At 39.9% G+C, this 144,179-nt stretch overlaps 6 protein-coding genes and 1 non-coding gene across 11 annotated transcripts; 2 read left to right on the top strand and 5 right to left on the bottom strand.

Annotated features, from left to right (window-relative positions):
• Positions 1-50,904: 50,904 nt before the first annotated feature.
• LOC124073686 (ADP-ribosylation factor-like protein 4D) lies at positions 50,905-54,510 on the bottom strand. Its single transcript, XM_046416093.1, has 3 exons — positions 54,339-54,510; positions 52,891-53,639; positions 50,905-51,908 (listed from the first exon to the last, which is right to left on the bottom strand). Exons 2-3 carry the CDS (start codon positions 53,332-53,334, stop codon positions 51,744-51,746), a joined length of 609 nt encoding a protein of 202 aa, XP_046272049.1. The 5' UTR covers positions 53,335-53,639; positions 54,339-54,510; the 3' UTR covers positions 50,905-51,743.
• A 1,150-nt stretch (positions 54,511-55,660) lies between these two features.
• On the top strand, positions 55,661-66,573 carry LOC124073932 (coiled-coil domain-containing protein 200-like). The gene is made up of 6 exons (XM_046416505.1): positions 55,661-55,924; positions 57,041-57,758; positions 59,609-59,684; positions 63,336-63,402; positions 65,508-65,587; positions 65,683-66,573. The coding sequence occupies exons 3-6, from the start codon at positions 59,610-59,612 to the stop codon at positions 65,707-65,709; spliced, it is 249 nt and encodes an 82-aa protein (XP_046272461.1). The 5' UTR covers positions 55,661-55,924; positions 57,041-57,758; position 59,609; the 3' UTR covers positions 65,710-66,573.
• On the top strand, positions 64,741-64,812 carry trnae-uuc. Its single transcript has one exon. It is a non-coding gene; the product is annotated as a tRNA-Glu (tRNA).
• A 1,066-nt stretch (positions 66,574-67,639) lies between the features above and the next one.
• On the bottom strand, positions 67,640-74,855 carry LOC124073804 (transmembrane protein 106B-like). Of its 3 annotated transcripts, none has more exons than XM_046416316.1 (8): positions 74,718-74,855; positions 72,245-72,422; positions 70,935-70,998; positions 70,308-70,461; positions 69,973-70,113; positions 69,387-69,430; positions 68,703-68,756; positions 67,640-68,443 (listed from the first exon to the last, which is right to left on the bottom strand). In XM_046416316.1, exons 2-8 carry the CDS (start codon positions 72,321-72,323, stop codon positions 68,323-68,325), a joined length of 657 nt encoding a protein of 218 aa, XP_046272272.1. In that variant the 5' UTR covers positions 72,324-72,422; positions 74,718-74,855; the 3' UTR covers positions 67,640-68,322. The 3 variants fall into 3 exon arrangements, with proteins under 3 accessions (XP_046272272.1, XP_046272273.1, XP_046272271.1); XM_046416317.1 differs by lacking the exon at positions 74,718-74,855 and adding an exon at positions 71,889-71,964 and having other exon boundaries at positions 72,245-72,386; XM_046416315.1 differs by lacking the exons at positions 72,245-72,422; positions 74,718-74,855 and adding an exon at positions 71,523-71,804.
• A 982-nt stretch (positions 74,856-75,837) lies between these two features.
• Positions 75,838-101,952, bottom strand: nbr1b (NBR1 autophagy cargo receptor b). Of its 2 annotated transcripts, none has more exons than XM_046415015.1 (23): positions 101,669-101,952; positions 98,714-98,776; positions 97,802-97,820; positions 97,660-97,682; positions 96,701-96,889; positions 94,283-94,360; positions 93,865-94,145; positions 93,017-93,142; positions 91,867-92,073; positions 90,666-90,825; positions 89,805-89,888; positions 89,445-89,630; positions 89,131-89,247; positions 88,106-88,181; positions 87,821-87,931; positions 86,555-86,731; positions 85,369-85,641; positions 83,514-83,694; positions 83,101-83,352; positions 82,324-82,406; positions 82,068-82,146; positions 81,061-81,154; positions 75,838-80,431 (listed from the first exon to the last, which is right to left on the bottom strand). In XM_046415015.1, the coding sequence occupies exons 1-23, from the start codon at positions 101,768-101,770 to the stop codon at positions 80,258-80,260; spliced, it is 3,135 nt and encodes a 1,044-aa protein (XP_046270971.1). In that variant the 5' UTR covers positions 101,771-101,952; the 3' UTR covers positions 75,838-80,257. The 2 variants fall into 2 exon arrangements, with proteins under 2 accessions (XP_046270971.1, XP_046270973.1); XM_046415017.1 differs by having other exon boundaries at positions 86,561-86,731.
• A 1,222-nt stretch (positions 101,953-103,174) lies between these two features.
• On the bottom strand, positions 103,175-111,153 carry LOC124073580 (glucose-6-phosphatase catalytic subunit 1-like). Its single transcript, XM_046415886.1, has 6 exons — positions 110,811-111,153; positions 110,479-110,701; positions 110,268-110,377; positions 105,526-105,631; positions 105,334-105,449; positions 103,175-104,456 (listed from the first exon to the last, which is right to left on the bottom strand). Exons 2-6 carry the CDS (start codon positions 110,694-110,696, stop codon positions 103,933-103,935), a joined length of 1,074 nt encoding a protein of 357 aa, XP_046271842.1. The 5' UTR covers positions 110,697-110,701; positions 110,811-111,153; the 3' UTR covers positions 103,175-103,932.
• A 4,013-nt stretch (positions 111,154-115,166) lies between these two features.
• LOC124073579 (sodium- and chloride-dependent GABA transporter 2-like) lies at positions 115,167-129,659 on the bottom strand. Of its 2 annotated transcripts, XM_046415885.1 has the most exons (15): positions 129,469-129,603; positions 127,616-127,949; positions 127,174-127,308; positions 126,366-126,503; positions 125,416-125,527; positions 125,187-125,319; positions 124,144-124,278; positions 123,816-123,919; positions 122,931-123,055; positions 122,679-122,791; positions 120,252-120,389; positions 120,051-120,153; positions 118,733-118,833; positions 116,193-116,363; positions 115,167-116,068 (listed from the first exon to the last, which is right to left on the bottom strand). In XM_046415885.1, the coding sequence occupies exons 2-15, from the start codon at positions 127,713-127,715 to the stop codon at positions 115,958-115,960; spliced, it is 1,719 nt and encodes a 572-aa protein (XP_046271841.1). In that variant the 5' UTR covers positions 127,716-127,949; positions 129,469-129,603; the 3' UTR covers positions 115,167-115,957. The 2 variants fall into 2 exon arrangements, with proteins under 2 accessions (XP_046271841.1, XP_046271840.1); XM_046415884.1 differs by lacking the exon at positions 127,616-127,949 and having other exon boundaries at positions 115,168-116,068; positions 129,469-129,659.
• Positions 129,660-144,179: the final 14,520 nt, after the last annotated feature.

The raw sequence follows: 144,179 nt of genomic DNA, 5'->3' as shown, positions 1-144,179 counted from the left end.
GGTTGCTGGACTACAAGGCCACCACTAAACCTCAAGGCAGCAGTCCAGTACCAAATGGCACGTAGGCCTCTGAAAATGATGAGTTGAGCGGGGATGAGCTTAAAGCTGCATAGGTTCTTCTTCTTCTTTTTCTTTACGTGTGAGTGCATTCTGTTGTTGTGTAAAAGTGTTTAGGCCTCTGGCATGGACAGTGTGTGTGTATGGGTCAGACGGTGTCCGTTCAGACTGCGAGCACAAATCCAATTTTAGTATATCCAGATCATAGATATTGATATTAGAAAGTCTACAGTGAAAAACAAAACAAAAACAAAAAAGAGAAATGCAAATTTTGCAATATGCAATTTCCCAAACCCCAAAAAGATGTGTTCAAGTGGCTTCTTTTGTCCAACCACCAGTCCAAAAGTCAAAAACTCCTGATTTAATAACATAAATGCAACAGAAAAGCAGCAAATCCTTACATTTAATTTAATTTCTTTAAGATGGAACCTGCAAATGTTTGACAAATTTCGCTTGATAATTAACAATTACAAGATTATCAAATTAGTTGGCATCTAATTTTCCTTTCTATTAATTAATTTTATCCAGCCGCAGGCACGTTCATGTGAAGGGGTTGGAGATGTTGATAGCAAATAGTAACATCACGCATACATGACCATGAAATTAACATTCTCCAGGGAACAACAAGCCAGGGACACCAGCCTTGCTCAGTCCCCTTCCCTGATTACAAAAACCAGGTTTCTGGTTTACATGACAGCATCCAATTGTAACTAGATTAAAGGGCTGATATGAGGTGTTCAGTTGTCATATCTTGCAACCCATGTTCTAGCTATGCTAAGCTAGGCAAGCCACATCCTGAGTCCAGCCCTGTACTTAATGCATGCACATAAAACCGCTGTTAGTGCTCTCATCTCACTCTTGGAAAAATGGCAAATTATATTTCAAAATATTTTGAAGTACTCAATAACTCTGCCAAAGCATGAAAAATATTTCATCCCCAAATGTTCACCCTGACACCCAGGTCCATGCAAACATGCTTGATGGACATTACATTTAAGGGTCATCACTCCAGGCTTTTCTCATTCCAACTCACCGTACTTCATTTTTCACCCATTTTAGAGGTGACTGAGTGTAGTTATTTCTATATGAAGTACTCATACCAACACGTACCAACACGCACAGAGCTGTGACACACTGTGAATCATACAGACTGTATCATGATGCTGAACTTCAGTTTTGTCCTCTGACCCTCCACAGGCTGACTCAATCAATACACCATCACGCTCACCATCTCAGTCTCACTTTTTCTCTTTATCACTATGTCAGGTTCCTTCCAAGTGATTTGTTCAAGGCAAAATGAAATGAAATACAACAGAAATAGCTTTGTGTTTCATAAAATCCTATCTAATATTTTTAACCCAGACAGTAACACAACTCTGTGAGTTGGTCAGTTCATTTTGGTCCATAAAAGAGTTTTTCTGGTTGTGAGGCATATCCCCTGCATGGACGAAGATGTGACAAATACTGTGTGAAGGAAAGGGACAGGACAGGGGCATGCAAATGTATTGAAAATAGGAATTGTTGTTACTGACAGCCACAGTGGAAACAGGAACTGCTAATGGCTAAATCATCAATTTGCAAAAATGTAAACAAATACAGACTGAAAAAAATACATACTTCAGAATGTCCTTCAGATATAAAGACATTAAATCAGTGACTGGCAGTAGGCCCATAAGTGAGAGACATCTGAAGAGAATACTTTTTGCAAAATTGCAAGGCTGAATTAATTAGCAACTGGGCGCAGTACTACTGTATCCTCTTCTGGCAGGTGTCTCGGAGGATCTCCCAAACAAGCCCCAAGTCTCTTTGTAGACTTTGTATTTCTGTCCAGCTTGACGTGGCATTTGTTAAAAAAAAAAAAAAGGAGTGTATTTTAAGAGGACCAGAGCTCCCAAAGCTCCTCTGGGACACTTCTGACTGTGATGCAGCTCTGGGGCTCTGTTTTGAAACCAGTGGACATAGAGACAAAAATCAATTATTTGCAAATGTTAGCAAGCTAACATGCTAACCTGAGATAGATAGATAGATAGATAGATAGATAGATAGATAAAAGGCTAAACATTGTACCTGCTAAACATCAGCATGTTAGCATTGTCATTAAAAAAATAAATGATTGACTGTTTTTTTCACATATAAATTAAAATTCTCACATATAAAAAAATATATATATTCACATTTGAATTACATATGTGAAATTAATTATTTTTCTAAAAATATTTGAAAAATATTTTTCCTAACAGTGGCATTTTAAATAAGCATCGTCGTTGCGTTTATCTCTGAGCAGTTACTTCTAAATTTCTGCCTCTCTTTGTTCACACACACACACACACACACACATGCAGCGGGACACGCTTGTATTTGCAGCCATCCCAGAGGATATCAGTTCATCTCACAGCCCATAAACCAAAGCTCATTAAAAATTCTTTGGAAAAAAGCATAATCCTTTTAGCTTCTTGTGCAGAAAGGCCATATGGATGAGGACACTGATGAACTTGATGTATATTTAATCCTGTTTTCCAGAGGCAGGTTTTTTGTTCCATTGGATCAAAGCTAATAATCTGCTTTAATGTCCAGAGAGAAGGAAAAGCGCAGAACTACAACTGCCACAAAATTCACCAGCACAAAAAACGGATTGAACATTTGGATTTTATTTTATTTTTATTGCCCTATTTTCCTCATAGAGTTTGCATCTCGTGTTATGTCATATTTCATAAGATGTTTTAGTGTTTTTGTGCAGACAGTGGATTTAAGATAAAAAATAAAATTGTACATATATGAACATTTTTATATTACACAACTGTGTTGTGCTGATGGAATGAATGCAGTGGAAATCATTAGGCTGAAATTACCATGTGATCTAATAGAAGTCAGGTCATAGAAGAAGTCATCAGCATTTAGTCATTTGAGATTCTGTCATAATGTAAGTACATAAATACAGGCTTTTAATTGAGAATATATGCCAATCATTAACTATAAATGATTAACTAATATTTATGCAAATATCACTAAATTCTGCTGCGTGCATGGAGAAATGTCATTCCCATGTTGAGTATTTGTTGAGCAGACAATCTGTGATCCTTTTGTAACAACCATGTTTCCCTGAAATTATGTTTATGCAGCAAGTTAGCCAGTTATAATATATATTGGAGGGGACACATTGCCCACAATATTTGCATATGACCTTGACCAAATGCCAGTTCACAGCATTTTAGTTTTACTGATTCAGTCAAAGTAGGTGAGAGTTTTGAGCCAGTGGGCTGTACAAGCATGTGAATGGCATAACAGGAATGGACAGTCAGATGTCAGCTATCTAAGTGTCTCTCTCTCTCATTTTTCCCTCCTGTCTTTCTCGTGCTCTCTGATGTCATCACTGTGTAAGGCAGATGAATGAATGGATGGATGGATGGACAGATGAGTTCCTGATCCAGTAAAGTGGGTCAGTGTCCCATGAGAGAAGCTCACTTTCTGATCTCATCGCTTTCCCTTAACACTCTGCCATTCTCTTCTCTTCTCTTCTCTCTCTCTCTCCCTCTCTCTTCCACAATGTGACCGTGACCTCAGCTTGCTCTTGCTCTAACATCACTCTCTACAATTACACATGCAAGCAGCAGAATCTTCTGAGAAAATATGCAAGTGCCAACGTGAGCTGAAAGAAGGAAAAAAAGAATACAATTGTCCAGCTTCAAATTTAAAGTTATGTTACTGGTAAATTGGTGGGAGTATCTTCACGTAGGGTGGACTGATATGTGAACCACTAGACCTTTTGGTTGTTCTAACCACTGAAGCACAGACTGAGCCAGAGAAACTGCTTTTCACAAGGCAACAATTAGCCAAATGCTAGGCCCTGGCGAACTGGAAAGCCTATAAAAGCAGAGAGCCCAGACAAATTTTGCTCATAAAGTATAACTTGCAGGGGGATTTTTAGTTGCGTTTGAGTTGCTGGAGGAGTACAGTACATGAATATGCAACACAATTGAAAGTTACAAAGGTGTAGAGAGGTTCAGACTCACAGATTCCCTGTAATACTCTCCATTGCAAGTCAGATTTTTATATTTTGATAAAAATGGCTTCCCATAAGAGTGTATAAATTTAATATGTGTATATGGAGTGAAAATGTGGTGCAGAGAGAACTTTCAGTGCAGCTTTTATTGTCGGAAAAAGCACTACAGTTTGTCAGCAATGCCTTCCACAGATTAAATAAAGTTAAATATATCCAATTATAAAACCATGTGTGTGTGTGTGTGTCTGTGTGTGTTCTAACTAAATTTAATTAGGCTTCAAATTTCATTGTATCATATGCATCTAATTCTAACAACACAAAGAGTAAAGCTGATCCTGTCGTGGGTATTAATGAAAACACTGCTTTGTAAAATTAAAAAAACAAAAAACTCAGAGAAGGATATCCCAAAACTGACCACAGAAACTGAATACATAGCTTCAGACCAGCAGAGGTAGACCTCAAACGGTCTATATAAGCTTTTGCATAACACATTTGTGAATGAGTGCATGCATAAAAATATAAGAGGTGAAGAGGGATGAGATTTGAGTGTCTGATGGAATTGAGTATGACAGCCTCTCTCCCATGAGAGACTGAACCCAACCAGATCATCCATTAATCCATCCTTCTGTGTAATAACAGTGACTTCAGAGGGAGAGAGAATGAGAACAGAGATGGAAACAGATACAGACGGAAATTTGGAAGAGAGCAACTAAATGAGTGTGTGAGTGACTGAATAGGATGGTGAGTGATATCACTGATTGTCAAAGTGAATGACAAAACAGAACACAAAGAAGACAGAAATAAACGAACCAATATCTTTAATGTCGTTAATTTATATAAATCTAGTTGTTGTTGTGATACACTGACAAAGAAATATTTGATCCAACACAATTTGTTTGTAATTGTAGAATGGAAACTCGTCCTCAAGTCACAGAATTCTGGGGAATCTCAGAATTTCCAGAATCAACACGGGTTAGGACGTCTGCATCAGTGTTACAAAACAAACATCCACTGAAACAATTCATAATGTTTCGAATCCAAAGAACAGTTGAGCTCCATGAGATGCAACTGCATGCAAGGTATGCCAGAAGGTGGCCCACTAGTTTCCTATTGCAGAGCAATGGCATACTAGCATCTCTGATTCAGCTGATTTGCCATTTTGGTTCATGTTTAAATATATAAACAACCATTTGGGGGTGGCACAGTGGTTAGCACTGTCATCTCATAGCATGAGGGTTCCAGGTTCGAATCCCGGTCTGGGCCCTTCTATGTGGAGTTTGCATGTTCTCCCTGTTCTCCCCTGGCTTCCTCCCACAATACCAAAAACATGCACATTAGGTTAATTGGCTACTCTGCATTGCCCCTAAGTGTGAGTGTGAGAGTGTGTGGTTGTTTGTCTTTGTGTGTTGGCCCTGTGATTGACTGGCGATCAGTCCAGGGTGAACCCCGCCTCTCACCTGTAGTCAGCTGGGATAGGCTCCAGCTCCCCCGTGACCCTGACGGATAAGCGGTATAGAAAATGGATGGATGAACAACCATTGGATGGATTTCCATGAACTTTTGACCAGACATTCATGAGGGGATAAATCTTACTCACTTTAGTGATTCCCTGCCTTTTCCTGTAACACTATTTTGAGGATGACATTTGTACCTCATTGTGTCCTCACCAACGGGTGATTCAGCTTCAGCAACTGTTTATCTCCATGAAACAGTTACTAATATTTACATAAAAAAGTGTCTGGTGTAAATATGGCCACAGGCCATATCAAGTGACAGGCCTGCAACGGTGTATTCTTTCTTATTCTTATTGCTTGCATGCATCTGTTAGAGAGTGAGACCTCTTTTCTCTGTGAGGATCTGTGTTAATTGCAAGGTACTGGCAGTGAGGATTGGCTGTGGTCCAGTGAGAGCACAGAGATCTAGAGATCTCTCACACAATTCTAAACTGGGACGTTGCAGATGGAAACACATTAATATGGATTCTTCAAACATGGACTGTTGCCATTTGTTCCCTTTGAATGTTCCAAGATATTATGTCTGAAAATGTGGACTGTTATACTCACATTTAAATGAAATTGTGTCCTCTTGCTAGGTTTGAGTTGGTGGGTTTGGCCACTTGGTAACAACTCCCCCAAAAAATATAGGACATGCAAGAGAGGTTTTCTAAACTCTTTTAAATTTTCTCTGTTGTATTATGTTCATCTTATTGTCGTTTGATTGTATTTCATCTTTTTTTTTTTAGCATTTTCCTTGTTCAATCAAAGATGGGATAAATGCAGAGGAAAATATCCAGTGTTTGTAGAAAAAAAAAAGCTGCTGATATGCAAGTAGTGGACAAAAATACTGAGATAATGAGAATAAAGAGGGTGAATTCTTCAGGGCTTGGTTTTATTAAACTGTGGTTTGGGGGTCATTACGGGGTTGTTGATCTTATATAGGGTTGTCCCCATGTGACTTAGTCTGGGCTTCTGTTTTTGTAAGGGGCTTCTGTTTGTAGGCCATACACTACAGATTCAGGACCAGCCTGTAAGCTGTAAAACTGTAACTGCACCAATTTAATGAGTTCTGTGGAGTTCTGTGGCCTGAAGATGCAGAAATTAAGTCTGGCTTTGGGATTTACAGAGTATGAGGCCTCTACCATAACTATAAAATGTATGTACGTTTAAACCATATCATTTAGACCGTAGGATGATCAGGCCATGACCACATGTTGTTCAAACAGGAGAGACTTCATTCCAGCTCATTGCTAACTTGTTTTCCAAGTACAACATGCTTCTAAATGAAAAAATAGCAGTCAGCTGATTAAGAAGAAGCAGGAAGACAAAGAGATATTGCCCTCGGATGTTAAATTGCTATCACACAGTAGCCAGTGGGTTCCACGATAGCTTTACCATGGGTGCAGATCCAGCGTTCCCTGAACCCAACCTCTTCCCACTTCTCCCCTCTGGTACATACAGAGCATTGCACACTCCAAACCCCAAACTTCCCAGTTGTTAATCCGATCAAGCATCTGCAAAATGTGCTGTGCAAGTCCAATTCATGGAGCCTTCCCACCTTCCCAAAATTGTTGTGACTGATCAGTGCAAGTGTTTATTTGTTTGTTTGTTTTTTTTACTGTCCCAGATTTTGAAGATGTCTGTCTCATCCCTTATAGTCTTAATACCACATTAAGAAAACATCAGAATCGACCTTTGCCTTCCATTATGCACCTTTTCTTCCTTACAGCAGGATGCAAAAGCAGGCAAAAAACCATCATACAGAAAACAGAATTAAAGTGAACAGGGATGCCTTTTGGCCATTTCATTTATTGCAGTAATCTCATCGTTATATAGAGTACATCTCAGTGATGTTATGTAATATCATACTCAGAACAGCTTTGTCTGACCTCACTTGTGCCCAGCTGAAACTCCAGGGATGGATGGACTTCACTGTTAACCTAAATTGCATTTGAATTAATCATGAACTTCCTGTGACAGAGCAGCTGGCTGAGTTAACTGGTCGACCTTGGTAGTAAGATGTGTGTGTCGTACACACACACACTCACATATGCAGGAAACAAAAAATAAGAGTAGACAGCAGGGAGCTAGAGGAGGTCAGTACCCACTGTGTACTTGACTTTTCATTTTTTCTGTGTGTGTGTGTGTGTGCGCGCCCTGAATTGATGAGACTCCTGGCCCCATTATACTATAACGAGCAGAAACACAACTCTGTCTAAAACCTCAACAATACAATACACTTCTAATCCACATCTAATGTTACATTACCTGCTCGTGTGAATGCAGCAGTTTTGTTAAGGCTAAACGCTGGTTAAGTGCACCATCTGACAACACAGTCTGTCTCTGATTCAGGTTGAGTCAGCTTCTATTTCACCCCTCTGAATCTCTCCCCCAGAGTGCCACGTATTAGGGTAAGTTTTTCCCCTGCATTTATTACAGTACATTTTCAATTTTACTTTGTGGAGAAAATTCTAAATATCTTTCTCTCTTTTTTTTTAAATTGGGACTTCCTACCCAAGCTATTGTACTCTTGAGTGAATATGTTTAAACGTTTGTCTGTTACTTCCGCTGCTGCCTGTGCGTTGCTGTAAAGCTGAGCGGACAATAATCCTACTGCTTACATCACTCAGGTTCAGTTCAGTTCAATTCATTTATATGACACCAAATCACAACAAAACGCTGAGATTAAAGTGATTTCATGGAACAGGGTTTATATATTCCCTCCCCATTTTAGATGTGTTTTAGATGTGCAGTAAAGGACAAAAGCAGGTGACTTTAGTCATGTGACCTAAGGTGACAGTTTGGTGAGGTTTAAGCAACAAAGTTTGGGTTCACTTTTGGTTTGGGTTAAAATTAGCCACTTAAGTATGTATGGAACGTAAGCATAAGTTAAAATAGTTCAGTGTTTACTTTGGTTTCACACAGGACACAAACACTGGTCTCAAATTCTGTGTAAATATTTGCGCCTGTATGCAGCATAAAACTCTAGGCACCACTTTCTCTGCTTTATTTCAGTTTTATTTACAGTTAACATTCTAATAAAAAAAATGTAGCATTCAAACATAAACATGTCTTTATCAAGGAAACTAAACATTTAGATGCTTTAGATAGAATAAGTGGACTGGGACATAAATCCTCTTGGAGAAGAAAAAGATAAGCATCCACATCCAAATCTACACATCCACTGTGCTATTCAGGTCTGTTCCATGAGCTCACTTCCTGGAAGGAAAATGTAGTTCTCTCACTTGTCATACACAGGCTATTTGCATTTGTGAAATAATACTGACTTTAGGAAAGTGTGAAATGCAAACTAGTCGCTAAGGGTTGCATAGACCAGTTTGCATATCTTTACACTCTGTTTAGCTGTATTGATCTGCTTGGCTTTTGTGTTCAGTAGTAAACACCAGTTATACCATGTTCTGAGGGAATACTCAAGTCTCATTCTGCTATAGGGTGTCACTCAGTTCTACTAAGTAGGGGTCCATTATCAGGAATAATCAACAGACTCCTTGACATTAAACATAGAACGACATAAAAAAAATCTGAATATCAATGCTGAGTGTAGTCCTGCAGTGTCTCATCCTCACCACAGGATGGCGAGCGTAACACAAAACACACTGCCTCTCTGCACTTAGTCTGTAAACTAGAACATAAACAATCACCTCACATCTCATTCGCTACTCAAACTTGCTATTTCAGACTGTGACAAAAAGTTGACAAGAATTATCATTTGTTCATAAAAGTCTCGAGGCTGACTGGGGCACAGTAAGTCTTGTTAAACTAGAATTATATTTACTTTTTGTGAACGACACACAACGTCACTGGATTTGACTCTTGTTGGCATAACGTTAGCTTTCTGGCTCATAGCTGAGCCACAGCTGAGAAAACTAGAAACACCTCCTGTTGCCAAGTCATACCTAAGGTTTGTTCCATTTGCCTGAGCAGTGAACGTTTACATTTCACTGGAACACTATGGGATTAGAATGACTGTTCTGGGTATTAGTCAGATCCTCAGGCGTGCCGTGGGAAACAGATTCACAGCTTTTGAAAAACGTTAAAGTTTTACAGCAAAAAAGAAACGCATTCAAATGTAAATTGACAGTCTCAGTTTTTTTTTCTTTGGTAAGCGACCATGGTATAAGCGAGTTACCTTTGAGGTGTCCATAGCAGGGAATGAATAGATGAAATGGAGGCCAAAAGTGTCAGATGCACAGCTTCCAATTGCTTCCACCTCAGGTGTACCTGCACATGTTGCACTGCTATTTAAGCAACCATTAAGGGCAAATCTAAATGACTTTAGCTTGGACAAGGATCTGTCTTTCCTCTTTCTTCTGGATCCAACCTGTTCTAAACAGTGGAAAGGTGACTAAATTCTGTTGTAAAGAATTATTATGTCCCACAGGCAGTGTTTTTACTAACAAGTATTATATCAGTCATGTGTATCAAAGTGTGATATCTTGTGTCTCCTTTGTGACACAGAGCCCCACTGTGGTACAGGCCACAATGCCCTTGCTGGAGCGGTTTGCTGCATTAGATCAGAACTTGCCCAGGCCCATCTGTGTTGTGCAGAAGACCAAAACTCTTCTTACACAGATATCATGCAGTACCATCGCAATGAAAACCCTTTGTTATTCTTTTCTTTTCTTTACTGAACAAACCTACACCGCCTCAGTGTGTGATTTTAGATAGCAAGGCGATATCCCACAAGCAAAAGACGAGTGAAATGTAACACAACAGCATCAGTGTCTAGTGTGAGATATAACATGCCAAGCACTTTCTAAACCATGGGATAGCATGGCAGTATGAATCATTTACCACCCCTGTTATGTGCTGGTTAATCTCATCCTGAGTTCCCAGACCTCACACTGTTTCCCCCATTTAAGAGACATTTTCAGTTGCTGTTCTTCTTCTTGAGTTTGCTGATAAAACAAACTACAGTGTGGAGCCATGGGACGATGTGAAGAGACACAATGCGCTTTGGCAGACAATCATGAGATGTTCTTGATTCTGCATCCCTGTCTCTCTCACATGGCAAAAGGTGTTGGTAAAGGTCAGCATGGCATGACAGTGCAAAGGATGTATGACTTGAATGGGAATTTATACACTAGTTTATAGCAATGGTATGTTATTTTAGGTATTGAACATAAATGGATTTTGAAAAATGAATGTTTTGACACTTTTTATGTCAAAGCAATAAAAAGTGATCCACAGTTTAGTTCTCATTGACTTTTGTGTGCTGGCTGTGTGAAGAACTGATACTATCTTGTGTACACTTAACGTGTTGTGCACAGCTGTTGCTCTCATGCTCTCAGAGAAGCACTGTTCTTCTCTTTATACCAGACTATGGTGGTTCACACACACAGCCTCCATGTCCCCACCATGCAGTTACACAACGCACTGACGTTCTCTAGTAAATTCAGCTGTCATTTTCAAACTATGTTGAAGTGTTTGAACCGAGCATCTCTCTCTGTCTGGCCGTCATTACAGCTACAACTCTCCACAAATCATTCAGAGGCTCATTCACTTGCTTGTTCAGTAAAATATAAGATAAACCAAAACTGCTCCTTTAGTGAACATCTGAAAGATGTGCATGGTTTGCAACATCCTTTAATCATACACTCATTCATACAAATATAAATCACAACAGAGAGAAAATAACAACTGAGCCCAGCTGTGCTCCAGCTGTTTTGTTGCTTCTTCTTCTTCTTCACTGCAAATTTTGTTATTTTCTTTTTCTGTCCAAATGCTGTTGACATTGAGTAACATTACTTGCAGATACACGACATTACTCAGTTCTTTTATTTAGAGCTAAATCACATCAAAAAAATGTCATGACACTGTCCAAATAGAGCAGGTCTAGACTGAAAACATCTTAATCTGTGCAATCAACCACAGAAACCCACACCAACTTGCTATCATGTGTTTTCCTTTCCTTTTTTTGTACCTTCAATACAATCTGTCCAGCAATCGTTACTGTGAAGTCTATGTATAGCCACCGTGCTCTAAGGACAGGACAGAACCTGCTGTTATGCTTGCTGTTGAAGACGATCAAGATTAAGCGTAAATGTGATGCGTGACATGTGTGTGTGTGTGTGTGTGTGTGTGTGCATAAGTGGGATGCTATACACGTAAACATGTGACTAAACAAAACAAGACAGGACAGGACAGGGCAGGATGAGAGGCTGTGGGTGGTGATGTTTGCATGGGTGTAGTAGTTGTTTTAGATTTAGATTATTTGCAATTATGTTTATATGTACAAACATGAATACTGTGAGACAAGCCACCCCAAAGCTCTTGCACCACAGTAAACTAGTTAGCAGACACGTGATGAGGACGGAACATAAATCTGTGCCATGCAGTCAGCACTGCAGCTTGTTTGTTCAGTTTTCTGTTCAAAAGTTTCCCACGGACAACCAGGTCACCGGTGTGCCTTTGACGTGATAGCCTGCCATATCTTCCCGCTCCCGTGTCACAGAGCTCCATTGTTGTTTCAAAACTGTTGAAATGCATCAGTGAGCCACACTGTTGCACACCACATACCCTGCTGTCACAAATGCCCACTATAGGACCAAGTGTGGATTAAAGGAGCTATCTGTGAATTTAAAGGTATTTCCATAAATAAAGAGGGCAGGATTTTAACAGAATAACTGCTGACAATCTACAGCAGCACCTATGCTTCTTGCTGTAGTTCTGTCTGGCTGTTGCTATAGCTGTGGAGCTAGTGGTTATATCTGACTGGATTATAGGCCTACCAGCACTGCATCCAGTCAGGCGCATCACAACATCCCAGCACATACCAAAGTAACGACAGGTTTAGAATTTATTTGTTTTATGTTTCACTGTCCTGTTAAAGATCTGTGTCATCGCATCTGTAAACCTAATCAAGAAAATGACCGCAAGCTACCGTCTTCACTAATTTGCAATATTTTTCTTTTCATGATCTGTTAGTTTCCCTCTTAACTTTTATTTTATGCATGTGAAAATAGTCTGAGAGAGTAGGAGAGTCTGTCAGCAAGAAATCTTTTAAATAATTTATTGTCATTTCCATTTAGTCGCATGTGAGGCTGAAAATTCCTGAGCATCAGGTATATTAAGTTTCATAATTCAATTTTTCCCTGAAACATTGAGTCTAATAAATTATTTCCAGTATTTGAAAGACGTGTAGTTAAATAATGAATTGACATTAACAAATTATTTATTTCATTTATTTATTAACAAATAAATAATTCTAAAAGCATTCTGCCCGTAGAGATGATTCCTGTTGCAGCTTGTTGTGCATGTATGTATGTTTGTTAAACAGGCAACAGTTCACAGACAGATAGTGGCACTCTGTGCCTTTGTTAGTGTCAGCATAGCACACATGTACAGACACACACTATGGCAGGGATTCAAAGGTGCCTCCTAAAGGTAGCTCCAGTGTTTCATAACCTTCCACAGCCATGTGACACAGACCAACTAAGTACCTCAGCCAAAGAAACATTTTGGCATTAATGCACTGATAACATTTGGAAGTGATACAACCATCCATGTTTTGTATATGATTTTATTATGTTTTTAAAGGAATCAATACCAAGTAAATAACTTGTGAGAATCAATGTGTCAAGTCATTAGCTGACCCATCCCTACAGCTTAATCCAGCACTGTGACATTGACTTGTCGGTTTGAACTGCTCGTTTGGACATGTTTTCTTTTTCTCGTGTAAGACTTTCTCTCGGCTGGATTTTCCTTGGTGTTAGTGCCTCTTAACCTTTGTACCAGAGCTCTTATGGGACCACAGTTAACACTCAAAAGTGTGGCTTCACTTGATAAAATAAAACAGCGAGGCAAAGTACAATGCGTTTGGGAAGCGAATTAGCTATAAGTCAGGTTGCACAAAAAATTCAGCCAAACATTCAAGGCCATACTGCATCGACCGTCAGCATCTGATAGCCCAAGTGTGTTGTTCAGTATGTCAGTCAAGGAGGAAAGAAAGCATAATGGGACCATGTCGTCACCAGTGTATCTCAAGTCTGTGCACTTAAGTCCAAAGACTAAGTTTGTGCAACTTCAAATTCTGAAAGATGTTAGAAACTGCTTGATCTGTCTGTAATTTTTGACATGCAACATTTTGCATACTTCGATATGATCATTGTTAAGGTAGTTTGTTTACGAGGTGCACTTGAATGTAGCTGTTGGCACCCATGCGTCTTGCCATACAAAGCGATGCAGATTTCAATTAACAAGGTGTACCTGAATGCCCCATGAGTTCCCTGTGTTTGTATCAAAGTCTGATGCAATCAGACAGCAGAAGACAGGAGCAACATGCCCATAAATGACACCAAAGCACAAAGATAGTCTCAGCAAAGTTATTTTGTACGTGACTATTTTGTTTTTTGTCTTTCTTTAATGTTTGTTTCTTATTCGCCTGTGTGGCCAATGGCCTTCTCACTCATTAAACAGAAAATTTAACTCCATTTGGCACTTGGCAGATGTTAATTTAAGATTTAAGTAATACACTTTTTGATCTTTGGTCTTACAGGAAAGTATCAATTGTCAAAAGGTTAAAGTCCAAGTGAAGTCACAAGTCATTGATGTCAAGGCTCAAGTTGATTTTCAAATCTTATTTTAATTCATCAAGTCGAGTTGAAAGTGATCACATTTGTGAGATGAATCTGACTTGGACTCGAATGACGTTTGGTGTTACAGGATTGGAAAATGAAGTGATAACTGCCTGATGAACAGAGTCTACCTGTATCTTCATCTGCATCTGAGGAGCAGCGAGAAAACTCTTTCACTGCACGTCACTGAAGGCACCATCAGTGTGAGCTGTGTTACTGTCAGCTAAAGGAATGTGACTGTGTCTCCACCACAACTTAAATGTACACTACTTACACTGTGGCAAATGCTAGTTATTACTGCTGTTGTTGCAGACAACACAGAGAGGAGTTGTGGTCAGGAGGTGGATGATAGGAAGTCGAAAGCACAAAAACAGGCAAACACACACATGAATTTAGTCACACACACACACACACACACACATATACAAACAGGAAATAACACACTGAATCATAAAGAATTCATTTTCAACCTGTCTCCAGAAGACAACAACAAAAAACAAACAAACAAACAAACAATGCAACACACAAAGCAAGGATCCAAACAATGATGGACATGTTAGAGGAAGTGTGTGCATTCAGGGTACTCTTATTGTTTAGGGTTTGTGGTGTGCTTCTGCCTTCATCTGAATATGTGTATATTTTGCGTGCTTAATGTATTCCTATTGTTTTGAGGGTTGTTATTTATAGCCATGATGACCCAGTGACAGTGTTTGTGTGGTTTGGAAGGACAAACACAGCAAACACTGACCATCTGAGCTAAACTTAGGAGCTCAATGTTTATCACTGCTATGCGTTGTCTAATAGTTTGGTTTGTCCTTCCTCAGTTCATGAAGACATGTCGCAGCTGAGTCTAAGTTTGCAATTGTTGGCTGTTGATTTCAGTTTCCTGTTTTTTCCTTCCTCTACTCTGTGAACATATTCTTTTGTAAAATAATATTTTTACATTTGAGCCAAAGTATAGTCTCCTGAGATCTTGAAGTTCATGAGGGAGTGTGTAATCATCAGTGTGAGAAAGCTGAGCCTGAAGACGAAGCTGTCACCTTCCCACCTCTCTGGGTGGTGTACTACCCTTTCTTTCTGTTTTGCCTACACATGCAGTAGTACTCCAAACACCTGGAAACATACACTGATTTGCTCCACTTTATTGCATTGATCTGCTCCATCTTTTAGTCTGATGGTTGCATGGGGGTCCAGTATGATTGGCAGCTGAGCTTATTCAGCATAACTCAAACTTATTGAAAGAGCGATGACCAGGCAGTGATTATGAAGATTCATAAAATCAACTGACCCTCAATAATGCTTTAAACACCTGTATCCTGAATATTACTGTATTTAAATGGAGGAAGGAATGTATGCCTGCTATTTTCAGATATAATATTTCCAAGTTTCTGTGAGGCAGCAGACATGAACCGACTGAGTGTGGCCTGCTGGATCACTTTAAGATGAAAATGAGACATTTTCTCCTCATTTGGACTGGGATTCAGTCACAGTATGGCCACCAAAATTTTGATCTGCTAAATCATTTGGCCTCATTCAGCACATGAGTTGAGGGAGGTCACAGTATATTTTCCTTTGGAATTTCAACTTGAATATTTATTTTTTGAATGTCTGGCCATAAATTCCATCAGTCATGATACCATTGCACTAGACTGGGTATTCAGACAATATCCAAATTAAAACTAACTTCATTGTGGGGCTCGAACTATCCTGAGCAGAAGAACAATCTGCTGCAGCAGTGACAGCAAAGACAAACCTGGTCAGTGGCTTTATTCTGTCCAGAGCCCATGTTTCATTCCCACCCCACTAATAATTACAACCACTATTATCTATCTTATCAGCTATTACCTTCCTGTGAACTGTGGCTGGTCTTCCTGTAATTATAACCCACTTGCCAGTTGCAACTGCAGAAGAACCCAGATGTAGAAATACGACTGACTGTAAATTACTGATGTACAGCTGATATTTGTAAGTAAAACTGAAAGTTCAAATACCTGCTGTAATTCCTCATAACACAATTACTGTCAATGAGGTGTGTGAGTGCGTGTTGGCGGGGGATGGGGAGCTTATTGTAATTTTCTGGAAATGTTCTGTTTTGTACTTGGGAACGTGTACACTTGGCCGTCAGTAGAGGTGTTGTGGCGAATGTTTGTGTGTTCAGTAAGAAAGAAACCTGCAGTGTAACATCAAGCAGATCAACGGCAGACTTGACTGTATTTAAAGGGACTTCCTCTTCCTGTCCGCTGGCTTCAAACGGCATAATCACACAAAGGCAGGTTTTTGATAGAGAACTTAATTAAGGCTTAGGGTATCCACCACACTGGGAGAGAGGACAGGACAGGAAGTGGATGGGAATGGAAATCCAAGGGGACTTCTGAGAGGAAAGGGCAGAGCGATGGGGGGGGGGGGGCTCAGACACTGTGTATGTCTGTGTGTGTGTGTGTCTGTGTGTGTGTGTGTGTGTGTGTGTGTGGTAGAGGTCAGAGGCCGCACCATCAGTGCATAACAGAGAGGATGAACAGAAGGTTTGAGAGTAAGGGTGGTACTGCAAGGGTGAGGGGAGGTACAGAGTAGAATGTGTGTGTGTGTGTGTGTGTGTGTGTGTGTGTCGAACGGCATCATGCATTAATGAACCACCTAAAAACAACAAAGGGTAAACTGTGACCTTGAGCCTGTGAATGGTTCATCCTTGTGTGTGTGTGTGTGTGTGTGTGTGTGTGTGTGTGTGTGTGTGTGTGTGTGTGTGTGTGTGTGCACAGGAAGAAAGGTGTCATATTTTTTCATAGCCTTTAACCCCTGCGTCTTTGTCTGTCACTCATAATGAGCCCAGCACTGCTTAGCATTTAGGCTCAGCTGGGTTCACTCAACACATTTACGACCTAATCTGTCTGTCTGTCTATCTGTCTGTCACAGTAACAGACATGGCTGCATGCATGTTTCAGGTCTATTCATCTGTTCTATTCTCAGTATATTACATATACATATACATACATATATTACATATACATCACATATACAACACATTGAGTACAAGTGAAAAGGTTTATTAAGTGATTACATTACATTTTATTTGTGTTTTACACAGCACTCCAAATTCAGTGAATCGATAATCAGTAGTTTTCCATTTCATCATTTTACATCATGGTGAAATATTGTGTTGATGGAGGTTGTCCACAACAATAGGCACAATGATTAATGTTAGCTAGCATTAGCATCCTGTTTTGTAAAAAATACCATATGAGAATGCATAACCAATATCCTCAGTTTGTTAACATTAGAACTCTGAAGTTACCACTGGGTGAATCCATACGCACAGAAAATACATCCCTGATTGTACCAAATGGAACATTACATAAAACATAAATAATAACAGAATGTAATCATTTGCTAATCCTTCTCAGCTGAGATTCAAAGATTCATATATGTCATGAGTGTTTGGGAACTGAAACTGCTGAAGTTCTGAGTGTGAAATCCTTACCAATTAGTAATTTGGAGACAGGCCTGGACTGTAGGCAGGTGAGTATTGTATCTGTTCTCTTTCACTATAAAGACACAGAACAAAACTAGGCAGAAGAAAACAGAGCACCACAGTTGTCCTTTTTCACTCGAATGTGTCATCCTTCATGAAGAGGACGACGGACTGGAGAGAAAAACCAAATGACGTATAGACATTACTGATATCTGTGACCACATGAACTAGTCAGAAGACAGCTAATTTGTGTGTTTCCCGTGGGACTCTCTGAGAGTCCTCTTCCTGTGCCTGCCTCAACTAACTACAGTTCAGGGATTTACAGTGGAGACCGCACAAAATGATGCTCTGTGACTGTGGGAAATGTGCATCTGTTTTCTTGAGGCCCCTTTCTGCTCAAGTTGATTTAGACAGCCTCAATCGGACGAGAAAAGCGAAGCAAATGGCTGAAATAACAGTCACGCTAAGAGTGTGTGTTTAAACAAAACGAAAATCCTGATGGGATTTTGGAAGGTTTAATTGTTCCACTGAGAGCATATGTCATTTGCCCAGGTGCTTGGAGAACTGTGATTATTGACAATTTCAACTTATGTAACGTACAGAATGGGGCACATTTTGAACATTTATTGCATATACTCAAGAAACCAAGCAAGAGTAAGAACCGGGAAAATGAAGGATGACAAGGGACTGGTTGATTCAGCAGAACAAAACAGGCAGAGTATCATTCCTCATATTTCATCATCCTTTCCTGTAAAGTGATACACACACAACAAGTATGTCAGTAAGTTCAATAAAAGACAGCATGTAATCATTAGATTAAAGTAAGGATTCAGGCATTTTGATGAATGTAGCTGGAAATTGAACCTTTTTGCACCTGGAATGAGAAAAAAAAAATAACCGTGCTCTCTTAAAACTGAATGAATGACCACTGGGGAACAAAATATATGAAAATAGTGATCAGTTTCAGATAAATATTTGAGAGTTACAATTCTGAACTAGCAGCTGTGTTGTGATGTTTATATTCAAGTCCAGACATTATCACAAGCAAGTTTCCAAGAAGTCACAAAGCCAGTTCAGTACAGTACAGAGTCAACATCATGACACAACATCAAGACAAAATGATCAGTGCATGAGTCATGCTTCTCGCAAATTTCTGTAAATGTGATTCTGGTGTGTTTATCTTACAATGTCTCACTGTCCTGGAGACTGTCTCTGTACCTTTTCCTATCCTGCATTCTGCTGCTGCTGCAGATCCTGGGAGGCCGTGTGTATCTGAACACCTTGGTTTGTCTTTCCCTCTGGCTAGCACTGATGTCATATACTCTGCCACACGGTCTGACAGCAGGGGACTGAAATATGCAGCGAAGCTCACACACTCACACTCTAAACTAAACAGTACGATTACACCCAGCTATTATCTTACTGCAGTGGAGCCTCGGTGGGGTCTAATCACAGGGAGACAAGGGTGGCTTCTCCGCCCCAGTCTAAACACTGCAAGGAAATAACTGATATTTTTGGCAACTGTGTCAGGGTGGAAGGCAAGGACAGTCTATTAGTATGGCCACACACACATACACAACACAGTTATTTTTGCTCACTGAGCAAAGGTTGGTGTAAGGATGGTACTTTCAGAAGGTGCTAGTGATTTAATGGAGTCCACGAAAGCTTAAGGTGCAGTCTGGTCTGACCAAATGTGGTATAAATGACACGTAAATGTCTTAAGTTATTTTGCATGTTACTACAACTCATTTCTTGTTTTTCAAATGTCATGTCAATGCCATCAGAATTACACCATTTTAGGTGCGAATGTTATTGATAAAAATGTAAGGTGACATAGCATAATGAGTGAGGAACTCTGCACATGCAGGACATTTAGGCGGCGGCGGGTGAGTCAAACACAGGACTTTCACCCAGGAGACCAGACTTCAGTCCTAACCAAATAGCAGGTCACATGACCAAAACAGCAAAGGTCAGATGACAAAGGTTACCTGACTTCAACCTAGACTCCATGTCTGAAACACATAAAATGTGGAGTGTGTTTAATTACACGCAAAAAGCTTAAAATGTTTGAAAGGACACTCAAAATGTTCTTAAAAGTGGTGTTCTTTTAATTTAACCAATTCGTGAGATCACATTGTAAGGTGAGGTTTATTTTTTTTCTGAACCAGGTTAAAGTTCCCTCATAAGGAGCTTAGTATTCCCTCACATCAGTGTACATCTGTCATATTTGATAGAAGCAGCAGGTTCAAATCCATCTTGGCCAAAGTCACTATCATAGGTGCTAAGGCTAGCTAAGTTAACCAGAGCCATAGCTATGACAAATTGAGTTTGCAGGTGAAAATAAACAAGCTGCAATCACCACATTTAACACTTTGATATGTATATAAAGCCTGTCACCTCTTGGAGGTAGGTTATTTTTGTTGGATTTGATGAACATCTCTTAACATTTGAGCTGCTCGGATCATCAGGTCATTTCATTCATGTTCCCTGGCCAGCTTTACATTTCACGTTCACATTCATTTCTCTCTTTCTCTGGTTTTCTCTCTTTCTTTCTGTACTCTAAGTTGCTCTCTCAGAACTTTGTACAGAAACTGGGCATGAAATGTGTTATGACATCATTTGATTGGTATATTTAAAAGCATCAGTTGCTGTACCCAACCCTGCTCGACACAAAGACATTTTTACTCAAACTTCTTCTGTGATACTGTGAAAACAGAACATAGTTTTACAACCATCAGAGATGCTTGTCCCATAAGAGCCATCTCCTTGTCTATCTCTCACAGGTCATATCGGTGAAATCTCCCCCCTCCCTGTCTTCCCTGCGTACTTTTATCACCTCCAAAAATAGTCTTACTCTTGGTTCCCCCGTATCTGTCTCTTTCCATCTCTCGTTTCTCTTTCAGTGCTTCTCACTCTCCTTTATCTCATCACATCTGTCTCCTTCCCTCCCCTGTGCCTTCTCTCCTTCCCTGCTTTTCCTTCCCTCACTAACTCCCCCCCCGCATCCTGTTGTATATTTCACTCTCCTCCTCCATATTTCCCTCCCTTTCCTACCTCACTCTCCCTGCTTCACCCTCTCCTCCTCCCTTTCTTGTTGTTTTCCTCTTCCTAATTGCTGTATTAGCTATTCTTGGCATCTTGTTCTCCTCCTAATTACAACTCCCCTTTCCTTCTCTCTCATTTTCCTGCACAGAAAAAAAAAGAACTTGCTGTGAAAATATGAGCTTGCATTAAATCTTCACCATCTGAGTGCCACTGCCTGGAGCAAAACAACCTAAGCTCTTCCTATTGCACATTTATCAGTGTATAGTCTTATGATTTACATCGTCTACACGTCTTTTCCTTTCTGTGGAGCTGCCGTAACTCAGTATAATGAGGATGTGTATAAGCTATATCAGTGTTTTCTTTACAGGTTAAAAATCACAGAAGGAAGCAGACAGTGAATGTAACAGCTATATTTATTTTGTTATTTTTAATTACATGTAGCTTGTTAAATGTGACTGTAGTTACTGCCCAGCACTGGACCATGACTGTTTAACTATGACACTACCTTTAATTGGCTAATACAGTTGACTTTATTTTCTTTCTGAAGTGCTCAACATAAATAAATAAATATGACTCTGTCCAATAAATTAGAATTATATGAATAAATTCTAGAAATAATGAAATTGTTCATTACTATTTTTAAACAGTTTTTATTTCCAAAGTCTGTCTTGGCAGTCCTTGCAGCACTTTTCCCGGTGATGCTTTAGTTCACAATGCACATTTTCATCACAAAGTCTGTCTGTCATCCGGTCCAAAAACACAACCAGCCACATAACTGTCTCTGTCCTGTTTATCATTGAAATTGCTGGACTTGATTAGAACTGCCTGGAGAAAGTCTGCAGTACTCCCTTGCTACAATGACAGCCACATGTATATGTGTGTCCGTGTGCCAACTTCCTTGCAAAATTGATAAGCTGCAGGCCACTACATTTAAGGAGGACCTTATGTGAATTTCTGTTGAACTCTTACCTTGTGTGTCAGTGTGTCTGCACAGTGATTACAGATCAGATTCCAGGATTATTGAGTTCCTAGGGCCAAGAGGATCAGGAAAAGCCACTGCAGATCACCATGACATTGGACTTTCTCGATGTGGGTTTTAAAGTAAAAGCAATACCTTTAAACTGCAACAATGGAGTAGGCCCAGCTTTATTTCTATGTGTTTCAAATCACAGTGGATCTCTTGCTTTTTAATTGCTAATTGAAAGTGTTTTCAATGAAGGGGACACATTTCCAGGGTGATGGTGATATTTAAAAACATAAATATTAAAAAAGAAAAAAGACTGTTGTTCACTTAAGCTGCCCACACTGAAGGCAGGGGATGGCCTCGCTAACGTTGCTCCACTGTGGCCTTGAGCCACTGCCTCGTCAGGATGCACTGGTGGCTTAATACCTTGCATGGTCTTCTAATTGGCCCTGATCTAATAAACCACTGATGTCACTGCTCGCCAGCCAAGTTTCCGGGATTAAAGTGACACAGCACTCGCTCTTTGATTTACTCAAAGGTTATTGGCTGAGCTTGTGTGGAGAGGTTGGAATGAGTCAGCACTTCCAACTCTGAGGTTATGATGAAGAGCTGGAAAACACCGCATTGTAGTATCCACAGTATCCTGAGGTCTGGTTCACACGTGAGACTAAGATGGAGATTTATCTCAGACTGGTTCAGTGTCAGCAGTAATGCAGGGGTTGCATTTGACCGTTGTGGTGAAGAGCGAGCTGAGCCTGAGTGTACACTCAGTTTTACACTGACCTTACCTTTACCTTAATGACTGGAAGTACGAGATTGCAGCATGTCAGCGTGGCTGGGTTGGATTAGTGCATGTCGATGTCGATCTGGGAGGAAGCACATTACCAGGTTTAGTGCCAGAGCACATCAGCGCAGCAGTAAAGTGATTTAGCTGCTGACATTAGTGGCAGCTTTGCTTTTGCATTTTTTGGTGAATTGTTGAAGGAAGATTGCTAAAGGAGTAATTTTTTTTGGTCAGTTGGTCAGCTGGTACAGAAATATCTCGACGTTAGCATTGCCATTGGTCTTATACACAACACTGTCAACACAAAGGCCTATTAGTAGCACATTATGTCACTTTTTTATTGTTAAAAATAATATAGTTCTTTAACCCTTTACTTGTAATCTGTTAACCCATCAGCTCATTAATTGATTGAGCGATTGATTTTTGGGGGGACTGTTAAGGTAGTTCATTATTAACAATTGTGAACAATGAATGTGGAGTTGTTCATTTTTATCTGTGTGAACTAAACACACAAATGCACACACACACACACACACGTACACAAAGGCCATCATTCACCTTTCATCGATCTAAACCATCTCTTAAAATACTGAAGCTATTCATGTTAAAAATGCAGGTGTGTGACTGCCAGACTCTACACAGCCTTCTTTCCTTATCACACTGAGGTTGCAAAATGTGTAAAATCATGACAAAACAGTAGAAGCACCAAGATACCTCACACACTAATCGCATGATTACAGGGAAGGTAATTTTGGAACATAATTGGTCCTGAAACCAGGCTACACTGGAGGACAATGGAGCTTATGTGTACAAGATTGTATGTGTGTGTGTGTGTGCGTCGACTTGTGGCTTCTCCTGTTCTTTCGCTCCTCTTCCAGGTGTGTCAAACAAAGAGGGTTCTGTTCAGAAATTCACATCTGAGCAGCAAATCACAAAAAATCGTAAGTAACGGAGATTAGAGAGGGAGAGCAAGAAGAGCAGTCTCTGTTGGATGCCAGTGACGACAAGCTGTATCTCACAAGTCATTCTGAGCAGCTGACAACTTCAAGTCCAGATGACATTTGAATTTCGCTTGCTTTTTTGCATTGCGCAGAATTTGTGGAAATGGCATCAGTGGTCCAGGCCTTTGAGTGGTTATATCTCATGCCAGTGGCTGACTTATATCAAATATCTGAGGTCAGGAGATGTGTTTTAAGGCATTAAAAGACACACATCATTCACTTGCTGTCAACAAGCACACATGGCAATGTTTATGTATGGTTAGTGAGTCAACTGTCCATTTACAGAATTCAACATTTCAGAGGGCCTATTGTTGTGGAAGCTAGCCAGGTAGGTTATCTAGCTTCAGTTCTCATCAGAAAAAACAATAACATTTGTTATTTAGAAATGCTAACATGACGAACTTGTTTATCTTTTTCTGACAAGCGACTGGCTGTTGTCTCTGAGAAACAAAGGCTGGCTACCCCAACCTTTGACACTGTATCATTTAGTCAAACCACATGAGGAAGAGGTCATGGAGGATGGTGAGTTCGCTGTCTGGCTTCGACACTGAAGACTGCAGTTTGTATTCTGACTCCTACCAACACTAAATGTTGCTGCATATATATATTACACAAGGGGGTACCAATAGTCCTATCCCAGGCAATCTTGTTTCCAGAATAAATGTTGTCAATGTACATTTTGGCAAATTAGTAATAATTAATAGTAAACAGTAAACTGATGTTTGATATGGTGAAACTTTCACTGTCCTGAAGGCCTGGTTAGTTTCAGGCACCAAAAACATGTGGTAAGAGTGAGGAAAAAAATCAGCTTTTGCTTTAAAATACCTGCATGTGCCACCATGTTTTTGGTGCCACAGAAACAACTCTAAAAGGCTCAAATGGTGAATAGATGAAAGTCACGTCTGTGACCCTTAGTCACTCTGTATACTACGCTGGGTTGAGCAGTTGCTCTGATCACCTCATATAAACAGAGCTAATTTAAAGCCCAGTGTGTTTCATCCAGAATTTAAAGGGTACCTTCTCATCTATCTAATACAATTGCAAGGGGACGGGACAAAATGGCAGTAGCTGGTGCTCTGGGAATGAAACTGAACTAATAGTGGAGATGGCAGTGGGCAGGGTCTCAAACTCAAACTTAATCACAATCTACATTGGCATCATAAACTTAAAACACATGCTGCCAGTCACAGGCCTTTTTGCCACATGGACCCATTGTATGGTCACATGGCTGCTGTCAGCTACATACAACAGCTTTATAAATCAAGCTTTAGTTTCTTGTAACAAGGACCACCATCTTTCCCTTGTCCTAACCAAGTCAACCTATATATACTATATCAGATGAATTATTTCTCCAATGATCATTTGAATTATGAAGGCCCTGACAAACAACACAGATATTCACTTGTCTCTTTCCATGTCAACATCTTGCTCAGATACTCAAAGGAAAAGGGATTCTTTTAATATCAGTGATTGCACTACAAAGCTAATTATAACATGTTTTTTTTTTGGGATCTGTGAATTTGTTGAAGGATTTTGGCTGCTCTGCCAGAGGTTAAATTAATTTTGGGGTTTTTTTTGTCAAGCAGATTTTCAGTTTCAAAGCTGTTTTCATGTGCAAAGATCTGAGGTTAAAGAAACACCAAGAGAAACATGGCCAGAGGCAACACACACAAGCTTATCCAATGAAAAATGACTGTAACCAACTCGGCAGTACATCATTTACATCCTCTGCTGCTAAGCCTTTGGGCTATAAACAGAGAGCTCGGCATTCAGACATGAAAATTACACTGAACCCAGAACACTTCACGCTATTATAAGGTAATAAAGTGATATTAGAGTAGAATCTTTAGATTACATTAGTTTATGTTTCTGATAACTTTATTGTCACTTGTACAGAGAATACACACTGAGACACTGAAATGTTGTTTAGCATCTTAAGAAACGTGCAGTGGTAATACATAGAACAAACAGTGAGGGGTAGATATGAATACACAAAGTATGAACATGAGCAGTAGTTACAGTGGGTAATTCTCTGTGCAGCACTGAGCTTAGCACACACTAATTTCTCCAGTAACGTATTGTAAACTGTCATTGATTTGATGTCAGGGAAGAATTACTCATAAATCATTTTTACGAGCGTAAAACAAACAGACCTACAATTTTACGCAGTCACATAACAATCTCATCTGAATCAGAGGATATTTTGTGCACCCAAAGTACACTCATTAGACCATGATGCACTGTAAGACATGTGCATTGGTTCAAAACTCTTACTGGTTACACTGTGTAACACGTGGCGATGCGACAGTTTCCAATGTGTTCTCTGAAATGAAGTGAAATGAACTATGGGTAATGTAGGAAATTCAAAACAAACATAGAGCAAATCAGGGAAGTTGAGCGATTTCATTTTGTTGAATTCACCCTCAGTAGATATTTGCTTTGAGAGTTTGTTGCAGTTGCAGTAACAATAAGTGATCCTCTTTAGTGCAGGTGTTCTGAATCTTATTGCAGATTTGATATGACAGTTTCAATACAGCAAATTAGTTTTGGAGGAGGAAATATTCTGCTGCAGTTGGCTGAAATTTTTATTATTTTATTTTTATTAACTTTTGTTGTCATTTGGCGCTATATAAATAAATTGGTGTAAATTGAATTGAATGTCTACTGCTTGGTTCGCCAAAGTTATAACAAATATTGCAATAACTAGACTTGAGTTTTTATCTAATACAATTATAATACAATACAATTATAATAATCACATTTTTATTTTGCCAGTATGTTGGTTTAAGGCCAAATATCCACATTTATGAACCATCTGTAACTTTGTGTTTTATCAACAGTTCTAAATTACATACCGCAATTTCACATCATGCTAAATTATTGTGTGTGAGCACACTGCAGAAACTTAGTCAGACCAAAAAAAATCAGATCAGTCCCACAATTCTTATTATCCTTATTTATATTATATATATATTATATTATACTATATTATTTATAAGCCAAAAACATATATACTGCCTTTACGCTCAACATGGGATGTATTGACTTTTTTACCATTTCCTCTCAAATACATCTGTGAAAGCAAATATAGCAGTATATAAACATAAGGTATATCTATCACCAAGCTGTTTGTATGTGTGCCTGTGTTTTTATGACTGTGTTCCGTATTCCTGTGTGTTTTTTAAATAAATGTGTGTGTGTGTGTGTGTGTGTGTGTGTGTGTGTGTGTGTGTGTGTGTTTTACTGGGTACTCATCTGCTTGTTGAATCAAGACTGAATATGTCAGCGACGGTCTAGACTGTTCGGATGATCTAGGCTGTTTTTCCACTCTACTGATGCACAAACCAGACTACCCACTGAGCCAACAGGAAAAAATCATTCATCCCCATCGGACACAGATCATTTTAGCATTCACCACTCACGTTAAATTCCCACATATCCAAATAAATGTCTAACAGTGATTTAGCAAAACTGAATATATACTATAGGAAGGAAATGCATATGTGCTTGCAGCTGAAAATTTGAGTTAGAGTTCAAACATTTGAAACATTGGAAATACTGGGGGAAAAAAAGCATTGTTGGGTGGTAGGAGTGCACCAAGTAAAGGTATTATTTCTACATGCAATATAATGGAAGCATCATTGTTTTGTGTAGTGTGGTGCGGTAGCATACACACAGGCTAAATCTCCTACAAGCATTTGTGAAGCCTTCTACTGCAGATTGAAATAAAACTGCTGAGGATCAGTAAGTGACACCACCACCATATGTGTCTGGTATGTGTAGCCAACAGAGGCATTTCTGTATGAGGGTGACATCATGCACCAACGCTTGGGTTGATGCCGACCGCATCTCTGCTGCAGGGAATTGCAGACACACAAGCTTAGGTTTGTTCGATGGAAATATTGGCAGAGTGAGCACAGAGAGGAACTGATCCTGGAGATCTGTTTCTTTTGCTACTGTGGTTTGAGCTGAGTTAATAAAGTTAATGAGTTATAGTTTATCTTTTAAGTGCATAAGTCTAAACTGAGCATATCCATGAAACACACACACGCACACATATGTGCATGCAAACAAAGCTTTTTGTCATTATGTGGAGCATTTTTATTTTCTTTTCAGTGCAGCTGATGAAAAACACATCAAGCTTATTTCCCTTTCAAATTGGAAGGTGTCCAGCCATGCCATCGGTTCAGAACTGGCAGAAACCAGTGGGACCCAGGGACAGCCATCTACTGTCCGGAGAAGTCTGGCCAGAAGTGGTCTTCATGGAAGAATTGCAGCCAAAAAGCCACCTCCAACATGGAAACAAGGTCAAGCGACTCAACTATACACAAAATCATAGGAACTGGGGTGCAGAGTCAAAATTTGTAATATTTGGCTGCAACAGAAGGCAGTTTGTTCACCGAAGGGCTGGAGAGCAGCACAATAATGAGTGTCTGCAGGCAACAGTGAAGCATGGTGGAGGTTGCTTTCAAGTTTGGGGCTGTATTTCTGCAAATGGAGTTGGGGATTTGGTCAGGGTTAATGGTGTCCTCAATGCTGAGAAATACAGGCAGATACTTATCCATCATGCAACACCATCAGGAAGGCATATGATTGGCACTAAGTTTATTCTGCAGCAGGACAACAACCCCAAACATACAGCCAATGTCATTAAGAACTATCTTCAGGGTGAAGAAGAACAAGAAGTTCTAGAAGTGATGGTATGGCCCCCACAGAGCCCTGACCTCAACATCATAGAGTCTGTCTGGGATTGAATGAAGAAACAGGATTTGAGGAGGCCTACTTCCACAGAAGATCTGTGCTTACTTCTCCAAGTTGTTTGGAACAACCTACGGGCGAGTTCCCTCAAAAGCTGTGTGCAAGTGTGTCTTGAATAGTTGATGCTGTTTTGAAGGCAAAGGGCAGTCACACCAAATATTGATTTGATTTTAGATTCCTCTTCTGTTCATTCACTGCATATTGTTAATTGATGAACATAAACGACTAACACTTCCATTTTTGAAAGCATTCTTAGTTTACAGCATTTTTTCACACCTGCCTAAAACTTTTGCACAGTACTGTACGCTCTTTTGTTAAGGTGAATTTTAAGGCTTTTAAATAAAGATTGTAAGCTGAGCAAATATGTGAAGTGAAGGAATGAACAAACGCTTTGTGCTTCAGACATAGAAGTTCCTCATCTGGCTGTTGCTGAGCAGATTCCACTGCATACTATTCTGGTGCTCTCCTACTACTCATGAATGATTGATAGCCAGTGCCATCATGTCTCCCTGCATTATGGTGGACACAAACCTGAAAAAAACTCATGTTTGGTACTATGCGGCTACAGATAGAAAACAGTATTTCTAAAGGACTGGAACAGGGACTGAAGCAGGTTGGACAGTATAGCAAGGAAAGTGCCACAGTTCATAAGGTTCAGGCTAAAATTCTGTGAAAGAACCACAAACAGTTTCAGTCGAGGCTTGCGTGCAGCTGTGCATATAATCAAAAAAAGGGTCATGCCATGTAAAGTGACAGAAATAGTTTTCTCAAGAATGAATATCTGTTCGACCCAGTATTTCTGCACACATTTCCACACTAATATTAGTATTATAACTGAAAATTTACTGAAAAGTATAGTATAGTTCTTCCTGATGTTGGAAAAGTCAGAGGACCACCAAAGATAATGTGATTCATCCCCTGGGAACCATGAATGCCATGAATGTTACCACCTGATCGTGCGTCTGAGTTTGTATTTGTGTACTCAGAGGCAGTACTGCAGTATTCTGAAATTTGCTGCTTCTTTGTTTGTATGCACAGAAAATCTGGTTTTGCCTTTTGTCACCAGCTCATGTGATTTATTAGACCTCTGCTCTCAGTTTTCTCTCAAGTGCTGAGTGGAGCTGTAGCACGTGGGAGCTGGATTACCCGTGACTGCTCTCACCCGTGGCATCCTTTCAGCAAGACACAGACATTTACACAACCATGCTCCATATGTACTGCGTGTGTGTATGTGTGTGTGAGAAGCAAACGGCCATCTGTGAGCTGCTACAGATAATTGTGTGAGGTCTTTCAACACCTCCTGCTGCATGTTTAACACACATAACACACTGGGATTATAATGTAGCATGTGAGAAATATCAGATATCAAATGTCTGTGGTTCAGATTTCACAGGAAGATGTAGGTACTGTAGCGACTGCAGAAGTCGCCTCAACTATTTACAGGCTTTTAGTCTTTGCTGGGGAAATCTGGTGATTTGTGGTAATTGTAGAGTTCATCAGAGATCTTAATCTGGTACAGACCAATCATGTCTGTGATTCCTGCAAACCCTCTGTGAAGACTGCTATCATGTGATAATGTTAAACCTAGGAAAAGATTTGGTATGTCAAATGGAGTATGCCAAAACTACCAGGAAGTCCTCCTGCATCTGGTCCCATTTTGCAGTATACAAGCCTGCATGCTTTTCAAAGTCAAAGTCAACTTTATGGTCAGTTCTGCCATATGTGCAGCACATACAGAGGATTGCATTACTCTAAGACCCACAGTGCAGTAGTAGAACAAAAAAAAAAGTAAAAAATATATAAAATATAAAAAAAGCTAAGGGGATGCAAAATAAACTAAGTAGGATAAAAGTCAAAATATAAATATTTTCCAGCTGTTCTGACACACAATCATCTGTGTAGATCCATCACATGCTGAGAGAGCATTGACAGACGGCAGCTCACTGGCTGCATTCCAAATCACATGATTTGTCTTTTTACTTTGAATTTTCTGAGACTGTAGCAGATATATGAGCAAGAGGGTCAAAGGTGCAATGTTATGATGAAGTAGTGTGTCCCAATGGTATGCCTATTGCATGCAACAGTAAATCACTTGTAAGGGCAGCTGCAATATATACTAAAATTAAAAATAAAGTGTATGCAATTTGGAATGCAGCCTACATGAAGAAGCTGTGATATCTCATCCTGTAGTCACTAGTGGTTCAAGCTCCAACAGTGGACCCTACATATCTCATAATGCAACCCTTTATTACTCACCTCCAGTTTATAATACAGTCTGTCTGTTTAAAACCCGAAGTCTCGAGCCTACACAAGCAGAGATAACTCTGATGACATGACCACAAGAGCATCTCACAGTACTCCCCAAAACAAGTGAACCGAATTCCACGTATAAAACTGATACGGTGCTCATTTAATTAGCTAGCTTTAGTGGTGTAGTTTTGATCTTTTGAGGGACCCAGGCTAGCTGTTTCCCCCCATTTCTAGTGTATGCTACGCTTAAAATGTCCTGACTCCAGATCTGTTCTTACACACAGATTATAAAATGATATCCACCTAAACATATCATTCTCAACAAAAAAAATTAACATATCTTGTCAAAATGGGAGACTGATTTATGATATTTCCATTTCTGTTTGACTATTTCTTGTCTTTTTGTGTGAGTCTTGGGTCACTGAGGGTTAACCATCCTCTCTCCTGTGAATCTGTGTTTATGCTGGCATTCTGACAGGTGTAACAGGAGCCTCTCAGTGGCTCTCTGCCCTCTCGCACCTGATGAAGACAATACAACACATTGTGCTGCAAAGTCACTTTCGTGTGGACGCCTGTCAGCAGCTTACCGTGAGTGTGCGGGTGAAAGGTCTACACATAATGCTGGATGTCGTTCAACCTTGTCGTGTATGTTTCGTAATAGTTTTCTGACATGTTTGCTGTGAACATGTGTGAATTGCTCTAGATGCAGTACTGGAAGGAACACATAAACCCAGATACCATAAAATGTAACAGCTGCAGAGTTTCTGCTGGACTCAGACCAAAGTGTGACTGTTAATGTGTCACTCTGCTCCACTCTATCATTTTCTAGACTCTTTGTACACAGACAGCCAGTAGTTACATGCTGAAATATGATGACATTTGAATTCCCAAAGCACAATGGAGTCTTTTGTTTTGTTTTTTTGTGGCCTCAATGTCGCTGCTACATTAGGCACATGGGTATGTTTTACTTTTAAAACAGCATTTTTACAGCCATCTCAGTGTGTATTTTAGAAGAAATAATCTCATGCACCTAAATTCACAGCACCCATTCCATCAGTCAGTTTGTTTATTTTATATAGCACCTTATACAATCAAAATTCAATCAAAATAGATGCTTTACGGAGACCCAGAGGCTGAACCCCCGAGCAAGCAGACAGTGGCAAGGAAAAACTCCCTTTTAACAGGAAGAAACCTTGAGCAGGACCCTGCTTGCAAGGAAGAACTATCCTTCTGATAGTCCATCAATATATGGCTAAAATACACATTTTAAAAAACACATTTTCATAATACATACCGGTACTCCCAGTTTTCATGTCAATGATGCTAGCCCGCATACTACCAGTACACTCTTTTTTGTTTCTCTTGTTGCAAAATATGGTCAGAATTCAAACGTATCTCTAAAAGTCTACTATACTGTCTGCTGTTGTTATATAGCTACCTTTAGAGCAGTTAGCTGTGGAGATTGTGGCGCTATATATATATTAAGCTAATCTCTCTTGAATTCAGAAGGCATACGGTTGTGTTTTTCTATTTAGTAAGGGAAACAGGTGTAAGAATATTTAGGTACAGTTCAGATATCAAACAGCTGACTAAACTCCATAGAACCATTCTGCTACTGTAGTACAAGCACTTGATTGTTCCATGAAGTTTCCTCAGAAGTCTGATGTTCTGTATTTTTCTTATCAATAAATCCCATGTGTACGCTGAATCCAACAGTGAATGTATCTGCTAGAAGGTCTTGTGTGCTTGTGTTCTGTGTTTGTATCATCTTTTGTTTTTCTCTCTCTCTCTCCCTTTGTCTCTTCATATCTGCCCTCATTGTGTTACAGACTCAAGGCTGTCAGCTTCTGTTTTGACTGGAACACATCTTGTTTTTGGGACACCGCAGAGCCGGTTTCTATATCTGACAACAGTAGCACATTGTGCTGGTAAACATACACAGGAAAAATCTTCTGTTACCGTGTTGAGTTTTTATTTTCCTGGGACCCTCAAGTTTTGAGTCTTTGAGGTGCGGATATTATATTTGGATTTCCAAAGCTGCCCCTACAGTGTAACACTATAGTGGGAGAAAAGATTCATCAAGATAAAACAGCAATACAGGTCTGAACAGTTTCAAGAATGCACTGATCTGATAGCATGTAAACTATTAGCACCGAAACCTGTATGCAATTTAACAGATTATTCACTGCAAAAGTAGCCAATGGAATCGGAAAGGCACACAAACTTAAAGCGCATCACCAAACTTGCATTTGTCCTTTGCTTTACCGCATTGGGTGGCAGAGGAAATGCCGGGAGTACAGCAACATCATAATATTCTCATCTTTTCAGTGCAAGACTACACCAAAGACCACGTTTGTTTAGAGCTTCAAAGAAAAACTGACTCCTGGTAGTTTGGTGTTAAGCAGGGCTGGCAAAATGTCAACAATTATGCAAACTTTTACACTGGACAATCCCACCTGTAAAACAACAACGGGTACAGTTTGCAAGGCTTTAGTTTTGAGGCGTGGCACCTGGGTTGCAACCATAGCAATCTTACAAAGCATCTGAAGACGCATCACGCGGAAGAGCACAAAAAGTTAACTGGGGCAAAGGTGGCAAAAAGCAAATATTTTATTTTGAAGTGGAGGTTGCCAACATGTAACTGAATTGTAAGATTTTTAATAATTATACTAACTTATATTGTACATAATTTATTATCTGTATATGAATATCCCAAATAGCATATACTTCAGCATAACAGTGTTGTCTTTCTAACAATGACAATGTGGGCATTAAGCTGTGATGCTGCGTTGCACTTCACCTTCACCTTCGAGGCTTTTACACATCAGGGACAAGACAAATAAACAACAGGTAAACGTAAACTGCTCCAGTGACTTTGGGACACAGGGTAGGACAGGAAATTGTTAAAAATAAAAAATAATAAAATAAATAAAACAAAAAAACAGCAGCAGGTTGCAGAGCTCTGAGCTCTCACCCACTATCAAACTATCTGACCAGCAGCTCCAATGTTCTGCAAAGTAATAGTACAGTTTTAGTAGGGAAGAGAGTACAGATGATATAACAGCTTCAGCTATATGATTCCCCTCACAATCCCCCAGCCCACCCCACCCCCCCCCTCCTGCCCCGTCCCACACATGGTGGGCTCCGCCTGCTGAGACTGCAATTACGGCAGGAGATTAAATTAAGACGGGGGCCGGAGGGGATATTTAGGTGTATAAAACACAAACAAAAAAGGAATCTGGCTGTGAATAAAAATGTTCTCATCATAGAAAATCCACAAGTCTTCAGTCCTCCTCCCTACATCAGTCCCTCCTCTGTTTCCCTCCCTTCCTTCCTCTCTCTTCCCTCTTTACATCTCTGGTACCGTTCTCTCTGACTAAACAGGCTAAACAAACCCCATAAAAACATGGCTCTCTTCCACACAATGGAATTCAAGTGTTTATGAGCAGGCCCATTAAATGTCAGGGCTCTAATTGCAACGGCAACAGAAGACTGAGACAAAGAGCAGAGGGCAGCAGAGGAGAATAGGAGGTGTTACCTCTCAGTGAGGGGCCATAAAGCTGTGGCATCAGGGTCCCTCACTTTACGACCTCTGGGATTTACAGACTTTAGAGGGGACAGGTCAGTGTCTACAGCAGAACGATCAATGTGGCGTTCTTGCCATTTTAAGACTAGGCCTGGGTGTGTGTGATTTAGGGTTCATCAAAGGTCACAGGGAGCTCTCAGAGAGGGTGAAGCCAGCCAAGAAACCGTTTGTCTGCTGTGTTGTTAGTGGGCCTTGTTCTCTGTGAGGAAACCATACTAATTACTTTTCCACAGGAAACAGGATGTCTCACTTCACAGCAGTGTGTGTGTTGGAGAGCATAAACAAGCAGGGTTTGAACCCGTGCAGGGATTCCTTATTGATTTTCAATTTCACACGTTTGCAATTTATTCTGCTTTCAGGAGTCCGCTTGGTGGACGCATTCCACACGTGCACAGAAGTAGCCTGTCGTAGTGTAAAGGACACAAAAACAACATGACTGTCAATCCAAAATGATGGTGATCTCACTCCACGGATCATCAACCAGCAGGAAGTGAATGCTCACAGTATCTACTGAGACAGACACAACACTCACAAACATCCACACACCACATTGTAGTCCAAAGCATTGTAGTCCATTGCAAGCCCATTGGACTTGATGATATTGAGCGTCAGGGTAAAGTCGCTGCACATGTGATGAAGTTCTCTATCAGTCATTACATGTATTATGTAAATCTGGACAGGCATGGATGTAAACTTGCAGCTTAACTGATGCACAGATGTGTACAACTGCTAGGACTTCACTAAGTTTAAAAAAGAAAAATATTACCAGCCCTGTTTCCAAACTACTTTTTTTTTTTTTTTTTTCAAGAAGGATCATATGAGCTGGTGACATATGTTCCCTTGTATATATTGGTTAAGGCATTGGTCTTGATCTCCAGTTGGAAGTTCCCTGCGCAGATCCAAGTGCATTTAAGTGCTGGTTTAAAGCTTAGAGTAAAAATAAATCTCTCAGTCTCACTCTCAGTCAGGAAATCCCATGAAAAGATCCAAACCGATGGTGAATATATCTAAGTATGCATGTGCATCAAAGTCTGCTCTGTCTTTATCCTATAAGGCATAGAGCTCTACTGCTGTCCAAAAAATATTAGAAACACATTAGTGAGCCACACTGTTGCACCGGGTCACGTGTTCCTTCATTACCATAAACACATACTGTTTATTTAGTCTCAGTCACACACACACACACACAGAGTCACCACCCTGCTGCCACAAATACTCACTAGAACACCAAATGTGGATTAATATGCAGCATAAAGTAGTCCCCAACAAAAACTACAATGATCAGCTATTTCAGGAAAAAATGTTTTTCAAATGAGACTATATTTGTGACTTGTGTGAAGATTTATGTCTTCAGTAGGAACCAATAAGCTCTGAGGTGAGAGTCACAGACAGGGAAGGGAAGTCAGTGAGACGCATTAACATATTGTTGGTTTTGGTATTTTCATGGGATTTACTGACAATGAAAACATAAATACAGCACAATGGATTGACGGCACAAATAAAACACAATCCAAGCCAGTGGTGAGCCTGTCCAACAACTCAGAAGCTGTCTCTCAGCCTGATGGTGACGTCATAGAACAGGTATGGTGGATGGACTTTCACCTATTCACCCATTTCCACACAGATGGCAGAGATGCTGACCTGCTCATAATACAAAGCAATACAGAGATTCCTATGCCAAGTGCTCAATATTTCACAATATTTCTGTGCTTGCACATTCACTCATACACTCACACACTAATTGAGGAGCCATCAGGAGTAATTTCGGAGTTCACTATCTTCTGGCATGCAGTGGGAGTGGTGATCTGGTGATCAAAACACTGATCTTCAAATTAAGAGGACAATCTGCTCTACCTCCTGAGCTGTAGTCGCGCTAATACACAGTTAGACCTACTGTGAAGTTTTGAAATTATAATACAAGTAGTAAAGCGAGATTTGAGGTTTGAGTAGTTTAATTTGACAGGAGAAACACTTGTGATATATTAGTGGCGGAGCTAAACAAAACAATTTTGCCATTTTTTTTTTGTTAGGTCTGAAATGCTTTCTAGAGACAGACAGATGGAGAAAAAAAGAAAGAACAAGAGATAAAAAGCATGCAAGTTCAAAGAAGTAAAAGGATAAAAGAGGGTGAAACAGGGTGCAAAATCAAAAAGAGTGAGACAGAGTGAGACTGTGGATGATGTTTCAGAAAACAGAGGCAGACTCATGCATATGTGCACTCTGGGCTGCAGGCTGTCACTTTGCCTTTCATCTACCATCAAATCAATCGCACTCACCTGTACCTTTCTGCTTCCTGTGGAAGGCACTGGGAGCAGGACTGAACATGTGTTCATGAGCAGACTGTATGCGCATATTTGTGTATATATACAGGTATGTGTGCGTGTGTGTGTGTGTGTGTGTGTGTGTGTGTGTGCAGTAGGGTGGCTTACACACTTACTTTTTATTTACTTATCTCTACTTATTTACATAAACACACAATTATGTCACCTGCTGTGTACAGAGTACATAATTACATCAGCGTTTGTCACAAGTAAATAGCACAGACACACAAAGTCCGTCTCTTCAATGGACAGACAGTGTTGTGCCCCTAAAACTGTTTGTTTATCCAACACTGAGGTATATGGGTAAGGACTGTGCGTGTGCTTATAGGGTGCACTTTATTCATGAACAAGCAAGAAATTAATCAAACACATTCAAAATATGCCACACTGAGCTAAATGGATCTAAAAACTCATGGAAACACATCAAACCTCAAACTAAACTATAACAACCAGAATAAGATGATTAAAAAAAAATTATTCGCTGAAGTCTGAGGTATGTTAACTGAAATTTCATTTGTTTTTTCATGTTAACTAAAAAAGGCAATGGAATTGTACTATCTACCATTGTACAATTGAGAAAATATATAATTTATTCTGGTTTGAGAATTGCATAAATCTCCTATTTATAAAATTGCATGAATGGCAAAGGAACCATTACACAGGGGTGTAATGGTTCCTGGTCTTTAACCAATCAGATTTCAGAATCCTCGCTGTCAGCATTCTTCTGTCCTCTGATTGGTCGGTCAGAGCAAAAGTCACAGCCAAGTGCGACTAGCAAGTTCTGAACTGCTGCAGATGACGTACATGGCACAGTTGCTGTTGTATTGTAGAGGTTTGGAATTGTCTTAACTGTGTTTCTTGTTGTATTAGTAAAGGTAATTATCCTCAACACATGAAATTCCTCTCTCTCTAATACCACGCCTTGTCATATTGTGATTCTGGATAGTATCTGTTTTGTTTTTTTATAACTGTGACGTGACAGTGGTTGTATTAAGAGGTGGTATGTCCCCACTGGAGGCCCACCTACCAAATGCACGGCCCTCCACTGCTTATACTGCAGGCTCAGTATAGATCAGAGAAGGCCATAGATATAGTGAGTGCCAGATTATATGAGGCAGGGTTGAAGGGCTGTGAGGCATGTAGACATAAACAGCAGTCCTGCTACATTCCCTGAATTCCAGCAGCGCTCCGTCCACCTCGTGCCTTACACCTGCTGCTGCTCACCAACAACAACGCAAACTGCAGACCAGAACTTTGTGTTCCACCAGCCTCTTCTTCAGACATGTTCTGACATGGGGTGGTTTTCACACCTGGTAAACAGCTTACCAATTTTTAGTTTTGGTTTTGAATCATCTTAAATTTGAAATTGTTTCTTATTTTAGATTTAGTTCGAAAATTGTTGACAATGAATAAATGTTGTAAACTGGGGATTATGTTGAAATTTTTCATTTATTTCTCCTTATGTTGGGTGAGTTTTGGAAAATTAATGAATGGATTACTAACACCATTACTAACTATTCGGTCAATATTTAGAGCAATTGCGTTCCTTACCTCTCACAGATAATGGTTCAGTTAGGATAATGTTGAATTCAATGGATCTGCTGGCTCACAGACAGCTTTTTTATTTATAAATTTCATACCTGCTGACACTCTGGTTTCTACATTTATCATTAAGCTTATTTATTTGAGGCACACACTCACAAACATACAAACACACAGCTACACACTGTGCTTTTATATCTATGTGTTTTCTCAGCCCCCCCAAGGCTGGAGCCCTTTGTTTTGTTCTGCTCAGTCTGTCTGACTCATCTTTTCCCCGAACAACAGACCTGCTGTCTTACCACCACGCACCACAGTCCACACACACACACACACACACGTACATGCACATGCACACACACAACCACACACAAACTCCTGCTTTCAAAAGCCACGTACACGATGAGCACACATGTGCATCCACAACAGTATATCAGTATAATGACATGTCAGTGTGGAGTTTTCCTGTGAACCCTCTTACACACACACACACACACACACACAAAGATTGTGCATACTGCCATAGGGCTAACAGCAGTAAAACAAATCATCCGTCTACCTGGCAGAACAATCAAGCAAAACACACACACACACACACGCACAGAGTTTCTCATGTGGGAAACAGCTGTTGAAACCTTTAGTGATGTAATAACAAAAACCGTTTAAAGCTAAATCTGAACTTTTATATGAAGTGTGTGGCAATGTGTGTGTGTGTGTGTGTGTGTGTGTGTGTGTGTGTGGTTTTGACCATCTTTTTCCAGACAGCTGGCAAACAGAGATGAGGCACTTCGGTTTTGCTTTACTGCATCATTCACAAGAATGATTTTGCTAGCAGGAATAAAAATTCTTCCAGTCACTGTGAAATATTTGGTTCTAATTAATAATGGAGAAATTCAAGTAAAATCAAAAAGTCTGAAAAAAGTCAGGTCATTTTTGTCACACACAGAACTTTTAAACCTGTTGGAACCAATGCTAACGTCATTTAATGCCTCTTGGACCTGATCCTCTCCTCTCCTGTTTTGTGGACATTAATGTGCAATGTGAGTTTTAGTTTGTGGTATAATCTTGATTTGTACTTGGAAGCACTGGTGAACAATATGAATATGTTCATATAGTTAATATAGCAGGCTTTGCTAAATAGCATCATAAAGGTTATTTGTTATCTCACAGGGGATAGTCAACATTTGAAACTGATGCTCCATTTCATGTCGTCTCTGTGGTCTCTTCTGGTCATGAGGTGTGTAATTCAGTGGACTCAGATCATATAGCAAAATTAGTTCTGGTTTCATTCACTTTCTGTAATGAGCTACATGGTAGAAAAAGTTAAACCATCATAAACCGACTGAATGACTGAATACAGCAGCAAAGAGCAGCACTACCGTTGTAGCCACTGAACAACCAAAATCCCTAACCTGGGGCTTCAAATAGATCTGAAGTTTTAAGACCTTAGAATTTCAGAGCTGTGAGGCCATCACTTTGGGTTGCGTGAATCCTACTGACTCTGGTGACTTTTCCTCTAGAAGGTTCTCATGTTTCTGTTTCTGTTTTGTTTTTTTTTTCCTAAGAAAAGTGAGTTCATACCATAATTAAACAACACAGCCTAATGAAGCCAGCAAGTCTGACTGACTAAATTACTCATCCTTGTATGACACATTAAAGGCATAACATGCAGGAACTGCTGATCGTAAGGTCACTGGTTCGATTCCCCCACCGGACGGGCAGGAAAAATTTGAGTGTGGTGGAGTGATAATGTCCCCACCCACCATTGCAAGGCACTTAACCCCCAATATGCTCCCCGGGCGCTTGATGCAACCCACTGCTCCTGTGTGTTTCACTGCGTGTTGCGTGTGTTTTACAGATGGGTTAAATGCAGAGAAGTAATTTCCCAGCTTGGGATTAATAAAGTAACTGAAATTAAATTAAAAAAAAAAAGCCATGTGCTTATTTCAAGATAATGATTGTAAGATAATGGCCATTTTTGGCTTCCATACCAATGTAATGATTTTCTGTCAGCACTGCTGCCTCCACCCCAAAGAGAAGAGACAGTGCAGTGTGAGGGCACAGCAGTCTCCTCAGTTGCCTTCTGTTCCAGCTAGAACTGACCTGAACTGACTGGATAACCACCCCCACTCCCACGCATTCATCCTGGCACTGGGCTTGGTTGTTAGGTAATTGTTGCATGTCTATGACTCCCATCTCTTTCCCCAGAGGGCAAAGAGATGGGAGGGGACACAGTGATGGAGAGTCCACTTGATCTTTTCAGATGAGTTGATAAAGTGTCTGTCTACAATACACTGTCCTTTTACTGCTGTGAAGTACAAATGTCTCATTTAATTGTTATAAATTCTGTGGCCTCATTTACCAGTTGTACCTCATTTACAGCTTCAACTAAAAAAAATAAGTCTAAAACCGTAAAACACACACCATAAGAATCCAACCTCGTCCCACCCTTGCTTGTGAATGACTACACTTTTCGAGGATGCCCCTTTCACACCCAATCATGATAATATCCCCTGTCACCAATAAATCTGTTTAACAATGTGCAATAATCCCCCATCTCCTAATGCAATACAGCAACTTTTTACTGCTAGCAATTTGAAAGTAATAAAATATGAAATGAAAATACTGCTTTTGTGCAGTTTCTTTAAAGAAAAAAGTGCAAATATTTTTGACTTTGTATATTTGCACTTCTGTTTTGCTATTCTCGTGCCGCAGTGACAATGAGAATTTCCCCACTGTGGAAAACTCCAAATGGGTGGATGGAGACATGCTATACTTTAGGGGTTTAAAACAAGAAAACAAACAGATCCTGGTGCAACACATTAACAGTGAGTTAAATCAATGCAGTCACCACAAAATAAAAGTCATTTCAGAACAGAACAGCCTAAAGAAAAATGCTAAAGAGGAGGTCAAAATAAAGAGGCTGCTGTTCCATTCAGTTTTCTCTCTGAAAGGTTCGCTGGAATTGGATTGACACATTTACTCAAACTCAATGGCAAACATGAGTTTGACAAGATAAACATGTATGGACATGTGAACATTCTGTTACCACACTGTAAGAGAGAGAATGACAATAAGCAATAAACAGTCTCAATACAAGGTCCTCTGTAGCTGTTCATAAAAAAATAAAGATTCAGTATAAATAAAAGCAAATCACAAACAAGATTTTACTGTATTTAAACGTGAATGAACACTAGACCAATTCAAAATGATCAAAAAACCCCATTTGGCCACAAAAGGGAATGTTTGATGTTTCTTTAGATATAAGCACGTCATTGTTTTAGATAGTCAAGCTTTATTTCTCTCAGGTCCCGTTTTTGTTGTCCAGTCTGTGACATGAATTAATGATCTGTGTACTCATCTAACATTTCTCACATGCTGCCATTTTGTCCAGGCCTCTCTTGTAAAAAAAAAAAAAAAAAAAAAAGGTTTCCGATTACTAAATTCAATCTGCTCAGAAAAGATTTTTCAGGCTGCTCACAATATGAACCATTAATATAACATTTTAAAGAGGGTGCTTGGATGTTTGTGAGTAAACTGAGAACAGGCCCTCTGTAAATGTGGGCTCACTGACAGTCAGTTTGACAATAAATGCTCTTTCTTGGCACCCAGGTTATGTATGAGCTGTCGTCAGCACTTCACCCAGGCAAATGTGCATCCTATCTGAGACTTAATGAACACTGATCTGCATCCCTTGAGGCATGGTGCTGAATATCAGGACAGGCCTGTTTTTTATTCACCTGCATTCAGCTGAGGTGGGTGTGGAGCTGCTGGGGTGGAATAAACCTTTGACGTCAGTCCAGTTGTTGCCTCCTCTCTTCTTCTCTTTGTGATATACTGACTGTACACAGCCAGTGGAGGGAGTGAAAAAAGAGAACAAGCTGAACAACATAGTAGGGGAGAGCTGTCATACCAGAGCAGTGTTACCTGAGTAACTTGAATGAACTAGATTTTTCTGCCTCACACACACATGCTGTGCTACTGGCTTCTTTAAATGTAACATGAAGACAGTGTTTTCCTGTGTTTTTAATTAGAAAAAGTTTTGTCAATGTAGATAACATCGTTTCTCAGATGTTTAGGTCTTCCAGTCACATAACAGAATAAGACTCAAAACCATCATCATCATCACATTGACTTGTAATAGCTTGAGAAGGCTTGAGGCTTTTTGACGTGATGGTGCTAAGCCCTGCACCACCGTGCCGCCCTACAACCCATATCTCATGTCAGTTGAAGGAATACATCAACATTGTGAAGAAAATGCTTATTCAGTCTAGTTAAGATCAATACCACCCTCATATTTGATAGATATAAGGCTGGAGCTGTCAGTTAGCTTAGCACAAAAAACTAAGGCAAACCAACTAAGACCACTGATAAGTTGATTCCAAAGTATGAATATTTTTTACATCTGACTAATTTAAGGGCAACAAAATTAGAATAAATGAATGGAGATCTCAGAAATTCCATCTCCAGAGTATACGCTTTTGGAATAAACTGCATGTCACTGAAAAATTTCTGTTTACAGGAGCGGCAGTTTAGACTAGTTCTAGTCGAGAAAATAAAACACAGATACCAAAGAATGTGTGAATGGCCCTGTAAGATAAGCAGATAGATGCTTCCGTGAGGGTGTGTGATGTGATTCATTGCCTGAAATGTGTCGGAGAAGCACATAGCTTAAATTCTCGACATGTTTGTCTGTAACTCTGAGGTCCTTCTCTGGGATAGCCTTTTGCTTTGTTGGCCTATGAATTAACACAACAAGTTGAACCAGAAGACACCAAGAAGGATTCAGTCTGCGTGTGTGACGGCTACAAAGAACAGCTTAAATTGTTGATTTAATTAAAGGAAATAAATATAGATTTGATGATGCATTTACGTGATATAGAAGAGGGCCTATAGACAGTTTAATATGAAGAAATGGAAACTGTATGAACACTGTGAAAAACTACTAAGGTAGTGTGTGTGTCAGTATAATGCCCTCTGATATAATATATTATATATTATTTATAAAATATTTGTGGTAATGGTGGCACGGTGGTGCAGTGGTTAGCACTGTCGCCTCATAGCAAGAGGGTTCCAGGTTTGAATCCTGGTCTGGGCCCTTCTATGTGGAGTTTGCATGTTCTCCCTGTGCCTGCGTGGGTTTTCTCCGGGTACTCCGGCTTCCTCCCACAATCCCAAAAACATGCACATTAGGTTAATTGGCTACTCTAAATTGCCCCTAGGTGTGAGTGTGAGAGTGTGTGGTTGTCTGTCTTTGTGTGTTGGCCCTGCAATTGACTGGCGACCAGTCCAGGGTGAACCCCGCCTCTCGCCCGTAGTCAGCTGGGATAGGCTCCAGCTCCCCCGTGACCCTGACGGATAAGCGGAATAGATGGATAGATGGACGTTTTGGGTACAGCTACCTGCTGTAGCTGGGGGAGTCTCACCCAATAAGACACGCACAAGGCAATGTCAGATTGATAATTTCTGATGCCCTCTCTAATGTTTGTAAAAGTGATGAGCAAAGTACAACCTCTCTTAAAATCTGCCTTCCCACAAACTTCAGAATGTCTGTTGGGGTTACAAAGGTCAGTTTGGACAGGGTCTCCAGTGCTCCCACCACTGAGGTACATCAGCTACATCTGCTCCACCCGGGATGACATGGTTCTGTCAATCCTAACAAAGATCAGATGGATGTTACCACATGATCTCCTCACTAGTGCTGCTGAGTGAGACTGTTGATATTGCAGGAGGACAGCTTTGCAAGGTGTTTCAGCCTCAGGGCTCCAAAGTGTCAGCTCACCTCACCCCAGCTGCTCCAGTCCAGGGCAACTTCGACCTGGCTGTAACTGAGGAGCAGCTATCAACCGCTGAACTCTGTTGTTGTGTCTCCTCTGACAGCTAGTCCAACACCCCCTGCTGAATCTGCATCCAAAATCGAGTGCAAATGAAAAGCCCAGCCTGTAGAGAGACCACCGAAGAACCAGACTGTGCTGCAGTTCAGACACCTGTGACAACCCCTTCTGAACCTCCATCTATTCAGGTTCAGGCCAGAGAGGATGTGAATGAAAAGCTCAGTGTTACAGAGGACTCAGAAGAGGAGAGGAGAGCTGTGGGTTTCTTCCACTGGCTTTCTTAGTCACTGTGCTGTTGCCTTGCAAACCCTGACGCAGAGACTGAATGACTCTCTTGGTGTAACAAATAAAATGACATTTTAAAATAATTGTGGTTATGTGTCAGAATGTTAGTCTACCAGCATTCTCTTATTTTATATTCATTCTCATGTTCTGGTTATGGTTTGGGGTAAAGGAAGTTTACATACATTATTTACAAGATGTAAGTTAAATACAGTACGTGTGTTAACTCGCTGACGCAACAGTCAACAGGTCAGCGTTGACGTTTGGTTTCACACAAGTGACAAACACTGGTTTCCCGGGTGAGGGTGGCCTCTGTGATCCATCCATCACCCTAACAGCCTCCATGTGCACTTTTTTATACTGTAGCACCTAAAATGGCATCGAAAATAAATAAATGCATTGTCATAACACATGAAATGACTTAAGGCACTGGTGTTTTGGTCATATGCTATTGATATTATGTTGTGCTAAGTTGTTAACTTTGTCCCATCTGTACTGTAGTTTATTTTATTGAATTCATTCTAGTATTTTCTATTGGCACTATGTTTTTAACTTTATGCTATCTGTGTTGTAATTTACTCTTCTTGTACAACACCTTATAACCTTGTTTAAAAAGGTGCCATAAATAAACAAGACAGGTGAGACAAGACAATAGGATGCCCATAGGTGGGAAATGTAAAAAACATCCAGGCAAATTGGAAAGTCATTCCATGATATGTCACACTTGTTTTTTGCTTTTTTGTAAAATATATATATTTTGGTGTTGTGTGATGTTGTCCAATGAAACAACTAAGTGGTTTTCTGTCTGTCTGTCTGTTTGTAAGCAATTCTACACAATGCCGCTAGTGCAAAATTGCATTAAAAAGCAGCTAAAACCCTGAGAGGGTTTGTCTTAGCTGAGAATGGAGGTTTTGGTGACATTATGTTTTGGATGCATTCTATTTTGTTCTATTTTTTAGAGGCATGTCTCATTTGAAATGGCGCATGAAGCCCGTGCCTCCTTTAAACCCGCAAAGCTCGGGTGGACTGACAAACATGTAGATACTCATCAAACTCACCACAGAGCTTTCTGCAATTAGTGTGCTGTTCTGAAGGAGGAACTGCAGGGAGGAGCAGAGAAAACAGCAACTAATCTCTGTATGAGAGCAATATTATTCAGTGACTGATGTGTCCAGGACTATTTGTCTTAATGTAAGAATGGTGACTGATCACAGAATCAGTTCTTACAGTTAGGATGCAGTGCTGCTGTCTGTTACATACATGAAAATGTATCTAAAAGTATGATTCTTTGCATGTAATGTGCATGAGGAGTGAGAGAAGTAAGGTACAAAGTTATATGGAGACTGAATAAAACATAAAGCACAGTTAGAGCTGGACATCTGGTCGGGGTTTGGTCCTGATCCTGATCCTGATCCTGCGGTGAGGTTTGCTGACATCCTTACCAGGGTAAACTGAGAGTGAGAGAGAGAGAGAGAGAGAGAGAGAGAGAGAGAGAGAGAGAGAGAGAGAGAGCGAGATTTAGCCTCGACCACAGCTAATGGGAGACAGCTTGCCACTGCTTAGTGAGCCCTGACCTGTGTGCAACTCATTTTGAAAATTTCACATGAACAAACATGTGCTGGTAACATAGATTTATATATCTGTATATAATGTATATAACTGTAAAGTAAAACTGAGTTGTTAGAGTACAAAACATGCAAATGTCACTAAGACATAAGTCAGCTTAGTTCCATTAACTACACCGCTAAATAGCACATCCACTATGTTACATTACACAGATGCTAAATAAAGTAAAATTTTAGTTGTGGTGTTACACCCTCCTGCCATCCAAACACCAAAACAATAAGAAATCAGCTGAGTCTTTTCTTTCTTTCTTTCTCTGGAGAGAAAGTGGTATACAGCATGTGTGGTGGAGGGGAGAGACAGGCAAACAAAGCTGAGACAGAGACAGATAACCACAAACAGCAGACGGGATCAGACTCCTCAGTTTGAGAGAAAAAGTTAAGGACTGACAAATGAAAGGACAGAGGTGAGAGACACTGCCTTACTGACACCAGTCTGGAGGAAAGAGACGAGAAGGCGCCAAAAGGAGGTGAAAACAGCAGAGTATTAAAGACAGAGGAGCATGAAGAAGGAGAACAGGCTCATGAAAAGTGAGAAACGTAATGACAACACAGTAAATCAAGTAATCAAGTGTGAGTAAGTGGAAGCTGACTGTCGCTGGCTTCAGACTTTTCATGTGGAGGGTTTTCCTGTTCGTTCTGCCGACTCACTGATCCTGCTGCTTATCGCTCCAACAGCTGAGTCACAGCAGGAGGGAGCCTCCAATCAGGATAATTGGATTGACCGAGCACTAAGTGGGCATGGGAGGGTTTAGATCAGTGATTTGATTGCCCAATCTCCAAAATAAATGTTTACATTTCATCCCATTTGATGTGTCCACAGCTTACAATGTTCACATTTTATTCTGGTGACTGAGCTGGATTTAAAGACTGTAGGGAGATGGGACAGATGCAATGTCATGAAACATCTTCTTAGCAACATTCCCTCTGTGACCCAACATGGGAAATACACATTCGGCACAACTACGTGTTTATAAATAGAATATAGAATAGTGTCTTTATTCTCACCGTACAAAGTACAAGGAGATTGAAATATAACTTTTGCAGTGAACAAATCTTCCATTGTCTTGTACTGTATAGTGCTGATTTACAACAATTAAAGAACATGCATCATTTATCACAATATTCTATTAATAACATGTGAAATGTGAAAATCAATATGTTACCTTCAAATAAATTCAAGTCCAATCATATTCTAACCTAATCATTTAAACATGTGAACTATTTCGTGTGAAGTCAAAACAAAAGGTCTAAAGTTGAGATTTGGATGAAACAACCAGATGCCACATGTTAAATACCAGATGTAGCTTGACTGGTGTCATGTTAAACTCACGAGCATTCAGAGACTCCTGTGAGACAGAAAGCAGGAAGAACACCCACAGCATATGGCTCTCAGCATAAAGTGGGCTTGGGGATTAAGCTGCAGATCTTAGCATGTGGCAAAGGGCAGGTTGATGGGGGTTGGGCAGTGATCAAACCTTCTTTATGTACAGTTCTGGGAGTGGGTGAATGGACTGCTTGTGGGGGTTACAGTATTGTCATACCATTATAAAGTTACATTGTGGGATAGGAGTTTTGTGGATGCAGAATGTTGTTAACATAGGCACAAAGTAGAATTTAAACTCAGTACTGGAATTCCCAAAGCCTTGTCCTGTTTTATGAATTTGCTCCCACTGTCTAAAAGAACTGAAGAATCTGCCTCCTTCTACCTTCATCACACTATTATTTCTGTTACTTTTCTTGTGAACAGTAGTAGTGCAATGCACCTTAATGTGTTTTTTTTTGTTTTTTTTACATTTCTATACATGTTTTATCATGTGATGATTTTTCAAGGATTCAAGGAGCTTTATTGTCATTTCACACATGTAGAAACATGAGGAAACATTAGTTTCCCTGGTCCCGGTATAAGCCCAATAACCTACAAAATACCTAATGCTCTTCATATAAAACAACACTATGTAAATATAAAAACAACCAGAATAAAAAAAGATATAAACAGTGAACAGGGATGGCAACTATATTTACAGCGGTATTACAGTATTGTGCAAATGAAGGGATAGTGCAAATGAAACGAGTAGTGCGTAGTTCTGTGCAAAATGGCTGCATTGTGCAATGTTCAGCACGCTTGTAATGCTCCATAAAGAAAAGATTTTACTCGGATTTTTTTTCTTCTTTTGCTTATGCTTAGCCACCCCTTTAACACATCTGTCACGAAGTCGCCAGATAATTCACTTTGAATGAAAATGAAAATGACCTCTTTTATGCATTTCTAAGTGGTGCAAACATGTATACAACACCAGAATGTGGACACACCATGTCTGACTGGACTTTTTTAAGAAATCAAGCAGCCTAGCTTTGAACTTTCTCACAAAATTGTTACATTTCTGATAATTTACTTCTCTGTGTCAGGACATGCTATTTCAAAGGAGAACTGTGATGGATCAAAGACGCAGCTTTCCTCCACCTCGTGTAGAATATCACCAGATTTATTCTTTAGATCTTTGCTGTTGCCTTTCTCACACAAAGACCAAACTGTCTGTCAGGATTTAGCCATAATGCCAGGTAGGAAACAGAGGCAGCATCAGAAAGACCTGAGTCAGTAAACAGACAAGATGTCTCAAGTCTCAAGACATCTGAGCCATTCCATGTAGTCCTTTACCTAACCAAATTTAAGAACAGCGGTTTGTTCTAGAAACTACACTTGCTACTGAAACTCCACTTGCCAGTATGTGTGTTTGAAGGTTTCATGGTCCACTGATGACATAAAAGTTGCGGGTGGTCCCCAGTCAGCAAGGGTCACATGTATGAGTAGACTATTGTTGGTGTGAGTATCACAGTCAAGTGATGAGGGTTAACCACAGGGGGGGAGGGTTGGGTACCAGTGTTTGGTATCAGAAAACGGCCCAGACAAGTCATGTAGGTGGGGGGCTGGGCTGCTGGAGGAAGGCTTTAACATTCCCATGTGACTGACCTTTACTGGCTGAATACCAGAGGGTCACCATTACAAGACTACAGCATTGATAGCAGTGATGAGCAGCTGATAGTTATCACACAGGAGCTCCTTTTGGCCAGTAAAAATTTTTAGCCTGCCATCGTGAGCTAATCTGGTGAATTGTGAGGATAACTTTGTGAGAAACACTGGTCTGTAACTGGAGAATATTTTCAGCAGGTGGAGTTGCCCAACAGAGATTTTTATATACATACAATGTGTTGATATTTGATTTAAATCAACAGTAGTCCACAAAGTGTTGCCTGTGAAGTGGAATACTGACTTTCTCTGGCACTGTATCGTATCCCTCCATTATAGATTTTTATTGTGTGTCTGTGTCTCTGTTTGCCTGTAAAGTGTGTTTGTTTGAAGCCTATCTTGCCCATAGCCTTGCTTTGATTTATCCTTCAAATATTTATGAAAGACCAAACCTCTCATGTTTGATTCTTGGCATTCTGTGCACACATAACAAATACTTCCATAAATCCACACACTAGAACAATGTGCCTTGATAATTATAACATGAGGAGGAGTACAGCACATGCAAACGGTCTTGGTGTACACTGAGTTTATTCCATTGTGTGACCTTCTGCCCTTATGTAGAACACACTATTGGAAATTCAAGGCTGAAGAAGACATGTACTGTATATTTATTCAAATTGATGTTATATTAACATATATGTGAGGTTCCTGACATCACAATAAGTAAAACATGAGGAGCTAGTTGGTTCACACTGGAAAAGCAGGGGACTGATATGAGCCTGAGCACTACAGCACACTAGCATTATATGTCACAATAAGGAGGGAGTGTCACGAGACATACAAAGAGAGACAGGCAATAACAGAGAGGTGTGTTGGAAAAATAATGGAATGACCTACTGAGAAAACTCCAGCCTGAGGACACTGACATGAAACCTGTCTGATGAGCATATGGACATAAACACTGCTATAGAACGTCCAGTCCAGCTTTACACCTTACACATCCTCAGTCTCAGAACTCGAGGGGTAGTGTTTCGTGTCAGGGTGAGGGGCGACGCTGACGCTGGACACTGATGGGACACGTCTTCAGGTTGAGTCCCGCAGGGGACACTTTCTCTGCTGACGCTGTCAAATAAACTCTTACAGTTAGAACTGACTCTTATGCTGATATTTCTTTCTTTCCTTTGATAATGGCCATTTCAATATTAATTAAAACAATATGATCCAGACACCATATGTATTATTCACTTTTTAAATAGTTTTAGCTAACAAATAAAAATAAAATATATTTAGATGTGATGTCAATGTTGCAACACAATTATTTGTCCATACTGTCTATACAGTCATGGAAATTAATTTTTTTTTGTACTGTCACTTCTTAAGCTGTAAATACTTAAGTATAAAAACCAACAATTGCTCAGCATTTGTCAATCACATCCTCAGCAGTGATTTGTGCCTCCAGTTCACTGCAGGCAGTGCAGAATGTGATAGCATTCCTGATGCATTTGAACATGTTCTGACGACAGTGAATACAGCATTAGTTTGCACCTGTCATACATCATTACGCCCAAACGCATCTTAACTTTTAATGATATTCCTACAACTCAAATCCTAAATCAGTGTGGAGTCAGTGTGGGGATGAGTACTGGTGTACTCGATCGAGATGGCGGAATTTGTCCAACATATTGAGCACTTAAATGTTTTATTTAATAATCATATACTGACCTTGTTTTATATTAAAATTTAAAATTTTTGATACAGTGGTGTAGCTGCTATCTGTATGTGAATGTCTGTTCAGGTCCATATAGGAAAAAAAAGAAAAGGATAGACGACATTCAGTGACTTCAGTCAGACACCACTCAGTCTAATGTGACAGACAGAATGGTGACTTGCACACGCAAGAGCGATGCTTGGATCTTAACATATCTTGACAAAATAAACTAAAACGAATTAACCATTTGTGTATTGAGCATAATGAGAAAACAGCACAGACGTAACACATCACCTCATTAGCTTGCAAAGTCAGCATGCGCCGTCGTGTTTCCACCAGGGGCAGAGAAGATTAACCAGCTCATCAGGACGTGGTGACTGGAGATACGCTCTCGTTAAAACCCGGAGAAAGGAGGAAGCTTCGATGAGCTAATGGTGTTTGTTGTTTCCATTACAGCAAACAACTAAGAGTGGATAAGATGTATGTAGAAAGAGCTGAGTCAACAAGTGGTGTTTTAGGTGTGCTGATTACTCTGACCTCAGCCACATTTTCACTTCTGCGCTCACTACAGACCGTAATCTGTAGTTAGATATAATTAAATAAAGAGACATGTTTACAGAAAATAATGCCAAAATTACTCAATAATTTATTCATATGTGAACATTTTACAAAACAAAAGGACACAATGTAAAATCACCTTGTTTGAAATTGACCAACCAAATCATTCAGCCAAATCTGATATACATGAGACTTGAGACAAAGCAACAACTTTGGTGGAGAGTGAAAAACAAACAATTTAAACTTGCAGGGCTGGATTCAGCAGGCTCACTGTGTCAGTCTGTAAACGTCACATCTTTAACTGTAGTCCCAGTGGCAGACCTAACCGAATACTTACTAACCTAGATTAATCATAATAGTCTTCTTTTGATCAACAAAAGTATTGTCTTAATATTCCCAAGCAGGTATCTGGGTGAACATCATGCAACATAATGATTTAGAACAAAGTGTGACATTTAAACTTAGTGAAAGGAACAGAAACAATGCTTGGTCCAGGTTTCTCTTGGCACTACAGTTTGTACGAGTAGTCGTACAAAATATCCTTCAGTATTGGAGTGAGTGCATCAGTGAATGTTCATCTTATATTGCACAGGTTTTCCTCTGCAGCTGTAAGTCTCTTAGCCATTCTCCTTTAAAAGTTGGAGATGAGGACAGGGAAGAGTGCTCAAGAGCAGAAACAGTCCCACAGGAAGTAGATCTGTCCAAATGTCTAGAGGGTGAAGGTGTTAACAGACTTCAAAGCCACAGTTTGAACTTGCTTGAAGACATCCAAACTTGTCTGTGCGGCTGACAGGTCTTCTCTATGGGTTCACCCAATGAAGTTCCAAAAGTGTCACAGACATGTCTGCTGAGAAGGTCCTTAGACAAATAGTGGTTCAGAGAGTCACCTCGGCAATCTTCCGCCTCATCTCTTCTTTTTGCTGTGTCGGAGCATTTTCTTCCTCTTTAGGATCATGTCATAGAGCTTCTCCAGGCCAGGCTGCAGGCCCTGGCCATCCAGGGCTGAGCAGCCCTGCGTATGGTGCAGTGTGGATGAGCTCAACTCATGGAGAGACAACACCTTCTCCACCTGAAAGACAGACGCACAAGACGGTCACAACCTGACGCTCACTGTAGCAAATATGATCACCTTGAAGCCATAAATCACTGCAGACTGAGGATGTTTCACTATCATGTATCATGAATCATGTACACGCACACAAAATGAAGAAGCCAGATGAGTTTTGGGAAATTTTTCACAATTTTCTGCCATTTTGTAGACTAAACAATTAACCAAAGGTGTCCACAATCTACTTTAAAGGCAAATTGTGGCAATTGTCAAGTTTAAGTTCTCCATTTCCAAACTTCATTGACCAGCAGATGTGCACTACGCAAACAAACCAATAGAGTGACATAGCCAACTAGATGCTGATTAACTACTTAATGTGTGTCTGGCGTAGGTGACATGTAAACAATGCAACATGAGCACCATGGGGAGACAGCCTTGTGGATGACAACCGTGGACAAGGTCAAGTGAAAGACGGCTGAACGTTGTCCAGAAATGGCTTCTCACACACGTAGCACACGAGTTCATCCATGTGATCTACTGGAAATACTCTGTTTGGTTTAGACAATGGATGACACCTGAGTAGTGTGCAAGGGGGACTCACTTGATACGATACTTTCTGAGCTGATAACAATACTACGTGTATTTGGATGTACACACAGTATCACGGAAAGTGTGGAAAACAATAAAAAGCATGGAGCAGCTACTCTCCATGAAACGTCATCGACACGTCTCTCACTCATTCTCAACTCAAGAGAGCTGCTCTGTTCGCACATGGGCTCATTCTGCATTCACACACTGCTTGTCTGGGTGAGGTCCCGAAAACATCAGACTAGCAGTCGCATGAACACAGCAAAGTCTATAAAACATTTAAATCTAACAACAACAACAATGAATAATGATAATCATATCAAAGAGGAAAACCTTGAAATTGAAAAAATGTGGGTATTTTTTTAACTATGAAATCCTTATGGTTGTACCAAGCCTTTCATGTAACAATAACTACCTCTGAGGCTGACACGGCTCCTTCCAGGTCCTGTTTATTTGCCAGAACCAGCACTGGCACCCCCTGGTTCTCCGCCGACCGGGTGATACGATGGAGCTCGACTTTGGCCTCCTCCATGCGCTCCGGCTCAGCCGCATCCACCACAAACACCAGCCCGTCCGTCCTCCTGGTGTACGATTTCCAGAGGGGTCTCAGTTTCTCCTGACCGCCCACGTCCCACACCTGGAACGTGGTGGTATTGGTTTTGGAGTTCCCCATGGGTACTTTAATCCGCTCCATGTTGAAGCCTTTGGTGGGGATTGTCTCAACAAATTCCCGCAGCTTGAGTCTGTAGAGGAGGGCCGTTTTCCCCGCAGAGTCTAAACCAATCACCACTACGTGTAAAGACTGGAAGCCAGGGAGGAACGGGGTGGTGGGTGCAATTTCTGTTAACTGGTTCCCCATGTTTAGGTCCTGTAAAATAATCCCTCTAAATATTTACACAACTAAATGATTTCCTTTTGTGGGTCTTCCTTTTAAACTCCCACTAACTCACTGCTTTCCTGGGTCCTTGTCTCACTTGGGTTGTGTTTCTTTGGCAGCAAAAAAAAAAAGTGTGTTTCTGGAGACGCTTTGAAGAGGACAGGGAGGGGTGAATTTGTCTGGAGAACAGTTCACACTCCTGGCTTTGCTTCAAAGGCTGGTGCAGGAAGACAGTGTCTGTGTGGGGGGGGGGCCGGGGGCGACTGCAACCTGCAGTCACTGAGGACCTGAGTGAAAAGAGCAGAGGGGGAGGAAGACGTGAGTCAGCTATTTCAACAAGGGTACTAGGCTGTCAGGAATTAGGCTATATGAGACTTGGTGCAGACCTCAACGTGAAAAGGGCACCTTTACTGACTTTTCAAAAAAAAAAATGACACATAAGCAAGATGTTTACCAGCTTTTTAAAAGTTCAGTGCAGCAGACTTTTAAAATGAAAATGGTGTAATATTATTATGAGGTGGTAGTTGTTTATATATATATGTATATAAAAAAGACTGGGGTAAAAAGGTTTGTTGTGAACATTTGCACAGCAGAAGGCACTGACAGCAGCTGTAGTGTTTTCTCTTTCCAGCTGTATCCTGCACAAAAACCGACTTAGATCAAACACAGCCTCCAACAGCGAAGAAAGCCTGCAGTGGCTGGTCTGGACTTTGGTAGTGCCAGTCACAGCACACAGCTTCACATACGAGTAACAACAAATATGGAAAAAAAGAAACACATGCTTTAGGGTATTTGATAGTTTTTGCACAAAACAACAAGGTCCACTAGTTAGTGAGTTAAAATGAAAAGAAAAAGTATATTATTCTTCTCTCGGTAGTGTGCTTCGTGGCGGAATCTTCAAAGGATTGGTGTCGCGAGCGCTCCAACAAAGTGAACGCACAACAGATTATTTGGATTTCCGTTTTAAATAGTAAAATATATCTCACCTGGCAGCACTTCCAAACTCTTTAAACTAGTCAACATTGTTGCAGTGCGACGAATTTGTGAGAAATATCCAAGTTTCGACGAAAAAAATAATCCCGTAGTCGTTCTCCAGGCTAAAGCGTGCAAATCGCTCTGCTATCCTGCTTGTCCGGCGAACAGTGGCAGGAGCAGAGGGAGGCAGCGCCGGTAAAAACTCTCCCAACCCCCCGCTGCTGACGTAACGACAGAGGGAGGGACACCGGCAAAATGGAACAGACAGGCCCTTATCAAACTCCTGGTCGTCTTCTCAGGCTTGTGCAACCATTTGAGTCGACTTTATTTTGAAGAACATTTAAAAATGTTGCTGTTCGTGGACGTGTTCAACGTGATGTAAATTTAACTTGCAAATTTACTAAAAAAAAAAAATGTTTACCTCTGAATCGTAGAGAACAACAAAGGACAATGAAATGGAAATGGTCAGTTTAGCTAGACTACTTTTATTAGAAGTACTTTTTTTATGATTTGTCTTTTTGTTTTTCTTTTTGAATGAGCTCTCAGGCTCAGGCTGACCCGTGTGTGTGTGTGTGTGTGTGTGAATTAATGATTTTTCAAGGGTCATCAAGTGGATTACAGATGGCTGATGGAACATGGAATTTTTACTCTATGAATCAATGTCCATTAAATGGATTTCATTTTTTCAGAGGGTCTCTTACTGATTGAACTTTATCTCTCCAGAGAGCACATCATTTGTGACTACACAGAAGCCCCCCATCCCCTACTTTCCCACATCTTCTACATCATTATGTGGCAATATCACTGCACCCATTCACCAGTGTTATATTACTGTGACGCACTAATGGGAGGCTCTCGTAGTTTTTCTCTTAGTCAATGATTCTGTAGAGTGCCATGCTTTTTACAAAGGTGAGACTTTAATGATCTGACGACCCCCCCTCCCCATCCACGTCAATAGAAAGTGAAACCAATACTTCTGGATTTTGTTCCAGAAGAAAGAAAATCTCACTCAAAATCCCATGTGTTATGTATGAAAATACTAAAAATCCCACAAAAAGCCAGTGTTGGGACATAACCTTACCCGGCAATATGTTGTACATTTCACATACTTTGATAAAAGACGATGGCTCAATTGAATTTTTTTCTTTTTTTACAGCCCTTTAATGGGCACATTTTCCCACAAGCTCTAAGCGTGTGAGTTCAACAATGGTGGTGAGTCCATCAGGGCGTTGCAAGGCTGCAGTGAGTTCAGACATGTCCGTAATAACCGGTTTCACCTTCTACCTACAGAAGAGCTGATTTGTGTGAGAATATGTAAAGTAAATCAGAGCTGCATGCTTCATTTGTTGATATTACACAATTACTGAATGAAAGTGTGCATTGAGAGGCAGGAGTTAGTGGAATAGAGGCTAGTCCAGACATGATCCCTTGATTTTCGGTAGCAATTTTTCCTATGAAGAGCCTGCATCAACAACAGCTGGTAAGAAAAGGTGACAGTGCTTCTTCACCTCAGACTGTGATGTGTTGAAACTGAAAAGAGCTCTAATGGCCAACTGAAAAAGTTAGAGCAGCTTAGAGTGCTGGCAGGCCATCACAGGTCAGTATGAGCCATGTATGACATAATGGGTCTGCTGTATTGATTTGCATGATAATGGTCTATGTAGCTCTTTCCTTGATCCCCGACACTCATTATGATAATGATGTAGGTGTGTACAAATGTGTGTGTGTGTGTGAAAGAAGTGATGACCTTTCAGTCGACAGGCTGCTTGTTCAGGAAGCAGTAACAGAGGTGTTCTGAGGGGACAAAAAACTGATCATAATGTTCTCATTTTTTTTAAATGCTGTTTGATCCTGCTACAGAAATTAGCTGCTACTAGTACAGAAAGTAACAGCTAGAAATTTGAATAAAATAATGCTGCTGTCAGGTGATTTGCAGATATATATAAATCATGGAAGCTTCAGATACGTGTGTGTGTGTGAGAGAGAGAGACCAACTCAGATCTAGAGGCTGTTATCAGCTGCGTTGGGTGTGACCAGCATTGGCACTAGAGTGGAACAAGTAGCAGGTAGCATGACTACATCGTTAAAATATTTTATTACAAGTAGAAGTCCTGTAGTGTTAGCATGAAAATATATTTAGTACCAAAAGTAAAAGTAGTCATTATACATAATTATCAGTCTCGGGATAATATATGTTTGGCATAAAATTGTTGATGCATCAATCTAAAATTTTAATGTTGCAGGAGCTGAAGGAAGTATTGTACAAATTAGATAGACAGATAAATAGACAGATAGATAGAAAGATACTTTATTGATCCCGGGGGAAATTTAAGACAATGTAACAATGTCATCAGAGTCCTGGTTTTGGTTAAGGGATTTACTTTTTAAACATGTCAAATACTGTCAAGCCCTTAGAACAGAAGACAATCAAAACAATAAAAAAAAACATCTCTGGAAGACAATTTGCTGCGTGAGTAAAAGTTTGGGAAAAGCTGTCCTGTCGTCCACTGAATACTGAAGTAAACATCTTCTCCCACGTTTGTCTCAGGTTTACAAAGTAGATAATCTGGAATAATCTGCTCTCAGAAACCCGCATGGTTCAATGGTCCCACCTCACTGTGTGTGTGTGTGCGTGTGTGGTGTATGTGTGCCTCTCTGGGTGGTTCTGAGTACATGAGGGATCAGCTTCCTTGTCTTTCCTGCCCTCATCCAGAGGTGGTGAATTTGCTTACCTGATCCCAGTGCAGTCAGCTGCACAGGCCATCATTGCACAGGGTAGCAGCGCCCTCTGTTGTCTGCAGGAGGAATGGCGGCCCTAATGGATGATCAGACCTGATCAACACGACTGTAAGGTGAAAAAATGTGGTGTTGCAAGTTGTGACTTGTACATTTCTGTCACTTTATTCGGTTCTACAGTTCAAAAGAGGAGCTGAGGAGGGCAGAAATGTTTATCCTCTAAGAAAAACACACTGCAATTCACTGCAGATTTTTTATCCTCCATGCTCCTCATTCTGTGCCAAAAATATTTTCATGGCTAGTAGACAGGAGAAATAACTGCAGTGGCCAGTAAGATGGACTACTCTTTAATACTCCCCGATGTATTCTGGTGTAGGTTTATTAGTTACTGTGAATAGGGAAAATGTTTGAGAGAACAAACAAGGCCATAAACTCAGATCCACACAGAGAGCCACACACACACAGTGAGGTGGAGCCATTGTTAGTGAGCCACAGGAGGCAGGGAACAGTGATTTATCCTGCTTACCTTTCTGTTTCGGTCTTACAAAAGCTTCCCAGGAGAGTATTACGTTGCCTGGAAACTCTATTTAACAGGGTCAGAGATAGCAGAGAGGTAAAGAGAGACTGACACCTCAGCCTTCACCAGTCCTCTACTGAAGCCGCTGCAGCTGCCTTCTCTCCAGCACACAAGCCAGGTGAGCAAACACTCTTCTATACCTGCTCGCTATTCCTTGTTTTGGAATGAGTGGAAAATGAGTAATATTTTAATGAATTGACTTCAAAATAAAAAAACAACAACAACACAATGCTTTTGATCTACAGTTGATAGTAATAATAATGAACAATTTGAATATCACATGTCATACAAGAAATGCAGCTCAAAGTTCTTTACTCCAAAGAAGCTACATGCATCAAGTGCTTCACATAAAAGAGACACATGGGGAACATAAAAACAGGGACAGGAAATGAATGTCCATTTGATAATGATACAATGAAGAGTCATGAAAACAGGGATAGGATGCCATAATCAATGCAAAATGAGGTGGAAAAACAAGCATAAGTAAGGCTGAAATAACATACACAGAATGCAGATGAGTGAATACTAATTATAATAAAGTGAAAAACAGCATACACGCAATGAATGGAATCAAATAAAGCACAACATTTTAAAGGATGTGCAGCAGTTGGTTAAAAAAACTGTGTTAACTTTGATTTGCACAGAGGGTCGCAATCACATTTATGAATAATATATGAATTTCGTTATTGACACAAACTGACTGACAGAAGTTACATGTAACCATCTTGCAAACTAATGCAAGCTGGACGTACATGCATGACACAGTGATAAAGATAAGCACTCATCGTAATGTTAACAAGCTGGGCCTTACTGGCGAGTGGCCGTGACAGGTATCCGGTCTGTCCCAGGTGGCATGGAGAGCAGGTAACACAGGAAAGAGATCAGTAATCAGAGGAGCTGACAGCAGTGCTTGGGAGTTAAACTGTATCAGGTTAAATGGATATGATGCAGTTAGACGAGCAGGCGCATATCTAAATATTCATGTGGTGTCAGAAAAAAATATATTGTAAAGGCACCTCCTCACTTTTGACTTTTAATGTCAAACAGAAACTTAACACCAGGCTGAAAGTGTTGCACTGCCCTCTCTGGCTGAAAGTTTCACTGGGGTGTGGTCTGAGGTGAGCTCTGGATGTGAGCCAGATGGCATGTGGTTTCCAGTACATTTCAATAGGACAAAACAGCATCATAAACAATACAGGCTAATGGACACATGTTTCACATAAGCTTGTGCCCTGGCAACCCCTCAAAACTCAAAATAAAAGTTTTACAGATTGGGAGATGCACTTATTTGATTTTGTGCCCAAAGTTAGACAAGAGGATCAAGAGTGCAGCTCTGCAGAAAGTGTCTTGTCTGGTGGTTTGATGTGCCAAGTAATGCATCCAGATGTGGGACATGATCCCATTTTGAACCAGCAGGGTTCAGCAACCCAAAAATAAAAAAATCTTTATTTTTAAAATGACATTTAAATTTTGTCTTTTGTCCTTCAACAGTATGGCATGTTGATACTGTCACAGTTAGTATTTAATGGCCATGTTGCTGCCTTTTCATTGTCTCTTCTTAGTCTTAGAAAAACAATATGATGAACATATTTGGTCATATTTTTTGTTAATAATATTAACACTACTCAGGAGTCGTGGAGACCAATCTGGAGCTAAAAAGAGAGTGACCACCGAACTTAAATTTATTTGGTGAATACAAACATGACCCTGAAGGAATGCATTTACTGTACTAGATGAATGTGTGCTTAAGCAATTGTGTGCTAACACACTGTACACACCCATTAACAATGAAAGTTTGTTTTGCAGTTCTGTTGTTATATATTCTGCATTATTCTTGATGCCACCTAATGTGCGAGCGAACCACAAAGTTGTTTTAGTTACTTAACACATCACAGCACAGCACTGCTGGAGCCATGCAGTTTACAAAGTCAGATGATCCCATAGTGAATTTTGCTCTGTTAATGCCAGGATGTCAGCTATGCACTGGGAGGCCAGACGGCGTCAGAATGCTCTGGACCGCAGGATGGCCAGAGACCAGCAGCAGGTAAATAATGTGTTCTAGCTACTGATAAGAAAGATTGCCAGGTTTCTCAGGTACTGTACCTAAGTACGATTTGACGTAATCATCCTTTACCTGAGTCATTTCATTTGATTTCCACAGACACTGTTAGAGTGTCTCACTCTGCCTCCACATCCTGTCTTTAAAAGCTGGTTTTACTGCTTTTCAAGACGATATATAAAGATGCTCATATTTCTTGCCAATTTACTTTAAATTAATATTAAATGAGACATGTCACTGACTCTGTGTTTTTGGAGAGGAGAACGTGGAAGTGGGTCTTAAGCTGCCCCTGCTGTCTATATTTTCCTCAGAAATGGGAGAAGTAAAAGTACTGTGCAAAAGTACTAGCATCAAAATATACCAAAAGTGAAAGTATTCATCATGCAGGATGGCCCATTTCAGAATAATGTATATGTTATATCTGTGGTTTGTGATTAGTGATGCATTAATGTGTTGATCACTTTAAAGTTGCAAGGTAAAAGTGGACCGAGTTACTTTTTCTGCTGAGCTGAAATCTCAAAACAACTCGCGTACGTAAAGGCATAAAACTAACAAGATATTCTATTGTTAGACTTTCCAATAATCTAGCAATCCGGTGTCTCCTCGAGGTTAAGACATCTTGTGTTTGATCTTACAAAAACGCATCACCTGCCAAAACTCTGCTGGACACCAAACAAACAACAGGAACGTAGTGGACAGTGTTTCAGTAATTCAGCATCCAAATCAAAGTTTCTTTGGCAAATATTTGCATTTGACTTCTCATCTTTTAAACAGCTAAATATATCTTTACATATATAGCCTGATTCACAGACTGTGGTGGATCACACAACAGTGCAGCAGAATTAAGTTAACTTCCACGGTGCATGTAAGCATCTTTAGACGTTTCTTCAAAAACCGTCGTCGTATGATGTGTGCTGCTGATGGTGACGCAGCAGTCTGTCTCGTCTACTTTATTATTGAACAGCAGGGTTGATGGAAACTGAGTAGCGACATGTGACACCCCAGCATGGGGTCAAACTTGTTTCCTGTGTGAATCTGACAGCTTGCATCCTGTTACTGATTTCCAGGATGTGTTCAGGCGCAAAAAATGTGTTTGTTTCATTTGCATTTAATGGTTACGCATTATTATTGTTTCAAGACCTGAGTCAAATAGCATTAACATCAAATAACTACACACAAGACATAAATAAATCCAAAATCACTGATTTCACCAAGTCTTAAATTTATCTTCAGAAAATCTGTTTTGTTCCAAGATCATCTGAATGTAAAAACCAGATAGCAAAGTCACTGAAAAACACACTGCAACTGGATGCTGGTATTACTGGGTTACTGGGACACACAGAGCCGTGGCTCAGATGTCCTGAGGGGAGGGTTTCTTGGGAAATTTTACAAACTAAAGTTTCTGAAGCACTTTGATGCTTCTGAATTGTATCTTTATGTCTTTTGGTGTCACGAAAAGCTTGTGACGAAATAACTTATTATATTGTTCTAAGCGTCATTAGACTACATGTTATGAATAATGACTAAAAGGCAGAGGCAGGAAGAAAAGGATGCATCTTAAACAGAAATGATTCAGGATGAAATCATTGTGGGCTCACTCTTAAACACTAATGGATGCTTGATGTGCAAATGATTTGCATAAAAATATACATGGCTGACACAGTTAAAAAGAATCACTTCCTGATCAACTGCTTCACATTCATTGGTGGATTTATTAATGATTTAACTTCTGAAATCATGCAGTTTAGGGTCAGTTGTTTGGTCCACACCCTGGTTCAGATGACAGCTGTCACGCCATGTCAAATGAACTGTGGAAAGGTGGATTTCCTCAGGCATGGACACTCGCTCAGGCTCAACACCAGCGAACAGCCAGGGGAATGGACACTGTGGAGATAGTGGACTCTTATAAGTACCCAGGTGGTCACCTTGACAGCAGATTGGACTGGATGGACAACTCCACTGCACTGTTCAGGAAGCTCCAGAGCAGACTGTACCTGCTGAGGAGACTGAGGTCCTTTGGAGTACACGGGGGCACTTCTCAGGACCTTTGTCAAGTCTGTGATAGCATTAGCCCTGTTCTATGGAGTGGTCTGCTGAGCTCTACTGCAGACTGGAAGAGACTGGGAGAATCATCAGGTAGGAAAGCTCCATCCTAGAGAGACCTCTCAACTCCACTGTACAACCAGTGCTGCTCCCAGCAGACCCCATGCACGCCACCACAAAAGGAATCTCAGTCTTATGTTAAATAAATACGGATATAAAAATGTAACAATTTCACACGATGTATATAATAAAAACATATATAAAGCTTTTAAAATGTTTTTCCAAGATTACATATTTGTCAATTGCAAAAGTATGTGACCTTCTGGGATAAGCAGTTAATTTGAAAGTCAAATTTGAGTCCATCTGTTCAGAGGCGTGTCCAATCAATGGGATGAGACTCAGGTGTCATTCAGTGCCCTGTTTAATTTTAAAAATAAATAAATAAATAAAAAAAGAGGGAGTCAAAGTCTGATCTTCACAGTACATGTTTTTGGAAGTGTATGGTGGCACAGACAAAGTAGCTTTCTGAGGACTTTAAAAAAATATTTGTTGTCCCTCATCAGGCTGGAAAAAGTTACAAAACCATATTTGTAGAATTTGGACTCCACAAATTCACGGTCAGACAGATTGTGCACAATCCCCCCAAGGAGTAGTCCACCAACAAAGAAGCTACTCGTGTAACAGCCCGAGAGGTCACAAAGGAACCCAGGGTAACTACCGAGGAACTGATGATCATGAATCCACCATCAGGAGAATACTGAACAACAAAAGTGTGCATGACAGAGTGGCAAGGGGGAAATAAAACCCCCCAGCATCAGCATCATTCCAGCATCAGAACCTCATCCCATCCACATAGAGGAGGTAGTATCCCTTCTTGGGCCTGTTTTGTTGCCTCTGGACCAGGATGACTTGCTATTATTGATGGAACAATGAATTCTGAATTAATACCAGTGAATTCTAAAGGAAAATGTCAGGACATCTGTCAGTGAGGTGAATCTCAGGAGAAACTGGCAATTGAAATGTTGTAGAAGAACCTGAAACAAGCGGTTCATGTGAGGAAACCCACAAACGGTTCTATACTGAAGAATGGACTAAAATTGTAGACAACTGAACAGCAGTTACCAGAAATGTTTAGTTGCTGTAATTGCTGCACAAGGGGGGTCACACCAGATAGTGAAGCAATCGTTCACACACTTTTGCAACTCATATATATGTACTAATGGTTAATTTTCTTGAATAAATAAACTCACAAGTATAATATTTCTGTCTCATTTGTTTGATCGGGTTCTCTTTGTCTACTTTCATGACTTGTGTGAAAAGCCGTTGATGTTTTGAATCATTTTAAGAAATGTAGAAAACTCTAAAAAGGTCACAAACTGTTTAAGCACAAGGGCACAAGAAGAGCAAGAACATTTCGCTGATGTTCTGTGATTGGTTCTCATAAAGTAGAGATGTTTTATTCTCTAGTGTCTGTGTATTTGATTTAGTCTCTAATTATTTGGTAACACAGCACAGTATGTTCTTGTAACTATGCTCTTGTCCATTGTTTTCACTGTATTTGGATTGTTTATTTCTGTTTACCTCTCTTTACAGCTGCTACAGAGGGGCTCTGAGACCAGCCACAATTCAACTGAATCAAACATGACACAAGAGCAGACAGGTATCCTTATCTTTAACCTGGATATAATAACAAGGAACAAGACATATCTTTTTTTTTTTAGAAAGACTACATGTGAAACTGAGGTGAGAAGCCCATACACTTTTCCAGTAAAATAGTAATCATAATGTATTTGTGAATGGTACCTCAGTAGCTACAACATGCAGAAACCTTGTAAACATGCCCTCACCTGTTGCCATCTGTAAACGATCAGGTTAAAAGTGGGAATAAAACTGTGTCACACCATAGAGGGAGCCAAATCTCTGCATCGGAAACAGCTGTTTACATTTGATTGTCCACTAATTCATGTCCCACGATGACTACTGTACAGCTGTCCACACTCACTAATCCTGCTGCTTCCGCTGATCAGTGATGGTCTTTCGCTCTTCAGTGGTCTTGTCTTGTCTTGAGAGGGACTTTCCAGCAAGAATTTATTTCCAAACTCATGGCATAATATTGAGATTTTTTTTTTTTAACAGTCTAGATAAAGTAATAGCTCTCCTCTCATGAGATTTCAGAGCAAGACCTGTGTGTCCTGTAAGATAAGAATGTTAACAAAAAGGTTTCTCTCACTCAGGATCCTTTCCCTGATGTTATCAGACCCTGAGAATATCAGTCTGAGCCTGTGGGTGGCAAAAAGCACTTTCAGTGGCGTGTATCTTCGACAGTTGCCACAGAGGATTACATTGCAGCTGTTTCAGACTTTTAAAAAGCGTCCAGTGGCACTACAGGGCAAAGCTGAGAAAAGCAACTTTATGCAGTCTGACAAAGCGCCATATACTATTTATTCTGCTGATAATTTTGGTACATTTTTTGAATGTTTTAAACAAAAATTCTTACCACATCCTACAAATTGCACCTTCAAGTAAAGGATCTGAGTAGGCTACTTTCTTGAAGCACCGCTGTGCCAATATTATTATATTAATACCAGGTAGAAACACGGTTGTCATTGCCCCAACTAATTAGTCCAATAGCATTAGATGTATTTTTATAATATAATAGAATTTTGCGTATTTTGATAAGCAAACCAATAATTTTCCTTCTAAAAAGTGACAACAAATATGTAAACAAATTACCGTATTAACCGCTATCCTGCTCACTCGTCACTCATCTGAATCTCAGGTAAAGTTAGCAACAGTCTTCATCATCGTTCTGAACACTAATCACCAGACAGACTTGCGTATCCACAGACACACACACACACACACACACACACACACACACACACAAATGTCACAGTGGTTTGAAGGACTCATGAAGGGCCACACAAACTAGTCCACACTGTCGCAGATATCATCGGCCACATGCTGATGGTTGTCCTAGAAACTCGTCGTGTCGAAGTCCCATATGGTCTAGCGGTTAGGATTCCTGGTTTTCACCCAGGCGGCCCGGGTTCAACTCCCGGTATGGGAAGCTAATTATTTATGTGTGTAATTGAGCGCACTGTGCTTTTCCAGGAACGTGTTATTGGCCGGTTACTAAAACGATAAATTTGTTTGAAGATCGCACCTTGTTCACACAACACATGATGTAACTGAAAGTCTGTGTAGACAAGCCAGTTAGTGACATACTCCTTAAAAGTGCTTAGCAATGTCTAATTTAATTCAGTTTATTTATATAGCGCCAATTCACAACAAAAGTTATCTCATGACACTTTCCAATTAGAGCAGGTCTAGACCAAACTCTTTAATTAATTTATGCAATACAGAGAGCCCAACATTCCCCCAGGAGCAAGCACTTGACGACAGTGGATTTTGTCCTTAGTCACGGCTGAATATTACCTTTTCACGTTCTTTAACATAACCATTGTCCATAAATAAAACAATAACTTCTCAATTATCTTTTCTGAATGTCCTGATTAAGATGGCCATCGGGTTGCCTTCAGTATCTGTTGCCCATGTTTAACATTTTGCAGCCTAAAACAAGTGCATCACAGTGCAAAATGCATTTTAGTGAGTGAGAATGTAGTTTTGCAGAGTGAATGAGATCTGCAAACTATGTTCAACTACATGAACGCTGTTCAACATTGTTATTAGTCATTCTTGTGATTTTGCCAAAAATATTAGGCTAAATGTGTTAATAAATCAATCATTAATGTTTATTTCCAGCTGAAGGCCAGTGTCCCCACTGTAAGGGTGACTTAAAGACAACTGTCCACAACAGAGCCAGGGTCCCCAACAGATACTCAGTAAGTATGAGCACATTGCGTCTTTCTGCGACTGATAAAAGGATCACCTGTCTTTTTCAGTATATTCAGAGTATTTATGCCTGTTTATCTTACAGTCTTTACAGTACACCCAGCAGTGGTGAGGAAGTCAAGTGACAGCACTGTACTCTGACAATCTCGCTGGATCACTGGAACCGCATCAGTGTCATACAAACACCAGTTTCAACAGTTTATTCATGGGTTTACAGAAAGAAAAACAAAATGTGTATAAGAAACTACTTACAAAACTATTTTTCAATACAACACACATGGGCCAGCCCTCTCTAACTGTGCAGTTACTTTACAGCTGGTTCCACACACGTCTCCATAGTGAGACCACTTTTTCTAAAACATAGTAACGTAAGTAAAACACTTCGCGCAGATCTCAGGAATTGTTCTGTTCTTGATTTTGGGGGTCAACTGTTTAAATGATCTATTGTTACAGTAATTTTGTGTTCATTAGGTTTGAACATAAATGTAGCATAACTGGAGTTTAAAAGGCCCAGACTTGGTGGTGGTGGAGTGAGAAAACATGATGAATGATGAATTTTGAAAGATTAAGTGAATTAATTCATTCTGTGTGAAAGTGATTAAATGGATTCACGTTTTACTACCCAGTCAACTGTGAAGTTTTGAAAAGTGGAAAAAAACCCAATTGACCTTTGGCCTGTCTGTCCCTATGTGATAAGGCACTAAAAATGAATGTTTTTTCTCCCTGAATTTAAAGCATTACCTTTTATCATACCTTTGCTTAAAACTACCAAATTACTGTTAAACATGTTTTAAGTGTTATGACAATTGCCTTCAATTAAAATGTGCATTTACACAGTAAGTACAGTGATAAACAAAACTCATAGCAAAGCAATTCAACAGGGCTGTAACCATTTCTTTACAGAGCTGGCGTTGAACCTGGGGGCATTGTCATGTTGATATTGGAAATAAACTGGAATGAAGTTATACCAGTCAATACCAATATACAAATAAAGTTGACTTGACTTGACTTGACTTGACCAGAAGTTCAGTTTGCTCGGGTCATTCAAGAGCCAAAATTTTGGATTTATAACAGAAAGCATGCATGACAAGCAATAGATGTGGGGTATGAAAGTGTCTCATCCAGTTCTCGGCTAGAAAGCAAATGAACATATATCCCAAAGTGTTGAACTATTCCTTTAAACCCTAACTCTTTTCCATTTTAGCAGGGTGGCCTTGATTTTTTTTTTTCCTTTGAAGTATATGATGGTAGATGCTGATGAGGGTGTCGACTGTGGTTTGGTGTGTACTGAATCACCGAGTCTACATATTCTCATTACACTCTTAGTTCACATTACATAATATGTTGGTATTAGTTTAGTTAGTTTAGTTTAGTTTAATTTGCTTCTTAGTTTGTGGTCATTCAAACAAAACAATTAGCTAAACAATGCTAAAAGGCTCCGCAGGGTCAAGAGGAACCTCTGTAGGGTTAAGGGAATTGGTGAGGATTACCAGTTCTCAGGTGTTCAATTCAATTTCAATTTATTTCTATAGCACCTTATACAATCAAAATTGTCTCTAGATGCTCTACAGAAACCCAGAGCCTGAACCCCCGAGCAAGCAGACAGTGGCAAGGAAAAACTCCCTTTTAACAGGAAGAAACCTTGAGCAGGACCCGGCTTGCAAGGGAGAAGTATCCTGCTGATTGTTGGCTGGGTAAAGGTGGGGAAGAAGAGGTAGACAGGACAGAGAGGATGAAAGAGAGAATGACAGGTTGTTATAATTGGAATTCTGAAGACTATGTATTGTATGTATTTGTGTTTAGCTGATATGTTGTTTAAGTTAGTTATATTAGCACTACATAGAAGAACAACATGGGCAGATGTTGACAGTAGACACTGGGTTTGTCAGAGGGACTGATGCAGTTCAACATGTAGATCTGGATGGAGAGAGACCTGCAGAAAGATACAGAGAGAGAAAGAAAGGGAGGGAGAGACACAAAACTACGAGGAGAACTGGACACACAGTTAGTGACATAAAATAATGAATTATATGTTGATCTGATGAGGGGTCACTTAGTCATTTGAGCTGTTTTAGTATTTTATTGGAGAATGGGGACAATCATGTAGTTGTCGACATCCTGAGAGTACATGGCTTTGGTGCAGTTTTAACACTCATATTACAACACATTGTACCTTAGTTTTTCAGCTCATGAAAAATAAAATGCAAAATGTAGCGGTATAATGAAATGCACTTGTTAAGTAGTGATTTTCAGACAGTGATGATATCCTACAGCAACACAGTCACAACATTTTCACATAACATAACTTCTACAACAGGTCTGAAGTGACATCAGAGTATATTCACATCCTCAGTTCTGCCTCACTGTTGGGTTGGTCTCTTAACATCCGCTCAATGTCAAGTTGGGTTTTTTTAAGGTTTCTTCAACTTACATTTTTACCTGCAGAAGGATATAACTGTGATGTGGTGCATATGAAGGCATCCTTACTTGATATATTTGTTAAGATGGGGAGAAAAGTATTTCATTGACTCAGTCAGATTCATCCTCGCTGTCCAGGCCTCTTCATGCATCCATCCAGGGCGTTGCTGCTATCATAATATCTCTTACCCAGCATTTTAGCAGCACAGATCAAGGACAAAATAAAATTAAAAATACATTGCAGGTCAGCATATTCCTCCTGGAAGTATGTCCACAGTATTCATCTGTTCCTCTGTATGTTTGATGATCAAGGTGGCGGAGGTTGTACACTGTGTGATATGGTCCTGTTTGCTCCACAGTCGATGAACTCAAAAGTCTCCAAGGACAACTGCTCATAGTGGACCAGGTAGTGTATTGTCACAGACATCCTGCGGTAAAAGAAAAACATATCATCGCAGAACTATACTGACAGTGTTAATAAGTTGAAAATATGAGCGTCACAGGAACTTCAACCTGTCTACTGCCAGTTTATTTCACATTTATGTGGTGCAGTTTACCAAATTATTTAACCTTGAGCAAAGGACCACTTTGCACAGCTGGTGATCTAGCCTCAAGAGCAAATTTGATATAGGTCTGATAGGACCCATGGAAACACATTACTGAACACACAGGTATGATGATACTTACTGCAAGTGCAGATACAGAAGATGAACAGGCGAGAAAACTTCCTTACAGTAGTGACTGCAGAGAAAAGAGTGGTTAAAAAAAAACAACAACTAATGAATGGCTGTCTTTGTTATGCACAGTGTTTATACAACATTAAAGTCAATATTTACAATTCATGTTTTGAACTGATTAGGCAGATGTTAAAGAGACAGACAAGACACTGACAGGAGCAAATTACATACCAGAGAGACCCAATCTTTGACTTAACCACATATCAATCCATAGCTAAAGAGGCTCTGAATGAAATCTTTAGAGGATTATATTATCAGCTACAGATACAGTAAAGCCTTTTAACACCAAAATGACCATAAACGAGCTAAAAATAGTGGAATGTTTGATGTGGAGCATGAAGCATGAAGGCCAGTGACAGTGTTACACTGGTTACTTTTGATACTGCGTCTTTGACTTCAGTCTCTCTTTCAAACACAACACTGACTGAATGATGTTCAAGCGCTGTTTAAATGCAGATAGATGGACATTGTGCTGAAAGTGGGGTGTCCACCCACGCGTCTTGTTTACATCACAGCCAAATAGAGTTGGAGCCGATAAATACCCGTGACTATTGCACAGTCATTTGACACCAGATTCGATGCTAATTGTGCCCTTTCTCACTGAAGACAGTCTGGTGTGAGACTGGTAGTTTACCTAATACCACGGTCAGTCACCAGGATGGACATCACAAATGAGTACTGGAAGGAAGGGAAAAAGCAGAAGCAGTTCAAAACTGTTCATGACTCCAAAAGTATTCACATTGTTCACAGGTTACATTCATTAATGTCAATAAGAGTATTTTTCTGATACGTATATGACAAAGTGGCAAGTGGAAACAAAATCAACTGAAATATATAATGTTCCACCTTTTTTTATTACAGAAAAGTGGAGTTCAACTGATTGTATCAATCCATTTCTAATCCTCCACTGCTGGAATTATTTTCATAGAAGCTTCAGATTGAATTTTAGTAAAAGCGAATCTGCACGTGTTGATGTTTTAATGTAAACAGGTACGTATCCTGGCCAGCTTTCACTTTCATGGCAATCAGCGTCTGTATGAAAAATGTCAACACCAGCTTTAACTGACATGCTGCTGTATCTTGTGTCTCAGCTGCAAACTGCCATGTGTTGGTTTTTGCAGTAACTATTCTAAAGAGTCCTTTTGCTCAGATACAGAATACTGCACAGTCCTCCATCCCTCCATGATACTTTCTGTTACTGTGAGGCTGTGATCGCTCACCATTTTGACAGACAGAGGTTTGACAGAGGTGACGTTGCTAATGGTAACTCTTCCCACCAACGTGTCATAATTCAGGGCCTGCAAGGTCAGATTGTAGGCTTGCACCTCCACAAAGTTGTGGTTGGTGATGTTCAGGACATTCTGAAAAGAAACACAATTGTGATTTGAATAACAAATAATAAATCATCCTACAATGAGAGTAAGTTCTATTGTTGTTAAGAGTTTTAACAATCAAAAAAAAAAAAATTATTTATTTTGTAAATAAATATCAATCCTTCCATTCACACCTTTGCCAACAAAGCCTTCATTCCTCTTTATCACTACTGCTCACTCACCGTGACATTAATTTGGACGCCCTCCTGAGTAAAGTAAACAAAGGATGACTGGACGGCTACTGGAGAAAGAAGGACAGAGCGAGGAAAGAGGAAAAACAACACCAGGGAGCAGACCAGGAGGCACACACCAACAGACACAGCAACATACAGCTTCCTGAAAGAAAAGGGAGCAGATCAGAAGACCACATCAAGGCATCATCCATCCATGGCAGTCCAATGAAACAACCTGTCAGGATGCTGGGGTGGGGGGACCCATTCAGAACAACATAGTGACGTACGCATCAGCAGCAGGTCAACTTTCGCCTGATTAGTGTTTCTGTTTCCCTTCATGAACCAGCTCCTATTGATGACTTAATGGTAGTGGATGTCACAATAACACACATTTGACCTTTTGAATCTAAAACTCATGTTGCACTTTGACTGTGAGAAGTAACTGAAGTGAAGTCAAAATGCTTTTTACATTACAGGAGTTTAGTTCTTGGGTTCAAGGTAATTTCAGCATACCTGTGTGTGATCTGGCATAAGAAATATTCTGTCAGAAAAGTTGGGTTATATTCAGATATGAATGGGTCAAAATGAACCTCTGCATAGATGTACATAAAGAGTGTCGAGTATTTGCTTTCTCACGTGTGCCTGGGTCTCAGTCTCTGGTCATTACAGGGGATGACAGCCAGCAGTTTGTTCTCTTGACCTGTAACACACATGGTAAATGATTTAAAAGACAAGGTGACAAAGTGGGAGCAGATTTGATATTGCGAGAGGTTGGATACCCCCCATTATGGCATAGGGCCCAGTAAATTTATCAGTCAACCTCTACTTAACATAAAGCCACTGTTAAAGAAATTGTTGTATTCTTCAGCAGTCACACAATGTTCGTTTTGTAGCTTTTTCTTGTTGTTCAGCCAAAATACTTTTCCTCACACACAAAGCCCTAAATGGTCAAGCACCATCATATCTCAGCTCAAAGTACCCAATTATCCCACTAGAACTCATTTAAATTACTAGTATTTAAATGTGGACTGTAGTGTTGGGAAAAATTAATATTTGATCCGTACTTTAAGTACTTTAAGTTTTTAGTTTGTCCCGTCTCTCATCTGCTAACATGGTGCCAGGGTTTTCAGTTGCGGTCTCTTCTCTTCCTGGTGTGGTGTGGTGTGTGTGTGTGTGTATGCAGAGGTCGGCAGGACTGACTTACATTCTCCTCAGTCTTCTCACCTGCACAGCTGCACCTCATCTCTCCAATCCACCCCACCTCCTGCCTGCTGCTTTTTACGAGCATCTCTTCCTCTCCATTGTTGCCAGATTGTGCTTTACTACTCAGTGGTACAAACTCCAGGCTCTTGCGGGTATTTTTTGCCATGTTCAGGTTTTTAAGAATCCTAACATGTTTTTTTTTCTCTTGCGCTTTAAGGTTCACTGCTTCACTCCCTGTTGCCTTCCCAGCTGCGCCTTGTTCCTGAGATAACCTGTGTGTTTTCCCCCATCCCCTGGATTCCTTGCTGGATCTTCTGTTTGGACTATCTGATCACAGCTCCCCACACTCAACAGCCACCCACCATTGTATTTGGACTCTTTTCTTACCTCCCTCAAGTAACTCTTTGAGCAGAAATAAGTTAGTTAACTTATCTGCTTTGTGGGTGTGCATCTCCAGGAAAACCTTAATACAAGAAGGGGGGAGAGGTTTTATGAACTGTACTGCAGCCAGCCACTAGGGGGCAATCAAGATGTTTTGGCTTCGCTCTTAAAGAGCTCTTATGCTGTCCATATGTATGCACAGTCAATGAGATATACACTTAAAAAAAGAAAAATTCGAAGAAAAATTGACGAACAAATTTAGCAATAATAGACTAATTATTAGATTTTAAAGAATGTTCATCTTTAAAATAAAAACTAGAGCAGATGACACAGATGTGTGTATGTTGATGTGTGTGTGTCACCTCTGGGTATACGTCCAGTGCCCTGGCAGGTGGGACAGCCTGCTGTGTTTTCTGAGTTGCGTCTTTGTCTTGATGTCATCCTTCTCAGTTATAGAGTCACTGCTGTCTTTCCAACACCTGCTGTGTGGTGATCCTGACTTCCCAGTGGCCCAGTATTTATAAGTTACAGCTCCCATACCTTAAGAAACACAAACAATATTCCAGTTCAGGGAGGAAAAAATCTTCATTATGCCTTTAAGTATTCGAACTTTATTGTGAAGCACTTTATTGTCAAGTAATTATTTACACAGAATTTAAAGTACATTTGAAGCATTACATGTGTTTGTTAAAATCATGACTACTCTACTGATATGCTTTTCCTCATAAAATTACTTACTTAACTAACTTATCTTGAAATGTTACAACTTTTTGCAAAGTTACACCATAATTCATATAATATTGCACCTTTTACTTGGAAAACTGGTTTCATTCATTACATTTTTTTTCTTCTTACACATGAAGTTACACTTGTATTCCAATATTGTTTTTCTCAGAACTGATGTTAACTCAAAGATTGAACATTTCTGTTAATGTAAAACTTTATTTAAAAGATTTTCTTAAAATGATAGTAATTTATCTTGAAATGTATTAAAATATTTTAACTCTTTTTCATAATACTATGATTATTTTAATCTACATATATAAATCTAGATAGATAGATACTTTATTGATCAGAGGGAAATTCAAAAAATCTATTTTATTTAGACACCTAATACTTCACCATACAAAAGCAAAAACAAAAAACAACAAACACTATAATGCCATAGTGGCAGATTAAAGGAAAAGTTCAAACTTCAAGTCTGGCTTAAAACAATAATCACACTGAAACAGCATTGAACTACTGTTATCATTCATTCTGTTCATACTAAACCTTGGGATGTCTCTGCTTTTCTAATATAAGTGATGGGGAACAAAATCCACAGTCCTCCATCCAGGCACATCCAGCAAACAGCAGACAGACACAGTTAGAGACTAATTGGTGAACAGAGTGGAGCATTTTGCATCAGAGCCAGGTTTCTTTTTACTCATTAGTTCATGGAGATTAAATAAGAGCTAAAAGCGGGGTGAATACTGGACTCATCCAATGAACACAAACACAATTCCAAATGCTATGGAATGGGCTGTCATTGATGAAGGACAGCATCTTGCACAGCTGCTCAACTTTTCAACTACCAATTGTAAATTGCCTTTTATTTATCCATGTTTTTATTTCTCTTTCACCCATTCACAGACGACCATACAGTGGCAGCAGTATAACATACGGCTCTTTTTTCTCAGGAAGTTGAAATGGACTGGACTGTCTACTCAGCTGCTTGTGAACTTTTACAGGGCCACAATTGAAAGTATCCTGTGTCTCAGTGTGACTGTGTGGTATGGCAGTTGCACAGCACAGGACAGGAAGGACTTAGCCCGGGTGGTGAGGACAGCACAGGGGATTGTGGGCTGCAGTCTACCAGATCTGGACTCAGTTTACACTGCCCGAGTCCAGAAGAAGGCAAGACCCCACCCACCCGGGCAACGAACTGTTTGTACCGCTTCCACCAGGATGTCACGCAATAAGTTTGAGGAAGTTCTGATGTAGCATTTCAAAATAAAGGCCATTCAAAATCTGGGGTGGTCTGCTATCATGCTGAAGTGAGACTGGTCACTGGCAACAGGGCGTTTCCTTTTAATTGCACACTGAACACAGAGAACACATTTGACGATATTTTATCCCTTTTAATATTTTATTTATCTTGATTTATTTATTTGTTCATACATTTATTCAGTTATTATATTTATTTTATTTAATATAATAATAATAATAACAGTATTAGTAGTACAAAGTCTAACAAAGGTTACACTTGGTTTAACCAGTTGAGAGGTGTTTTGTTGAATATGGTGAGGACTTACTACAAGATTAACAATAGCAACAAAACTCACAATTAATTCATGACAGTACTCTGTTGAAGAACAGAGTAATAACAGTTCATGGACGGGACAGACAGATGTAAGATAAGGTTGCTTTGAGTTATTGATGGATATTTTGAATCTAATTATTTTCTAATAACCTTTTGCACCAACAAATATAAATAAATGTATTTACTCTTTCGTTCAACGATGTAAAGATTTATGACTAGTCCGGTGACACACTCCTGAGTCATAAAATGCAATAACCTTATCCCTTAAAGCTGGCACTGCCCAGACACCACACAGCGGAACCAACTACGCACTTTATATTTTATCGGCGTCATTTACTCTTCTAGCATATACAAACTACCTAAGACAGGTGTGTTGCACCAGCTCCCTAGAGAAAAAACAATGTACCCTTCCTCTCTTAAGGATTTGGAGAATTTCTTATTAACGTCTGGTTTAGGCTGATTTCTGCAGTGTTAAAACAAAACAAACAAACAAAAAAACAACGCAACAAGCTCATTTGGTCTAAATACCTCACCCGTAAGATATTGTTTTAAGTGTTGACAGCGTCTTCATCTCCACTCCTGCTAAAAATCCTCTTCTTGTTTGCTAAGCTTAGGTGTGGCGGTACGTGGTTCCGTCACCATCAGATCACACGGGCACAACAGACAAACGGCTCCTATCACAGCTTTCAAAATAAAACTCTCACTGGACTCACGTTTCAGTGCAGCAGGTCATTTCACCTTGTTTACTCTACATTTGCTGATACAGTGAGTAGGGTGTTCTGATTTGCTGTTACTTGTTATATACAATTTGTTTTTGGTCAAAATAAAATTTAAGTATCACGACCTGTGGTGGCAGGCTATCGCCAACTGTTAACAGTACTTCCGGGAGCATCGCACTAACACAAGACTGAACTCAGCTTGTAGGACAGAAAATCAAAAAAAAACTGAAAAAACATTTACTACCATTCATAAATAATTGAAAACTTATTCTTGCGTAAGATGAAATCGGCCTATTGTGAAATGACAACCATACATAAATCATCTTCAATAATCATCATCAAATTAGAATTAGATTTCCACTTTTTAATACATTTGACAAGCGCTGTGCTATATGTCATTCTTTGCAATTTTTATATTTTATGTGTGCATCCCCAGTTTATACTGTAATTACCGCTCTGCACATATATCTGGGCCATGTGCATGAATATGACCTCATTTTCTCTTTCTGTACAATCAGTAATGAGCTGTTTATGCCACTATTTTCCTTCTGACACTAGTGTAGTGAATTTGAAAAGCCGTAGATGAGGGCCCTCCCCATATTAATGCCTTTGGTGGTAATTGAGCTCTACTCCTTCCCCAACTATACTCTCCTGAGTGCAACCTCCAGCTGCTGTTCCTGTGCATTTTGGATTCTTGGTTTATATTCTCTAGTTAAAAGGATTCAAGTGACAAATGTCTATGTTTAGTCCCAAAACAAAAGTGCACATAAGTATAAAGACAAGGGTGTCCACATACTTCTGGCCCTACAGTCGATGAGAGGAATATGAATTGTTATCCAACAACTGTGCTTCCTTTTGTAACCAACGCTCATCTTTTAACAGATAGTCGTATGTCATCATGTCACTCAAAAGGAAAATGAGCCAGAAACTCCTCATGAGTATAGTGACTTTAATTAGAGACAGATTGATTTGTACATCATATCAATGTTCATAAAGTGCGACACAGAAGAAAAGCTCAAACAATCCAGCTTTTGTTTTCCACTTAAATACTTCACATACCCCAGATATGAAAATATTCTTCCAGACCGTCTCTCATGGAACACACACAAGTTAAAGCAAAATGACATACAGTGTGAAACATCTCACCTTCATCAGGTGCACATTCCAGTCAGGGTCCATTTCACCACGCAGGGGATTGGATTAGAGATGTGCAGCAGAGTTTCATTAATTACCTAAGGGGGAATCTAGAATGCTTGATGTCTTTTAAAGGGACTGTGGTGATTTTCAGTGAAATGAATGTGATGAAAAATGTACAAGAAACACTGGAATGCATGATATAAAGCTTAGGTAAACTGTGAAAGATGACACCTTTTATCCCATTAACTGTGTATATGGAGCAGAACTCAAAGCGAACACCTCCAAAACAAAATGATACTCCAAATTCCAATTTCCTTTTGAAATACAAGTCAGGGAAGCATGTTTACATTTGGGTTAGATTGTGATGTTTTCTTCACACCATTTATCATTATTTTGCTTTCAATGCAGTCCCTTAACATCATATAAACATGTGGGTAAGACTGGCTATATGACCTCAACAGTGACGTCTTTGTAATAAACCGTATTCTTAAAATTGTCAACAGCAGTATAACACTTTAGCCTCAACCTCGTGTGTAATTCTGGAAGATTATGGTTTTGCAAAATGATTTAAAATCTTCACCCAGGAAGGAATTTAAATATTTGGTTTTTGCGTGAGCTATAAAGATCACTCAGTTAAACTAAGGTCTGATGTGTAAAGTTCAAATAGCTCAGTAGTATGGGAAATACGCTAATTCGCTTTCTTACTGACAGAACTCTAAGAAAGAAAAGAAATGTGCAAATTCCTCAAATTTTATCGAATTACTCCTTTTAACTGCATTGCAGTGTTTTATTTGACTTTGAAAAAACAAGCAATTTAGCAATGTATGCACAACATTCATTATAATCCTACACAAGTGCTGTTTTATGACGTTATTTCTTCAACTACAACCCCAAGTCCTCTCAGTGGCAAACAAAAACAGAATCTTCAATCAATCTGTTCACATTTTTTTTTGTTTGTTTTTACAGAGGAAAACACTAACATACACATACAGCAGAGCAAATTTAACCACCACACAATAAGCCTAAAAATACAACATCCACAGCTCATTTTTTTTTTAAATTTCCAAACAGCCTTCAAAGCATTCGAAGCAAAAACACTTTAACAATCTTAACTTAAACTAAAGAAGTTAACTGATAGTCATCGGCTCTGTATATATTCATACATTTGTGAAAGGGACAAAAAAAACAAAACACATTTTCACATTGTTACACACTGTTTTTCCCAGTTTAGGATTGGAATGACCTTACTGTAACTGTACATGCTCTTAATGTGCTCTACCAAAGGAATTAAAGGTCCTTCTGTAGTATCAGTCCCCACACCTGGCTGCTTTGAAGAAGCACAACACAGTTGACAGGAATGCAAAATATATGAACACATATGAGCTCTGCTGAAGGCATTCAACTCAACATAGCCGAAACCTTTCTTAAGTCATTAAATGTATCCATTTGTGTCAGTCTGATTTGTGGAGATCATAATAAATAGAAAAAACAGTGAAAAGCTTATCTTAATTCTTAAATGAAGTTCTCAATATGCTTCAGTAAGGAATTTATTGGATTTGTGGCTCAGATAATTTGGTCAGGACTCACTGACGGTATATAAAGATTAACGATGTGATAGTTCCTCAGAAGTGAAGCTAAAACATCTTGATTACTATGGTTACCATATCATTTGCATAAGTATTTATTTATTTTATTTATTTATTGTTGCTTCATAAATACGAAGTACCAAATCTACTATTATAAATAAAACCACAGCGGAGTTGGCCCTCTTTCCAATGGGAGAACCGGAGAAGGCTGAGATGAACAATGTTTGTAACTGAATGCTACAAACTATTTCGTTTGAAGCATACTGAGACTTTCAGTCTGACCAGGAGGTTCAGGGACCACAGAATCCAGCTAACATGTTCAAGACAACCAAGAGGTCCAGTCAAAGGGGAAATAGGAAGTCTGCTATATTTGGAAATAGGAAGTGAGTTTATATTGAATGAACTGTGTTCAGTAAAGCCCTGGTCAGGCCAAAGATTTGCAAGCTGAAACTTGAAACTACTCAAAATGTGCCCCAGGCAACGCCATGAGTCATCCTGAGTCGAGCTGATAAACACCAATTCACACCCCGCAACTTTTTCAGGCAACATTTGTCTTGTGTTGTAAATCTTTGGTCTGAACTGTTTTTGAGCTTGTAAGTGCAAACACTTCCTCTAAATCCCAAGTTTATGGTGGAATATTTCTCTTCTTTCAGTAGCTATTCTACTTATCCACACCAGGTTATGCATTCAGAACTGAGAGGTGGGGAAAAACCATATATATGTACTCTGGTGATATGGACAGAAGAAAATATTGTTGTTATTATTATCATCACTAATAATAACAACAACAATAATAACGTCATGCTCTATGATACTTGAACCGAAATGAGTACAGATAATCACTTTGCGCCAAGGCTCATGATATACTTGCTTTCACCAACATTAATGTGTGGGCAAGTGGCTCCAACATAAGCTGCATCGTTCACACAGTGCAGCAGATTTGTGTGATCAGGGGTGTATATGTGTATGTTCTACCTCACAATACTGATATATATCCTGAGCAAGTGGGTTTTCCAACACAAATCAACAGACATCAAAAGATAAAATAACCAGATGAGAACGTCTGCTTTTGGCTTATCCAGTCACTTATGAAGCTATGTTCTTACTGCTTAAAGTTCACATTCATCACAAGTCATATAAAGACCTAATACTGTTATAATGCAGTCATACCTTTTGATTTGCAACAATGGCCATAAAAGCCAAACTTAATTTGTAAAATGTTAGTGTATGTATGTTAGTGTATATAACAGGAACACTGAAGTCATGCGCTAGCCTAAAATTAAGACCAGAATCAGTTTTGCACCTGCATCTGTAAGTGAAAACCTGACAGGTACTGCAAAATTTGAGACTTGGTATCAAGTTGAGCACCAAAGTCAATACTTTTGAGAATAGCCTGAAGCTGAAGCTTTACGTAGCAATTGGCCTAAACTCTGTGTAAAGTGGGCTTTGAGTTCTGGTGGTCCAGGCCGTGTGATACCTGTGCCCGAGTAGCAGATTAGGTCCAAATTCATCTTGTTGAATAAGATCACTGACATTAGTTTCTGTTCTAAGCCTTCCATCTTTGTTGCTGTCATTTGTGTGACACTGACCTTACATCACATCCTGTTCATGAGCTTCACTAGCTTTCACAGCTCACGGCAATCGGGAAGCACACAACAGATATGCCAAAAGACCCACTGTGTTCCCACAAACACGCAGGTAATAGCAAGTACATCAGCGCTCTGAGCTATGTGGTGTATGGCAAAAGCACACCATAGGTTAATTGTGGATTTTTTTTTAAAATCTGTGACTGACTGGCATGTGAACACATGGTGTGATCAAATGGTCAGGTACCAAAGTGACCTGTGATGTGTACCTCCTCATAACTGTAAATGTGGATACTCTCTCTATATTGTCTTGCTGCTTTGTGCTATCCAGGGAAAAAAAAGGGGCAAAGAACGAAGGTCCAATGTGTAGCATTTCAATGCTAACAGATTCTAACCATATTTTGATAAGAATACATTTGCCTCATCTATCCTCTAAGCTGCGTCTAACATTAACTGTAATATCTTTACATTACCTTATAGTGTGGAAGTGAAACAGTTCGGTATTTGAAGGTAACACAGCTTCATATTAGCATACTGTGTCACATTAAAATACATTTTTGCTGTTACTGATGACTTTTTTTTATTAGTTTTATACTTCTCCTTGCCTGTCAAAACAAATGGAGCAATACCCTCTTTGCAGGCAAGAGTAGGGCTCATGAGATATGTGGTCTTAATTTTGGGAAAGGCTAAATGCTACACATAGCTCCTTTGAGAATTAAGGAATATGTTTCTTTCTTCATCTCTCTTAAATCGCTATGTAAGGCAGCCTTGCACCTACAGACAGTGGGTGTGTGACGGTCTAGTACAGCATCCCAGAGAGTTTGATGGAATGTCTCCAAATACAGTGTAAGAGAAGAATGATCTCCATTCAACTGGACCAATCAGAGAAGAGATGTGCAGACAGAGGAAGTTAAAAAGGTAGATGAGCAGAATTGGATTTCTCCCTTTCCTCTTCTTATTTTTTCATCCCTAATTTCATCCCCTTCTATCTCATTTTTTCCTCTTCCTACACTTCTTTGCTCTCTCTCTCTCTCTCTCTCTCTCATCAGTAGCGTGTAGAGTACCAGTCATTGTCGGTCATCTGAACAAGCTCGTTGACCACATCCAGCAGGTTGTAGTTGTATTTGGTCAGCAGCCGCTGGTTCAGCGGCCGGTCCCCAAAACCCATCTCCACCAACACAGCCATCATAGTTTCCTGGGTGGACGCGTCCACTGGAGGCTGCAAAGAAATATATATAAATAAAACCAAACATGTCACCACATACAAACAGACCACGATAACGACTGACCATTCGCTAAACCCCTTCCTTTTATTAACTGTTTAGTCAGAGAAATCATAACATGGTGCAGAATATGGAAGCAAGTCAGGGTCCGTGACATATTGAGCTTGTCAAATGATGCTCACAAATAGTTTGACAGACTGCAGCTATATATCAACATTTGACTGCATGTGAAAAAATGCACACAAATGCAAATTACCTATGATTGACCTTTTTAAAGGGCACCATAATGATAAAAAAATTCAGATGCTGTGGTAAGGAGACTCAGGTCTCCCTACAGTTTTCCAAAGTGCTCCTAAAAATATTAGTAACAGCAGCCCTGCAGCTGTCCTCGTGTCGTTGTTGAAGATACACATTATTCATGTTTTAAATCAACAGGAAAAGTTGTATCAGGAAAATGTCAGATAGGTTTTAGTATCAGCAGATATTAGATATTAATGGAAGTCAAAGTAGTCAGGAGCAAAACAACTGATTTCTAGTTTTACATTAAGAGGACTGTGATCTTCTTAACTACACAGATGTAAGACATAATGTCTTATGTCTTGTTCAATACAAACTGCTTGCCGACCTGTGTGGGGCCTTGTCCAGTGAACAAGGCTTTGTATGCAGAAGCAGCTACAGACAGAGCTCCTTTCATCAGGCCGCTGGTGATGCCTGGGTGCCTGAGGACACACAACAGAAGTCAGGTTTAAAATGTGGCTAAAATGTGACTGTGAAAGCCTCGGCTACATCTCTCACTCAGCATTTCTCTGGAAATGATAAAGACACTTTTTTTTTTCAAAACTACTTCGGTTTTCTTCAAAGTGAAGATGGCTGTAAAACATCTGCCCTATCATGGCTTTCCAGAAAGATGGCGCTGGCTTTGTGCCCCATACCTGAGCTCTAGTTGAAGTCACTACAGTAGATTACAGTTTCCTTTCTAAACATTTCACTTAAGTCCTTGGATGATTAATGCACTGATAGAACACATCCTATTTAGGCAATAATTTGGTCTCCTTCACAGTGTCACACCAACATTTCAAACAGCGAAGTTTCACTGTGAAATCAATGAATTCCAATAGAGTCACTACAATTCGAGGATTCACTGACAGCTGACTGCTGGTTCCTATCGATGTCACCAGCACAAGATGGCTGTGCTCGTATCTGGGATATTTTGGCTTCCCTTCTGTACAGTGGGAGGACGTGGAAATGGGTTGTCTACCTTTATACACATCAATGATGTTTTCTGGCTGGCTAGCATGTTTGTAGTTAGCTTGTCAGCTACAAGAGCTCACCAACTAGCCTTCACCAAGCTTTTAGAACAAAATACTATTGATGAATTGTGCTGTACTGCTTTCTGGTGTGACCAGGTCTTAATGCAAGAGAGCATCATTTCAACAGTTTTATTAACACCCAGTGGGGCCTTGATGCAGCCGGCAGTACAATAGACCTGTTTTCTTTATTCAAACTGCTAATGGTCTAGCATTTTTTCTTTCTTTTATTCATGAGAGTAACATTGTGTTGTTTAGTAGACCTGATTTCTCTAGAACATAGGCAGTGCTTTATATAACCCTTTAAGGCGTGTGAGAGAGTGACCTGGGGTCTTCAGAGCTGTCTTCCTCTGCATCTTCAGTAGCTTCTGTATCATCTGTCCGAGTTTGCTGAGAACCAGAGGCTGTGAGACAACAACAACAAAAAAATCACTTTATCTTGGACACTGTCACACACCAATTCAGTTTCAAACACACAATGTTCAGTCTGTATTCACATCTACGCATCTCAACATCTGTGAATCATTTGGCAGTGTCACATGAATAAGCAGGTGCTCAGTTCACAGCTTCACAGTGCTTACCATCCTCAGTCTGGTACAGTTCAGAGCCCTCTGCGCCTTCCCCGGCAGCCGGGTCAGCTTCTGTTTCTCCACTGCTCTCTGGACTGTTCAACATCAAGAAGAAAACACTTGTAAAACCACAAGCCAAGTGGCAACCCTAAAAAAATCCCACAAAAAAAATCCATCCATTTTCTATACCGCTTATCCGTCAGGGTCGTGGGGGAGCTGGAGCCTATCCCAGCTGACTACGGGCGAGAGGCGGGGTACACCCTGGACTGGTCGCCAGTCAATCGCAGGGCCAACACACAAAGACAGACAACCACACACTCTCACACTCACACCTAGGGGCAATTTAGAGTAGCCAATTAACCTAATGTGCATGTTTTTGGTATTGTGGGAGGAAGCCGGAGTACCCGGAGAAAACCCACGCAGGCACAGGGAGAACATGCAAACTCCACATAGAAGGGCCCAGACCGGGATTTGAACCTGGAACCCTCTTGCTATGAGGCGACAGTGCTAACCACTGCACCACCGTGCCACCCAAAATCAATACAATGCCTTAAAATAAAAAAATAAATAAAGCTGGAAATGTGTTATCAGTATTTAGATACTAACAAAAGAGGAAGTAAAGCAAGTTGTCACTCAGTGTCAAACCTGAAGAGAATTCTCACTAACTCTGCTCTGGTCAACACTGCAGAGCCTTTCAACCAGCAAGTGGGCCGTTTCAAATAAAAGCATACAGTTGGAAAATTTCAGTTCATTTCCGCTGCTGTATTTGTAATGCACCTTCATACTGACCTGGGTGTGACAGTGGCTTTGGGCGGTGCCACCACCTCAGGTGTCAGTGGCTCATCGTCCAGCGTCTGAGACGTACAAAGCATGTCGTTGGCGCTGCTGGTGCCTGACATCCCCGCCCCTGGAGCTGCCGCGGCTTCATCCGCCTCACCCAGCTGTCCCTCTGGGGTGATGCTGCCCGAGTGGTCAGGAGATGCAGGTTCTGGGTCTGTGGGGCTCTTAACTGGGATGTCACCAGGCTGGGACAGCGCAGAGCTACAATAGTGAGAATGAAGGAGCATGTAAATGTGTGATGACTAAGATAAAACTAAGCCGCGGTGGTCTGAGGTGTCATTTTCTCTGGCCTTTTGATTGCTTATTGTACTTTCTGAAAGCACCACAGATTTCCATGACGAGCCAACAACAAAGTCACGTACCTGTACATGGACTCCCCTAGTGGCCGACTGGTGTCAAAGCAGTCAGGGAGTATGATGATGTAGTCCTCCGAGGAGGTGGAGGAGGAGCGACTCCTCGTCCCCTCTCTCTTCTCCTCTGTCTCTTTCTCCTTGTTCTCCTGTGGCTTCTTCATTTTCTCCACGTGGGACTCTTCATCTCCATCTGGGATGGGAACAAGAAAACTGAGACAGGGCATCTTCTCTAATCCCACCACAAAGTCACCACAGTTTCACAAGCTCGTTAACCTCTACGGACAAGATTATTGTTTTAAAATGCTGCTTAAAGATCTAACAGGTGTGATGATTCACTGCTTCAATCATATCACACTGGATACTAAGTCCATGACTGCGAGCCATTATGAATTTCAGTCATCATGGCCTGATGTTATTTACAGTTCATCTGTCGCCCCCCCAGGATTCTGTACAGTGTCTTTGGCTACTAAACACCAGATATAGTAGCTGAACATGTTTTGTTTACAGGCAGGATGATAACAAATCCTACCTTGACAACAAGAAGGAAGTTTACAGTCATGGCTGTTGTAGTTTGCCCAAACACCAAGATCAAACAAACAAGACACAACTTGTTAATTCCTGAGCTTTAGAGGTGCTGGTAGGTTTATGAGCAGAGACAGTCTAGATGTTTCCTCTTGATTTTCCAGTTCTGTGCTTAAAACAGACTGATGTCAACATCTGCCTTCAGAAACTTGCCTAAATGAGTCATGAAGGTAATGAATGAGCCATACAGATAAAACAAAATGAAAAATAACAGGCTGTCCCGCTGTTGGTCTTATGTCTTTTGTTTTTGTGCTGTTCACTGACAGTGACAGTTACGACTAAAAAGCTTTGATGAAAAATATTCACTTATTCGCCTTTTTTTGGTGACATAAACAAGACTAAAAAACAGATAAAAAGTTACTATACTGATATTGTCGAACTTAATATTAAGGGTGTACGAGAATGTTGATCCACTTAACTATAGCTGTGTTATGTGTTGTGATGTATCGAGTCTCAAAAACACTGAACTGATTTAGTTTACGTGCTAACCACATGGCTGTGGTTCACTTTGTGCTGTTTAAACCACTGGCAGCTAGACAGCAGTTTAGTCTTCAGCCAACATCAACTAAGAGAGATCACACAGCCCTAACCAGTATGGACCAATTCAGTTAAAATGCTTGATAAATGACTTTACATAGAACTACATATCCTTAACAACTTTATCAAAGCTCAGGTTTACCTGGACAACTAGATGTTAGCATTAAAGTTATATTCAGACTGCTGCTTTGTGTAAAGCATATGCAGAAAAGATAGATACTCAATAAGCTTAAAAACACAATGAGTTGGCCGAGTCAAAGTTGTTTTCCATGTCTTTATATAATTTCTCCTTTTCCTTGATTCTGTTGTCATCTCTGCAAATGGACTAAACATTATCAATACAACAACAGGAATGAAAATAAACATCCCATCTCTGTAGTCTCACAGTGATCTGTTTAAATAGTGTTTTGTCACTCAGGTGTGTGAAATTGAAGTGTCTTTGTATAAATCCAGCCAATCACTGCCCATACAATGAACAAAGTGGAGCAAGGTCATTGCCATGGTTCCTATGCGGTATGGAAAAGTATCCAATTTGGTTTTAGTAAGGGATGTGTTTCAGATTTTCTACCTAGAAATATTTGTAAACAAACACTGTGATTGGTTCTACTAAACTGTATGTACCATAGTAACCACTAGACAATAACTTTAGATTCAAACTAGAGCTACAAGTCTTTCGTCAAGTAGAGTCTACTTGTGTCATCAAACGAACAACTCTAACTCAAGTCTCAGTTGACCACTCTGTCACCTGTGGTTGAGTACTCCTGCAGTGTGGAGGCCCTGGGTAGAGCGTGGAGCGGAGTCGGTGCTGAGCTGGGCCCAGGTCCTGGTGTTGGGGCCACAGACAGGGGAGCAGGCAGGGAGGCTTTCAGCGGGGGAGGGAGGGAAGCTTTGAGTGTAGCCGGCGGTTTCAGGGCATTTTTTGAACTGTTGGGGCTGCTTTCAGGGCTGTCCTCCGTTCTCGCCGTTTTACTCTTCACACAGGAAGAAGAGGAGCCTCCCTGAGCAGCCGGACGCACCACTGAGAGCAGACAGGAATTCCACTGTTAGACACTGGACTCTGAAACTCTTGGTGCGTTCCATTTGTACTCATAAGTCATGTCTCGAGTTCCATACCTGGAAGTGACAAATGGGACGCCCCCCAATGTCAGAATACCAACTCATCAACTTGGTCGACCTCAGAGGACACCGAGTTTGCTAACCAAGATAGCTGGCCAGAGCACAGACTGTAGTAACAGCTGTGTTGTTCATGTTTTTTAGTGTCCAATTTAGTAAGCAGCACACACAATACTGTCTTACTGCCGCCTATAGGCATGTAGCTATGGTGAGATACCGCATAACGTGTTGTTTATCAACGGGCGCTGCCAACTTGGCTTGTAACCAGTCGATGTCGGCTGGTTACAAATTTTGTGGAAAATAAAACACATCCAACTTTTTAATACACGCCACTCCAGTCCAGAGATACGACTTACGAGTGCAAATGGAACGCACCGTTTTCTCTTTCAGTCACAGGCAGACAAAGGCAGAGAGAAAGAAATCTCTTTAACACTTTGTAAGAAGACCACATCTATAGTGCCGTACAGGGGCTTTCATAGTGTATTATAATGCATTAATAGCGCCTTATGGCAACACTCACAAACACAGATAATACTTTCTGATGCACAGTCACAAAACGTTGATGTGAACGTAGATGTGACCTATAATGAATAAGTTCAATTGTATTATGGATACTCTTGACTAGTTACAAACACGAGACGGACTCATAGCAGGCCAAAATAGTCCCTGCAGTATCTTAAGTTAACCATTGTATGTGTTACATATTGATGCCTCTATAATAATGTATGCTTAATTATAAAGTTTCATTGTTGCTTTTATTGATTCAAAAATTCCAAGTTTGACATGTGACATCAGACATGTAACCCCTGCTAACTGACCTTTACCTGTCCCTGGGCGAGACCCTCTCAGAGGGGTATGGTCAGGTGCCTCCTCTAGGGTCATCGAACGAATCACAGTCTCGCAAACAAACTGAGTCCCGCTGATGTCATCCTCGCCTTCCTCCTGAGCTGGGACTCCTCCCCCTTCCGCTTCAGGTCCCGCTCCATGAGCGACATCTGGGGACCCGTAACAGGTGGACAAATGTTAGGACATACAGTTTAGTGTGTGTGTGTGTGTGTGCGTGGTCATTTCTATACACAGAACCAAAAAAGTGACAAAAAGTGACTGCTGCACACTGACTCTGTTCTTACCCTAACCACTCATCATTACTTCCGCCTAGACCTGTGAACCCAACCAATGGAGGCAATGACTATTACCAAATCAGAGGCGGAGCATCATGGGTCATTCCTTCATCTTCTTAGGAAAAGATAACTGGCAACCACTTCAATAAATTCAGAAATCACAACAAAAAGCAACACCAAGTGTGCCCAAGCTGTGTTCAGCACTGTGTCCTGTGGTAACACATTTGTTGTTGTTGTGTGTATTTGCAGTGCGTTTCAATAACGTGTGTATCTACAGCATTTTTGTGTACTTGGGTGTGCTGTGTGTATTTGCATCATCTTTTCATTGCATTTGTTGTCAAACTGGTGAAGATGTTGTCATAATTTTCTTGTGTTTATCAGTTTCTACACCCGCTTATCCGTCAGGGTCATGGAGCGGGGTTGGTGCGAGGTTGGAGCCTATCCCAGACGCGGGGTACACCCTGGACTGGTCGCCAGTCAATCACAGGGCCAACACACAAAGACAGACAATCACACACACTCACACATAGGGGCAATGCAGCGTAGCCAGTCTAAGCCTAGTCTCTGTGCATGTTTTTGGGATTGTGGGAGGAAGCTGGAGTACCTGGAGAAAACCCACGCAGACACAGGGACAACAAACTCCGTGCAGAAGGGCCCAGACCCGGACTCAAACCCAGAACCCTCTTGCTGTGAGGTGGCAGTGCTAATGACCGCACCACCGTGCAGTCAGTTAATAAGCAACTGCCTGTCAAAAAATACCCAAAGCTGTACGACCAGGCAGGTCTTTACTATTTTGACTCCAACAGAAGGAACAGCACTTGGAAATATGAGCTCAGAACTTGGGATACCTTGCTGAAAAGGATGAAAGCAGCATCACTGGTGTTTTCCTTGTATTTTTAGACACAATCTGCCCCTAAGGCTCCTGGGAGCTTTAAAACAAATACAAATCAGAACGACCATTACCCATGATACTATTGATGACTTCAGTCTCTTCCTGGATGAGACCCAAAGAGGGACTGCTCTTGTCCTGCAGGTGTCCATCTTGAGGCAGAGGAGACATGCATGGAGTCATGTCTGGACAGACAACAGGTGACACAGACAGGAAATTTACCGAACTCAAGTGTGTTTATCAGTCAGGTCTCTGCAATTACCAGCATGTTACATTGAACAATATGCATCTGTGGAGGAAACTGGCTTTCACTCTGGTTTACACCATCAACAACTGGAATACGCTAGAATTTTTCTTACCAGCAGGGGTGTTGTTTGGGACATTCTCCAGTTCTTGGACAATGTTGATGTCCAACAGCTCAAAGGACAGAAGATCCTGAGAGATCAGAAACAACAGAGAGACAATTAAAAATGCTTTTGAGCTACATTGTGGGGAATGAAGGACCTCAGTTATGGCTAAAAATGCGTTTTGGACAGACAACCTGAAAACATAAAGCTTTTAGCGACAGCTGGCATGGAAGCATCTCATTTCGTGACGGAATGACTTTTGCAGCATTAGCAAAAATGCATGGAGACATAATTACAATCATAATAATCACTTATGAAGCAGCATAGATTCTTTTAAATGCATGAAAATTCATTACACTTTACTGATCACCAACAACAAAACATTTACACATACAGTGCCAACTTGATAGTGCAGGGACTGTTAGAGCATACTGTGGGTCCTTATTACAGATGATTGCTGAGGTGAGTATAGGTAGTCATAATGTATTATTAGCCTCTGTCACTGAACCTCTAGTTTATATCTAGTCAAGAGCATACATAACACTCCTGAACTAATAATTTATTATAAGTGACATCTATAGTGTTCAGAGATGCATCAGAAAGCATGTGTGTTGTACGTGTGAGTGCAGTAGTACGTATATGTTTAGTTATAAAGCATTATGAACACCCCATAATGCACTATAGATGTGGTCTTCACTGAAAGTCAAGCCAGTTTTTCTACCCTGTGCTTTTTTTTTTTTTCACTACAATAAAGCATCAGCGTGTGTCACACCTTAGTCAAACGTGTGATTGTGTGCCAGTGATAATGAAGTTAATTACACAGTTTCATAAACATACAAAAACAGCTGCTACAACAACAGCGTCATACGTTACACAAGAGGATTTTACATGTTGGAAAAAAGATACCCTGATATCAGATCAGTAACTGGTATTGGCTAATGCCAGGTTAGGAAATAAAATTGGTGCAACCCCAGAAATAAACCTTTGTTCTAGCCTTAGTCCATGTGTACAGCAGTGTAATGATTGCAGATTATTACCTGTGCAGTGAGCAGGTCTACAGAGGGGATGTAGTACTCCTCTTGGTCCACTGACATTAATGGTTGCTCTCTGGAAGATGCACAGGCTTTTCCATCCTTTGCCACTGGGTTCTTACCCTACAGACAAAGTCAAATCATTCCAATTAGATACTGCACACACATCTACAGTGTGTCTCTATTTGTGCACTTAATGTGCACATCTATGGCTAATCTAAACATATTTATTCACATTCATTATATCAATTTCATTTTTTAAAATCATCTAATTCCCATCATATCGTTTCTGTTTTCACTCATCCAGCCATTTGTTCTACCTGAGGTGTGACGCAGGGTGACACAAGTATCCCATCAGCCATCATGGGCGCTGGGGCCAGAGGATCGACCACAATACTGCACCAGACCCTGGGTCCAAACTGCTCTCCAGCGTGGGCCAGACGCCAGTGGGAGGTGTAGGAGCCCTCCACAGAGGGAGCACAGAGCGCTACATTCACTATGCCAACCTGGACATACAGAGAGTATCATCATCAGCATCTCTAGGAAGCAGTGAGAATACAGTACAAATGACAGAACACTATGCTGTTGACATTATTCATGCAATTTAGTGCTACAAAGAGAAACAAAGGAGGGCAAGCTAACTGACAACTACAGGATACTTTTCCAGGTTGCCTTCTCACCTGTCCTGGCTGGAGGAAGGGAACAGACACTTCTCTCCAACGGTCCCCAGATCCCACCGCCAGGTTTCCCCACATGAACTTCAGCTGCAGGGAGCAAACAAGGCAAAAGATGAAGCACTCTTATCAGAGGTTGTTTATTTTTCTGTCTCTGTCTGATAAAGTTCAGACAGTTCATTTTGGGGTCACTAGGGTGGCAAGAGTTCTGCGCCATCCATACATGATGGTTTACTTGAAAAGAGAAGCGCCTTTCTAAAAAGCTCCAATATTTTCATCTCTTTAAGAGCTTGAAGTGACTGCACAAAAAGGCAGAGCACTCTGAACAAAAACCCTAGGTGCAGCACTTTTTCCTCTAGGCAGCTGCTGTATATACTTTCTCCTCACTGGGAACAACTGAAAAAAAGCCACTGGTGCTATATAGGAACAGACCTCAGAGACTAGCTAGTGAGACATCTGCTATGCTGCTAGACATTTCACTTTAAAGTTGGTTAAAGTTGTAAAGGTTCATCTTCTGACAACTACAAGCACTGGTACAAAATGTATTAATAATCTATTCAATATATGCTGAGATATTTCAATCTGGAACAAAGTGATGTACAGACACTGACCAATGCTACCATCACCAAACCTGAGCCGCTAGCGTGGCTAAGCCTGTAAAAATGCTAATGACCAATATGATAAATGACTAAATCTAGATTAAGTTATTCATGGTGTCCAGAACATTATATATTTTTGGTCCCACTGTGACCTGTTGCCCAGCACCACTATTAGCTCAAAATTTCTTTGCACTCGAGAAGATGAACCTTACTTATTTAAATGACTGCATGAGAAAAGAGCAGACTGGACAACAGTTGACTTCTTTACCTTGGTATCTGCACTCCAGCTGACTGTTCCAGTGTTCCTCATCTTCCAGTACTTGATAAACTTGGTTCCGGGACGCAGTCGGGTTCCATCAGGAAGGTTCTCATCCAAAAATGCAGCTGTCATGGCTGGAGCCACCAAGGGACAGGGGCGCTTTGGACGTCTGGGAAAGAAATGAAGAACTTCATTTTTCATTGTTCTCCCAGCATATTCAGATCAGCCTATATTTAAAAAATGCACCTGGAATTACCTAAAAGAGTGGTTCACAACCTTTTTGTCAGCTGCTACCCAACAGCCCTGTCAGATGAACTCATGTAACCCCAGTAACTTTTATTTCAAACATTTATCCACATACCTTTTAGCAAGTTATTTCAGGTTTTTATCAATTATTTTCAGGAATTTCACCACTTATCCCTTAGTTTACTTTTAGTTAACATTTTTAACTGGTTTATCTATTACTTTTAACTGTCAATTTATCCATTTATTCATCATTTTAGGTTAGCATTTTTGACTGACTATTATACAGGTGCACGAACTTTTCCTTTGGAGGGACACATCTGAAAGGTTATGCTGGGCCCTGGGTAAAAGTTAAACCTATAACTGTATTGTTATTATGCACCCACCATGCTCACATTCTGAAAAAATATTTAATAATCAGGGATCATACATATTTAAAGAGCATTTCATCTCACAAATGAGAAAACAGCACAAACTGCAATATCATTTATTCAATTCTCGCTAGAAACACTGGGCGAGTAAACAGAGCCTTTTGGTGGGCAAACTTTGGTACATGGGCCCCACGTTGAGCAGATCAGTTTATCCATTTATCCTTTAATTTAAAATAACTGTTTTTAATGGTTGTCCAGTACTTTTAGTTAGCGTTTTTAACTGTTTCTCCTCTACTTTTTGCAATATATTTCAAATATTTATCAGTATTTTTACAACAGTTCTATTTCTATGCTTGCTCCCTTGCTAACCTTCATACACTTCTAAAACATTGCGTTCAGGTGTTACAGCTTTTAGACTATAATTTTAATGTAACTGAATTTATAATCAATACTTTTTAAAATTTCTTGATCTACTCCACAATCTTTCCCCAAACCCTCAGGCAATTGCAGATGTGTCCATCTGTGGGAATTACTGAGCTAAAACACCTCTTCTTGTGTGTACTCCACGAATTTGGATCTTTTTCTTTCGAACTTACTCAGGACTGTTATGCTGGGTGGCTCGAGGCTGCAGAAGGACAGGGGAGGAGCTTCCATCTCTGTTGGAGGAGCTCCACTGTATGCCCCGCCGCTCCATCCTCAGCTGTTTGCGGATCTCTTTGACCTCTGCCTTCAGCAGACGCTTCTCTGCTTTCAGCCGTTGTTTCTCTGCCTTGCGGAAACTGCGGTCACCTCGCCTGTAGAACCTGGAGCAGCCGTACAAAAATGGGAAAGAGATGAATATAACGTCATGAAAATTAACACAAAAGAGACCCCGGTTTGAGCCAGAGAGTGCCATGACAACAGTGACCTCCTTAAAATGTAAAATGTCCCATCACTACAGCCTGGCTGCACCCAACAACCCCCCATAAAAACTGGGGGCCTTGCATAAAATTAGTAATGATATTATCTAAACGTTTGATGTTAAGAAGACAATGGCTGTATTGTCAGATTAAGCTCAAGAAATCCCTTTTAGAAAGCCTTCACATGCTTAATGCTGTATAATCATCTATTTGAACTCAAACCGTGTCCTTTTCCTCAGCCAAACCAAGCAGTTACATTATCTAAACCTGACCAAACTGGGACAGAAAGTGGAAAATAATCATTTTTAAAAAAATCTTGACATTAATAAGTAGGCTAAGTCTAAAAGAGTAAAAAAGTAAAAGGTACATCACATTCTAGTAAATAGAAGCGGTAATGATGTCATCTTAAAGTATAAGTGCGGTGTTTAGAAGACACTGGCTGCTGTATTGTCAGAGTAGCAGCAGCTTTGACAATAATGTTTACATGCTTTTCATAATTATTATTATTGTTATTTTCAGCGCAAGGATTTCATTTGTAACAGAGTATCTTTAAATTCTACTTTCGCTACACCACTATTCGAAATATAATTTTATAGGCGATTCTTTGTATATGTCACTATCAACCAGCCAGTTGTAAAGCGTGTTGCTTAGGTGTTAATATTAGTCGCATTATATGATATAGATTTATGTGTGGAATCTTGTTCTCTTCATTTCAACACACATCATTCAAGCTCTGTTGAGAAGTAAGAAGTCTTTTGCTCAATATTACAAATAGAGAAAATACTGTTCTTGAAATGGAATAAATAAATAAATGAAGCAGAATTAAAGTAAAATCGCGGTGTCGTACCTGCTGTGGTCCGGGGCAGGTGATCCGTGCTCTGGGATGGACAGAGGAGTCCTGGCTCTCACCAGATTGTGGCTGGGATCATGAGAGAAACTGCAGGGCTCACACAGTGTACAGGAAGTACATACACTGACAAGCAGAGAAGGGGCAGAAAGAGAAAGAGAAAGCAAAGCAGCTGCGTCATGTCAACACTATTGCTCTTTCCATTCTTTCTTTTCATTCTTTGGAGTTTCCCAATGTTCCTATCAGGCTTGAACTTTGATGACACCTTCCCAGAATAAAACACACTTCAACTTAGAACTCTTGCAACATTTACAACTTTTAAAACGTAGAACAAAGGTATCACTCATATGTAAGGTATACTAGAGATATAAGAATGAGGTGGCAGAAGGGGAGTCAAGCTAGAGGCATATTGTATATCATTTTTGTATAGAAGATTTACACAATCGGTGGACACCCAAGATTAGTGTCACCAACTGAGTATCTGCCCAAATGTGTAATGGTTACTATATGCCCTTTTTGTTATGATTTCACAGTGAAGCTGACCTTTGACCTTCTGGATATAAAATGTCATCACTTCATCATTTTATCCTATTAGACGTTTGTGTGAAATTCAGTCATAATTAGTGCATGAATTCTTAAGTTATGGCTAAAAAACAAAAAGTCAAAATATCCCAAAATATCCCAAAATAGATATTTTTCTACCATCATCTCTACAATCTAACTCATAATATTCACATGCCAGCTGTGATTGGAAATGCACTTTAAATTTGCTATTTTCTGGAAAGTTGGTTACAATATGTAGCACCTACTGATGGTAGATTAGCCCGTTGGCTGTTGACAACACACACCTGCACTGGTAGCCTCCTCCAGTGGTCTGACCCCTGCAGGAGGAGCAGGGAGGAGTGGAGGAGGATGGAGCTCCAGGAAGAGCAGAAGAAGAAACCTCAGGGACCTGCTGAGCCCCCGCTCCTCCTACTGCATCCCCTCTACCTCCCCCTCCTCCTCCTCCTCCTCCTGCTGATCCTCCTCCTCCTCCTCCTCCTCCCCCCAGAGGCTTGTGGATGCAGCACTGCCCAGAGAACTCCCTGCAGATCTTCTCCACCGCCTCACGTACCACCTGGTCCTTAAACTGAAAGGAGAGTGGGAGAGAGAGGGGGCAAGAAGACGGGAAGAGAGCGCTCACTTCTGTTCGATCCGTCAGAACATGTCGCAGTCAGTCGCTCCAAAAAAATCTGACACTTGTCACCTCCATCGGGTTGTTCTTACCTTCTCCATGTAAGAGGTGAACCAGGCTGGAGGAGTTTTGTCTTCTTCTCTGGTACCCTTCACTTCTTTCATTATTACCTGATCAACAGAGAGAATATTCCTTCAAAATTAGCGTTGAAACAACTTTGTGTAGAACTTTTATGTAACTGTTATCATCTTTCTAATTATTATTTTCTGACGGTCTATGATCATGCTAACCTATGCTGCTGAATATTCTTAATGTCAATCTATGAGTGTGTTCACTGTGGCTTCACTGCATTACTGCCCTGATGAAACAGTTTGAGGAATTAAAGGGACACTCCCGAATCTACCGTACCTGCCAACACTCTGACTACTGACCAGTCAGTCAACTGGAAAATATGGGTCATCATTCCTGAAGGGTGCTGACAACATAGAAATTTCCACAGGTTGGTAGAATCACTTTGCCCTCCATAATGCTGTCAGATATCAAAGAAATGTTTTGACACAGCCATTGTAGTACAAACATTAACCGTGCTCTGTTTCTGTTATTCCTGACAGGAATAAAGCTTTAATTTATTTCTCCCGCTATTTCTATTCCTGCCAGTTGTACTACCTTTTCAGCCTACTCTGTATTTGGTCTCTTTAAGCAGTTTTGGCAGAAATAAATCAAACTGCGATCACTTGTAAGCTGATGACGCAATTCAGATTCAAATATCCCTGAAAGTTTTAGGTTTATTCATTCCTCAATATATTACACATCATTCTGAGATTTAAGCCATTTATTTATTTTGGCATTACATATTTGAATATATAATCTAGATTACGGATGCACAATATTGGATTTTTTGCCAATATCTGATATGCTTTTTCAAAAGGTACATATTCACTTGGCAAATAAGAAAATTACTTAATCAACAGTCTGCTTCAGTGCACATAATTACAGTGTCATCAGGCTGTCATACTGCATTTTTGGCTTTTCTTTGTCCTTTCCTGTGATACACAACTTCTTGCGCATGTAAAAGGTCTGCAAAGTTGCAACGGTCAAAGTCCGCCTGCAACGCCTCATCAAGTGTCCAGCCTTTACCTATGTTACTCATCTATGTCACTGAATAACACAACACATCCCCCAAACAAGCCAAAATACGCCAAACTGCAGGTGACAGAAAACTACAGCATATCATGATTATTTCTGCTTCATGGCTCTGAGTTGATGTTGTCCTTCTCATCGATGAAAGTCGGCGTAGGAGACTTGATGAAGAACTCTCAGTCGTGCTCTGAGAGTAGAAGGAAGGAATTTAAGATGCTTAATAAACATGGGCCCCGTGGTATGGCTAATAAATGAAGACCCTGGTTCTTTCCAAAAAGCTGTTAAACTAAACTGAAAATATAAAACTCTGCATATCTGAGAGCAGACCAAAAACACCACGGACGAATATAGATGCTGTCACACTGAGAGAGAGCAAACCAACCAAGGCCTCACCAGGCACAGTCAGTCTCTTATGAACTGCTTTGTTTGTCAGTTCTGCACTCTCTGGACAAATCAACGATTTTAAGCTGTGACGCTAAGCTGAGGTGAGTCATGAAATATCAATCACAGGCCTTCAACATGCTGTTTTTTCTTTGCTCCACAGATTATTTTGAAAACTAAGGTTCAATAAAATACATCAGTGCTGTTTTGCTGTGAAGCTCCAGAAATGTTTTGTTGACTAAGAAACTGCAGCCAACTTTCAATCAGCACAGGGGCGGTGAGCTGACAATAACAGAATTATCACTTTTGGGTGAGTATTAACACTCATCACGGCCTAGATCAGCCCACTGCTTTTAAAAGTTAGCAACTCAAGACAAGCATGTCATCAGTAAAAAAAACCTTCAAGCGAGGAGCCCTGTTGTAAAGGAGATGAAAGTCCCAAATCATGACCAACAAATCCTTAGCCAAGTCACAAGTCATTAGGTTTAATATTTGTCCTTTCAAATAGAAATAATGTATTGTGTCAAAATAATGTACTGTGACGAATGATATATCATTTATATCAATGAGGGTCAGCTAAATGACAGAAACATATCACTGTCTAAGGCAATACGGTCAACACGTCTCAAAAAAAGCTTGAACAAAACTGAATATCAGGAGAAATTACTGCAGGACTGTTGGATGAGTCTGGGTTAGCATTAGCTACATGCATCTGTTAAACTGACAGCTGAGTAATTAAATGCTATCAATTTGGGGAAATCAATTAAATATATTGCATCCATTCATTAAGTCATTTATTAAGTATTCTGAGGGAATGAATGACTCATCAATAACCCTTGGAAGTCCAATAGTGCTAGATAGCAATGGTGAGATGTATACTTTCCCAAGTTTGATGAGTGGCAGCTGAGGTATCATAATAAAAATATGATAAATAAAAAAAAGAAACGCCCAGTACTCCCAATATGACCTGCCATGTGTTATGTTCTTACCATTCCCTGTTCTGGCACTGCAGCCTGGACTTTGCGGCTGACAACCTGTGCCAGAGCGGGACAGTGCTGTGGGGGTCTGAAGCCCCTCTTGGGCTCTGTGCCACTGGCTTTAGTGGTGGGGACCCTCGCCGGCTGGCCCCGAGTCTCATACACGTTCATGTGCAGTCGGTTCCCCTGCCTTGCTGCACTCTGAAAAAAAAGGGTGAATGGGTTAGTCTCCCCTTCTGCTAATTTTTAAATCAATTCTGAAGGTCACCCAAGCTGCATCTTTCTTCTGATAACAACAAAAATGCTTTGTGAGAGTTCTCTATGACAACTCTGGAAGTACGGCGGTATTCAGCTCCTTTGAGTCACTTACAATGTAGGAAACAACTTTCACTTAGGGGACAAGTGTTATTTATAAGTGTTAGTGTGAAATGTTTTGTTTGTAACATTAAGCAGGTCGCACGCCCGTCAATAGCCCATCTATGAAGGCCCTCAGTCGCTTATACTGACATCATCACAGTGAAATGTTGCTTCACGAAAAACAAGCATCTGTTAATAATGATAACAACCCCACACATCATTAACAACATTTCCTCTAAGACATTGCTGAAGAATAATTAATATTATTATCATATTATAATCTACAAAATATTTTTTTGGATTATGCTTAAATTTACATATTGAATTATGCGCAACATTGACTGTTTTCTGAGTGTTGACTTACTTTAAGTCTATTCAAATAGTCTCCGCTGATTCATACCAGAAAATAGATGTATGAACCATTACGACTATCTAACAAATACAGGGCTCGCACATGATTAAGTCTCATCTTAGCTATTAGCTTTGTCTTTACACCATCACCGTTGTCGTATTTTATGTGTGAGCATATGTGAGCTAATCTCTACTATACAGTACTTCTTTGTTTCGCTTAAGCACATCAGTGCGAACAGTAACAGAACTTCATATCAACTTGCCTTCAAAGCCTCCTCATACTCCACTGGAATAAAAGCAGAAACATTCATTATTAATACAGCATGAACATACAAGTCACTCAAGTCTCAAATGTCATGAAATGACAACGACTAACTGTCATAGGACTAATGACTGTTTGCTTACCTTGACTGTTAATGGACACCTAAAAGAAGGAAGGGGAAGATTTTTTAGATTTATATTTTATTCATCATAGTTAGTATACTATGCATGTGAAAACAGTTGAATAAAGTCTTCTGTGGCTCTGAAGCTTTGTCATATTATCTGGGCATATAACGGGCTGGTGTGCACTGGCAAAATATAGAATACAGAATGGTATAATAATATTTTGAATTTTGCTTTCATTCGTCTATAATCTCCAGAAGGAAGAGGACTCGCTGGGTTATTGTTACCTTAAAATAATGAAAGTAAGTAGCTATCTACAGAAAGAGAGGGTACTCTTCCACGAAGTTCACCGTGTTTCTACAGTAGCCCAGAGCAGACAAACCAAACACTGGCTCTAGAGGGTCTTTGGGTTTTTTTGGGTTTTTTTTTACCAGTTTTTATGGCTACTGTAATGGAGGGTGTGACAAGAGGTGTTTATCTGCAACCTCACCACTAGGAGACACTAAATCCTGCATATTGGAGATTTAACAGGCAGGGAAGGTTTATGGAAAGACAGCTCTACAAGTTGATATGTAGGATGCAGTACTTTTTGCTCAGTTATGCCAGCCTCTATTACACCAGTTCTGACAATTTCTTTTTTGATTTATCACCCAAATCTTTAGGGCACACCTTTATAGTTACAGGAAACCCTGCTGAAAAGTTTGGCAATATTACTCTCTAACTGACCTCATTATAACAATATTTATATATTTGATAAAGTCGTTCCTCCATACAGACTGTCAATTTTCACTATAGTACAACAAAGAATCTAACTACACTCGCCTTTGTGCATAACCAGTCAGTTTACTGTGGGTTCATTTCAGCTGGATAGTTTAGTGTAAAGTGTATAGTAAAGTAAACAGCAACAGCCAGAGGAAGAACAAAGTCTCTCACCTCCTCATTCTCCTCATCGAAATATGTCAGCTGAAGACTGCACAGGCCAAAAGAGCGCTTTACCTGTACACAAAACAGATACGCGCACACACAAAGAGAGAGAGACAGACAGAGAGAGGGAGAGGGAGAGAAATCAAATAAGGACAGAGGACGGTGGGTCAACTGTTTGGAATGGACATGTAATATATCATTAGACAGTTATTCATTCGGATGAATTCAGTGACTGAAGTGTGTGTATGTGTGTAAGTTTGTGTGTCTCTCACTTTATGAAAGCTGGACATTTTACCTGAGCGACATTCACTCTGTTGTCACTCTCTGTTTCTCTTTAGAAAGCTTTATCAGGTCTATCAGGTGAAAAACAGACGACGCTAAACCTGCACAACACTAAACCACTTGCATTACTCTCGTTGGTAAAACAACAACTCAAAGTGAAGTCTGACGCCTGTGACTCAGCAGCACTCAGACAAATGAACTCTCCCAGACAGCTGCAGCCAAGAGAGATGGGCCATAAATTCTAAGATGCAGGGCTCCCAACCAATATTTCACCTTCAATCATGACCCTGGCTGCTCATAGTACCACAGTTTAAAAAACAGGTCTCCTGGTCCTTTGCCCTCACAGTTTTGAGTGGCTCCAGGTTCATTCTAGCTCACTGGTACATTATTAGCTCATTTTCACTGCAGGAAATTAACAAGACATCATGTACCATGAAGTCAATGGCACAGATCTCTGTATGATTGCAGGGTTAATTCTGGGAAATAAATGTATGTTGTGGAGGTGACACCAAATCCAAGTTTCCAGGGGTTTGTAGCTGTGCTGTCAATCATGACTAGTCAAGCAGATGTAACAGCAGAAATGACTACAACAAGCACACTGTCTGATGTGGAAACACAACACAGCCAAACTGCAGAGGGCAGCCTATGGACAAAATAAGAATAAACACAAAAAAGGATCAAGCTACAAAAAAAAAAAATAAAACACAAAGTGTTTGAACACTTTGAATGCCATTTTGGGTCAGTATTGCTTTTAACCTGTTGACCCTCACATGGCTTCATACTAAGCAGCCCAAAGTAAGCTTCAGACAACATTTGGCTATTACCTCAACAACAGTGTAGCTCCCTGAGATGTGGCTTGTGCTATCAATGGTGACTCATCAGCCACATGGCTTTGAATGGCAGCCATACACACACTGAATCTGCTGTCCACACATGCAGGGTGAATGTGGCCCTGGCCTCTGTTTTTCTTCACCATGCACTTCTCAGACTGTATGATCATGGTTATGGATGTAGCCACACAACATAAGTTATTTAATAAACTGTTTCTTTTGTCAACTGTGTGAATGGTTCAAGGCAAACTGGTTGGTTTCTCTGTATTATGAATATGGTCTGTAGGCTAACACAGTACACTGCAGTAACGCACAACAGACACATGTGGCGGCCAAACGATACCAAGATCAATCTTTTAAATGTCTCTCTAATTCAAGATGCGTAGCAGAGCCCAGGAAATATACAAGCAAAATGTCCATGGAAGTCACGCTGACTCTGAAATATCCTATAGACAATTAACCAAAGTTCAAAGTTATTAGTCCAGCTCTGATGTAGTAATATTTTTGAAAATGCTAAGAACTGTATAGAGTCCCTAAATACTCCTATTGTTGATGTTGTATGTTTTCATTTGCTGGTGTTTGACAGCAGAACCCTAGGACAGGTAGCCTTATATGGTAATTTGGGGACAGTGATTGTGCTAATGCTTACAGGCGAACATTTTTTTTTTTTTCAATTGATAACCAACAAAGACTTGCTTCTCATGGCTGATAATTTCACATTTCTGTATTTAAAAAGGAGTTAATACCTTGTAGTTGATCAACATCTGAGGATCATAAATTCGATGTAGTAAGATTGATTTTTTTTTTATATCATTTTGGTGGCTTCGTTTGGTGGTGGAGACAACAAATCTCAAGAATATTTTCTGGAGAGAGGCCATCAATAATATCAATGAACATGACCAATTTAACCCTAGCTAGCTAAACTAGCTTGTTCAAGCTAACTACTTCTAAGTATGGATCCAGTTGGGGACAAGTTCATTCGCTTGTGGTGGTTAATACGGCCTGGTTACATTTTAAACCTTTTATTATGTTGGTGGGTAAACTTATGTCAGAAAAAAATCTGTGAACTGTAGCCCAATAGCAGCAAAAGTTTAACTTTATTTCCGTTTAATTTCATTTCTCAAATTCTACTATGAGACAACTAAACAAGGTACAAGGGGGTCATAAAACCTTCCAAAAGCGTTTAAATGTGAATTACTTTAAACGTGTAGTTGGCTTCTATTTCATATATGTTTTCAACTACATCATTTATTAAGAGTAGATGACTATGTAATTATTTATTAGAAATAAGTTAGTGGTTGGAATAACTTCACGTCTTCCATGCCCTCCCTTCATGAGCATAGTTAAAACAGGAGTCTCTAGCTAGCAGTGGGACTTTCATATGTTTCACAAGACCACACTACACCACTGGGCCGGCCTATGGCTTGACTCAGTTCCAGCTAATACACCACAGGAATACATTTCAAATGCTGCATGTGTGATTCAAAGTGCTCAGACCAATTATGCTGAGCTGCTAAACACTGTTTCCATGACAACAAAACACTATAATAATCCTGTAAAGACTGCGGTGTATCCTCCCTGTTCTCTAGAACTCTGTCATCTCTGTGCTGTCTGTCTGTTGGCACATTTCACATCTTTAAATGTCTCACAGGACATGATGGCAATGCTACAGTATGTCAATAGCATCTCTTTGATAGCATATCTGGAACGTGTGGGTTATTCGCCTAAGCGTTAACACACCACTCCGATGGGACACACCAATGTCATCGATCAGTAGTCACTGTAAATGAGTGTACGATAAGAGCGGGATATGTGCAAAGATCGCCTGGGTTTGAGAACAGGCCTCTCTTACCATGGCCTCCATCGAATCCCAGCTCTTGGTGTCGGATCCCGACAGGAGGAAATTTTTGGAATTTCCCCTGAAATTCACCCTCAGGTTGATGTAGAAGTCCATGGCGTCGCCCGTCTGTGCCTTTAACACATATTACACTCGACGGTTACAGAACGTTTTCCCCGACCAACGAAGGCTATTTGGGTTAATCTCGCCAATTCGCTCCACTGTGACTTATCCGACAGGGGATGAGGCGTATTTTGTGTTTACATCAGCGTCCTGGACACGCCCACCCTGCACCATGTGTCCGGAACAAAGATCGCTACTTCCGCTTGTACGGAAAAACAAAAGCAGAGCTGTCAAGTACAGCGCGTAGGGGATGTTTCTTTTCTTAGGATGGCTAAGGAATTACAACTACAAGCGTTACGATACGGCAGGCTAACGTCAAATATCAATGAAGTTCAATTATAATATTATGATTGATGCGTGAAACCAAAATGGCGAATCCCTTAAACTGGTGTGTATGCCGCAAATACTTAAATAATAATACAGAAAGATATTTCATGATAAAGAAACATAAACATAAAAAAACATAAACAAAATTAGCAGACTTCATAAGCCCCCATTCATTATAATTCATTATTCACGTATAAGAGAGCGGAAGTTCTTCCTATATCACAGTTTCTTTGTACCTAACTGGAGGCAACGAGTGGCCTACTTGTCAATAGGAAGCATACTAGGGCAGATCGTTCCTTCGCCATCCTAGAACACGAAAATAGTCGAAGCGCTGTTACTTGTGACCAGGGTTGTAGCACTGCCTTGAATCTAGCTAATACTGCCATTGCAAACACAACAATTACACACGCATTAGAATATTTTTTATCAGTAACATTATCATCAGTAATCAGATACTCAAGAAAAGTAGCTTATCCACAAAGACAGAAAATAATTAAAAAATGCACAAAAATATGTCCAAAAAGCAAAATACATATGATGTGATAAAGCTCTAAAGTGTACACCTACTGAATTCAAGTTTCTCCATCCCTAGATGGTTCTGTACCCTGTCTTTTACAAATTTTGCTTGTAAATGCAAGAACAGAGCATTAACAGACATTAATATGGGAGGGGGGGGGATCTGGTTATTAGATGGAGACTCCTTCTTGAATTCAGCGTTTTAGATGAAAGTTATCCTCACCGAATATGATTTGACTGATTGTATTTTTAACTGCTCACATGCACCTATTCAAACGCTCCCGATGGCTTCTCAGTGCTCAAATTACTTTCGAATTATGTTTACTTTCCTGAGTAAACAAGGCAGGGTGGATAATATAATACCCGTAAGGCTTTACTGTAGACACCAATATCTTGAATGTTCAGCCACAGTATGCAATGACATATTAACATATGTACATGCAGTAGTAAAAAGTAACTAAGTACATCAAATCAAGTACTGTACTTGTACAAGTATATTTTTGAGGTGGTAGTACTTTGATTTTTTTTTTTTTTTATGTTATTTCATACTCCTACTTTACTGCACAGGTCTGCAAGTTTCCACGAGTTCCATCAAAGGCATTTTGATGGAACTCATCCAATATTTCCAAAAAGATTACAGAGAAGTGCAAAATGTGTGAAATTTCATGATTGACAACTGAGTGCTGCTCGTGAGTGGGTCAGACACCTGCTCTGCACTTTATCTGGCCTACACCACCCACTCTCTCACTCATTTCCACTTGACACCTGCAGATACTTGCCTGGACAATTACCACACACTCTTTGCCAAATTGTCAAAGTCGCCAGGCGACTGAGGTACAGATCTGTTCCTGTATTTTTTTCTTTTTTACTTGTTCTGGAGTCACCTGGATTTTGCACTTCTCTCCTGGTGTTCACTCTTGCCTGCTTCATAAACCTGTAAGCCTTAAATCTTATTTTTTGTGAATAAATTACTGATCTCCATACATGTTTTCATTCTGTTTGTGCCTGTGTGAATCACGTCAAAGACAGTTTTTCATCCCATGGCAACATCCCCTTTTCTTTTCAGGATAAGAAAATATTTACAAAAATCAATGCAGTTGATGAGGTAAAACATGGACTATATCATCTTTATACTTTTTTCAAGGAGCATTGTTATTAGCTCAATGAGGCCTAAACCAGGACAAACAGATGAGACCAGAAGGTCATAAAAGAACATGTCCATATGATTTTGGCCATACATTAAACCCACTGCTTCAGCAGTATATGACATAATGCACCCATCCAGCAGTACATGTTATGCAAACACACCTGCCTCATAACAGCTTCCGTCTCTTGAATCCCAGTGCTGCAGTGACACAGTATGGAACAATAGATACAGTAGCCAGAGGCACAGTGGCACTTTTACAAAATGACAGCAGGTAGAATAAGGCTCCGACGTGGACAGGTGGCCTAAAAGCAGTGTCGAATAACTGCAGCAGCACCAGGGTTGCACTTAAACAGATCAGTCTGTAGATGGCGCCCTCAGTCCCCTTTGCAAATACCACTCTGTTGGTGTGTGCATGCAAAGGATAGTGAAGCCCCAGGCCCAGACCCAATAGAGTTCCAGTGTTCCTAAACAAGCTGGCTAAGGGACTGGTGTCCACACTGACCCACTCTGGTTGGTGGCACCAGCACCGAGCCTTCTCCACACTCCAGAGGAGATCGATGCCTGCCAGCTGGAGGAACAGGTACAAGAGGAGAGCCAGGGAGAGGAGGAGCAGTGAGGTGAACAGGTAAGATCGTAGGCCAGCCTTGTAGATATGCTGGGTCCTGCTTAGTGATTCTGCTACCAGGATACCTGGGAGAGAAGAGGTTGGTTTTTCATTCCTTAATTTATTCCTTAATGGTGTTACAGTTTACTGTGGAATAACATGTAAATACGTTTTTAAACCTTGATTTGACATGTTTTGATAATATTATACTCAGTCATGCAAGAGAGGAGACAGGATGTATTATAGGCATCCATTTCTGCTATCATGTGACCACTATGACAAAAAAAAATAGTATGATATAATGTAAACACAATTATAATGAGAATATGATCTTGTATTGGCAAGAATGCCTGCAGCACATTTTGCTAGCAGCATGTAACTACCACAGTGTTCTTCAAAGTTTCTGCAAGTTACAAATTCTGAAAAAGAGTCTCAAAAGTCTTTAAAAGTGAAAATTATGCAAAGTTATTTCCTAATTATGATTTCAAGTTACCAATACTGCAAAATATCTGCAAATTAGTGAAAATCCCACCAGCCTCAGCTGACAATGTTGACTCTGGTTTGGGCTGCGTTACAAGTCCTACACATCAACTTATCATTATCATTGTCATTATGATTACATTAGCATGTAGCTCAAAACACAATTATGTTTATGTATGGCTTCACAGCATCACTAGCATGGCTGTAGACTCTTAGCCTTGTTTGTTTTCATACAAGTGAGTGGTCTTCTATATATAACATATATATTAATGTACAAAAAAGAATAATATTTGCATGCTTTGCTGGTGGGATTTAAGAAATTATTAACAATAGCAGTTATTTAACAGATTTCTTTTAGATTATTTCAGATCTGAGTCTTGCTTTGGCTATGGCAGTTAAACAAGAATACCTCAAAAATGTAATATCTGTCATTTCCCAACTTTTATCATGACTTGAAGGGAGCAATATGTGCTCTGTCCATACCTATGACAACTCCTGTGATGACCTGGTGTGGGAAATGAGCAGCGACAAAGACCCTGGAAATGCACACACACACCTGTACACACCAGAACAGCGTCCACAATGAGACACGCATACACCTGTGGGACAGATACATGTTACTACCCTGACATTCAGTGCACAGAAGAGTTATACAGTGAATAAAGGTGATCTTACCATCTTCTGATTTGATGTCCTTCTTCCTTCAGTACTAAGGCAAAGAGTGATGACATCATGGTGTAGTAGACTGCTGCAGTTCCCATGGCATGACCCGATGGACTTCCTGTCAAGGGAGGAAGTAAGATTTTTCTTTTTTTTTTTTTTTTCATTTACTTTTTATTGATTCCATTCAGCATTATTCCATTCACATACAAGTAGAACCTACAAATGCTTCACACCAGGGTTCATAAATCTAAACAGACTAAAATAAAAATAAAACTTAAATCGGTATATTACATATGAGAACATTTTTCTCTACCATCCTCAATCTTATTCCCCCCCTGTACAGACTGTTCACTCCTGATGAAGGAAAATGCCGAATACAATCCTTTATACGTTGAACATTTAACATGTGTAGCCAGAACCAAGGGGGTCCATAAGATACATTGTTTTTACCAAATGAAATCAGTTCTAAATGGTGTTACAAAGTCCACCCAGTTATTCCATAAGACCTTGAATTTTTCTGATTGTAATCTAACTGAGAAAGTCAACTTTTCCATTATAAAAATATTATGCATCACTTCAACCCAATCCTCAATTTTAGGTACCTCCGTTTTTAGCCATTTCCTGGTGATGGCTTTTTTACCCGCCACTAACATTGTCCTGAATAAATATTTATCCCCTGAGCTAGTTATTCTCTGGTTGCCTGTTCCCAAGTACAAACCCACAAATGTAAACGGAAGGTCCACTTTCAGAATTTTCTCCATGCTTTTCTTTAACTCTTGCCAATAAGTTATGATAGAGGCGCACTCCCAGAAAATATGAAAATGATTCGCCCGATCTTCTCCACATAGTCTCCAACATCTCGTATCTATAGATTTGTGTTGTGCTGGTGTACTAAAGTATCTGACTATATTTTGCCAGCCATATTCTCTCCATGAGAGGGAACATGTTGTCTTCCATTGCTGTTCATTGATCTCTTCCCACTCCTCTTCTGATAACCTCTCTCCCCCCTCCCTCTCCCACTTCTCTTTTATATAGAATGTATTATAGCCCTTTAAATTCTCCACCTCTTTATACAATTTTGAGATTAATTTCTTGCCCTGATCCGATTCATATGCTAAAACAAATATTTTAATAATTCCTGATTCTACCTCATCCACACTAGACTTTTTTATAGTCTTCTCCATATAATGCCGCATCTGTAAATATCTGTAAAAATCCTGTTTTTTCAAGCCAAATTGATCCTTTAGGTCTTGAAAACTTTTAATCGTCTTCTTCTTAAAAAGCTCCCAAAATATTGTTGGACCCCGTCCCCATCTACTGAAGCTCCCATCCAATGTATTAGGTGTAAAATCCGAATCATGTGCAATCCATCGCAGTAGCCTGCTCTGCTCTGTCAGGTTATTCTTTGATATAATCTCAAGCCAAATATTAAGAGATACTCCTAACCATGGATTTAGCTCCTCATTAAGATGTTTTCTCAGTTTTTTGTCATTTATTATAGCTTGTATTGGAATACTGGATGTGTGGCCTTCAATGTCTTTCCATCTCGCCCTGTAGGCAGGACTACACAGGGTCCACATAGTTTTTAGTTGGGCGGCCTGATAATAGCTCTTAAGGCAGGGTAGGGCTAGTCCTCCTTTAACTCTGGGAAGTTGAAGAGTTGCGTATCTTATCCGTGGTCTTTTTCCTTGCCAAATGTAACGAGAGATGATTCTGTCCCATTCTATAAATTCTTTATCTGTTACTTTTACTGGCAGACTTTGGAATAAATACAAGAACCTTGGGAGAACATTCATTTTGATCACCTCTACCCTTGAAATTAGACTTGTGAACGGGATTAAGTTCCATCTTACAATATCTGATTTTATTTTTGAAATCAATGGATCATAGTTTATAGACTTCAGTTGATCTAAGTCCTGAGGTAGATTCACTCCCAAATATTTCATGGATTTTGAATCCCACTTTAGTTTGAAGCGTTCTCTAATAGTTTGATCTGGAGCATAGTTAAAAGTGAGGACCTGTGTCTTTTTCACATTCAATTTATAGCCTGACAATAGGCCAAAGTCCTCAAGAGTTGACATGAGTGCCAGAAGAGATTCAGTGGGTTGCGTCAGATATACTAATACATCATCTGCGAATAGTGCTATTTTCTGTTCATCCCCCTCTATGTCTATCCCTTTTATTTCTTCATTTTGTTTTATCCATTGGCTCAGAGGCTCCAAGTAAATTGCAAAGAGGAGAGGGCTAATTGAGCAGCCTTGACGACACCCGCGTTCTAGTGTGAAAGAGTTCGATAGGTTGCCATTTATCTTTATCCTAGCTGTGGGTTTATTATATAGAGATTGAATAGTTTTAATAAATACTTCATGAAAACCAAATTGTTCCAGCACGACATACAGAAAATCCCACCTGACAGAATCGAATGCCTTTTCTGCATCTAATCCCACCACTATTGCTTCTAAATTTTTTTTTATGATGTTTTGCATTACATGTAATGTGCGCCGGATATTGTCCTGTGTCTGCCTATGTTTTATAAATCCTGTCTGGTCTTGATGGATTATATCTGGTAAAATAGTTTCTAATCGTCGGGCTAGGATGGCGGTGAAAAGTCTGTAATCTTGATTAAGCACGCTCACTGGTCTATAATTAGAACATTCCAATTTGTCTTTTCCTTCTTTAGGAATAACTGAAATGAAAGCTTCCCTCCAGGAGTATGGAATTTCTCCTTTTTTTAGCACCCAGTTAAATGTATTTTTTAGCAGGGGGATCAATGATTCCCTAAATATTTTGTAGAACTCTGATGTGTATCCATCCGTGCCCGGTGCCTTATTTGTCTTCAGCTTTGAAATTGCTGAGCTAATTTCTTCTGTTGAGATTTCCTTTGTCAGAGCTGAGTTATGATCTTCAGTTACCTTTGGCAAATTTAAAGAGTCCAACAGTGAGATTATCTGGTTCTTACTATCTATGTCTGGTTGGGAGTAGAGATTTTTGTAGTACCTTTCAAAACATGCATGTATCTCTTCTGTCTTATACTTCATCAAATTAGTGACAGAATCCCTAATTTTATATATATTACTAATTGCCCTTTGCTTTTTTAATTTATAGGCCAGCAGCTTTGTAGATTTACTTCCTGCTTCGTAGTACCTCTGTTTCAAATACATCAACTTTTTTTGAATCTCCTGTGCTAGGATGTCATTAATCTCTGTTTTAACCCTATTGATTGCTAGGCTAATTTTCTCATCTACTCTATTTTTTTGTTGCTCTTCTAGTTTCTTAAGCTCTGCTTCTAGTTTATTACGTCTATCCTGTTTTTGCCTTTTCAGATATGCTGATTTAGCTATTAATTTCCCTCTAATTACCGCTTTACATGCATCCCACAGCACTGATGGAGACACCTCACCATTATCATTTTCCCTTACGTATGTCTGAATTTCTTTAACAAACTCCTCCTTCATTTGTCCTTTCAAAACATTTATGTTCAGCCTCCATAGTGTTGTTTTTATTTCTCTTGACATAACTAAAGTCATATATATCGGACTATGGTCTGATAAGTCCCTTATTCCAATTTCACATTTTTCAATCCTGTAACTGTCCCTCTTATATATATAAAAAATAATCTATCCTTGAATATGTTGAGTGAGGGGATGAGAAAAATGTGTAATCTTTTCCTTTAGGATTTAATTCTCTCCATACATCAATTACTCCTAACTCTGCCATTAGCCCCCTGAACTTCTTGCCAATTGTGGACCTCTGTATGCCGCTCGCCGAGCCGTCGAGTTGTGGATTTAGTCTGAGATTTAGGTCTCCTCCCCAAATCAAAATACCCTCCCCCTCTGTTGTCATCAAGTCGAATATTTGCCTGTAAAATAACCAGTCTGCCCCTGGGGGTGCATATACATTTAGAATAGTGACTAATTCTCCCTCTAACCTCCCCTTAATTAATATAAACCTTCCCTGTTTATCCGATACTTCTGAGAGTTTTTCAAAAATAGTTTTCCCTGATATTACAATGGCCACTCCTCTTCTACGACCTGTTCTATAGGAAGAAGAAAATACCTGATTAAAACCATTTCTTTTAAGCTTTTCATGCTCCCTCTCTGACAGGTGAGTCTCCTGCAGCAGAACTACTCCCACCCCTTCTTTCTTCATTTTACCTAATATTTTGGACCTTTTCATTGGGTTGAGTATCCCATTTACATTATATGATGCAATCTTTAATAGTTTTTTCTTCTGGGTAGCCATGTTCATTGATTTTCCAGCTCCTCCCTCCTCTGCTTCCCCCTTATGCTACACAGCTGGCAAACTGCCATAAACATTAAGTAACCAAACATAGAAACAAAAACAATTACTGATAAACTAGTGATTAACAAGAGAACTTCCTTGCGTGGGGTCTGCATTTTGACCCTAGCTGAGTCCTGATGACAGGTCCACTCTGAGGGATATGCCCTTCCACCTAGGGGAAGTGGGCCCTCTACGCTGTAGTCATTGTCCATGTGTCCAACAGCTCAACGAAAAAACAGTCATAAAAAGAAAGAAACTAAAGCTCTATAGAAAAATAAAATAAAACCCTCCCCGACTTTTTTTAACGTCATGTAGAGGAAATCACCACTAGACAATGGACAAATAAAACTTAAATATAAGATTGCCTATTTCTCACCTTACTCTTGTGCAGAACCTGGAAGTAAGATTTTTCAGAGACAGACCAAAGTTGATACTGAATTAATTGACACATCACTCCCAAGGTGCAGTCCTACCTGGGCCAGTTTCACAGGTCATGGGAAACTGTTCTATCATTGGCTGAGAGGAATTTCCATAGTAATCTGTCTCCTGGACCCACCAATAGGGACGTTCTCCAAACAGAAGCCTTAATAAAAATGGTGTCATGGACATATCTAATGAGACCTGCATCATTGCCGTTATCATAAACATCATCATTATTGTCATCATCCTAGTTCCACTACTCACCATTTCAGCATCAGGTTGACCCAGTCTCCCACTACTGCCACCCACACCAGTTTGATAGCTTCACTTTGCTGTACATGGAACCATATGGGGAACAACAGGAAGAAGGTGTTGCGTAGGTCCGTTGCAATAGAGACTGACAGGAAGTAGCCCTGGCTGTGACTGAAGTGGGTCTGCAGATAGTATGTACTACTCACACCGGAGCTGTGGAGCAGGTCCATTACCACTACAGGAGGGTGGAGGGTAGATAAAGCGGAACATTTCTACACCAAATTAGTCCATGTGTGTGTCTCAGTGCCGACTGAACAATGTTTGAGCGATGCAATCATACTCACCGAGTTTTCTAATGAGATCCCAGTTTGTGCATGTTCTTCTTAACAAATTCAGTTTGGATGTGGGCTGCCCAATCAACAAATCAGTCCTCTACTGCTGCTATAAACGACAACTGTATCAGTGTATTTGTAGTATGTGTGTTAAGAGATTGTGTCCCTAATTTAAGTGGTCTCAAAGGTGTCTGCTGAGATGCCGGATGACTGTTGAGATGTCCTCATGCTAGTATGTGTGTTTTAATATGATGTAGTATTTATTAAAAGTATTTGCAAAAAAGAAAAAAAAACCTGGATCAGTTTTTCTTTGTGTCTGATGAATGGATCATGAGTGACTGTGTGTGTGTGAGTGTATGTGTGCAGTTCTGTGCTGCTAGTCAGACACACAGTCTCTTTTATATTCAAACAGATCATCTGGACTTTGGACTGTAGTGAGAGGGACAACACAAGGGGTTGGGGAGGGGAGGGGAGGGGAGGGAGGGCAGTCATTTATGTATTCTGTCTCTTTTTTGCTTGTCCCAAAGTGTAGTAAGAGAACAATTACAGTTAAGGACTCATGAAAAGACAAGTGAAACTGATAACCAAAAGATCATCAAGACCTAACATCTGCACTGGATTATTTACACCATAATACTGTATGAGTATTATATTAATAATGCAACATTAATATTAATACTATAAGTATATGGTATTTTACCAGATTCTTAATACTAACATCATTTCTAAGACTAATTATTATGTTATTTGTGAACAAGATGAATGAAAGCAAGAGAAAGTATCAGGAAGCATGAACCAGAGAGGGTTAACAGTGAGGATACTGAAAAACAAATACTGTAGTCTTCAGGTTGACTGGCACTGTGTGTGACACTGTTCCACCCAGCCACAAGTTTCCACTGTGACACAGGATCAGGCCACGTCGTGATTTATCACATGGCTGAGGAGGAACACACGTATGCATGCATGCGTGCCCATGTGTAAACACATCTGCCGGTCTACAAACACATGCAAGGATGCACAGTGATAGTGTGTGACAGAGCATCTCCGCTGACTTCACAGCACTCTCACACCCTTTTTCAGAATCATCCTCATGTCTTTTTTTTTCTTCACAGCCCTCAAATGGCACTCTCCACTTCTCTACTTTCTTTCTGCCTCATGTAATCTACCAAACTCATACTTTCGCCCTCCATCAAACCTTAAAGTATCATTTCATTGAATTTAATAAAACAAAGAAAGAGAAACATGATAGTGTCTCAATGAGAGCTTTTTGCATAAATGTGCACAAACATACAACAAAAGCATATCAAATGTTTTCTGGTCGTGGTTTATAGCTTTCCCAGACATCCACACTCAAAGGAAGAGCAAGAAACCTGCTCTCACAGAGTGGCGTGAGACCCCAGATGTACAGTATCAAATAAAAGAACTGGATACAATTATCAATTCATTCCTATGAAAGTTTCTCATTGATGGAATTTACCCAAAAAACTGAGACAGCAGAGGAGAGAGACACCAATGGATGCAACCTCCAGATCATCTCCTGGCGGCTGACTCTATTATAGCTACTGAATCCATGAAAGCAGACGGAACCAAGATCAAACTAAAAACTTAAGTACACATCAAATCATTTTTTCTGCAGTTAATACTGCGCTCATGACATTTCTGGGTGTCAAACTGGGTGTGTGGCACTGTGTAGGCCCTAGCCAATAACAGCGTAAGGTCGAGATTTGACCAAGATACAAGCTACAGACCAGGTTACAACCATTGGTTTCTCTCTCCTCTGCTGTCTAGCTCTGTCATGAAGACCTGCAAGTCTGTCTGCCTGAGCTGCATAGAGACAGGCAGTCATGTCTTAGTTTTAGTTTTTAGTTAGCACACAGCTGAGTCTGATTCCCGGTAAGGTTTGTCTTGTTTCTTGAGTATTTTATCTCATGACAGCATTGTTTCTATATGCTATGTGCTTTGTCCGTCAATCTAAAATATTTATTGTTCCCAAGAGAGGAGTAAATAATATCCTCATTGTCTTTTGGCCGCTTGCCATTGGCTGCCTGGTGCTGTTTGGATGTTTAGGATCAAGACTTGGACCCGAACGATGACACAACCATGCCATGGAATTGATGTTTTCACTTTGCATCAGCGATTGGATTGTTGATCACTAAAATGTTTGCTAATTAGCACCAAATACAAAGTACAGCAGGGGCTGATGGGAATGTCATTAGTTCTGCAGGTATTTAGTCATAAACCAAAGAACAAAGTATTTGACAAATGATCATTTTGACTTGGGGGTGGGGAAGGTGGGGGCACCTCAATCACCAAACAAACAATTTATGCTGATCAGAGCGTAGTTCAGCCGTCCTATTTTAAAACTCACAACAATACAGCCACCAGTGTTTTGATACACTGACCTCATTAAGTCCAACCCTTCTAACCCCTACCATCACCTTCTTAGACACATACATTACAGTATGTACAGTAGCTAATGGGTCATGAACCATATGGCTACCAACACACTGCTACAGGTTGATTTGACTGCAAAATTAGGTCACAGAAACACACAGAAGCACACATGTTTAAAGTTGACAGCAAACTTATTGCCAGGGTTGCTGTGTTTGTCTACTGCTGTAATCTTTGTCCATGGGTGAAGGCACCACTCACAATGATGAGCAGTTATTTAAAATTGCAGATATTATATCTGTTAGAATATAGACAGGAGCTATGTTGTTTTGGAAACTCCTCATGTAAAAATCACAGTCCTAGCTTCTATAATAGTGATGTGTCGTCACGAATCAGCTGTTCGAAACGTCTCTTTTTCCCGACTCGGGAGTAACAAGTCCTCATAGATGTGACAAGTCTTCCCTACTGCTAAGGTGAGTGTGATTTGCGACGATATAAGACCATGTGTAACACACTACTGTGCAACTCTTACATCAAATGTAACAAGTTAATTGCTGTATTAACCTAGTCCTGTGAGAGGAGTGGAGCACACAGAAAATTACAGTGCACACACACACTATAGCTGGGTTAAACTCCAGCATTCACGGCGACTGGGTCTATGTTGTTTCAGTAAGTGTGAGTGAGTGACAGGATTGATACTCAGTTGCCAACTTGAGTTGAGTAGATCTGAAACAGGAAGAGTTAGTGCTTCTGAGCAAGTGCCCATGAGGAACAGAACTGGGCTTTGAAACCAATCTGACGGTGGACAAATGTGTAGCGTGACTTCAATTTCCCAATCACTCTGGGGTTCAAAAGCATTTTTTCCTGTACACACTTATAGAAGGGAATGACTGGAATACAACAGTGAGCAGTTTCACTATCCGAATTTGATCCAAAACCTTTGCAAAGTATAGAAGATGCGCACAATTAAATCATTTTATCCCATGGTCCCTGAAAGTGAGTCCCATTGCATACTGAGTGGTGTGATCAAACATCACGGAGCAGCAAGTTACTGTTGAAGACACTGGTGATTGATGACACAGAGTTTCCAGTCCTTCTTATCGTTAACAGTTTAGCAACAGAGTCAAGGTGAAGGTTTACCACACTCATCATGTTTAATTGGTGCACCATTATTTAATGCATACACACACTCACATATAGTAAATGCATGCAGTGCAGCAAGGTAACATGCTAATGGTGAGCATGTTAACATCCAGTATATATTAATGTGCAAGTATATAATATAACTTCTGTACAAGTCTGTACACAAGTCATTGACAAATTTGAAGTACAAATACATCAGCCCAGTACACTAAAACCCACCTGGAGACCGACACCCCAACAGATCATGTGACAGTGAGTGTACTATAGTAACCTGCCCCAGTATAATGTGATGTAATGGGAATGATAATAAAATCATATCTGCATCATTATATATCTTTGTTATTTACACTGGGTCAGGTCGGATTGTGTTGTGCTTTAACAGTTCACTATATGCTAATTCAACACAGTAGGCTACATTCTCAAGTCTAAAATATAACTGAACAACCAAAGTATTTTCCAAAGAAAACTGAACACTAATAAGTAAGACAACTGCAAGATAGGACAGCTATTTCCATTTCTAATGCTCCATCCCTATCAAAATTATCTACAAGTATCAGTTTAAGATTCAAATTAAAACTGAAGAGTAAAGGAACAAATACCTTTTTGCAGCTTTTCTTCCTACATTGAATCTGTCTGAGCTGATCTCACAGACGAAACACGATGAGTACTGTGTTTAGTAACCATTCTAATGGTTTTATTCCTGGGACTTTGCTGCTAACTCGGTCAGTTAATTATGTTCGAAGGAGTTTCCAAAGAAAAGCAAAAGGGATCGGGGCTGGAGTACTTCCAGTTAGAAACTCATCTTTGGAGCACACACTTTGGACATTTTTAACAATTTATTAAAAAAGTTTTATTATTTCACAATAGTACAAGTAATGTAATTAGTAATTAGCAACAAGTCAAAGAAAAGCAAGGAAAAAGAAGACTGCTAGCAAGCCATAGGTTTATTGAACACATAGAAACTGCTTTGGCTGCTGCTGCTCACTGGATCCCTAATGCTACTTTCATGCCTACAGAAGTAGGAGGTTGATTCATAATTAAAATCATCGTAACTGAATTGAAATTGAACTGAATTGTAACTCGCTGAATTTTCAAATGATTTTCAGGCAGTCTGTTACAAACAACAGATGTGTAATTATAATAGAGGATTACAAATATACTTTTTTTTATACCAAAATACTTTATCTTATTTAGATAGTAATAGTAGTAGGTCACTTTAGTGGCATTAAAACAGATTTGACATTTATAGTAGATTTTTTAGGACTATGCAACACAGTAACACACATGGCTATATAGCTGATTGAAAAATCACATGTGCAGCTTCTTACTGATATATTACATTCGTAAAAAAAATTGTTTCTTTACCTACCATATGCTATCTTAATTAATCAGGACAATCACTCTTAACTTTATGTTGGATTAAGAGAGGGATTACTTACTATGATATATCAATTTATACAGTAAAAATTAATATATTAAATATATTAAAATATTGTTAAAACTGTAAAATGCTCTGTGAAATATTATTTCCTGTTTCTTGGTTTAGTCGTTAGCCTTTTGTTAGAACTTCCAAAAGCAACATGTTCTTCTTTTGGGTGAAATACAAAAGTACATTTCATACCAACTTATAGCATGTCAGGGAAAGGGTTGTTCATCTCTGTGTGATGTAGGAGTTCTTCTTTGTTTGTCTTGGGATTAACAGGCTCTCGAACAGGATACCACAGGACCAACAGACGCTGAATATGTTGAAGACAGAAAAAAGGACAATGAGCAAGACACAGTGTATATTAGTGGCAATAAAACTTATTTCAAAGGTAAAGCAGTCTAAAAAGACTAAGCAGGATATGTTGGTCCTCAGACCTGCCTGAGGCTGCCCTCAGTGAGGCAGATCTTGCCAACAGCCCAGATGGGTATTGCGACCATAGAGGACAAGGCGATGGCCCAGCCCAGAGGATAGGCCCAGTCCGGGTACGTATAGCCTCCGCTGGATGTCAGGGGTTGGTAGTCCAGAAATGAGCAGATGAAGCAAACCTTGACAGAAAAGCAGAGGAAAAAACTAGTACCTACAGGACTAGGACAAACAGGCTGCAGAAACAATGTGTGGTGCCCCAGCTCTTTATGGAAGTAAACCTTTTGTTGATACTGTTGAGCTGCATAGACCAATACATGATGGTATAACACGGGCCAGCTTGAACAACTTGTCCATCCTGGGACAACTTATAGTGAAGAGGGAGCTGAGCCGAAAGGCGAGGATCTCGATTTATCAGTCAATCTACGTTCCTACTCTCACCTATGGTTATGAACTTTGAGTCATGACCACAAGAATGAGATCTCGGATACAAGTGGTTGAAATGAGCTTCCTCTGCAGGGTGGCGGGGCGCTCCCTTAGAGATAGGGTGAGGAGCTCTGTCACCCGGGAGGAGCTCTGAGTAGAGCTGCTGCTCCTCCACATTGAAAGGAGCCAGTTGAGGTGGCTCGGGCATCTGTCTCGGATGCCCCCTGGACGCCTTCCTGGGGAGGTGTTCTGGGTATGCGCCACCGGGAGGAGGCCCCGAGGAAGACCCAGGACACACTGGAGGGACTATGTCACTTGGCTGGCCTGGGAACACCTTGGGCTCCATCTGAAACAGCTGGAGGAAGTGTCCAGGGAGAGGGAAGTCTGGGTAGCCCTACTCAGGCTGCTGCCACTGCGACTCGGTTCCGGATAAAGCGGAAGAAAATGGATGGATGGATGGATGGAGCAAAGACTACAAGATCTTTCTGTTTTCCTTTCTACAAAAGTAAAAGACAGCATTCATTAGGCTACTGTAAAGTGTGAAATCTGGACCAAAGAGGAGTCCCCACACACCTCCACAAATCAGGCTCCAGCTGTGTAAACTGTGTGCATTGCTGGTTTACAATGTGGATGTAGTCACTGTCTAATTTCATAGCTGTCAATACGCTTCTTGTTGAAAATATGGCCCCAGTGCCAACCAGCACCTGGACCATCTCCATCCGACCTGCAACCTCCTCAAAGAAAAATGAAATGATCCCCAAAAAATCAGTAGAAGTCAGCATCATGTTTATGATGACTACAGTGAGTTTCTATTGATGTTTAATTTGATCCCAATAGGGAGTGCTGTCTATATTTCTACTGAACTCTTGTTTTTGCGGTTGTGAAGCCAGAGTCAAGACTATACATGAACACTTCCACAAATTGAAGAGCTGACTCTGAGTGTTGTATTTTTAACAGAGAATGAACATCGAAATATTTTGTCATGAGTCTCAGAACAAAGGCAGTAAGTTTGATATGTAAAGGGAACATCAAGGAACACAACATCAAGAGATAAAAAGCCCTTCCAACTTAATGACCAAGCAGAATACTTTTACAAAGGAGTCGACCACTCAATTGCAGTTTCTGGACCTTCATTTACTTTAGCTAAGTCAGTATGGCCAGCTGGGAAAAGATGTTTCCCACCCCTGGATGAGAACCAAGAAAACAATGACGGTAGGACAGGAGGTAGAACTGAAAATTCCTGCCTAACTTGATTGTCTCTATGCCTTGAAAGCATATGGATTCTCTGTTGAGACAAGCTGATGAAATGACTTCTCAGTCAATCTTGCTTTCCCTGCCATCAACTTCAACAAATAATAATTCAGCCAAATCACTGAAACAAGATGATGCTCCTATATATAAAAATCAAAATGTCAATGTTCAAAATGAATAGATGTTAGTTTACACAATCCATGGTAAAAAATAAACATGACAAATATGATGATATGTTCCATTTTTACATGATCTGAGAAATATACCTGTGTGTGCAGGTAAATATAAATAGCAAGATGTCTCTGCATTGAAAAGGTTTAAAGGAAAAAATTCAAATAAGTGTCATAATCAAGTTGCCTTCTAGAAAATGAAGTTGTGTTTCAGTGAGTCTGGTTGGAAACTGTCAAAGGAAGGCAAACATTACAAACTTATACAAACTGGGGCTTTGTCTGGTATAACATCTTTTATTGACTCAAATTTTGATTAAGCAACTAAATCATCTCAAGTCAGAAATTTCCTACACAAACCAAACTGCCAAACTGCCTTCTACCTCAGAGTAAGGCTTGAGAGTCATATATGAAGCCTCCTACACTTAATATAATCAGGTCACTTAAAAGGTGTTGTAGATGTCTGACAGGTTTTTTTTTTTAAATGTTATTTTAAAAAGCTGATTGTCATCAAGCCCAAAACATCTTCCCCTCAGGATATCTTTGCCCGATTTTCATCTCCTAGTGACTCCCAGTAGATGAGGACTCAAGTGTGCTGAATACTGACCAACGTAGGAGTGATTTTTTAGGTACTGACATTTGATAGAATGAACTTTTGTACTTGATACTTTGTGTTTTGTGCCAGTATCTTACAGTGTGTAACTCACCGTGCAGATCAGAGGGGTAAAGTAAAGCCAGCACAGTTTGAAAACAACCCATGGTCTCTGTCCTGTCGTAGTTTCAAATGCATCACACATCCTTTCAGCTCCTGCATGATAATTATGGTTTGTTAGAAACAACACCTGATTATGTAAAGGTGTAAGTAAAGTATATGTCAGACTCAATTCAATTCAATGTAAAGCCACAACATAACAAAAGTTATCTTGTGACATTTTTCAAACAGAGCAGGTTGGGGGTGGTGGAGGTAGAGATGTCTGGAACTACAAGTAATGATAATAATGATATCTATAATAGCTGTTGTAATAATAATAATAATAATAATAATACTAGTGATCAAAATTTCACTTTAATACTTCAGCAACCTCAAAATCTTGCTGCAGTGATGTAGAAGTGTACTCCCAGCTGCATAAGTACACCATGACATCAGCGTTTGGTTTGGTTACGAGTATAAAACCCAACACTTATGTTTTGAGTGATCAGAGGTGCACACACACGAAGCTTTCAGGCACAGTGAAACACTGCTGCTAAGTGACTTCTCAAACCTGCAAAATGTGAGGAGGGAATGCAAATGTGCATGAAGTGATCACTGTGGCAGACAACAGCAGTCTAGTCTCTCCTTCACTTGCTAGCTCAGTGGCCATTCTTTCTCTCACTCTGCCCTCCTCTTGTCTGCACCATCAAACTTGTCATCCTTTTTTAGGCTTATCTGGAAGTTGAACTCCATACATCAAAAACATACCTACAACTGGGACATTTGTGGGTACAGGAACTATGGCAGAGGAGCTCAGATTAGTTAATCTCTTGCCAGACCACTCTCATGTCTGTGCACTAAATATGAAGCACCAGCCCATTAGCCTAGTTTACTGGAAACAGCTGGCCTGGCTTTATAAATATGACTTCAGCATTTTTATAAGTTATTGGTTGAGTCATGGCTCTAAAAGAATTATTTGTTCTTTAACGGCATCAGCTTTTTAACACTGAGCTGTCAAAGAGCCTACCTGGTGCTCCAGATAGCATATCCTTTATTGATTAGGTTTCACTTACAAGCTAATTTGGTCTACGGTAATTTGTTGGAAACCCATCCCACAAAGCAATTTATCTTGGTGCAGCACCCAGTCTGCCTATGACTTCCTGCACTGGCAGTGAACATTTTCACTGGATGTAAATTGGTGTGAAATCGTCAAATATGAGTGTAATAACTTGAACACTAGATTGAAATGTAGAATCTGCTAATTCAGGTGAAAGATAGCTAAACAGTACTGTTACATCTGGTAGATTACAGAACATGATGGTGATAGCACTTACCAAAAGCCCAGCTAACAGCCAGACACTGGGTCAGAGACACAAACAATATACATGCTCCATTGGCGCCATAGTAGTCAATGAGCTGGAACAGGTACACTCCTCCCTGGACAGCAAAGAACCGGCACATACATGTAGAGTCACTTTAAAATGCTCTCCCAATATGAGGACATGATGAGTGCTAGTTGGTGTGTTTTGTAACACCTGAGTGGCAAGAGGGATCTCCAGGAAGAAGAAGACAGTGCAGAAGACGACAAGGAAGATTTCTCTGCGCCAAGGTCGGCGCATTTGTCCTGGGAACATGTCAATCACTGATGACGTTATCGTTTCTAAACCTGCAAACTAACACACAAACAGACAGAGAAGATAACACCTTCAAGTCATTAGCAAACAGGCAGAGTGTAGAGCCTGACCATGTCCTCATTTTCACTCCATAAGTAGCTGCTTTAATCAAGGACCGATGAAACCACTTGGTGCTGGGTTATTATTGAGGTTCTTGTGGCTCAGTGGTGCAATCACTTTCTCTAGTAAGCACTAATCACAGCCACAGCCTTTAAATACCATTAACCTAAAACAAGCACATCATCTGTTCTGGACACATCTTCAAATTGGTTACACTCTTGTAATGGAGATGTCAAGCCAGCATATGTGTCTGTAAAAGAGATAGTAGTTAGCTGTACAAATAATGCATATTGTAATGACTTTAAGAGTAAAACCATTTTTGCAAGAAACATTTGAAAGGTAGAAATGATACACAGGATTAACAAGCCCCATTCGCTGAATGTGGAGAAGTGTGTATGGTTTGTAGCACCTTCCATGTGATATAATCAAGGTAACACAGTGAATGACCATAAATGGTATTGAACTCTGGTGGGAGGATTTTTGATGACGACTGCAGGGATTTAATGAAGTGAAAAAGAAGTTCTTCATAACGTATAAAGTAACTGTGGACAACAGGCACCCTCAGAATCATTTACATTCATTTGTGTGTAAATGCAGACTCACTTAACATGGTGATTTAAATGGGAGAGTATTTTCCTCTTACTGACAAAATCATCACATTAGCAGACTGGCATATTTCCAGAAACAGACGTGTTTCTGAGCTGTATATTGTTAGTGCAAAGTCTAACTCACTATTTCCACCAACTCAGATTGTCCTGCTTCATCTTAATGAACCTCACACCTGTTTGGTACTGTCCTGCCACCTGAGCACAAAACCAAGAAGACACAGCAAATCAAGGTCAGCAGTCAGAGTACTGCTGTGAAGACTGGCTCCAGTGTCTGCATCATGCAATGAACAGCATGCAGGTTTTTATACATGAGACTAACCAGCACATATTAATGGTACACCTGAGGAAAAACAGCTTGTTACAGTCAAAGGTCTAAACTTCATCTTCTTATTACTATTTCTTCATGGTATTTTAATCTTTCTTTGGTCCAAACAAGTTGTCCTGTTCTCTGGATTCCTATAATCACTTTCTTTTTCTTCTCCATGACAGAAGGGAAAATTCTGATGAAAATGTAATTTTCCTTTATTTTATCTGTTGTTCCACCTCCATCACCTCACCTCACCTCTCCTTGGTTTGGAGCAACAGGGCCTTCCATAGAAAATTTAAAAAAAACATGCCATAGCTATAGCTTTTTTTCATCTGAAACATCTCCTTTTTTGTACTTGCCTTTGCCTGATCCAGTCAGAATTCCTTTGATTCTCTGGCAGCTGTGTTTTGAAATAACATGCTGCCGACTTGGCATATCCATCTGTTCCCAGATGAGATGATCCAAACAAGCGGTAGCTTTTATTTTGCACCTGTTTTCTTGTGCTAATATGAGAAACTGGGTGCAAAACATGCAAAATAAAACATTATAATTGGTCAACTGCCTGCATCTAATCCTAAAGTTTTCTGAAATTCTAGAGTTGTTAACTCTTTCAGGAGCAACATTTCCAAAACGAGTTCTCCATTAATTCCTCTTGTCAGGATTCACACTTTAAGCTAAATTAAACGTTTCCATTTAATTCATATATTCAATTCATTACAAGAAGACTATGTGCTGTCAGTCACTTAATGATACTTTATGATTTATTAATTTCCATTCAGTTGGTTGGCCCCATCATTTTAAAACATGTCTTTTGTTTATGTCTAATTTTAACTCTGTTTTTCACCAAGCTAAATATTTTACACATCAGACCGTCTGATCTTATCTTATGGACACTGTTGGGTCCATCTATCAAATCACCTTTAAGGAATCGCATCATGGATGCCACTTTCTAATGCCAAGTAAAGCCTGGTTTCAATGCATGTCTCTTACCAATTTTTACATTGCTTTTATTGAGCTCTTTTACGTTTTCCATTTTAATAATCATGTTGCTTTATGAGTTATACATGGACTGAAAATAGATCTCAATAGATGTAGCGTTTCTTCCTTCAAGCAAGAACAGAACATCATATCACATCATAACAGAATATCCATAGTTTGATTTAAGTTAAGGAGTTAAGAATCTGCAAGTTTATTTTTTATTGACCTGCCAGCCACCTAGAAGAATTATTTTCTCCAGGTTATACTCCCTTTATAGGTGTTTAAATATATGTGCAAGTGGATGTTTATTTAAACACCTTTACTACTTGGTCTTACCACTGTGTCCAGCCCCAACATGATGAGCATAAGGAAGAAGCAGACAGCCCAAATCTGAGGCAGGGGCATCATGGCTACAGCCTGAGGAAAAGCAATGAATGCCAGTCCAGGGCCTGGGGAACAGAAGGTACATTTCAATTATTGTCTTCTCCACTTGCTTTGTATTAGATTTTTGTCCTTTGTCAGCAAATATGTGAGGGTCGAGCTTATTCTAACATCTAACACATAATAGTTTTGGCCTTTAAATAATACCTGAGTCAACCACCAAATTGATGGAAACTCCCTGTTGGTGGGCCATGAACCCTAGAGCTGAGAAGACTGCAAAGCCAGCAACAAAGCTGGTGCAACTGTTGAGCAAACACAACCACAGACTGTCTCTGCGTACACACACAAACACACACAGAGAGCTTAGTATACAGGCCAGAACTGAGTGGGAGATTGTACTAAATATCCTCAGACAAGGCTGTCCTTCGGTCAGACCTCAGGTGAAGGGCAGACAGCTACAACCATCCTTAAACTGTTTGTCTCACCCCACTGCCAAAACTTTTATACTGCCCCTCGACATAACTATTCCCACAGATAGTTTTGGACTGGGGAAATCAATTTCTGGGATTTATAAATGAAACTGTATTATTAGTATCCTTATATATTAGCTTGGTTATTAGTTAAGATGCAGTCATAAATCTTTACATTAGTTCATCTGTTTACCAAGATCTTACAGTTAAGATCCTACCAGTTAAGGAATCAGTTTAGTCCATCAGAAGTGCTAGTTGTGAATCAGAACCCAGCAATAACTGAACATTTTTATCAGTTCTCTCATTTGTATAATGGTAGCTGGACAGTAAGAGGATAAGGCAAGAGAACTTGAAAAATTGAAATTGAAGTTAGAAATTATGCCCTGGGTTGGAGTTATGCTTCTGAGGAGGCATTTTCAATCCATGCGCTTGCTTCACAAGAGATGCGACCTGAGAAGCTTTCCAACCCCTGATATGGAGCAGCATGTGGAAAACCCATCACTGAATTAACAACACCAGCACAAGAATGGACTTTATAAAAAGTGTGGTTAGTGTGTTAAGCAAAACTCCAATAATACTACTTCCACAGTGTGTTAGTGGAATTATTGATCACATGACCTACCTGTAACAGTTGTTCTCAACTTTATTGTAGCTGCCCAGGGTGATTAAGGTTCCTGATGCAACACCATAGGAGAAGAGGACCTGCTGACAAGCCTCTATCCACACCTGATTAACAGAGATGAAAAATTCCATGTTATTAGGACACATCAGTGTAGAGGTTATTGTTAATCTAATCCCTTTAGTCAGGGCATTTTTGTTCATCTCCAGTGATAACTGTTCCCAGGTAGGTGAGACACACAATTCAACATAAAAAAACACTTTTTCTTTCACAAATACTACTTCACAAACCGGACACTTAAAATCTGCATGAATTGTCCAAGGTGTCTCACCTGAAGGTCTGCCAGACGAGAGAGATCTGGATACAGGTAATAGACCACACCCTGCCAAGCTCCTGGCAACGTCAACCCCCTGATCAGCAGGATGGCCAGCATCACGTAGGGGAACACAGCCGTGAAATACACCACCTGAAATTTCACAGCTTTTTTTGAGCACATGTCTTGTTACGTAGCTGAAGCCTGTATGTTTTCAATTCACACTTCAACAATCCCTCTGGGCAGTGCTGTTGGTAATAGAAACAAAATCTAAAGCTAATACTACCATGATGTCGTGTTGACAAAATGGAAGTTGTAAACAAGTCTAAGTTTTCATGAATCTAAAGACAAGGTTTTGTCCATTTGTGCTCTGCTTTCCTGTATTCTCTTTTCATACTTGTGACAGTTGGGGTGTTTCTTCATGTTGTTTTCTGCTTGCCAGAGATGGTTTTTACCTTTTCGGGTGTAAAGACTTTTACAGTCAGTATTAGTTTGATGTAAACCTTATTGACACAGACATAGTGTCTAGAAAAAAAGTAAAGCAACTACTATGCTCCAAACACTAAATCCAGCATGTGTTTTGACTGTGTGTGGACCCTTTCACATTACAATTGCCAGCAAAGACAAAACATTTGCTGAACTAACAGAAGACGATTCACAGAATTTTGTAGGTGACCTTGAATGACTGAGCGAAGTCTTTCTGCTGCCTACCAAGACAAGGACAGAGACAGATTGCTGCGAGCTGACTTCTGGCCTGTCCTGGGAACATTCACAAGTGCCTTATGGTCCAGACCCAAAAAATATCAGTAAGAGTTCACTGTACTTTGTACATAATCAGTTGCGTAACACCTAACCATCTGTCACATTTTCTCCAGTATGTGTAGCATCCCTCTCACTTTGACATTAAATGCTTTTCAGTATCCGATACGTGTACAGTATGTGCATGCATGAGTGTTGTCAGCCTATGTGCCTAAGTGCAAAAATGGAATTGTTCCAAACCGAACTGAATGGAATTTGATTGTTTTTATTGTATCTGAATCTTAAAGGCAGCGTTCACAGACCTTTCCTGTGGAGCGCACTCCTTTCCAGATGCAGAAGTAGCAGACCACCCAGCAGGCCAGGAGACACAGCAGCAGTTCCCACTTTACTGTACCAGCATCCTCTAATCCCCCAGACATGGACAGCACTCCTCTTCTGTATGGAGACACCAGATATACAGTGATGATGACACACATGAAGAATTACCAGATTGAAAATGAAAAGAATCCATTGCTGATGAGTTCGACTCACTCCCAGAACTCAGAGACTGAAGACTTGGTGAGATTTCCGGATGTCCAGTTTACCATCAGGTTGCTGTTGTGTATTTCAGTCCTGTTTGCAGAGGTGAGGTCCACACATCTATCTGTAAAGTGAAGTCAGCCCCACAGCTGGTTAACTGTCCTTACAACTTTTGGAATCACAACAATCTTTGATGTTGCTGAAGAAGATTGTGAGCCAGTAAATATGGAAACAACGCAGGTTTCCAGCTGTTACAAAAATGAGCTTTGCAGATCTTCTTTATAAGGAAGGAAATTCATTCCATACATTTGTTTGTTAGGCCTCAAGGATACATCAAATGAGTTATAGTGAGTAACACTAAAGTAAACTCCACAGGGCTTCTTTAGCTTTTGGGGAATTGGAAACCAACTTCAGTCTCCTGTTTTAAAGCCATACAATTTGTAGACCAATCCAACATCCCTATGCAACTTTTTGTCTGTACAAAATGCTCTGACAGTCCAATAGTTGTTGAAATATTTCACTATGGACAAAACTGGTGTGTAGCTGACGGATCTGTTTTCTCTTCTTTCTTTCTGTGTTTCTTTCTGCCAATAACCTCTTTAAATTGGCAGGTTAGCACTCCTTTAGAGGTGTTATCTGCCACTGGCTGCCCACAAGACAGGTCATTTTCCTGGAAGAATACAGACTGTTCATCTACATTCTACTCCCCTTCTTCTTTCTATAGCATATTTGATAATAAAGTTGACTTGACTTGAATTAAGTTGATTTTCTGCATGTTTTACCTTGTCCTCGTGCAGCCTTTATTTAGCTGATGTTATTCCATTCAGATTCAGACTGCAGTGCTGAAAGTCATACAGTAATAATACAGGTCTGACCTAGTAAGACTGCCATTATGACTTCTAAATTAAAGTGGAAAGTGGACCTGGATGCTCATTCTGATATGAACCAAACCCCATACTAACCTGTGTTCCAGGGATTGTTACAGGTGGCCCAGGGCAGAGGGTCTTGAAAACAATAGAAGAGGTACAGGAGAGCCCAGGCTAGTACAATAATGTATAGTCTGGAATACAGCTGGATAATTATGATAGAATAGCCTGTTCCTGGAGAGAGAAAACATCCAAAACAACCCAGTTTAAGCTCTAATTTCATACAGCACCATTGGATGGAGAAGCCAAACTGGGTCCCAAAAAAAAAAACAAAGAAAAAGAAAACCAACACAGATTGTTAAAATGGATAATGCATACTGAAAATGAAATGGAATTGCATACTGTGTGCTTGCATATGTTTGCTCTGCTTTCCTTGTGATCAAAAACTTGTATAGCAGGTTAATTCTCCTGACACTGTCCTTGACTGACGCACTCCGCAGGAATGGGTTCAATACTGAGTTTCACTATGCTGTACTGTGTATGGATCTACATGACATAGAATGATTCATCATGCCCTGTGACTGACTGGCGACCTGTCCTGGGTGGACCCTGCCTCTCGCCCGTAGTTAGCTGAGATAGACTCCAGACCCCCCCTGACCCTGATGGATAAGCACTATAGAAAATGGATGGATGGATGTATGATTCATCATCATCATCATCATTATCATCATCTTCTTCTTCTTAACCTTAACACACAGAATTTCTATGCCATTTTGGATGATGTAATGTCTTAACTTTAAATGGTTAATGTATTCAACAGCACAAAGATAAAGAACCAATATGGTATTCAAAATTCACAGAATAACAACATTTGCAAAATTCATTAACCAGAAAATATGATTACCTTTTGCCAGTGGGCAGATCTTATTCCAGCAGGTGATGGCACCCTCCTGCATGTACTGACCAATCACAGTCTCCAGCAGGAAAAGTGGCAGGCCACACAGTAAAGCAAAGAAACAGTAAGGCAACAGGAAGACACCTGCACACACAGAAATACACCTGAGACTGTAATGGAATAAGGACTGGAGTGGTGTTCTTAAAGCGAGGGAGTAAATCAGTGTACGGCTGCCACAACTACTTTCGTTGTGGGTCAACCCGGGATTACTTTCCCAATTAATTTAAGCAATAAAAGAAGAGTGAAAAATGTCCATAATAATTAGGGTTAATTAGAAACAGTTAGGTAAATATTTTGAATTAGAGAAAATATTTAGCTTTAATATATTTTAATAATTATCTTTCTTTTACATGTTAATATTAAAAGTGCAAGGAAGTCGTCTGAAGCTCACCCAGAATGCTGGAATCCCAAAACCTTCCTGCACCCAATGGGACAGGTGAAGAAGTTTGAGGAACATAATGGCCCCACTTCAGAAGAGTGAAGAAACCCATTCCCTGTCATGCATGTTGGAGAGTCTTCTACAGACTGCAGACCACTAGTGTGTAGCCTCCAGTGGGCATCTTCATGGATGGCAACATCCAGGGCCCTGCCAATAACCTCTTTAAATTGGCAGGTTAGTGCTGAAGTTAGAAAGCTGAATTAGTGAATTCTTACTGAATTATTGGCAGGTTAGTTCTCCAGTGGCAGGTAGCACCTCCTGGAGACCTCCAAGACAGGTCATTTTCCTGGAAGAAGACAGACTGTTCATCTGCATTCTTCTACCCTTCTTCTTTCTATAGCATATTTGATAATAAAGTTGACTTGACTTGATGTACTTTATCTCAATTTTACTTAAGTACTTTTACTTAACTTTACTGTTTAGTTATGAGAAGGTGGTCTTTCATTTAGATAGGACAAATATATATAACATTATATAACCAGGAAACCTTGTGTGTATTTCTTTTCTCCATGGACATGTGAGACTGAGGCCATGATGTGTAGGCTTCAAAAGCTGACGGACTGTTCAATATATAGGCAGAAGAAAAAAGAAAGACAAAAAAGTGAAATACTATCTGAGGTATGATACGTTTGTAGATGTGGCAAGTTTTTTGTTAAATGGAAACTCCACAACCTACACAATGTCCCTGTTGGGTTGCCATTTTTGACACTGCTGCTACCACCAGGGAAGGGACCAGCAGCAAGGTAAATTCAATTTGTTACCATATTCCATTTACATGTAAATATGGAAGCAACCTGTTTGCATTCAGCATACTGGATTCTAACTGACATACATAGCACTAGGCTACCATAAGACTGTACAACTTCTTGATGACATGTATAAGAGGAAATATGATTTTTATTGATAATTTATAATTTCAGACATTTTGTAACATAAATATATTGATTAATTTTTTTGTGCTTTTCTAGTCAATAAGCCCATGCAATTTTAAAAGCAATATTTTCTTCCAAGAAAATAATTAATTTTAGATGCTTTCCTGGTGGCAAATACCCTGTGATATGTGTATGTAGTATATGTACTCCAGAAAGTACAATAACTGGAATTATACACAGCATGCATGCAAAATTGTGCTATATTTTAAGACTGTTAGTTGATATATGTTGCAGTTATGAGGAGAACAAAATAGAGAATGTAATGTGATCGATTTATTTTTGACCAAAAAAAAAATATATATATATATTTTACATTGTCTCCTTACAGGTCCATATAACAACCTTACTATGATGTTATCATTGCCACACATTTAAGACAAGACAAGACAATTATTTTAATTTTATTGAGGAAATTTTGGTTTATGCATTTTACTAAGCATAGTTGAATTTGTTTAGTCTTATTTTCACTAAAAGGATGTTTTTAGAGAAAACTTTGACTGTATGATACATTTTTTTCCTCCATCTTTTTTTTAAAAAATGTTCAGATATTTCAGTTGTTTAAACAATTTTAAGTAATATAAACAAATTAAATCATTTTTTATCCTGAAGTAATAATTGGTGCAATAGAGGGTTATCTGTGTTCTCCTGCACAGACTGAACAGTTTACTCATGTTCTCAAACTGATATGATTATTTCCAACTTGCAGCTTCTTTTGCACAATCCACATCTGATTTGTCTTAATAGATTTTAAGTTTCTTTTCTGTTTTATTATTTTGCTTCATGATATCACGGAAAAATCAATAATTCATTATTACCTTTAGCTATAAAGACCTCATCATATAACATGTTAAAGTATACGGATTTCCAGCTCACCTCCTCCATTCTTATAGCACAGGTAGGGGAACCTCCACACATTGCCCAGGCCCACCACATTGCCCGCTGATGCCAGAATATATTCCCTTTTCTTCCTCCACTGTTCCCTCTTTTCCACCTTGGTCTCCATCTCAGTGTTACCTCTTTACCTCCTTGATTGGTATGAGCAGTGCACACCCCTCTCAGCCGGGATTTATACTCATCTGCAAACACAGTTCTGACTGTTTGGCTCAAGGCAAGTGTAGCAAGTCATGTGTATGTAAATATATATGTATCTATCTATCTATCTATAGATAGATAGAAATTCAATCATCCAGTAGCCCATTACAGCAGTGTAGGTTAGTCAAAAAGTAAGCAAACAAACAACCAAACAAGGTCAAACTGTTAGTAGGAAAAATAGACTAACAGTACACTAAATAAAATAAAATACACTACATAAAGTACCATAGAGTGCAGAGGAAGCAGGTCGACCAGATTGACTGTGTGTATAAAATAATAGACTAAAAAAGTTACAGTGTAAGCTGTAATTACATCCAAAATATATACCTATATATACACATATATCAACACAAATTACATAAATTATTGTTCCACTTCTGTGAGGCAGAAAATTTAAATTGTGGGATTAGTATGATGAATTTCAATTTTGATCATACAGAGCTTACTTGATCTATACTTAAAGAGACATGTTGCTAAGACATGTTGTCATACACATCGTCATAAAGAAAACAACAGTATATAATGCCATCCCAATCATAAAAGTGCATTGAGAGGTTTGGACAGTGGAGGACAAATCACACCAGTGTAGTCCATGATGGATAAAAAGACTGAGTGGACAATTTGCTTTCTGCACTTACTTTGCTTTCTGAACATGTCTTAATTCTGTGAAAGATGCAAGTTTTGCTTTGAACAATGAAATGGGTAAGATGGCTAATTCTTGAGTTTTATTTTTAGAATTGTATATTATATTCCATGTTATTATAATAGAGGCTAATTTGGACAGGCACTGCCCCCAACACCCCTCACACCAGATGGTCCCATCTGGTCAGGAATGGGAGCCCAACCCCAACAAGGGAGAGAGATAACAGACCACAACAAGTGGTTCCAAATAGAAATGCAGCAGAGAGAACTGTCGATGAGACCTTGATACAGACAAACAACAGAAAAAAAAAACAACTGAACTGTCCTAAAAGGACATGTTAGTCTGCAAAGGTATCAACAGCTACTTAGGCAACCAAGGCCACAGTGAATACAAGAAACAGTAGCCACTGACTGAATGAATGGAAGAAACAGCCACACACATTGCAACAAAGTCACTACAGTTTGACCCTATTACTAAATACAATATATATTCAAATTTCAAGGTTTTTATCAAACGTGTCCGGTATTCTGTCTGAGAACAAAACAAATCTATTCATAACACAAACCTACTAAAAGTTGGCTAACTAATTCAACTTACTAACACAGTGACAGATGTGACAGAGATGTGATGGGATGTGACAGAGTAAAGCTTTCTTGCTCTTCTATTTACCTTGATAGCCTTGTACACTGAATACCAGGGGGGATAGTGAATGGTAGGGTGGCGGTGGTGCAGTGGCTTGCACTGTCGCCTCATAGTAAAAGGGTTCCAGGTTCGAATCCCAGTGGTTTGCATGTTCTCCCTGTGCCTGCGTGGGTTTTCTCCGGGTACTCTGACTTCCTCCCACAATACCAAAAACATGCACATTAGGTTAATTGGCTACTCTACATTGCCCCTAGGTGTGAGTGTGAGAGTGTGTGGTTGTCTGTCTTTGTGTGTTGGCCCTGCGATTGACTGGCGACCAGTCCAGGGTGAAGCCCGTCTCTCACCCGTAGTCAGCTGGGATAGGCTCCAGCCCCCTGCGACACTGACGGATAAGCGGTATGGAAAACAGATGGATGGATGGATAGTGAATGGTGGATCTGCCACTGAACTCATCACAAACCAATGTGTCAGGCTGCTGGGATGTGGAGGCACTGTTGGAATATTCGTCCACCGACTGCAGAACATATCACTCATTCATTTTACCAGGGTAAGGATGACGTAGAATTATGTGAAAATGATTTAATCATTTTCCAAAACCTGGTTTACTTTCCTTTACTTTCAGATAAGTGCGGAGACACAAAATTATGATTTGGCATTTTGGATAATAGCGACTCACTCATTATTACATAATATATTACCATCATGTAATATATTAGTAACTTCTGAACAGAATTATTATTCCTATTATTCCTGTTTTTGACTCTGACTTGACTCTTTGGCTTCACTTTTGACTTACATTCATTCACAATTACTTGAACTGTGACTGTGGCCACTGATGAGGGCTTTCAAGGAGCTGAAGTGAGGAAGATGTCAGCAGACCATATGTTGTCTTACTGCATACATTATGCATACATTATTTACTGAATTGGTTAACTAAGGAGAATCAAGATGAACAAAATACAAGTGTAATGAGCTTGTCTGTTTTTATTTTTTTTTATTTTAAGCATTTATTTCATTTCTTTCAAACAATTTTTATTTAAACTTTTTATTTCAAGCTTTTAATGCTCATTGCTTTTAAGGTGGTTTATGGCTTCTTGTGCTTGTATTTATGTGCTATATAAATAAAGCTGACTTGCATATATAAGTCCTCCAGTTATTAGCATAAACTATGGATTTTTAAATGATTGAATATTTAGTTCAAACGTTATTTCTCAGGTTCCTTTTTTTGTAAACCCTGAAGCTCCTTGACAAGGACACCTGGTCTTCTGCTGAGACCACACTTTTACTTCCTATCCACCCTGACTCCATCTAACCTCAGACATAAAGAATGGAATGTTTATGCATCTGCTTGATAACTAGAGATTAAATGTACTCTTGGTGCATAAGAGACTAGCCTGAGAGAGCAGACTACAGACTGACAGCCAACCAAATTGAAATCACACATCAGTTTTACCTAAAATACGCTTAATTTGCATGAACCTTGAAAAATAATTCTAAAAGAAAAATACTGAAGTGAAATCTATTAGCCTCCTAATCATCCCTCTAAAGCAGTCCTATAGTACTAGACAAGTTGTCGAATATCCCGAAACTTCCAAACCTCAAATTGGGACAACTGAAGTTTCATCCAAACAAAACATAAAACTAAATCACAAATGGCTTAATCGAAAGAAAGAGTGAAATGAAAATGAATCAACCGTTTATTGTTGAGGTTCTATCTGTGTATATACATAGCAGCATCAAAGAGAGGAGCCCAAGAGACTCTGAATGCATTCTTATATTTTCAGTTCATTCATGGGTTTCAGTTCCAGAGTCCAGAGTGGCAGCATAAAAAGTCAGTTTCAGTGGATCCATGAAGGAGTACATCTCTGCTTTGCTATGTGGAGGAGGCACTGCTGACTGCAACATAGCTCTGTCCGACGAGAGGAAGAGGTGGGCATTTTCCAAAATGTACCGCATGTACCTTACCCTGGGCTGACAATGTTCTGTGACCTCTTTCAGTCAACATTTCAGGGGGATAACAGAGCCTGTTTCCATGCATTCTCATAAACCACACCAGGTCAACAAGTTCAATGCAATGCCTCACCTTACCTCCTAGACCTATATTTTAGAAGAATAATACTGACTATTGGCAAATACAGTGAAGAACACAAATGCACCATTGTGTAAATTTTATCATTACGTGGTAATGAGGCCAAATTAGACACATCAGTCAAAATCAGAACTGAAGCCAGAACACCATTGCATAGGTATGTAGCTTTAAAGATATAAATGCATTTTTGAGATATAAACTATTACTGGCAGCAGCAGGAAGATCCTGTTCTAGAAGCGACTCAGTAAGTTACATGTTAATGCCTTTAATTGGGCTCGGTGGAAAAAATAGATCAAATCAATCAGATCAAACTGGTCAAACTGTAGAAAGAACAGGTCCATCGTCAGTTGTAGCTCATCTGAAGTGTTCCTCTGTGTGTGAGGTACATACACCATAGTCCCTCCTGTATGTGTGGTTTGAATGTGAATTCTTAGTGGAGCCCCTCCCTCTGCTGTAGTCTGAACCACTGAGAGGAGAGGACAGTGACAATGTGTCATTATAGATTAAACTAGCCTCTGGTCACAAGGTCATTAAGATTAGCTCAACTTAATACATTATATCATTTACTTTTGCCTCAGTTTCATCAATATGTTAAACTTTTGCACTATTGATGCATGGTTTTTACTAGTATGAGGCTGTGAATCAGCCAGGAACCACATATAGCAGCAGAGGCTTGTTTTTCAGTCTGGTCTGGGTGTTTTGTCTTCTGCAGCTCTATTTTGGAACTCCTAATCAACAGGGCATTTGCAATTTTTATCCCTATCCCTTTATCCTATTTCTGAGCACAAAACATCATCATGCTTTCGACTTTCATCTGTGCCCATTATGGAAAGAGTACTAGGCCCTTTTTTATTCCAGCATGACTGTGCTCCAGTGCACAAAGCAAAGCGCCATAAAGACATGGTTGGATGAGTTTGGTGTGGAAGAATATGACTGGTCTACACAGAGTTCTGACCACAGAAGAATCGCAATATGATTTATTTCTGACAAGACAAAGAAAAGACTATTATTGATAGCAAATCTTCCTCTGAGTGGGAAGCTCAAATGTTGTATTGCTGTGTTCCAGGTTTCAAGTCAATTGCTGTAATTTCGCTGCATCACCATTGACAGCAATGACGATGTTTTAAAAATAAAACATATTTGATATCCCATTAATACAATTACAAAAGCTAATTTCAACATTTCACCACTTCTTAAATAACATTCCAGTTTAATAGCGTACAGTTGTACTTATGCAATACAATGGTAAAGGTGAAGAGTAACTCTGAAATATCAGCGCACGTCTTGAACACAAGCTTGCAATGCAGCAGGCACCTCTTACCAGCATTAATGACGCACAAAATACTCACTGCTGAAGTGCTTAGAACACACTTTTGTGTTGGATGAAATCTGAATTAACATTACACAGAAATACGTTTTCCAGTGAGCATAATAGCACATAACATTATAATTTAACAGTGTGTTTTGCAATGTGTCCCCTATAATTGTGGGCAGGCCAACAGCAACCTTTGCCAGGCTGAAAATAATGTCCAAAAAAATTTCAAATATTCAAATGTTCCTTTATTTTGAAATTTAATTTAGCTGGTTTGTTTCTGGCTTCTTTTCTCTCCACTGATACTCCCTCCTTTGTGTTACTAGTGTTAGCAGTGCAGAAGTCACAGATGATGTAAATTCTATCATGATTGCTACAAGGTCCATGCAGCGCAATCACTTAGTCATGTTTCAGTTCATCTAGGGTGACAATCTTCCCCGGAGTCTGTTCTGAACTGTTTATGGACTGAACTATGACACCTATCACAGTGCTGCACAACCTTGCATTAACCATTGCAATGCCTGATTATGCCTGGATGTGGCCTTACATTGCCATTTTGGCACTGGAACGTATAGTGTGGAAGGATTTTGGACATTGCTTCTATCATCTTCCATCTCCTAGCACTGGAGGCAAACACTATCATGGGAAACACTCAGACAGATTCCTGAGGCTTAGATACTGTTCCCACAGTGATGTTTAAAACCTTCAAGGACTAAGCAGTTGAAGGACTTCTCATCCACGTTGGTGATTATTTTGTGAAGGTCAGGTTTGTTTAAAAAGTCAAAAATGAACAACTGCAAAATTCAGCAAGGTGCATTCACATTACAGTGGAAAAACAAGGGTTTGGTCAGCACTATATTTACCACTCTAGAACTCCTGGTGGTGCTGTAGCACACTAAACTGTGACATTGTAGGTGTAATGCTAAAGTACTAATGTGGTCAAAACCATTTGTAAAAGACATACAAAGGTCAGGACATTTATTCATATATATATTTATATATATATATATGAATAATAAATATATATATGAATAAATGTCACATATATTCATGTATTTTATACTTTCAGTCATGATTTGAAGTTAGTTCACTGTTTTATTTCATAGTTTTTGTCTCCTTGTGTCTTGTTTACCTTTCATTTCCTATCTGAGGTTACCATTACATGTCAATTTAACACTTGGGCTCTTTTACAGAATTAAAAAAAGAAGAAGAAAAAAGCAGAGAAATGTAAAAATACTTTGATAGTAATGTATTTCTGGCTGGCATAAGCAGACCTACATGATTTAGCTTAATTTATTGCCCCAAATCTGTAAATAACATGTCTGATGATTTCACTTTGTTTAAGTATGTATGTATTTATTTATTGTGTTTAATTTATTTAATCAATTTGCAGTCACTTGTCTAACTATTCTGCACTGTCAGCCCGGATGTTATCTGTAAATAAACAATTAAATTATAATGTACATAAATGATTAAAGTTTGACTGCATTACTATCAAATGAAAGAATAATTTACAGATTTCAGTAGGCTCCCTCCAAATACGTCACTTGCCCTCAAATCAGCCAATCATAAATTTCAATTGCAATAGCCAGGTTTCAACCTGTAAAGGGCAGTCGCTATGCATATTTGTAACAAAATGTAAATTAATAATATTTTGCTCTACTAAATTCATTTTCAGCAGAAAAAGTGGTTTAGGGGTTTAGTTACTCTTTAAATAAAGCAGATTAAAATTGGTAAATTTTGGTCATGACCACATCTCTTTATGCTGAAGGAGAAGCCATAGGTTCAATAAGTATTTTCCACAACAATTTGAATATTACTCTTAATGACAACTTCAATCTGACATCCTTCTGAGCTTAATTTAACAAAAACTGGTTTAATATCCAGAAAGAGATGATGTGACGTTACATGCAGTATTTGGCTCCGTGCACCTTTCTTCTACTGCCACTTAAGCTGAGAGTACCACACCAGGCTAGTTCAAGTTTTGGTGCACAGCCAGACAGTTCAGTTTTCCTGTTTTCCCCTCTGAAAATGGATGCCATGTTTTAAACTAAACCAGTTTGATGGGTAGTTTTCATTTGCTAGCTAATTTAGCAGCCTCCCTCACTGGAAGAATTGTCAGTGGGCTGTATAAATGTTGTTACAAGTTTGACTATTTTCCCTCATTCTTTGTGCACGCTTGTGTAAACCCAAGACAGCGCCCTGCACCAAGCTTGGCAATGCAGGAGGAACTGCGGCACACAGAGGAGAGGCACAAACACAAAATAACTTTGCTCCAGAGACTGCATTTCCAACTAAATGCCAGATAATGACCCCTCTCACCCCCATAAACTGTCACTGCTGTACCGTTAACACATCAACCACGCCTGCTCCAGCACAATGCCCACAACAGTCTGTGCCAAAGTTCATGCAGTGTGTGCCACAACCTATCCAGGCCAGCTATGGAGTTCCAGCCCCAGATTATAACTCACATATACCCCATGATGCGGCGCTGTCACAAAGCCAAAAGCATAAGTTGTGCAAATGTAGCTGACATGGTGTGAGAGGAGCCAGATCTTCACCCCGTTGCTCTTCCTGCATTGTGTGTGACAGCCTATGGACATTAGTGATTATGAACACTATGGACAAAAAGAGAGAACATCCATACTAGAGCTTTGATGGGTTAGGTTCATATAGGGACTTTCTTTCTTTCGGTTTGAGAACTGTGCAAGGACCAACCACTGGACAAAAAGCACCATGGCAGCTCAGCTTAAATACAGTTTGACTGGTGCAGCTGCCGTTGTCGTTAAGAAAAAACCCAAATCTGCTAGGTGGAGCAATCGGCGAATTGTAGAGGATGCAGAAACTGCCTTTGGGTTGTGTTTAGAGCATGCAACAGGCATCAGCATCAAACTGAGATAGAAGGTCTGAAAACTGGGAGGCCTTGCACATCCTCAGAGATGATATATATATGAAAAAGTCTCCATTGTGTATGCAAACTACCCAGGTACTCGAGTGAAATGTTCACCGATGCCCTGAGAGACACAGATGTGGTGCAGAGGCTATTGGAGGAGCAGCAGTGTACCATAGCGGTGGCCTCTGAAATTGTACACAGGTACGAGGTGACCAGGAGGGCTGCCAGAGCAGTTATGCAGCTGATGCGGCCATGTACACATGGGGCAGTTACACAGGATGCCCGAATAGCTATGGTTCATGAATCCGCTAACAGCGAAGTGTATGAAATGCACACTGAGCCATCAGGGAGGATGCCAGAGAGAGATAGACAGCAACAGCCCAACCAAACAGCTATGCCAAGGCTAGCCCTAGAGACATTATATGCCACAACTGCTCTCGTGTTGGATATTTGCCCTTCCCCTTGTCAACCATGACAGAATCCCAAGGGGGCCAGTTCAGTCCAACCCACAGTACAAGCAATATATGCATCCCATATTTCCATATGATATATGCATTCACTCATACATGGACTACAGATCTGTGCCTTATTAGCCTCTGGTGCAAGGAGAAACATGCTGCCTCTCCATCTTTTCAACTCCATCCCCACTGAATCCAGTCCCCAGATACTATCACCTGATGCACAGATTCTCCAGGACGGCCTGGTCCTGAGGGCCTTGCCTTCTTAGAAGCTGTCTGTGCACACTGGAAGCAGAGTAACACCTAACCCTAACTACTGGGTTGAAAACAACTCAAATTGGGTTGTTTCTCACCCAGGTGCTGAGTCACTATTGGACAGCAAACGTATTTGGTTAGAATAACCTAGCACGATGGGTTGGTAATTTAACCAAACATGTGGGTAGCTTAATCAACCCAGATGTTGGGTTTCTCTGACAGGGATGTTGGGTAACAGTCACCCAGAAAATGACCTTTTGACCCGATAATGGTTTACATTAACCTCTTAAGTTGGGTTTATTTGACCCATCAGTTATGTTGAATTATGTTATGCTTTTTTTAGATTGTGGGTTATAAACATCTAAGCCATTTAAAGAAACAACCAGGTTTAAAGAATATAATACTGACAATTTTGAACAAATTACTCACTAAGTACTTAATCTATCACTACTTTGTATTTTTACACTTTTTTTCAGGAGCCAAAACAACAAAGTTGTGGAAATTTTAGAAAATTTTTATAATATCTGGACCGAATGGCCCAGAGACATAATGTCTCTTTTCACTGCTATGCAGATGACACACAGATATGAGGTGAGAGATACATGAGGTGGTCAAGTACATCTTCAACCTGAGTTTCAGTCTGAAGAAGGTCCCTGTCCTGTCGAAAACCTCCTGTTTTCCAGTTCCTAAGACTGCACATCCCAAGGAGTCAAACCACTACAGGCCTGTCGCCTTGACCTCCCACCTGATGAAGACCATGGAGAGGCTCATCCTCAGTCACCTTCGCTCTGTGGTGATTACAGCGATGGACACGCTGCAGTTTGCATACAGGCCAAACATCGGGGTGGATGACACTGTCATCTACCTGCTGCACCAGGCGCTGACTCACCTGGAGAGTGCTGGGAGCGCTGTGACAATCATGTTTTTTGACTTCCCAAGTGCATTCAACACAATTCAACCGGTGCTGCTGACAGGGAAGCTGGAGAGAGCAGGAGTGGACGGACATTTGGCTGCTTGGATCATTGACTATCCTAGCCTCCCTTCACTGGCTGCCAGTCTGTTTTAGAATTGATTTTAAGAAGTTACTGATCACTTTTAAAGAACGTCTCGGTCTGGCTCCAAGTTATATAACAGAATTGTTGACCCCCTATGAACCAGCCCAAAGCCTGAGATCCTCAGGCCTTAGTTATACTTAGTCCTTAGTTATACCTCACTAAATTCTTGAGGCTCTCATGTTGGCTCTTTGATGGCATTGTTACAATATCAAAAGAGAGAGCGAAAAAAAAAAAACACAAAGCACTTCCTGTAACAGTGAGAGCTTTCAAACTAAAAGTCCTGAAATTCAAAATAAAATTCAAAATAAAAGTACTAGAACTCCAACTCCATCTTGTGGCCTTTTAGTGTAATTCCAACAACTTACTTGAGAATAATGTTCAATTTATATGGGTTACATACTGCAAGAGTATATTCAGACATGGTCACATGGTCTATCATTTGTTGGTGAAAATCTTGAGATTGGATTTTTTGTGGATTTTTTTTGTTTGTTTTAAAGCATACTGTGAAATTGTATTTACTGTTTATGAACCGTACACAACATTGTTGAGTTTGAATCTTCCTTGCATATTGTTATCTGTGCCAGAGCTGAGCAATCTAGAAATATCTCCTGTTGTATCTAAGGTTTGTCCTATTTACTGGAATCATGAACAACATATCATTACGTCGGCATGATTGTTTCAGGTATTAGTCAGTTCTGCGGGTATTACCAGAAGTATGTGTTTGTACAGTTTGAAAGATGATTCCAACTAAAAATTCCGGAGTGGCATTTTTGGACTTCCCTGCATATGTTAGGTAATTCTTTCAAACAGAAGGGTATGCCACAAAATGCTTAATATGCATATGAGTACAAGTTAAATGTAAACAGCTGTATTGACGAAACTAAAAATGTAGAACTGATACATTTTCAGATGCACTTTTCAGATGCACATGTGACAGTTGACTGAAAAACATGACTGGAAGGCTGGAATGTTAACTTTAGGAACTAAAAGACGTACTAACCATAACCTGTCCAACTAACATCAGGTGGATACATGACTGAATTAATGTTAGAAGAAGGCGTTTCCTATCCCTATTTCAAATCCCTGTTCCTAAATACAACATTTAGTTACTTGATTAATCATTTTCTTCTTGCATTTTCACATGCACATGATTAAATGTCTCTTCCACCAACATAACCCACAAGTTTAGGGTTCTGATGTCTTTCAGATATAGTGACGTTTCGTTCGTGAACGATTCGTTCAATATGAACTCATCTTTTATATGACTCTGGAGTACTAAGTCCTCTCAGTGAGCGATTCGTTCATTTTCATGCAGTACCTTCTCTCGCTACATGACAGGCAGCTGCATAAGCTCAGTCAGAAGGACAGGAAACAGAAATGATTAGTTCACGACTCACTCAACTCACTCATCACGGATCGAATCGTAGCTCAGCTACAGGCTGTGGACTGAGAAACGAACAAGGAAATGACTGATGTCTGATATCTGACGGTCATTCATTTGTCACGTGACACCTGACATACATTATTTATTCATCAAATCATAATTAATTAGTGGTCTTCTGTTCTTGTAGATGTGTATAGTGTATATAATGTAAAGTGTGTTTGTAAGTGTGTTTATAAATAAATACTTCTGAAAATTATATCAACATATTGATTGTCATAATCTGCCGTAAAATAATAAAATCTAATAATAATTATAATAATAATAACAAATATAAAAATAACAACAATAATAATGTCACGTTTTGAACACAATAAATGCACCATGTAAACATTTTGGGGAACTTATTAATAGTTATTTTTTGTTTTTATCGTCTCACTAATTGTCAAAATGAGTTTTCCATTCACTTGTCCTCTACCAGCTGTAACGTGACAGGCAGTGCAGGCTGTGTAAGAAGCAATTTGTTCTCGTTCTCGTTCATCGTTCACAGCTCAGGCTGTGTGGCGAGCAGTACGTTCATTCTTGCTCACGTTCATCGTTCTTGTTCAGCATTCGTGAACGATGCTGTAAGTTCGAACAGTACGTTCGTTCTCGGATCGGATTCAGTTGTCCTGTGACAGGTACCTCGTCACTGTCGTGCTGTTAAACAACAATGGCAGGGAGGATGCAGGACACAAGTCACTTTATTGTGGTGTGTATTTACTTTCACAGGTTTTCACATGGTTTGAATTGCTTGTGGAATTTTGTGTATTATACTTTGTCAGCTGAAGCAAACCATGTTGCCTTTTGTATTTAGTGTTTGTGAACCGCGGCCTTTTTTACAACACCCACAACAGGGCTACAGCGCCACCTGCTGTACAAATGAACAAAATGACTAAAAAAAAAGATTTTTTACTGTTCGAGAGTTAACGATCTGATTTAGTAAAAAGAGTCAAACTCGCCACCACTATTCAGATATTGTAGTAAATACTGACAAGCCCAGCTTGTATTTAACAATGCAGTCAGTGTGTGTGTTATTTAATACAACATAGGTTGTGCAATGTTTGGTGGAAATTCAAGTTCATACACTGTATTTTTTAATTTATATTTTTTTCAAAGATTTTTATTTTTATTTTTAAACTAGAAATTTCTCCTGTTGCCAAGTTGTATCTAAGGTTTGTCCTATTTACTGGAATAGTGAACAACATATCATACAATTTATTTTTTAATGTATATTTTTTTAAAGATTTTTTTTAAAGGTTATTTATTTTACAGTCAGTTTGTTTGTTTTTAATGTATTATTTGTTTTTTTGTGTGTGTTTGTTTGTTTGTTTTTTGTTTTGTTTTGGGTTTTTTTTTTTTTTTTTTTTTTTTTTTTTTTATTTTTAGTGTTATTATTGTGGGTGGAAACCGGAGCACCCGGAGAAAACCCTGACATACATGGGGAAAACATGCAAACTCCACACGGAAAGGTCCGGCCTGAACCAAAGCTGATCCACTATTGGAGGGGGCCATTTAAGTCTTAAAAGAATTGCATCATGTTGGTCTCCTGCCATTTTTTAATCAACCTGGTTTGTGCAGTGCCATACCTGGGCAATGGCGCTCCTATCTCTGGCAAACGGTATTCAGAACAGCAGTGTTGTTCTGCAGGAGTTTCTTTGGTGGAAATAGGTGGGAGGAGAGTCGGGTTCGACTTGCTCTGTTGCAAATTCTGCTCGGTGGACTGGCTTCTTTCAGTGGTCAATGCAACCAATGATTTACCTGACTCCTTAAAGCAGTATTGGGATGGAGAATGGTGTTGCTCTGCAGTATTTCTGCTCTCCTGGCATTTTTTAATAAACCTGTTTTGTGGCGTGCCATACCTGGGCAATGGCGCACCTACCTCTGGCGAATGGTGTTCAGAATGGCAGTGTTGTCCTGTAGGAGTTTCTTTGGTGGAAATAGGTGGGAGGAGAGTCGGGTTCGACTTGCTCTGTTGCAAATTCTGCTCGGTGGACTGGCTTCTTTCAGTGGCCAATCCAACCAATGACTTACCTGACTCCTGAGGACAGGTTTTAGATGGAGGCCAGCATTGCTCTGCAGTATTTCTCCAACTGTTTGGTGGGGGATGTTTTGATATAATTTAATGTACATTGCAATAAAAGAAAAGTGGTAGCCAGCATGATGCTATGATAATGCTGAAACTCTCCAGAGATTCACAGAAAATTTGCCAACAAAAGGTATCAGTTGGGATCCAAAAACACTTCGTAAATCATCACCTTGACAAAACGAAGAAAAGCAACAGAATCCACTTGTAAAATCTAAAAAAATCTTGAACTTGACTGAGGTCTACTTCACCAAATTCTTGTGGCTCTCACTCTGGCTCTTTAATGGCGTTGTTACAATATCAAGAGAGAGGGGGAAAAAGTACTTCCTGTAACAATGAGAGTTCTGAAATTCAAAATAAAAGTACTTGAACTCAAACATCTTGCACCCACACCTCTTAGTGTAACTGCAACAACTCTAGAATAATTTGAAATTTATATGGGTTACATACCACTATGTAACCATGGAGCATTTTACAGTATTTAACACTATGGTGTTAAGAAATGTTAGAATGTGGACATATGTAAACAATAAACAAAACAAAACAAAAAAAGAACAAATAAAAAACAAAAATAAATTCAGGAAAAAAAGGAAGCTAAAAGAATTGTAAAACAAAAATGACACTTATACCATGGCCTGTGGGAATATGGGATTCTGAATGGCTGATAATGGACAATGAAATTGTTTACCATACTAAATTAATGTGCTCACTGGTGACACCGTGACATTAAAAGTAAATGACATGAAACAACAATTTGAATATCAGCCCTGACATTTCTTGTTGATATTCAGATCCTTCAGTGCCTCGTTCTATCCATAGGATGGCGTTTGTAACAAACAATATACTGTCATAATCTGATTTAAATCTGTTACGACTCAGTACAGCTACTACCATTATTGTTACTACTACTGTTATCAAAATCACCAAAATACCTTCTGTATACTTCATTGTCATTATCATTATCTACATTTCCGATACTTCTGGTATTATTACTGCTGCTATGCATCTCTGCTTGTGTGCTCCTTCTCTCACACCCCACCCCCTCTGCCTCTCTCCCTTGCTCTCTCTCTCTCTCTCTCTCTCTCCCTCTCTCTCAACCCAACTGGTCAGATGGCCGCCCATCTTGAGCCGGGGTCTGCTCCGAGGATTTTGCCTTCTAAAAGGCAGTTTTTCCTCGCCACTGTCGCCAAGTGCTTGCTCAAGGGGGAATGTTGGGCTCTCTGTATTACAATTTAATTAAAGAGTTTGGTCTAGACCTGCTCAAATTGGAAAGTGTCATGAGATAACTTTTGTTGTGAATTGGCGCTATATAAATAAACACAATCATGTCACTTTTTCGAATTTTTAAAAGATAATAACACAACAGGTTTGCTTTATGCCTGTGATCCTTCAATATGTTTCAATTTTGGTACTGCAAAGTGATTATTCTGCTCTCTGCCATTGCAGAATATCTAAAGTGTGAGAGCAGCTCTCTCTTCCTGTCAAAATGTGTAAAGGCAGATAACTGTCTGTAATCATCTCATCCTTTCCCAGTGGTTCCCAGTCAATGTTGTGTATCTAACTTGCTGAAAATAAAACACAGTACAACCAGTATAAAGCCCAAGTAAGTCCTCCTCAAATGGATCTATAGAGGAAAAAG

Source organism: Scatophagus argus, chromosome 16 (assembly GCF_020382885.2).
Source record: "Scatophagus argus isolate fScaArg1 chromosome 16, fScaArg1.pri, whole genome shotgun sequence".
NCBI lineage: Eukaryota > Metazoa > Chordata > Actinopteri > Scatophagidae > Scatophagus > Scatophagus argus.
The sequence above is the reverse complement of the archived record's forward strand: the minus strand, read 5'-3'. Positions and strand labels throughout refer to the sequence as shown.

Coding starts and splice junctions, on each gene's coding strand:
- LOC124073580 (XM_046415886.1), bottom strand. CDS start 110,696: ATGGACCTGCTCCACAGCTCCGGTGTGAGTAGTACATACTATCTGCAG. Junction 110,378..110,478: donor GTCAACCTGATGCTGAAATG/GTGAGTAGTGGA, acceptor ATTTTTATTAAG/GCTTCTGTTTGGAGAACGTC. Junction 104,457..105,333: donor CATCACAGGAGTTGTCATAG/GTATGGACAGAG, acceptor CTTCTCTCCCAG/GTATCCTGGTAGCAGAATCA.
- LOC124073932 (XM_046416505.1), top strand. CDS start 59,610: ATGTCAGCTATGCACTGGGAGGCCAGACGGCGTCAGAATGCTCTGGAC. Junction 59,685..63,335: donor TGGCCAGAGACCAGCAGCAG/GTAAATAATGTG, acceptor CTCTCTTTACAG/CTGCTACAGAGGGGCTCTGA. Junction 63,403..65,507: donor CATGACACAAGAGCAGACAG/GTATCCTTATCT, acceptor GTTTATTTCCAG/CTGAAGGCCAGTGTCCCCAC.
- LOC124073804 (XM_046416315.1), bottom strand. CDS start 71,667: ATGGCAAAAAATACCCGCAAGAGCCTGGAGTTTGTACCACTGAGTAGT. Junction 70,462..70,934: donor AGACTGAGACCCAGGCACAC/GTGAGAAAGCAA, acceptor CTTTTCTTTCAG/GAAGCTGTATGTTGCTGTGT. Junction 68,444..68,702: donor CTTCTGTATCTGCACTTGCA/GTAAGTATCATC, acceptor CTTTTACCGCAG/GATGTCTGTGACAATACACT.
- LOC124073579 (XM_046415884.1), bottom strand. CDS start 129,598: ATGGAGACCAAGGTGGAAAAGAGGGAACAGTGGAGGAAGAAAAGGGAA. Junction 126,504..127,173: donor GATCTGCCCACTGGCAAAAG/GTAATCATATTT, acceptor TTCTCTCTCCAG/GAACAGGCTATTCTATCATA. Junction 122,792..122,930: donor CAATTTGGTGGTTGACTCAG/GTATTATTTAAA, acceptor TCTGTTCCCCAG/GCCCTGGACTGGCATTCATT.
- LOC124073686 (XM_046416093.1), bottom strand. CDS start 53,334: ATGGGGAACCAGTTAACAGAAATTGCACCCACCACCCCGTTCCTCCCT. Junction 51,909..52,890: donor GAGCCGTGTCAGCCTCAGAG/GTAGTTATTGTT, acceptor TCTGTCTTTCAG/GTGGAGAAGGTGTTGTCTCT.
- nbr1b (XM_046415015.1), bottom strand. CDS start 101,770: ATGGACTTCTACATCAACCTGAGGGTGAATTTCAGGGGAAATTCCAAA. Junction 92,074..93,016: donor CCTGCCCCGGACCACAGCAG/GTACGACACCGC, acceptor CGGCTGCTCCAG/GTTCTACAGGCGAGGTGACC. Junction 80,432..81,060: donor CTGGACAAGGCCCCACACAG/GTCGGCAAGCAG, acceptor ATTTCTTTGCAG/CCTCCAGTGGACGCGTCCAC.